This window comes from Gymnoscopelus braueri (assembly GCF_963280865.1).
Source record: "Gymnoscopelus braueri genome assembly, chromosome: 6".
Taxonomy (NCBI): Eukaryota; Metazoa; Chordata; class Actinopteri; order Myctophiformes; family Myctophidae; genus Gymnoscopelus; species Gymnoscopelus braueri.
This window is the reverse complement of record NC_137607.1, coordinates 34,545,878-34,690,056: the sequence shown is the minus strand read 5'-3', so window position 1 is coordinate 34,690,056 and position 144,179 is coordinate 34,545,878. Positions and strand designations below refer to the sequence as shown.

The 144,179-nt window shown below is 43.2% G+C and overlaps 5 protein-coding genes across 20 annotated transcripts; 3 read left to right on the top strand and 2 right to left on the bottom strand.

Moving 5' to 3' along the window:
• Nucleotides 1-28,520: 28,520 nt before the first annotated feature.
• Nucleotides 28,521-29,462, bottom strand: LOC308086895 (solute carrier family 25 member 32-like; the record flags this gene model as incomplete). The annotated part of the gene is made up of 1 exon (XM_080430537.1): nucleotides 28,521-29,462. One exon carries the CDS (start codon nucleotides 29,460-29,462, stop codon nucleotides 28,521-28,523), a length of 942 nt encoding a protein of 313 aa, XP_080286663.1.
• Nucleotides 29,463-31,084: 1,622 nt separating this feature from the next.
• Nucleotides 31,085-32,296, bottom strand: LOC308086894 (protein LSM14 homolog A-like; the record flags this gene model as incomplete). Its single annotated transcript, XM_080430536.1, has 1 exon — nucleotides 31,085-32,296. One exon carries the CDS (start codon nucleotides 32,294-32,296, stop codon nucleotides 31,085-31,087), a length of 1,212 nt encoding a protein of 403 aa, XP_080286662.1.
• A 1,923-nt stretch (nucleotides 32,297-34,219) lies between these two features.
• Nucleotides 34,220-34,609, top strand: LOC308086893 (histone H3.3 type 2-like; the record flags this gene model as incomplete). The annotated part of the gene is made up of 1 exon (XM_080430535.1): nucleotides 34,220-34,609. The coding sequence occupies one exon, from the start codon at nucleotides 34,220-34,222 to the stop codon at nucleotides 34,607-34,609; it is 390 nt and encodes a 129-aa protein (XP_080286661.1).
• A 3,412-nt stretch (nucleotides 34,610-38,021) lies between these two features.
• Nucleotides 38,022-39,824, top strand: LOC308087100 (signal recognition particle subunit SRP68-like; the record flags this gene model as incomplete). Its single annotated transcript, XM_080430791.1, has 1 exon — nucleotides 38,022-39,824. One exon carries the CDS (start codon nucleotides 38,022-38,024, stop codon nucleotides 39,822-39,824), a length of 1,803 nt encoding a protein of 600 aa, XP_080286917.1.
• A 3,667-nt stretch (nucleotides 39,825-43,491) lies between these two features.
• On the top strand, nucleotides 43,492-129,543 carry herc2 (HECT and RLD domain containing E3 ubiquitin protein ligase 2). Of its 16 annotated transcripts, none has more exons than XM_080430760.1 (92): nucleotides 43,492-43,573; nucleotides 45,038-45,146; nucleotides 47,086-47,179; nucleotides 47,314-47,445; nucleotides 51,723-51,945; nucleotides 53,230-53,333; nucleotides 56,336-56,477; nucleotides 56,972-57,076; nucleotides 57,513-57,684; nucleotides 58,079-58,252; nucleotides 58,627-58,644; nucleotides 59,100-59,288; nucleotides 59,627-59,778; nucleotides 60,465-60,622; nucleotides 61,562-61,675; nucleotides 61,821-62,072; nucleotides 62,664-62,857; nucleotides 63,442-63,642; nucleotides 63,806-64,034; nucleotides 64,335-64,459; nucleotides 64,773-64,951; nucleotides 65,086-65,270; nucleotides 65,412-65,567; nucleotides 65,750-65,935; nucleotides 66,760-66,936; nucleotides 68,023-68,126; nucleotides 68,218-68,368; nucleotides 68,741-68,946; nucleotides 69,144-69,276; nucleotides 69,837-69,964; nucleotides 70,533-70,728; nucleotides 71,100-71,233; nucleotides 71,629-71,802; nucleotides 72,286-72,422; nucleotides 72,809-72,960; nucleotides 73,153-73,344; nucleotides 74,232-74,419; nucleotides 74,983-75,175; nucleotides 76,208-76,390; nucleotides 77,354-77,538; nucleotides 78,818-78,965; nucleotides 79,708-79,904; nucleotides 80,780-81,010; nucleotides 81,578-81,716; nucleotides 82,224-82,370; nucleotides 83,369-83,511; nucleotides 84,116-84,383; nucleotides 85,090-85,232; nucleotides 85,542-85,640; nucleotides 86,097-86,265; nucleotides 86,634-86,759; nucleotides 87,207-87,315; nucleotides 87,409-87,548; nucleotides 87,951-88,141; nucleotides 93,166-93,271; nucleotides 93,439-93,530; nucleotides 93,809-93,984; nucleotides 95,431-95,542; nucleotides 95,643-95,724; nucleotides 96,348-96,582; nucleotides 97,371-97,548; nucleotides 98,118-98,199; nucleotides 98,457-98,628; nucleotides 99,078-99,222; nucleotides 99,717-99,942; nucleotides 100,791-100,962; nucleotides 101,208-101,388; nucleotides 107,693-107,824; nucleotides 108,129-108,320; nucleotides 108,656-108,809; nucleotides 109,122-109,229; nucleotides 109,473-109,604; nucleotides 110,144-110,302; nucleotides 110,853-110,971; nucleotides 111,204-111,329; nucleotides 111,458-111,613; nucleotides 112,816-113,130; nucleotides 113,606-113,820; nucleotides 117,419-117,596; nucleotides 118,106-118,267; nucleotides 118,582-118,673; nucleotides 118,856-118,995; nucleotides 119,533-119,720; nucleotides 120,577-120,774; nucleotides 121,884-121,967; nucleotides 122,786-122,927; nucleotides 124,428-124,622; nucleotides 125,243-125,355; nucleotides 127,037-127,227; nucleotides 127,498-127,603; nucleotides 127,912-128,124; nucleotides 128,557-129,543. In XM_080430760.1, the coding sequence occupies exons 2-92, from the start codon at nucleotides 45,075-45,077 to the stop codon at nucleotides 128,827-128,829; spliced, it is 14,481 nt and encodes a 4,826-aa protein (XP_080286886.1). In that variant the 5' UTR covers nucleotides 43,492-43,573; nucleotides 45,038-45,074; the 3' UTR covers nucleotides 128,830-129,543. The 16 variants fall into 16 exon arrangements, with proteins under 16 accessions (XP_080286886.1, XP_080286883.1, XP_080286887.1 ...); XM_080430757.1 differs by having other exon boundaries at nucleotides 110,141-110,302; XM_080430761.1 differs by having other exon boundaries at nucleotides 71,626-71,802; nucleotides 82,227-82,370.
• Nucleotides 129,544-144,179: the final 14,636 nt, after the last annotated feature.

Sequence of the window (144,179 nt, the reverse complement as noted above, 5' to 3'; positions counted from 1 at the left end):
GCAAAACACATTTTTGGACAGTAGGCCTACTCCTACAAATGTCGTCCAAAAATCCTGCAAATCGGTACACAGTATCTTTATAGTCATTAAACGAAACTGGTCTTTCAAATTTTTCATATTCCATCCTGATTGGCTAAAATTGCCATCCAAAGTTTGCAGGAGCACTCCGTTTTGAACAAAATGCCTCAAATCATGAACACAGCATGTCATTTCCGTGACGTTTTGCACGCACATTCCCACTAGGCCGAGGAACAAATGCCACTTGAACATTTTCAAATTAGCCTCATGGTGGCGCTATAACATGCCGATTTGTGTTTTTACCTATAACTGCACTGATCTGTGTAAAAGTTTGTATGTGCTCTCTCTAAATGCCAAGGAAAAACCTTTGCCCTGCATTTTTCACATCTGCCTTTTATAGCGCCACCAGACTTATGTAAAACATATTTTTGGATATTAAGCCTTCAGATTTGATCAAACTTTCACGCAAATCGGTACACATGATCTCTAGTCATGTGATCAAGACGGATCTGTTTGATGTTTCCTATTCCATCCTGATTGGCTAACATTGACATCTAAAGTTTGCAGGAGTGGCACGTTTTTGACAAAATGCCTCAAATCATGAACGCAGTGTCCGATTGAGGTGAAACTTTGCACGCACATTCGCACTACATTGAGGAAAAAAATGCCACCCTTTTAAAATTGACCTATTATAGCGCCACCAGGAGGCCAATTTTTGCAACACTTTTCTTTTTTATATTACTCCAACAAATGTTGTCCAAACATCATGCAAATCGGTACACATTATCTCTATAGTCAAGTGATCAAGATGGTTCCGTCCGATTTTTCATATTCCATCCTCATTGGCGAATTCCAAACATTGCTGGCCCACAATAACCTACCTGACCTGGCGGAGACCTGTGCTCCGAGGAGCACTTTTTCTAGTTATCATTGTTTTGTTTAACACATGTTAGAACGCTATTATATATACCTGTGTATCTAGATTCTTCACGCAAGTGCAATATTATATGATAAATGCCTTTTTTCATCACAGCATATGCACTTCCAATACTGTTGATGATCCTATACTGATCATATTTTTCTGATTACACTGATTATACTGTTCACATAGCAATTTAAAGGTTCAAATATTTATGGTACAACTTATTGTTTTTAATTTACAGATCCATGTTGCATCAGGTAAGTACAATATTGATCTCTGTCTATTCATCCACATGACAGCAGTAGATTACATCTTGATTTCTACTTCATTTCTGCTAAATATATATTTAATTTCAATTACAGACCCATTCAGTCTACGGACCAGAGGACCAATCAAAGTGGCTCTCCTGATGATGTGTACCTCCCACTGCAGCACCGTCAGTATTTGAACCAATCATGTTGGTTTAGGACACTTCTGACAAGTTCTTCTGAGAAACAAGCTGGCTCTAATCTGAATCTAAATTAATTCATAATTTTAAAGGAAATATTAATCTGCATTCATTTAAAAATGTCCCTTTTGAAAGTATATAAAAGTTTTAGTTTTGCCTAATTAGTAGAATAATTAACAAGATTAAACCATGTTTGAAACTAGAAAAAGTGCTCCTCGGAACACAGGTCTCCGCCAGGTCAGGTACGTTATTCTGGCCTCCTGGTGGCGCTATAATAGGCCAATGTGAAAAGGGTGCCAACCGTGCCATTTATTCTTGCATTGACACTGCATTCATGATTTGAGGCATTTTGTTCCAAAAATGTGTTTTGCTAAATTAGACCTGCTGGTGGCGCTATAACAGGCCAATGTGAGAAGGGTGGCATTTCTTCCTCGGCCTAGTGGGAATGTGCGTGTGAAATTTCACGGAAATCCCAAGCTGTGTGTATACTTTGAGGCTTTTTGTTCAAAACTGACCAATCCTGCAAACTTTGGAAGCCAACCTTAGGCAATGAGGATGGAATATGGGAAATCGGACAGATCCGTGTTGATCACATGACTATATTGATACTGTGTACCGATTTGCATGACGTTTGGATATCATTTGTAGGAGTAATTTTAAAAAAATGGTTTTGCCCAAATCGGCCTCCTGGTGGCGCTATAACAGGCCCATGTGAAAGATTTGGGGCAGAGGTTCTGAATTGGCATCCAGGGAGTGTGTGTGCACAGTTTCGGAGCGACCGGGCCAACGGTGCCGGAGATTAGCTGGTGACAGACGGACACACGGACACACACACGGACACACGGACGGACGGAAGGGGTAAAACATACTCTCTCGCCATGCCTTCGGCCTGGCGGAGACAATAACAAAGTTAAGTACCATATTAATGCTTTTTCTTTTAGGCACCACAAGTGTCTATGGTGTGATCAGGCACTCTGATGACTATGAGAATGGTACAGTATATATACACATTTTAAACATCCAATCCAATCATTGTCTCCGCCAGGCCGAAGGCATGGCGAGAGAGTATGTTTTACCCCTTGTCCGTCCGTCCGTGTGTCCGTCCGTGTGTGTGTGTGTGTGTGTGTGTGTGTGTCCGTCTGTCACCAGCTAATCTCCGGCACCGTTGGCCCGGTCGCTCCGAAACTGTGCACACACACTCCCTGGATGCCAATTCAGAACCTCTACCCCAAATCTTTCACATGGGCCTGTTATAGCGCCACCAGGAGGCCAATTTGTGCAAAACCCATTTCTTTATATTACTCCGACAAATTTTATCCAAACGTCATGCAAATCGGTACACAGTATTACTATAGTCATGTGATCAACACGGATCTGTCCGATTTCCCATATTCCATCCTCATTGCCTAAGGTTGGCTTCCAAAGTTTGCAGGATTGGTCCGTATTGAACAAAAAGCCTCAAAGTATACACACAGCTTGGGATTTCCGTGAAATTTCACACGCACATTCCCACTAGGCCGAGGAAGAAATGTCACCCTTCTCACATTGGCTTGTTATAGCGCCACCAGCAGGTCTAATTTAGCAAAACACATTTTTGGAACAAAATGCCTCAAATCATGAATGCAGTGTCAATGCAAGAATAAATGGCACTGTTGGCACCCTTTTCACATTGGCCTATCATAGCGCCACCAGGAGGCCAGAATAACGTACCTGACCTGGCGTAGACCTGTGCTCCGAGGAGCACTTTTTCTAGTTTTAATATCAGTTCATTTGGTTTTTATTGTGGAATATTAATTCAGATGACTGTATTAATAGATTTGTTGGAACTGTTTTAGCGCCCCTGCTGGTCACGGTAACTTCTCAGTAGGTTGAATGGACGTGGCCCTCTGTCAACTGCTCTGTTCACAGACAGGAAGGTTATTGTTTACTGTGTGTAAACTGTGTGTAAACTGCTTGAAAGAGTCCTGTATGTTTTTATTTGGTTCAATGATTTATGGTACAACTTATTTTCGTATTAATTTACAGATCCTCGTTGTGCCAGGTGAGTAAATTCAGAATCAGAATCAGCTTTATTGTCACATCACAGGTTTACAGGTGTAAAACACTGGGTGAAATTCGTTTTTGTATTGATCTCTGTCTATTCATCAACATGACTGCAGTAAATTACAGCTTATTTCTACTTCATCTGTGCTAAATATATATTTCAATATCAGACCCGTTCAGTCTCAGGGAACCAACCAGGTCTCAGCTGCAGAGCAGAGGACCGATCAAAGTGGGGCTCCTGATGATGCTCCTGGTTATTGTGTCATGATACTGACTCATTATACTGACCATGATATCACAATAACCAGTCATAATGTTGTCCAGAGGTATTTATCTTCTGAGGTCAAGTGGTTGTTGAGTAAAGTCCAGTAAGCAGAGATATATTTGTGATGTATTAAATCTGTGTATTCACCTCTCAGTTGGTTACCAGAGTTTTGTTGTTCATCAAACTGTTCAAATATGACCCCCATCCTGCAAAGCTTCTTATTGACTTTCAACTCATGTTTTACAGAATCATCAAGACCTACATCTGCAGTTGATCCAATCTATGCAAACCCTGAATAAGTCTACAAAATGGATGTGGAGGTAATGCATTGTGTATCATCAATCATGTTTTCTCTTTTTATTATGGAGCATATTCCACAGTTATTGAAGTGTTATGACACTGGATGAAATGTCAGACCACATTGTATTGTATGTTGAATGCCAGTCTATCCTGTAAATGTATTCTGTAACTTTGTTTCAGGTCCTTAGATAGAGATGTGTAGGACAAGCGAACATGACAGCTGGAGGAACATATCTAATCACCACCATAGAAACAATCGTATAGAGTGACTAATCCAAAATCCAAAATCACCAGAACTAGTTTCTACCAGCAAATTGTAATGAGTTCCCATTCATTTTAATGACAAGATTCAAGGTATCAGACATGTTTTTAACTACTTAATAACTTTCATTTTAATGTTTTTTTCTATTATTATTTTCATGCATTTGTGGCATGTAAATGTGGGAGTATTTGATTGTTTTATTGTTGGTATTTAGTTTTTGTTTGTACAGTTTTACTTTTTAATTGTTACTACAGTATATTGCATTTGTATTAATCTGTGAAGCACTTTGGAATACCCTGGTGTATGAATTGTGTTTGAGTTTTGTTGACAGTTTGATTTTCTTTCAGCCACCATTATGTTAAACTTTAGTATCAGGTGTCTATTGTTAGCGTAAGTAATTTTTGTTATATCATGTTTGCCCTTAATGGTGTTTAGTGCCTTCCCTCAAGAAGCATATTATAAAGTGCCACTGCATCATTATGTTTTGATGGTGTGATGATGACCTGTCCTTTTTTTTGTGTCGGAGTGCTGCAGGATTGGTGGTGCACTTCGTTCAGACGGTGGGTGGAAGGACGAATAGGTTCACTTCGTAATAATTTGGTATCCCCTGCACTTAAAGGGATATTTCTCTTTCAAACATGTTTGGGGTCATTTTAACATCAACTCTGGCTTTTGTGAGCACCCCAGACAGTTTTTAAGTTGCTTGATTCAGTATTTAGACATGTGATATTCATTTTATCTGTCACGCCGCCTTCCTATACAAACCCATTGTAATTTAAAACAAAATTTTAGCCATGTTAGATTCACTGAAAACACCCGTCCTTGGTTCTGGTGACTGATATTGTCCTTCTAATGCGTGAGGGGGGCGTGTTTTTTCCAACTACGCTTCTCATTTATTTTTTATAATTATTTTGGAAAATGAAAAAAAAATAAAAAAAATAACAAGAATGTAAAAAGTAATTGAAAAAACACGGCCCTCTCACGTATAGAAAGACAACAGTCATCAGAACCATGGACAGGTGTTTTCAATGAATCTATCATGGTTAAAATGGTGTTTGAGTACTTAAGGGTTTGTAACCTTATTTTTGTAAAGCAAACCCTGGGCCTTTCCAGTGTGCTTACTCACCTATGTATCTGCTATCCCTGTAAGAGAATGTAATTATGTATATATTTAACTATGCTTATTTTTCTAATTTTTTTATTTAAAACTTTTCTTCTGTAAAGTCCTGCCGACAACATCACATGGCCTCTTCCTTGGAGAAGTTGATGCAAAAAGCAGTATAACTTTTTTTACTTCATTTATTCCTACATTGAAATGGGAATAGTAATATAGTAACATAGTCATACCCTCCTTTAATAATTGCCACTGGTTTCTGACTCTTTTCATTTCTTTTAGGACATTTAGATCGTGTCTAAAGGTCATGTCTCACATAGACACAGGATCTGACACGAATTTTGACCTGATGGTCAAGATTCAATTTATCCCTTGAGCAAGCAGACCGGCTCTATTAGCTCAATGGTAAAACATTTCAGCACTTAAGCAGGAAACCAGGTTCAAATCCGGGGTAGAAGAGGAAAGTTACAAAGTGCTGCTTTAAGCCATAACACAAAAGAGACCCGGCTATAACAAGTCAATGTGGTATGAATATTTAAACAACAAAGAGCTCCATATTGTGTATGCATACTAAATGACGTTAGACACATAACCTAGCAGCTTAATTATAAAAAATGTCATCTTCATGGTGAAAACAAAAACTAAAATAGGCATATTGGCTGTTTATAAAAAATATATAGACATCTGGCATCCTTCTAATGTCCTTTGTGTGTCATAGCCCAATTAGTTCAGAATACAGCAACAGAACAGATAGCACTTTATAGTGTGTATGAAGACAGTTAATTTGGAATTGATGTACTTAACTGATTGGGGGAAAAGGGGGTTCTTCATGTCATTATTTATTTATACACACAATATACTGTCACAGAAGCAACGTTTAAAAAATGGATTAAGCATGGATTAAGTTTAAAACATTGATTAAAAAGGGTGGTTTAGGGTTTGTGTATGTGTCAGATCTATGGTTTTCACTTCTGGTTTAATGTGCATGCGTCTGTTCACTTGGGGTGCCATGTGTGTGTGTGTGTGTGTGTGTGTGTGTGTGTGTGTGTGTGTGTGTGTGTGTGTGTGTGTGTGTGTGTGTGTGTGTGTGTGTGTGTGTGTGTGTGTGTGTGTGTGTGTGTGTGTGTGAGAGAGCGCATCTTACCAAGCAGGAAAAGGATGCTTCAGCCAACGACCACAAGCAGAGGGGTCTGTGTCACGCAATGTACAGTAGCAGACAGTCATTCAGTTCGTCACCATGAAACCTGCATCCACCTTTATAATATCATGTGAGTAGGCCTACTTCATTTCAATCTTATTCTAGTTGATCTTAACCATTCAAATGTATTTAGTGGAGGCAGAGCATCACAGAACACTTGCTATTTTAGTGTTGGATAGTAACTAAGTATATCTACTCAAGTACTGTACAATTTTGAGGTATTTTTACTCTACTGGAGTATTTCCAATTTTCAGTACTTTTACTTCTACTCCACTTCATCTAAGAAGCAAATATTATACTTTTTACTCCACTACAATTATTTTTAAAACTTTAGTTACTCGTTACTTTGTAGATTTTGATAATTATTACAAAACATACACCAGCCACTTCAGCCCTATACATTTCGGCCATTCGGCCAAAATAGCAGATCTACAAGCTCACAAAATCGCAACGCATTGTGAGCTTGTAGATCTGCTATTTCTGCGGAATGCCCAGAATATGGGGGCGCTAGGGTTTAAGTGGTTATGGACTCAGAGAAGCAGAAATGATTCCATCTGTAATGGAACCAAATCCACTCAGTTAGTTTACACCACACACATACTGTGTATTGCCTGTTGTTCAATGCATCACCTCTTTGTCTTAAACTTAGTTCTGAAACTGGTACCTACTGTACATCCGTTGTTTCTGGTCCTGTGTGTGAAGATACAAAGATACTGGTCTGGTGTTGTGGATGAACTAGGTGTTCTTCTATGGGCTTCACCCCCTTTGGCAGATGCTCATAGCACTGAAAAGACATGCATGTTTGTGCTCAGTCAAACTACCCTGTAGAAATAAAGTTGATCATGTTAGACACATGAGGCTGTTTTGATAGGAAGAAATTATGTTTTAGAGCAAGAGGTAGAGAAATGAACTTAGATAGAACATCTGAGAGAGAATATGTGAATAAAAGAGTGATTATGAGGAATAGAATGTGTGCAAGGGAGAGGAGGAAGAGAGGGGAAAAGAGAGAGAAAAACAATGAGCATTAAACATCGAGAGAAACATGAACTTACATAATATATTTTCATCACAGTACTATGCAGCTCTCATTAACTCTGTCTGTCTGTCTGTCTGTCTGTCTGTCTGTCTGTCTGTCTGTCTGTCTGTCTGTCTGTCTGTCTGTCTGTCTGTCTGTCTGTCTGTCTGTCTGTCTGTCTGTCTGTCTGTCTGTCTGTCTGTCTGTCTGTCTGTCTGTCTGTCTCTCTCTCTCTCTCCACACAGTGCTGCATCTCCTCGTCTTCTCTGGACCTGTTCAAACAGATGGTGAGACAACTTCAATGCATTGCATTATGGGTAGTGTGTGTGAGACAAGCCTTATGATGTGTTCCAACCATCCTGTTAATACACAATAAACATTCATTCATGGATTTTCAAACCCCACCACAATCCACCTGAACAAATAAATGAATGTGTAATTGTTATGGATTCATAGAAAGAGGAGAGCCCAGTATTGACCATTTGAATAGTGTAGGCCTATTAACATTTTACATAGTTAGTTAGTTAGTTAGTTAGTTAGTTAGTTAGTTAGTTAGTTAGTTAGTTAGTTAGTTAGTTAGTTAGTCATTAGAGGCAAGCTATTCATGCCAATCACTTTTACACTATACCCTGAAATGGAACACTATAACTATTATATAGCAACCCTTGTGGATACTGGGGCACTAATTGGCAGAGGCGGACGGTAACTAAAGTACATTTAATTGAGTATTTGAGTATTTTCTGAGCATTTGTTTTCATTTTTTGTAAGCTGATGACTTCCAATCCTTTACATTTAAAATATAAATATTGTACTTTGTTTTGACTCCAATACATTTAAAATATAAATATTGTACTTTGTTTTGACTCCACTACATTTATAGGTAAAGATCCTGTTGGGACCAAGCTTACACAAATATACTATGAATTAACCACTACAAATATTGTGAAAATATCAGATCTACAAGCTCACAACGTGTCGCAGCTCGACACGTTGTGAGTTTGTAGATCTGATGTTTTCAAAATGTTCAGACAATTTCTGACAATTTCTGACAATGTACTTTGTAATATGTACTTTTGAATACACTTTGTCCACCGCCGCAAAATTAGCAGTGGTGTAAAGTAACTAAGTAACTAATCTCAGAGGCAAAATTGTACTTTTACTCCACTACAATTATTTGAAAACTTGAGTTACTAGTTACTTTGCAATTATCAATTATTATATCATAAAACATACATTAACCACTTCAGCCCTATTTTATACATAGGCTATTTGAAAAAAGCCGATCTACAAGCTCACAACACGTCGCATCGTGACGCGTTGTGACTCAAAAGTGAAAGTGCTAAAATCTACAAGCTCACAAGTTGTGAGCTTGTAGATTTTAGCACTTTCACTTTTGGTATTCTAAGTACGTTTTGATACCAATACTTTACTCAAGTAAATTTTGAAATCCGGACTTTTACTTGCAACAGAGTACTTCTACATTGCAATATTGATACTTTTACTTAGTAAAACATTTGAGTACTTTGTCCACCACTGCTAATATAGTGATCATATTCATATTATCGTCATGGAGATGAAGTGTCCCCCCCCCTCTCTCTCTTCTTCCAGTGTCTCTGAGAGTCAGTCCTGCTAGGTCTCAGTTCTTTAAATATGAGTCCATCTCACTGAGCTGTGAGGAAGAGGAGAAGTCTGTGCCGGAGTGGTCTGTGAGAAGACACACTGTGAGATGGGGGAATGGAACCTGTGGCTCTGAGTGGGGAGAGACCAAAGGTATGTAACGATGGATGGATGGATATAGATACTTTTAACTGAAATCCTCATTTCTTTTCATTGTGATTCTGTGTAGGAGTGTCCTGTTTCATCGAGCTCCTGTATCATATGGACAGTGGTGTTTATTGGTGTGAGTCCACGTCAGGAGAAGACAGCCGGTCCATCAACATTATGATCTCTGGTACAATCAATATGTCGACATCAATATAATGTATAAAATGTAGCGTGTAGACAGACATAATTCACATAGTATCATTGTTAACACAGATATTCAATAAATATATGTATCAGTATTGTCTTGTGTCTACTGTGACAAGTCAAGTGGTTACAGTATGTCTGTACGTTTGAAACATAAATGATCACCCAGGATTATCTCCCAGGTTATCCAACCTCAGGCACGGCAGATAATATGACAGACGATCATTTATTTAATCACTTGTTTATTCACAAATACAATGAAAATATAGCTTTTGATCAACCCTTTAATCTAATAAATACATTAACATTACTGTCAACGAGGAACTGTCCCAGTGAATGAAATGGTCCTGGGCAACTTTAGTCCATGTTTGACATGTTGGGTTCTCTATCTATTTATAGTAGAACTGTTGTGTAAAATCAATATCACACTTGAGGTCGTTATACTGTATATCAGCATGGCTATAATTATGTTCCACAGAATCACAACTGTGTAGGTGAAATTATAAACATATACCTCTGTTATTATATATATGTTTCACCCTGTACTAACTTAAATATAAGTGAATTATTTTGATTGGTTGATGACAACTGCATGTGTCATCTAGGTTGTGGAGCCACCAACCATCATTTATAACTCAACCTGCTGTTGGTTCTATAGATGTTCATAACTCAACCTGCTGTTGGTTCTATAGATGTTCATAACTCAACCTGCTGTTGGTTCCAGATTGGGATGTGTGGTATCTGAAAACCACAGACTTAAAGGTTTCTATTGCTTTTGTAGTTGCCAACAACGCCATATTGCAGATAGTTTGATGTCCCAGTGGTGAGAATGAATGGTGGTAGAATGAATTTGAGTCATCACTCCAACAAGTGAGGTTCCTTTGCTTCCATTTATTGCATAGTACAGAGTTCCACAGCCAGCTCCACAGCCTGTCGGCCGGGAGTGGCACACACACTAAGTCACATTTTAGTATGGTATATATAGCACATTCAGAGAAAGAGAAGGTACAGGAATGGGTGTGTCAGACTTCAAAGGTGATCCCCCACCCGCCCCGAGACATTTGCAACTGTTTTAGGGCAGGAAGGGGGAATGGGGGGACACATGCTCTCTGTCTCCTGCAGGTAAGACAAAGAAAATGCTAAGAGCACCCACACCCCGCTCAGACAAACCGGCACCTCTCTCTGACTCAATCCACTTCTTCTCTCTGTAGCCTACTTGTACTGTAGACTTGTGAAGTTAAATAATGCTAACAAATGTGGATGTTATGTTATTAAATATACTACATTCCCCCCATGAGAGACATTAAACGTCTCTCACAAACACGTATATTTCAAAAGAACCACAAAGAATCCGCCCCCCATGAAAAGCGAATGGAACATCAACCAGGAAAAAAAGTAAACATTCAGGAAAACTAAAACAGCAAACAACATCACACAGAACAATGCACATACAAAAACCAAGATTACATAGTACAGCGACACGGTGAATTACATCAAATAGACACATCTCCCTAAACTAATTAGCGTGCAGGATCCCTCTGTTAGCCTTTTAAACTCCAGGATAAAACATTACACAGCCACCACCCAGTGGAAGCTGACAGCACACAGTCGAATCACGCCCACCAAGCGATAGCACCACCCCCCAAGATCAATGTCCCCCCCGCCCAGTCACCAAAATATACTCAAAGATAGCCTAATTCTTATCCCTAAGTTTTACACCGTACCATCAAGCATATACGACAACTACCACGAAAGTGCCTACACGGAGAAAAGAAGGCAGCGTACCCCCCAATGAAACAATAACCCACAAAGTAAACTCACATTAAACACAGGAGACCAGAAAGTAAAAAAATACCCTCGCATCACTTCCCATGGCAGCCACAGCCCCATAGTTTAACCCACGCTCATCACAAAAACATAACCCCAGGTCCCATATGCGCAGTGTCCCGCTCGATAATGTCTCTCTTGCAGTCTCCCTCAATGTCATCTCCTCACCCCAGCCGTGCTCCAGCACCGTACCCAGATTTTCCAACAGCCAGCTGCATTTTAACAACAGAGCGCTCCACTCGCGATCGCCGAAGATGTGTTACCACACTCTTCACGAAGAACCCCATCATCGCAAGTCCTCCACTCTGCCGGCACCCGCTGTCCTCTCCCCACAACATACCCGCCACGAAGAAATTCGACACACCAATTTCTCCGCTCTGCCGTCCGCACCGCAGCGCGCTCCCTTAGCGATCGCAGAAGATAAGTTTGGGCAGCCAGATGAGTCGTACAGCCGTCCTAGACCTGGTCATGAAGTCCTCTCCTTGTAGATTCTCGAAAAGTTGCCGTCATGTCGTGCCGATGTCCATGATCACCTACACAGTGGACCCCCCACGTCTCAGGAAGAGAACGTGATCCGTACACCCACCGCAAGGCAAAAACGCCGCCGCATGTTCTTTCGACGCCTGGCTCAGTATCCCTGGAGACTCGCGCCCCCAAAAAAAAAAAAACCAACGCGACTGCCGACTTTGACGCCATAATGTGGTATCTGAAAACCACAGACTTAAAGGTTTCTATTGCTTTTGTAGTTGCCAACAACGCCATATTGCAGATAGTTTGATGTCCCAGTGGTGAGAATGAATGGTGGTAGAATGAATTTGAGTCATCACTCCAACAAGTGAGGTTCCTTTGCTTCCATTTATTGCATAGTACAGAGTTCCACAGCCAGCTCCACAGCCTGTCGGCCGGGAGTGGCACACACACTAAGTCACATTTTAGTATGGTATATATAGCACATTCAGAGAAAGAGAAGGTACAGGAATGGGTGTGTCAGACTTCAAAGGTGATCCCCCACCCGCCCCGAGACATTTGCAACTGTTTTAGGGCAGGAAGGGGGAATGGGGGGACACATGCTCTCTGTCTCCTGCAGGTAAGACAAAGAAAATGCTAAGAGCACCCACACCCCGCTCAGACAAACCGGCACCTCTCTCTGACTCAATCCACTTCTTCTCTCTGTAGCCTACTTGTACTGTAGACTTGTGAAGTTAAATAATGCTAACAAATGTGGATGTTATGTTATTAAATATACTACAGATGTGAATGTGATCCTTGAGAGCCCTGTACTTCCTGTGACAAAGGGAAGTGATGTCACACTCCACTGCTGGTCCAAAAACCAGACAACAGGTATACCATCCTCTGACCTCCCAGCTGATTTCTATAAAGATGGATCCCTCATCAGCACTGAGTCTACAGGACAGATGACCATCCATCATGTTTACAAGTCTGATGAAGGATTCTACAAGTGTAGCATCTCTGGCCGTGGAGAGTCACCAGAGAGCTTTATGGAAGTGACAGGTGAGATAGTCATGCAACAGATTAACCCTTTAAGACTTGATGCCGATTATTCAAATGCCTTCAAAATCCTAACAGTTTTCTGAAAAACCTATGTTGCTAAATATCGTTGCTGTCAGGCAATCTCTATATTCAAACTTTTGGTGTTTTTCCCGTAATTTACGACCTTACTTGATCATACTACAGCGTCACACAAAAGCATCAAAAGTAGCAGATCTACAAGCTCAGAATGCGGCGTGAAGCGACGCGTCAGGACCCAGGTTTTAAAGCCTGGCATAATCGATGGTTAACAAGGTTAGGAATAGGATACATATTTGAATATTCTATCATCAGATTCTGTCCTAATTTCTCCCAGATACAGCAGCAATGTAATCTATTTATGAATTGTTTGCTTTTGAGTGTAAAGTGTTTGCCTCATCTATGACGGTCGTCCAAATATACTAAACAGGCAACAGAGGACAAAGACTTAGACCAGATTCAAGAGGGTTTCATTTTCACTCACTCTTACAGAGACATGCTGGTGTGGCCTGTGTGTGGCCTGAGCTACCAATAGAGAGAATGTGTGAAAAGGAGAGGAAGAAAGATCATGTGAAATGGAGAGAGAAGAAAAGAGAAAAAATATTGAGAGTGAAACATTGAGAGAAACGGAAAGTCAGAGAGGAAAACAAAGACATGCAACCCCCACACACAAACACACGCACGCACGCACGCACGCACGCACGCACGCACGCACGCACGCACACGCACACACACACACACACACACACACACACTTACACAGGGCCGGATCTACCATATGGGAACTTTGTGGAAACGTGCCCAGGGGCACCTTTTTTTTTTTTTATCCCCAAAAATACCCCAGTTTGAACACTCAGGCTTTCACAGCAAATCTGGGGTTTTCTGTAAATTGGTCTCAAAACAGGCCAAACTGATTTGCACCCTGACGTGACATCACGTCAGGGTGCAATCCCTCACGTTTGTCAGTTCCAACCAAAAAACAAACAAAAAAAACATTTTTTTTTTTATTTTATTTTTTTCGCACAGAACCAGGAGATAACATGCATACAAACTGGCTCAATAGCGCCCCGTGCCAAACAGGACAATGTGGTATTGCAGGTGAAAGTGCTTTATAAGCCAGAGAGAAGTTAGTTGGAATGAGTATATCTGAGGCTTGATTTAGGCTCAAACCCTTTGAAAAACGTTTGAGGGACATAAACAATATGATATTAAATATATACATATATATTTTTAAATTCATGGTGTAGATCCTTTAAACCTTGGGGAACAGATTATCCGCTGTGGTGACCCCGATGGGAATTAGCGGACAAAAGAAGAAACCTTGGGTCCCGCAGGACTCTGACATTCTCTTTTTCACCCAAAATAGCAACGCGTTGTGAGCTTAGATCTGCTCTTTTCGCTGAATGTTTGACCATGAAAATTGACACGAGGGTTCATGCGGTTAAAAGAGATTCACAGCGCTTAACATGTGTATTTAAGAGGAATCTGTGTCTCTTTCTGCTTCAGGTTCTCCTACTTCTAAAGACAACGACCAAGAGGAATCTTCCTCTATGCCTCCATATGTCTACCCTCTGTGTACTGGTGTCTGCATCCTTCTGCTGATTCTGGGTCTGTGTCTCTGGAGGAAATACAGAGGTACTTCCAATACTGTTGATGATTCATCAATACTGATCATATTGTTCTGATTACACTGATTATACTGTTCACATAGCAATTTAAAGGTTCAAAGATTTATGGCACAACTTATTGTTTTTAATTTACAGATCCATGTTGCATCAGGTAAGTACAATATTGATCTCTGTCTATTCATCCACATGACAGCAGTAGATTACATCTTGTTTTCTACTTCATTTCTGCTAAATATGTATTTCATTTCAATTACAGACCCTTTCAGTCTACGGACCAGAGGACCAATCAAAGTGGCTCTCCTGATGATGTGTACCTCCCACTGCAGCACCGTCAGTATTTGAACCAATCATGTTGGTTTTAGGACACTTCTGACACTTCTTCTGAGAAACAAGCTGGCTCTAATCTGAATCTAAATTAATTTATAATTTCAAAGGAAATATTAATCTGCATTCATTTAAAAATGTCCGTTTTGAAAGTATATTAAAGTCTGTCAGTAAGTTTTGCCTAATCAGCAAAATAATTAACTAAATTAAACCATGTTTGAAATAACAAAGTTAAGGACCATATTAATGTTTTTTTTTCTTCTTTTAGGCACCACAAGTGTCTATGGTATGATCAGGCACTCTGATGACAATGAGAATGGTACAGTATAAATATACATTTTAAACATCCAATCCAATGATTTTCATATCAGTTCATTAGTTTTTTATTGTGGAATATTAATTCAGATGTATTACTTGATTTGTTAGAGACGCTTTAGCGCCCCCTGCTGGTCACAGTAACTTCTCAGTAGGTTGTCAACTGCTCTGTTCACAGACAGGAAGGTTATTGTCTCCGCCAAGCCGAAAGGCATGGCGAGAGAGTATGTCTTGCCCCCTGTCTGTCCGTCCGTCCGTGTGTCCGTCCGTGTGTCCGTCCGTGTGTCCGTCATTCTGTCTGTGTACAGCTAATCTCCGGCACCGTTGGCTTGCTCGCAGCAAAACTGCACACTCCCTGGATGCCACAGCAGAACGTCTGCCCCAAATCTTTCACATGGGCCTTTTATAGCGCCACCAGGAGGCCGATTTGTGCAAAACATATTTTTTGACAGTATTCCTACAGATTTTGTTCAAAAATCCCGCAAATTGGTACACAGTATCCTATAGTCATTAAACGAAACAAGTCTTTCAGATTTTTCATATTCTATCCTGATTGGCTAAAAATGGCTTCCGTTTTGAACAAAATGCCTCAAATCATGAACACAGCATGCAATTTCCTTGTCATTTTGTCGAGTATTTCCACTATGCCGAGGAAGAAATGCCACTTGAAATATTTCCTTCGAAATTTCAAATCAGCCTCATGGTGGCGCTATAACAGGCAGGCCGTGTTTTTACCTAACTGCACCGACAATTGTACAATTTTGTAAGCGCTCTCCATAGAGGTCAAAGAAAAACTCTTGCCCTGCATTTTTCACATATACCTTTTATAGCGCCAACAGGAGGCCGACTTAAAGGCATACTAGGTAACGTTTTCAACAAAACTAAAGTTAAATTGTATATCTTTTGTGAGTGGCAAAAGTTTCACAACACCCACTCCATGAATTTCACCCCCGGAAGCCTTTTATTTATATATTTTCTATTGAACACGGACGGGGGGGACTTTCCCGGGAAAATTACGTTTCTGGCCAACGTCATGACGTCGTGGCCGACGTCCTGGCCGACGTCATGACGTCGGCCAGGAACTAGCGCAACGGTTTCCTGTTTGGCCAGGAACTACCGCGCTAATAACAAAAAGGAACCTCAGAGTGTACTAATCCTCCATAAAAAGGGATATCCAGAGACTTATCTCAATCTTTACTTGAAGGTGATCTCCAAAATCTTTTTTAGACAACAGATTCTCTTGTGTATTGGTTAGCATAATAACGACCCCTCTTGTGGGTTATGGAACTAGTAACAAATCAACGCTTATTTCTCTGTAGACAAATGGAAATGAAAAGCAATCTTCATAGGGTTATCAGTCAAATCACATCATATAACATACTTTAACATGAAATGTTCTTAGCGTTCACGCGCACAGAATGTTCTTCTGTTCTTTCTTTTTTCGCTTATACTAACAACGCAATGTTTCTGGTAGGTCTCCTTCTTTGAATGTCCATGTTTGCACCTGTAGAATCAATGATCAGTCATTAAAACAAAAGCTGTTCCTCATTGCAGAAAAACTGAAGCCACGAAAAAGACTTTCAACAAGCCACTTCCTTAAAATCACTGCCTTTTTGGGTATGCCCCCACAGCTATTTTCAGCGCTGGACGTACGACAAAGAACATATGGGATTATCCACCCGTGTGTAGTAACCTTCATTCTGCAGATGAAATTTTGTTGAATCTCAAAGGCCAGTAGATCTGGATTCTGAAACATAGCCGTCTGCTTGACGTCTGTGGCTCTATAAACCTCCGTCATTCTGCCATCCTGTATTGTTGCGCTGAGCTGTCAAACCGGACCTCGTCGTGGACGTCTGCAGAGCTGGGTTCAGAAGTTGACCCTCCTGGCACCCCCTCTCTGCTGATACGATGACACAGAGCTGTGTAGATGATGTCGGATCGAAGCGGTAGATCTCAGTAGAAGCAGTGGAGATGCAGTGCAGTGCAGATCGGAGAATCATTTGGGTAGAGCAGCTGTCCTAGCATATCTTTGGCGTGCTCCCTTTGACATCCCACCGACTCCCCCTTGCTGATATAGACGTCCACTCCGTCATGGTCTCCCCTCTGGACTGTCATCATCTCCAAATTCCTCCCACGCATCAGTGTCTCCAACTTTCTCCATCTCAATCTGTTCTTAGTTTATAAAAACACTTGGAAAAAACTTTCCTACAGAATCTAAACATATAGTATATTTTAGCTATGACCTAATCGTTTTATCCCTACATAACTACATAATTGACTCAATCTTACATTACAGGCTACTATGTTACTTTTCAAATGTTTTCTCTTTGTTATATTTTACGAAACAATGATTCCCATTTGTTACTCATACATCAGAACGTTTTAGCATTTTCCTAATAATAAATACAATTTTTACTGTTTCAGCAGCTATTTAACTCTATGTCCTGACAATAATTCAAAATGTGTAGGCCTACTATAGTAATCTCTGTATAAGCGTTCCCCTCTGGATCCTAATTTTATAATAACTTTTACTCTCAATATTTTCAAAATGTGTACACTCCTTAATAAATCTATTTTACTTAAGTACAGATTACAATGGTCAGTGCTGGTGGTGTCCATCACAAGGGTGTCAGAGCAGTTTAAACAAATGGAACAGACCCCCCTATCTGTCTGCCATCTATTAACTAGCTTACTAACTTTCCCTACCATTCGACACTCAGGCATGGGAACTGCTAAACAATTCCCTACCCCAAGATCCATCGCTGTTCAAACTCAATTGAGAGTATAGATAAAAATAACCACCCACTGACATTGTAAACATATCAGTCGCTTTAGGTCTGTTCCCAAAAACTATTCTCATCCACCATTGTAACCAATACCCCAGCACTCACCTTACATCTCCATAATGGGACCAAATGTTCCCTCTGCTCCTGATTAGATAAGACAAACAAACAAAATATGTGGTAATTTCAAGTCACAAATGAGCACAGATCTCCTGTTGCATGCTTAAGTATTATATATATTATCTATTCCTTGGACAAAAAGTTTCAGCTTATTTTTAGCCCCAGTGGTGAGCCATTGAATTAGGTTTTTAGCTCACCATTGAAACTCTGAACATTACTCAATTTGTGATATATAAAAGGATATGACTCAGACCGGGAACTGTTAACAAGTTGTCACTCAATTTAAGGCAAAGTTTTATCTAACATCCAAGCACAACAAAGAAAAGTCTGTATCTTTTCAAGAAAACCTGCAAAGAAAAGGTTTGATACCTTCTCTTAACTCCCCAATGCACATGGCTTAATCCTCCTTTTTAACCTCTAATTATATCCAAAACCTTAATTTTAAAATCAGCTCCATCCGTGCATCACTCATGAGTCAGTTCAACTAAATCATTTGTCTATTAATTAAAGCATGCATGTGTAGCTAATACATCCGTTCCTCAATTTCTAGGCACCTTTTAACAGATCCAAAATAAGGCCGTGCCATGCTATCCCCGCCGTGATCAATCTCAGCGTCTCCCCAGAGAAAATACGAACGATTCCGTTTCTTAGCCAAAGTAACGAAAATCTCCCATGGGCGTGCACTCCCAAACTTTAGTAGTATTCAATTAAATATTTTTCCACACGGACATCAACAAGGTCTGTAGTCGATCAAATTTAACCCTTGCTTATAACATTCCAATTATATTCCTAAATTCACTTTTTACTTCCTAAATTCACTTTTTACTTCCTAAATTCACTTTTTACTGTCCTTTTTTAAATTACTTTAACAGTTCAAAAATATTACTTTCACTATTATTTAGACTATTATTTTGAATAGTTATGTTTCTGTTCAACAATTGACTATCTACACAATTATTTCACATCTCTCCCCTCTTTCAACACATTCAACAAAAAATGTGTTGAAAACAAAAATGAAACCCTCCAACCCCAAAAAACAGCACTGGGTCCAAGCTATCTCAAGCACACATCGGCACCAAAAAACTCTCAACATCCAGGCGTAAAAAAAACAAAACAAAATAAAATAAAACCACCTAACCTTCCCAAGACACAGATCACAACAACCACAGACCGCGCCCCCCCCCAGGGAAAAAAATTGCGCGTGTCAACAAACAACACACACACACACTCACATCTCCTAAAACATCAAAATAATCACATAACTTTCTGCAAATACACCTTTGGATGGCAGGCAATTGTTACAAGCACAAGTCCTGCTTTTACAACCGAAAACATAATTAGATAAGTTAAAGCTGATTTTGTGTTCTATAAATAACAACACTAGACATCTCAACAACACAAAGACACACTCAGGACAAGACCAACATACAATGAGACAAACATCACCTCCTCCTCACACACACTCTCACATACACCCAAAACTGACATTACCAACCACACAACAAAGACACAAAACAACATTACCGCGTCACCACCGCCAGTAAACAAACAAAGACAAGACCAGCTTCACAACGTGAAGAACACCAAACACAGAATCAACATCAAGCTAGCATCAACACTGCCATTTTGAAATGAAATAGCATTACCACGAAAGTGATAATCCAAGATAAGCAGTACACAGCCGAAAAGCCATGACACCAAAGAGTCGCGTTCACCAAGAAGACCGAAAAGCCACCACAAAATGAAACACAGAAGTCAGGAAAATCAGCAGAACCACAGGTCTACTCCACCATCACCAGAAAGCAAGAAAAAAAGAGATGAAAACGCCTTCTCACCGCCAATCAAAACAAGTCAAAACACACCTTATCATCAACATCATCATCATCAACATCATCATCATCATCATCATCATCATCATCATCATAAAAGACATTTTAGTCGCCCCAGAAAAAGCATCGTGTTTAACCAGGGAGCCGGTGCTATAAACGCCTGATCAGAGCCGAGTACCAATAACCGGAGTCTAATTCCATAAAAATAGTAACACTTCATAAAGTTCCATAAAAAAAGTAACACTTCATAAAGTAGAGACTATAGATTGGAAATATATCGTCCCTAAAGGTCCCGCCTCCCATCCTTTCCATAAGGGTCTACAGGATGTAAGAGATTACATAATCAGTAAATGTACTACATTAAGGCTAGGAAGTGAAGCCACGTAATCAATGTTGTCGCGTAGACATATGCTTAATGCATCACACATATCTAAGCGACCAAACCTTTCAAAACCGGAACCTCGTTGCACAGGAAAATAGTGAAGTGTCCCGTCGGATCCAAAAAGGACCAAAATACAGATTCTTTGTCCACCGATCGACGGGAGAAATAGACATCAGTTTAAAAATGAGTCCGCTCTCCGGAAGATACAGGGCCCAGCGTGGTTGCCAATTATGTCGTAAATTGGCCATGATCAGACAGGAAAAAACACTATTCCCTAACTATTCCCTAAGTGCAAAAATACACAAGAATCCAGTTTGAAAGAGGGTTTGTCCACAGAAATGTATTTATTTCCATAGACGTTGACATCTGCATTGCCAATCTTAAATCACAACAACATCACAATATATACAGACAGACATTTCACATGGGACCTCCTCTCTCTCCTCCTTCTTGACCACTCATAAACAGGTTTCTAGTAACAACAGAATCATTGGGCAGGGCCTACTCAGTCAGCATAATGGATCACCCAATCTGTCTTGGTTAACACATAACACTTATCTATCAAACTGTACTTTTACACAAGCTCATATTATGAAATCCTTGTTTAACATGTTATTAGCTTCAATATAAGACCACAAATATATGTATTCAACCTTTTATGAATGATTTAGACAAAAAGAGATAACTTAACTAACATTACATTTATTCTTAGATATAAGAGCAGCTGGTTGAATCAGCTGTCTCTGTCTGTTGTGACTCTGGGCCCTATTTACCTTTTATCCTAAAGCAGTATTCACAGCTTCACACCTGTTCAGAGCAAAAAGGTCTCACAGCACTATTTTCTTACCATATAAGGTCTCACAGTCTATTTCTCAATTTAGAATGCTATTCCCACACTGTTATTAACCATTAATAAATGATATAGTCCTGGATATACCATAAACCTCACGCTGATTTTAAGAGAATGTAGGATTGGAAGATCGAAAAAGAACAGAAAAAGAAAGCACAGCTCATGGTAACTAATGCTCCACTGGCTAAGAGAAACGATCCGTAGATAGTATAAAACAATTAAAAGATCGCTTTTTGAAACACTTCCGGCTTCCGGTGAAAACGAATGGAATTCTGGGTAATCGAGGACTACGGAAATTGTATGCAGTGACGGTAGTGACCAGCAGAGGTTGCTAAAAATCGTTATTTGTGATTCTGCATTGTACAACTTTAAGTAAAACATTTTTTTTAATATTACTCCTTCCGATTTTATCAAAATTTCACGCAAATCGGTACACATGATCTCTATAGTCATGTGATCAAGATGATGATTTGCTTTTTCATATTCCATCCTGATTGGCTAAGATTTACATCTAAAGTTTGCAGTAGTGGCTTGTTTTGAACAAAATGCCGCAAATCATGAACGCAGCATCCGATTGCGGTCAAACTTTGCACGCACATTCACACTATGTTGAGGAGCAAATTCCACCCTTTTAACATTGGCCTGTTATAGCGCCACCAGCAGGTCTAATTTAGCAAAACAATTTTTTTGAACAAAATGCCTCAAATCATGAATGCAGTGTCCGATTGCCGTGCAAAGGCCTAAGAACAAATGGCACCCTTTTTACATTGGCCTATTATAGCGCCACCAGGAGGCCACAATAACCTACCTGACCTGGCGGAGACCTGTGCTCCGAGGAGCACTTTTTCTAGTTGTTTACTGTGTGTAGCGCCACCACCTGGTTCAAAAGCTTTCTTACGAAGAAGAAACTGCTTGAAAGATTAGGCCTGTACGTTTTTTTTTACTTATTGTCTTTTTAATTTACAGATCCTCATTGTGCCAGGTGAGTACAGTATTTATCTCAGTCTTTTCATCAACATGACTGCAGTAAATCACAGCTTATTTCTACTTCAGCTGTGCTAAATAAATATTTTAATTTCAGACCCTTTCAGTCTCATGGAACCAATCAGGTGTCAGATGCAGAGCAGAGGACCAATCAAAGTGGGGCTCCTGATGATGTGTCCATCCCACTGCAGCATGGTCAGTCTTTTCAGACAGACAGACAGACAGACAGACAGACAGACAGACAGACAGACAGACAGACAGACAGACAGACAGACAGACAGACAGACAGACAGACAGACAGACAGACAGACATGGTTATTGTGACATGATACTGACTCATTACTGACTATGATTTCACAATAACCAGTCATAATGTTGTCCAGAGGTGTTTATCTTCTGAGGTCAAGTGGTTGTTGAGTAAATGTCCAGTAAGCAGAGATATCTACGTGATTTATTAAATCAGTGTACTCACCTCTCAGTTGGTTTTTGTTGTTCATCAAACTGTTCAAATATGACCCACATCCTGCAAAGCTTCTTATTGACTTTCAACTCATGTTTCACAGAATCATCAAGACCTACATGTGCAGTTGATCCAATCTATGCAAACCCTGAATAAGTCTACAAAATGGATGTGGAGGTAATGCTTTGTGTATCATCAATCATGTTTTCTCTCTTTATTATGATGCATATTCCACAGTTATTGAAGTGTTATGACACTGGATGAAATGTCAGACCACATTGTACTGCATGTTCAATGCCAGTCTATCCTGTAAATGTATTCTTTCTTTGTTTCAGGTCCTTAGATAGAGACGTGTAGGACAAGCGAACATGACAGCTGGAGGAACACATTTAATCACCACCATAGAAACAAACGTATAGAGTAACTAATCCTCTGTTTCCAATATCACCTGAACTAGTTTCTACCAGCAAATTGTAATGAGTTTTGAATTCATTTTAATGACAAGATTCAAGGTATCAGACATGTTTTTAAATCCTTAATAGTTTTCATTTTAATGTTTTTAATTATTTTATCATTATTTTCATCCATTTGTTATACTGCATGTAAATGTGGGAGTATTTAATGTGTCGTTGGTATTTTGTTTTTATTTGTACATTTGCACTTTTTAATTGTACATTTTTACTATTGTATTTGTATTAATCTGCTAAACACTTTGGAATAAATGTTGTTTGAGTTTTGTTGAAAGTTTGATTTTCTTTCAGTCATTTGTTAAACTTTAGTATCAGGTGTCTTTTGTTAGTGTAAGTATTTTGTGTTATATTATGTTTGCATTAATGATGTTTAATGATGTTTAGTGTCTTCCCTCAAGAAACATATTATAAAGTGCTGTATTGTATGTTTTGATGGTGTGAAGATTAACCTGTCCTGTGTTTTTGTTTGTGTCTGAGTGCTGCAGGATTGGTGGTGCACTTCGTTCAAACGGTGGAGGGACGAATAGGTTCTCTTCGTAATACTTCGGTATCCTCTGCACTTAAAGGGATATTTCACTTTCAAACATGTTTGGGGTCATTTTAATCTACTCTGGCTTTTCTGAGCACCCCAGACAGTTTTTAAGTTGCTTGATTCAGTATTTAGATATTTGATATTCATTTTATCTGTCACGCCGCCTTCCTATACAAACCCATTGTAACTTAAATCTCAATTTTAGCCATGTTAGATTCACTGAAAACACCCATCCTTGGTTCTGGTGACTGATATTGCCCTATAATGCGTGAGGGGTCCGTGTTTTTTCCAATTACGTTTCTCATTTATTTTTTATAATTATTTTGGAAAATGAAAAAAATAAATAACAAGAATGTAAAAAGTAGTAAAACACGGCCCCCTCACGTATAGAAAGAAAACAGTCATCAAAACCATGGACAGGTGTTTTCAATGAATCTATCATGGTTAAAATGGAGTTTCAACTTCCACTGGGTTGGTAAGGGGGCGTGTCCGATTAAATGAATATCAAATATCTAAATACTGAATCAAGCTTAAAAACTCTCTGGGGTTCTCACAAAAGCCAGATTAGATGTTGACATGACCCCAAACATGTTTGAAAATCTAATGTTCCTTAAAGCATTTGTATGCTTTTTCTGTTCAATTCATTACCTGTTGCTGACTTAGATAAGAAGGAAGAGACGCGCCGGATGCCGCGCATGCGCCATGACGCTCATGGGCAGTGTTGCCAGACTTTACGAGAGAAACAAGCAACCCGGTCTATGAAAACAAGGCCAAAATAAGTCAAATGTCTAATGTTGTTTTAGATCAGTGGTTCAGACTGGTTCTCAAACATTCTCATGTCAAGGACCCTAAAATTAACATGTATTTGGCCACAGACCACCCATCTGAAACTATTTTGAGCCAGGGACCCCTATACAAGATTTAAAATGTTCCAGATGTTTTACTTTTGTTTTTGAAAATAGCAGATCTACAAGCTCACAACGCAGGCGTGTTGTGAGCTTGTAGATCGTCTGTTTTCAAATATCTGATGTATATAGGGGGTTAAAGTAGTTAAACTGAAGCAAGCCCAAATACACTTTGATTGATTGATTGATTGAATACTTTATTAGAAGTTTGCAGAACAACAAAGCACATGAAAAGTACAGTTCAAAACAAGGTCAGCTAATAGGATAAAACACCCAAGAAAGCCATAGGCTTGTTTCAATTCGGGTCACTATAGACACTATACACCTTTTACAGACGGAAGTCTGTACCACTGTACCTTTTTTGCAAACTGTTAATAAAGTATTCAATCAATCAATCAATCAATCAATCAATCAATCAATCAATCAATCAATCAATCGATGTCAGCCATTGGGGGCGCTGTTCTCAATGCTTGCAGGTGGTGGTGATTTTATATAACGATTACTAATTTACCTAGATAGACAAACATTTTCTCCCGTCTGCGTTCATGAGAACAGTAAGTCTCCTTTTCTTTCTCCTTTTCCCCATTGTTTTAAGTCAGTTTCTTGTTATATAGATTAGATCAGCAACGCGTAGGGGTCCAGGACCCCTAGGGTCCCGGTCCCCAGAGTTACTACAGGGGGCCGGCAAATCTTTGTGTGATAGGATCATGTTTTTACATGAACCACTTAAACCCCAGCATCCCTATTCTGAGTGGAACATTAGCCAAAAATAGCTCACAGCGCAAGGCGTGAGCTTTGCTTATAGATCTGCTATTTTTGGAGCAGAGGGAAAAAAAGACAAAATATTGACGGTTCAAGTGGCTAAATGTGTGAAAATACACATTAATCGAACATACACTGATGATAGTAATGTCAAAGTCTATGAAGCTGTCTAAGAAATCTATGAAAATGTTTAATTTACAACATAATTTTATACAATATGTAGTGGGGGTCCCTGCTTCTTCTCTCTCTCAGCCAAGGGGTCCTTGACCTGAAAACGTTGAAGACCCCTGATATAGAGTAAGGTGTGTTAAGTGTATCCCTTATCAGTATGTTGTGTGGAGGAAGTTTGCTAGTTTTAAATGCAATTCAGTGTCTGCATGTCCGTGCTACATTACTAGTAGGTATTGTGGTTAGTAATGTGTTTCATTTCGCTCAGTGGTGTGTATGTGTATGTTCATGTAATGGGCATTCAAATATGTCCTTTGATGGAGAAAATGACAGCAAAATCATTTTTATTTTATTTTATTTATTTTTATATACAGAAACCACACACACTCTTGCTGTTAAGCTGTTATCCCTGCTGACAACAAATTGAACCTCAAATTGAACCTGAAAGAACTGTGCCCACTCTCTTAGCCTACTGCTCTAAGCTTGTCAGCCACCTGAGCTCAGACTCCATTTCACTGAAATAGATCAAGCCATTGCAGTGGTGTAAAATAAGGATTTTTATACATTTTATACATTTTGAAAACTGCATAATGAGTACTTTCTACTTTGGTACTTGAAGTACATTTTGATACCAATACTTTTGTACTTTTACTCAAGTACATTTTTAATTCTGGACTTTTACTTGTAACAGAGTATTTCTACATTGCAGTATTGATACTCTTCATTAAGTAAAACAATTTAGTACTTTTTCCACCACTGCCCTAAACTTAGCTCAGACTCCATTCCACTGAAATAGATCAAGCCATTGTATTTGCATTTCTGAACTGTCCATGTCCCACCTCTGAGACGCTAGAGGAGTAAACAGAAATGGTGCCATCAAATAATGAGTATTTGAGGACCAATTATACGAAGATATGGTAAAAAATAGGTGAAGCTCCTTTAAATCAGATTTCGCTCTGCTTTGGAGCTGTCCTTGGTAGGCCTACTGGTGCTATCCGTGGTGCTGAAACCAACCTGAGCCGTGATTACCGTGATTACCAGACCATCTCAGCACCATGGACAGCGCAACACCAGCAGTTATTGTGTCCTTCAATGTTTAAACTGTAACTGTGGATTCAATTAAAAGCTGTGTGTGTGTGTGTGTGTGTGTGTGTGTGTGTGTGTGTGTGTGTGTGTGTGTGTGTGTGTGTGTGTGTGTGTGTGTGTGTGTGTGTGTGTGTGTGTGTGTGTGTGTACTTTAGAGTCTCTTTACAACAGCTTATACATTTTAGCAGTAAAAGCATTTGTTATTTGCGTTTCAGGTAATAATTTGGTCCCCACTTCCATGAGACATATTGTGAGCTTGTAGATCTGGTATTTTCACTATTGTTTTAATTAATTCATGTTTTAGTCCTTAATAACTCCCAAGGGACGCCAGGTATTGACAAGGGAGCCTGCACGTCAAATGGCTGATGCTTGGTTAGATGTTGCCTCAACTCGTCAACATAAAATTAATAGCCAAAGTTTAAATAGGGCTGATGTGGTTAATGTATGTTTTGTAATAATAATCACAAAGTAATTAGCAACTAAAGTTTTCAAATAATTGTAGTGGAGTAAAAGAACAATATTTGTCTCTGAGATGTAGTGGAGTAGAAGTAGCCTGGAAACCAAACGAATCTGCCGTTGCAAAAAAAAAATACCCTGGCAGATTTGGCACCACTCAGTTGTGATTGGATTTCACTCCTTCCGAAGTATTGAGGAACCAATTCAGGGCCCATTATGCAAATATGGGGCGGGTTTATCACCAGAGGCTTTTTTTTTTATTCGCCCCTTTGAAATGTAGGTTCCACACAGAGATTCCAGACTAATATCTACACAGTGATATTAGTGTGGCCATGTCAGGCTAGAGAAGTGTAAACTAGAAATTTTAAAATACTCCAGTAAAGTAAAAGTACCTCAAAATTGTACAGTACTTGAGTACATGTACTTAGTTACTTTACACCACTTGTGCAGGAACTTCTCACTGCTCTCTGTACGCCTGGGGACAGACATCCACTTAGTGACATAGACTTTAACAAAAGTGTGACTGTCTGTTGTAACATGTGTTGACAGGAGTGTACAGTCTCTCCACAAGTGGTAAGCTCTCCACCGTCAGGGCATTTAGGTTTCGATGTAGCCGAGGTTGTTGTCCAAGAACTGTTTTTTTGTTTAGTTTATTGCATCGTTGCCGCTCACAGTGACAACCTGACACCTTGATAATTGATAGAAAAACCAGTACAAACGGGTAACAACGTATTTGAATTAGTATGTTGACCACAAACATCGTGACAGCCCTGTGGCATTACCTTGTTTTGTGATCGTGAAGGAGTTGGTTTGGCTAGTATACGTTACCTATTTCAACACTACCATCCTGGGATTTATATAGCGCTTTTCTGAATACTCAAAGACGCTTTACATGTTGAACTAAATAGAGCAAGATAAAACAAAACAAAAACAAAACAACTTTAATAAGAGAATCTAGAGAATAAAAAGTTAAAAAGTTAAAAGGCTGCAGAAGGCCAGGGAATAAAACAAAAGTTGAATGGCAGTTGAAAAGGTGGTAGTGGATCAGGCTAGGTGGGAAAAGCAGTTCTGAAGAGGTGGGTTTTGAGGGAGGTTTTGAACACGGCAAGGGTGGGGGCGGTTTTGATGTGAGGTGGGAGTGGGTTCCAGAGGGTGGGTGCTGCAACGGAAAATTCCCTATCACCCCAGGTGTGCTTGGTTTTTTTGGTGGGGAATTTGAGGAGGTTGGCATCGCTGGATCTGAGGGAACGGGTGGGGACGTGGTTGTGAAGGAGGTCGGAGAAGTATTGGGGTGCCTGGTGGTTGAGGGCTTTGTAGGTGATGATGAGGATTTTGAAGTTTATTCTGTGTTTGACCGGGAGCCAGTGGAGGTCACGGAGGACTGGTGTGATGTGGTCTCTGGAGCGGGTGTGAGTGAGCAGGCGGGCGGCTGAGTTCTGTACATATTGAAGTTTATTGAGGGTTTTGGCGGTGATACCGTGGAGGATGCTGTTGCAGTAGTCTATCCGGGATGAGACACTAGAGTGTACCTGCCACTGTCTGTGGTTTGTTCTTTGTCCTCATTTTGATTGACCCAATAGAAAGCGTGTCACATTCTCATATACTATGAAGGTGATACAACAGGCTGGAGTGACACGGATAAGGTTGGGGATTACACCTTTATAAAACCCTTTAGCACCCTCGTTCCTCCATGTCCTTCCGATGACATCAATTACCCCATTGTATTTATTGTGCTGGTCCCGTAGACGATCTCTCACCACCTGGTATGGGTATGTTGTAGCCACAGCAAATATTTTGGATAATGCGGCCATTGTGATATATTCCACTGGACTCAGCTTGTTGTCTGAAGGCATTTTGTTGTATTTGTTGTATTTTCTCTTAAGCTCCTCATAGGTCATTAACTGCAGTGCTCCATGGGAGGTTCCAAACAGAGCAGGGACATATCCCCTGTATAGACCTGGCACTCCCTCTTGGCGGTAAATCTTTACCAGAGCATCAACCATGCCCTTGTACTGTTTACTGGATGGGTCACAATTGTACTGAAGCAACAACCGGGTCTTGGTTACCCAGATAGGGTTGGTTAAGGTGACAGTCAGTATACCTGCTTCAGCTGCAGACACTAGGTGCTCTGTGGCACTCAGCTCTGTTTGACGTCCTTCTTGTGTGTATGCTTTGATTGCATCGTAAAATAAAAAGTAGAGTCCCCATGATGCCCCAGCTCCGCAAACGTTGGGAGTCACTCCCTGGTAGAGTCCTCTCAGTCCCTCCTTTTGCCAGACACTCTTCAAACAGTGCAAAATGCCATTGTATTTGGGTCTTAATTCCAGGCCGTCGCTTACAGCAAATCTGAGTCTGACCAAATCTAGAGGATGTAGCATCATTGTTGACAAAACTCCTCCACTGAGACCTGCGGCCAGGTTCTCCAACCTAACATGGCTCAGCATTTTCTGGATAAGACTGGACCCTGTGGGACTTGAGGGTCCTGTAGGGGCAGAGCCCATCTTCAGTGATTGAGTGTAAACAGTGCACATGTAGTAAAATTCAGCTACAGTCACATCAAACACCTCCTAAAATTAACCTTTGCATATTCAATCTTTATGTAGTTGAGTCATCTGTGTATCTGTCTCGCTCAAAATATGTGGATTACTGACGACTGACCATCATATTAACCACTGATGTCATAGATGACGTCAGCATGATGTCAATAATCTCCATGGGGTCTGAGTTGGGTGGGTTGGGCATAGTGTAGTTTTTGTGAGGTTAAAGTTAGGGTTGTTGCCGTTGATCAGCGTCCAGAAGCACAAGGAATAGGTTGGCCATAATGAAGAACAGGAAGAACTTGGCCACACCGCGTGGTGGCAGAAAGCGTCGAGGACAAACTTGTCTCTTGTGCTAACATAAACGGTACAAAATCGACATCTACAGACTATGTCGTTTGTTTCCATGCCTCGTTCATAGGGCCACAATCTGTTAATCAAACCAGTATGAAGGACTGGTTATAATGCAGCAGAGTGGCTGAAGGGACGTAAACGGTGCACCCGCTTTGTATGTTATCAGCCCATTAAATGGCCGTTATCATTGGTTATTTTCACAATCTTCATTCACTGAATGATGATTAGATTGGTTGTTGTACTGGGGGTGGGTCATAGCCACTACAAACATATTACAGTAGTACACTGCATGCTGGGGGTTAAATGTGAGAGGTCAGAGGTCGTACCCGTGTAAGATATAGCAGGCGATGACTTTGGAGAAGCATACGACATATACGCTACAATATTGTTTTATTTTTCACTCAAATGCCAAGATGAACACACGTCTGCTTCTGCTCTCGTGGAAATCAAGCTTTTACATTCCACATAGTTTTGTTGTGTCTGGAATTTCTGTCAATCAACCCATTACCTGACTCCACCTTCATACAATCATAACCATCTGCTGTCTATAAAAAGCTTGGTCCCACCTCAACTCAGTCTTTCTCAACCATTCTCCTACTTTGTAAATTGTGCATTTTTTTTGTGCACAATTAACCACTTAAGTGTTATTTTATACAAATTGTGAAAATAGACGATCGGCTATTTACAGATTTTTGGTTTATTATTATTATTTTATTAATAAATAATGCCATACCAGTGATCATCACAGTCAAAGGACTGAGCCTCAACCCTCAACACCAAACAAAATATTATCAAAGGGATTTGAGGGGGAATTGTTGCTTAGAAAAAGAAAGGGGGATAAACAAAACCAACATCCCTATGAAATTATATGTATACGTTTTTTTGAATCTTGAAATCTTTATGGAGGGAAGCCAGGCGGGGAGGGTGATCTTTGTCTCTGCACTCCAATAAGGAGTGAGAATCTTTCACTAGCAGCTCCAAGAGGGGTCTGCAGCAGTGTGAAATTTACAGCAGTGTGAAAAAAAAGGCAGATCTTGACAAGACAGACCGCTGCGCTGTCGTTTCCATTTTTCAAAAGATATATAAACGAAGTTTCATTCAAGCATACTAACACAGTGCTAGTGACAAATATACAACTACACAATTTGAGGAAAATAAGATGAAAAAAATAATTTAACAACTGTTTGTGCGTCGGGATTTGCACCTTTCCACTGATTCTTCCTCAAGCTGTACTATGCAGACACTTTGTTGTCCTTCCTGTACTCTGGTAAGTCTGCCTGGCTGCTTCTGTACCCTCCCCTATAGCCATGGGGAGGACCAAAGGACCCTCGGCTGTTAGAATGGCCTCGGTTCTGCCGTGAGGAGATGTTGAACGTCTCAGAGTTCAGCCGTCTCTCGTCTACCCAGGCCTGTTTCCGTTTCCCAAATTTGTCATTCGCTTTCCTGGTGTCATCATAGGAGGAGATTTGGTCGAAGAATGACTTGGACTTGTCGTAGTAGGAGCCTCGGGCCAGTGGGTCTTCGTCTTTGTCCCCTTCACTATTCTGGGTGGGCACGCTGGAGACGTTCTTATCCTCTCCATTCACCACTTTCTCTGGCTCGCTCTGAGACTCCCCATCTTTCTCCGCCTTATTGAACCGGGCGTTTGCACTCTCAAAGTCAAAGTCTTTCTCAAACTTCATGGGTCCGTCACAGCGCACATTTAAGCGTCCCTGGCCGGCGTGGCCGCGGTGACTGCCTCTATCCCTGCCTTCACCACCTCGTGCCTGCTCAGACACAGGCTTGAGAACTTTCCTTGCATCTGTGGTCCGCCAGAGCTCTGTGCCATCCTGAGTCTTCTGAACTCTGTGGCTGGTGGGGGTCGGGGCTTTATGGCTATAAAAGGGGATATTGTACCTGGGCACCTGAGCAGTGGGGTTGGAAGATGGTGCTGATTGGGTGTTAGAGGTGAGAGCATGGCCAATTGCACTGCCCTGATACTGAGTTGCTGCTGCTCTTGTGTAGCTTCCTAAAGCTGATTGCCCATGGCCGACAACTCCAAACTGTGGGGGAAACACAGGATGGTTGTATTGGGGAACTTGGCCCCTGTTGAAGAGGTCATAGGAACCATCCGAATGGAATGAGGCAGTGGATGATGGAGCTGAGCCCATGGAGAACTGGACGATGGCGGGGTCTTGGAGCAGAGAGCATGTTGGCTTAGGTGGCTCACACACAACAGTCAGATCCTTAATGTTGCTTCCTCTGAAGATGATGTTCTCAAAGATCTCATCGCTGCATGGGATGGGCCTATCAGTGGGGCGATCCTCTGTGCCAAAAGAACGAACCTTGGCAAGTGCAATGGTGGAGTTCACTTGGTCTATAGTGTAGAGGATTCCCTCGTAGCGATTCTCAGCCTTGGAGATGAGGCTGATTTTGCTCCCCAGATATGGCGTATGTCCGCTCATTGTGACTGCCTTGGGCTCGGCAGGTCTGGTACACAGCTAATTAGATGGTTTATCGCAGATGCTATAGACCCAAATTATGTTTTATTCTCTTTTACCATATGCGCCCAAGCCGGCTAACCACTACACCAATATGTCCAGGAGCACTTATGTAACGAACCTTTTATGTTGTCTCATTTGATGATGTCACCCTTCCAACATGCTCTGATTGGACAGTGGTCATAATAATGATGATGGCATGATGATGTCAAATTGATGCAATATGTATTTGGAATGTATTTATGTATGAAGTCACAACATTGTTGTGACATCACAGTGACTTTCATTAATGATTTCCATTAAACCTTTAAAAAGTTATATAGTAAAATAGTTACATATTTATAAAATAATATTAATTTTAAAATATATTTCAAGGGATTTACTTCCTTGTGCTTGTGTTGGGCCTACTGGCAGCACGCACAAAATAGTTGGTGCTGATTGGTCCAGTGGTTTGTTAGATTAGCCATGGACACACGGGCCCTATTTTGCGCTCAAGTCGCGCTACCCACTATTTGGGGATTTGGCATCATGCAAGGGGCGTTCCCGTGGCCGAGTTGCTATCTTGCGTGTCAGCCTTATCCCTAAAACACCTGCGCTACACCTTACATTATGCACAGGTGTGGGTGGCTTGGGCGTCAAACCAATCAGCGTGCCAGGTGCCATTGCCTTTAAGTGCCGACTGCACTATGCCTTATGCCCAGTGCTATCTTACGCTCTCTCCCTCTCTGCCCATGGAAGAGGCAGTCCGACATTGATTGTCTTGGAATAAGATAATATTTGATACACAGAATTATCACTCACACATTGCTGGTTATAGAGAACTTTAAATTACAGCTATTGCTTGTGTTCTGGATTAATTTAACTGGATGGTCTGGTGTGGTTATAGCAAACACAGATCAAATTACATTTTATTTGTCTTTGATAAGCTTAACTGGCAACTGCTGATAAATACAACTTATTGACAAAAGGAATGAACTGTCACACTTTTGTGTGACAGTCAAATTGTAATGACTATCACATTCACAATCACTTAATTCAGAATTGCCATAAACAACCAAATTGATGATAAGGAATAGTGGGTGGTCTGAAAACCCACTATGCGCTTTCCCATACATGTGTCAGCAAGATAGCAATTTTACACCCACGGGCACACCTCCAGGCGCAAATTACGGAGTCTGCATAATGTATAGCTGATAGCGCGGCCGTAAGATACCGTTTGGGGATAGCGTCAGCTGCCTTGTGTGCAATTAACGGGTAGCGGGTAGTGCCAAGGCATAGCACGGCGCACAAGATAGGGCCCATGCACAGACACGAGTCATAATCAGCCTTTATTGTCCCATAACAATATACAACACAACTGTCTCTGTAAAAATGTCTTTCTAAATGTCTTTCTAACAAGACAAGGTCTACTAACGGCATGGCTTCCATGTGGCTCTACGATGTCATCTTGATGACACCATATTGACACATTGAATATGAAAAATATTCTGCCCTACTGGCATGCACAGCACTGATTGGTCCAAGTTTGAGAGATTACACTGGACCTGGACATGCACACACGCACGTACACACATACGCACATGCACAGACACCACACAGACTGTCTGACAGACAAAACAGACCTTCTTCTAGACGGCTTTCCCCATAGAAACCATGGCGTAAAAGTGTTGGCTTCTAAACTCTGGCTGAATCACATCTGACTGATGACACTGTCCAATCATAGCGCATTGGAGGGGTGTTGTCATTCAATACATTTACTGGAGAGCATAAAAGATGAGAATGTTACATGTGTTGCTCATGTAAAACAGCTGCCTTTGAGGAACCCTAAAAAAGCAATTTCATTAAGTTAAGTTTTGTATTCAACTTACATTTTTATCTATAGCAACCATGGCCCGTGTAAAGCAGACCCGTAGGACTGGGGGCAAAGCCCCACGTAAGCAGCTATACGACAAGGCTGGCAGGAAGCAGAAACGTTTCAAGCCTGGTACCGTGGCACTGCGTGAAATCCGTTATTACCAAAAGTCCACTCTGCTGTTGCTTCGCAGGCTGCCCTTCCAGCGCCTAGTGAGAGAAATTGCCCACAACTTCCAGACTGATCTGCGATTCCAGAGTTCAGCCATTGGAGCTTTGCAGGAGGCAAGCGAGGCCTATCTTGTGGACTTGTTTGAGGACACCAATCTGTTAGCCATTCACGAAAAGCGTGTCACCATAATGCCCAAAGACATGCAACTGGCATGCCGCATTCGCGGGGACTCCCGGGGAGTGACCTTAAAATGATTTCTGTTTCCAACTGTTCCTAACCCTTCCTGTATTCTTGATGAGACTGAGGAAACGGTAGAGGCTGAGAATAACTGAGACAAGGCAGAAGATTAAACAACTTGGAGAAAGGGGAGGCTTTTGATCAAAAGCCCCTCTCTGCACAGCAGATCACATCCCTCAACAAATATATGAAGATTCTTAACCACTAAGGTATACTTTGTCATAGGACGAATAGCAAAAATAGCTGATCTACAAGCTCACAACGTGTAGCATCGCTATTGTTGAAAATTATTTGGGAATTTGCCCAAAATAGGGACACCAGGTTGAAAGTGGTTAAAGATATTGAAAAGGTAGAATATTTCAAATGGTACAGGTCAATATGTACATTTTTCAGATTTCGATTTTTTTTTTTTTTTTCCCTCCGGTATTAATAATTTTTATTCTATTTCTATTCATTTCAGAATACAACTCTAACAGAAGAGGCAGCCCTGGCTCTGCCTGAGGAAAATGAGGACCAAAAGAACAGAATGAATAAGAGGAAGAGTGCTCTTCTGACTGAAATGGATAGGGGACGATGATAGACCAATACAAGTCTCAAGTCGGATATTTTCTTTCTTTTTTTGCCAGACCCAGGGGGTCAGGCCTACATGAGGCTTTGTCGGTCCCCTTTTGCCTCGGTTTTCGTCCATATATGGACGAAAACGTTTTCTTACATGTCCCTCTTTTTGATTGGCCAAGCTTAGCGTGACGTAGTTTAGAAACCATTCAGATTTCAACCACTAGGGGTCTGGCAGTACCAGGTCCCCTGGTTCCCTTGTTCTGTAGTATGAGGTTGTTTTTGTTGTTTTTGGAGTGCAGTGCGAGATGAAAGTTGGTCGGATCCAATATCTATCTATCCAAATATCTATAAACCCACAAGTCTCTGTATCCTTTTTATGCCCATATATGGAGATCTCTGTATCTTTCTGTCTTCTCTGTCACTTTCCTGCCCATATATGGAGATTCCTGATGTCATCAATATGATGTCATCGTACTCCTTCATTTTTGCCTTTGGGGGCACCACCTACTTTTTTGTGTAGAAAAAGAACTCGGTTTGGCTCCTCCCCTTTCTTAGTCCACTGAGCTGAGCCGGCATACCGGGCATATGCCCGGTGGACCCCTGGGCCGGTGGGCCGGTGGGCCACCCCCAAAAATATTTTTGAAAAATATTTTTGCTCCCGTTTTAGGATTATTACGGTCATTTCCGGGTCGCGCGGCCCAATTATTAGTTACGTTAACTAGATGTCAGGGCCCATCTAGGCCCGATCCGTCCAGACAGCACTGGCCTAGTCACTCTGCACACACGTCATGCGAAGTCCGGCCCCTCTGGCCTCTCCTCTCCTCTCAGCTCCACTCCTCTCCTCTCCTCCCTCCCCGCTTTGCTTTGCGGCCCTAACCTCCAGTCCCAACCTCCCAACCTTGGTCATGTGATAAAGAGGTCAGACTTCCTGTATCTGGTTGCTATGGGGTTGTCAGATCAGGCTGAGGGTCTGATAGGAAAATCAGAGAATCGATCAAACCGAGGGTCCGATCACTGATCGAGGTGGGGTAAGATGCCTAAAACATAGCCATAGCTCTGATCAACAGTCTGTGGCGGGTCTTGGAGGCATGTGGAGTGATCCTGTGCTTGCGAATCCCGCACGAACTTTCGGAGCTTTTGTCAATTATATAGTAAGATGATTGGGCTGGGATTCATTTCAGTGGCGTAATTTACATAGGGTTGCTGGGTTAAAACAGTGAAACATTTTTTTATCAGGCAAAACGGCAAAACGGTCCGGGGGGAGGTGGGCTGGTTCGGACCAAAATGCCAGGGCTGAATTTTGGTCCCAGTTCGCCCCTGGCCTATATATAAGCAGATCGGCAGCTCAACCGGCAGCTAAACCGTCTATCTGACCGACTCGACACTGGGCACAGCACTCCCTCGGGTCGTCGGTAACACGCCGAGTTTGAAGCCGGTCGGTCGGACGGACAGATGGACGGACGGACGGACGGACGGACGAATTGTTCTCGAACGTGAGCTACAGACACGCATTTAGTATGATAATATAGGACTAGACCCAGGTTGGATGCAAGTTGGAATTGGATGCCCCACCCGGTTATGCAATACCCATTTGATGTGCATATCATATATGGAGAATTCTGTATCTGTGTCCGTTTTATGCCTATATATGGAGTTCCATGTCAGGCTTGCTCAAATATAGATAAATGTCACCAGGATACTCCATGGGGATTTGCGGTTGTATCAATATTTTTTGCAGATCCGCTCCCTCTGGTCCTCGGGAACAATGCAAGTTGGAAATGCATGCCCCACCCGGTTATGAAAACTTGTTTTACCCGTCTGTCTGTCTGTCTCCTTATGCCCATATATGGAGATTTCTTTATCTGTCTGTGTTCGCCAGTACTATGAGGTTACATTGATTACATTGAGTCTCTCAGTGTCCCCTTTATGCCCATATATAGAGATATCTGTATGTGGCCCCTTTATGTTCACACTAGACCGATGCCCAATGCGAGATTGATGCAAGTTGGAAATGCATGCCCCGCCCAGTTATGCAATGTTTTACTTATGCACATTTCTGCATCTGTCTGTTCCTTTTGTGCCCATATATGGAGTTCTCTGATGACATGAGTATGACAGGGGTCAGCAACCTTTCCGACCTTTCTGATAGTCAGTGTGGCATATGAACATACATTTTTGCCAGACCCAAGGGGTCAGGCCTACATGTGGCTTTGTCGGTCCCCGTTTCGTCCATACATGGGCATAAAAGAGGGCTTTATCCCTCTCCAAACGGTTCCGTCCATACATGGGCATAAAAGAGGTCTGTCTTCTGTCCTCTTTTTGATTGGCCAAGCTTAGCGTGACGTAGTGCTCTGATCTTTCAACCATTAGGGTCTGGCAGTACCAGGTCTCCTGGTTCACTAGTTATCATGACACTAGAATATTTCTAACACATTTTGATTGTACACTAAAAACCTTTATTTTTGTCTCCGCCAGGCCGAAGGCATGGTGGAGAGTATGTTTTACCCTCCGTGTGTGTGTCCGTCTCAGCCAAGCTAACATTGGTCAAGCTTCACGTGACACGTGACAATATGTAATATAAATAGGTAAGACAGGATTAATCAGGAACAGTACTCGCCTGGCGGAGACCTGTGCTGACCCGAGGAGCACATTTTCTAGTTTTAATCTTATTTTGGAATAAGTGCACTTATTCCAAAATAAGATAAAAGAATTAAGGTTTTTCAGTGTTATGTCACAGTGATGTCACAGTGATGTCACACTGACAGATGTCAGTGTGATGTCACAGACAACAAAGATTTAAACCACATACACATGCTGTCCACTCTTTAATTGATATTACAGGTGAATGTCCAGCTGAATAGCTTTTAGAGAATGACTGCAGATAAAAAGAATGAGGCTAAACTGGCCACACTGGATGGAAATAATTCTATGGATGAAGGCCTTGGACTGGAGATTCTGCAGATAATCAAGGATTCCCAGCAGCAACATGGTCTCAGGCATGGAGACTACCAGAGATACAGAAGATACTGTTCCCACCGACTGCATCGCCTGCGCAAAACCCTGGGCTTCAAAATGGGCAACAGACACAAGTTCACAGAGAAAAAGATTACTGTTGAGGTGCTTTCTGACAGTAGGTATCTACTACTTGTTCTGATGGAGGCAGAGCGGTCATGGAGTTATGCCATGGAGTTGAAACAGGAAGCCATTACAGAGCCCCGTAAGCGCTTCCACTCACTGGCACGGTTGCATAAGGCTGCCAAACACGGTGGGAGGCTGGAAAAGCTCTGTGAATGTCCCCGTGTTGATGCCAGGACCAAGCTGGAGGCACAGGCCTACACTGCCTACCTGACTGGCATGGTGGAATTTGAGCTGCAGCAGTGGACGCCTGCTGTGGAGGCCTTCAACAAGTGCAAGACGATCTATGAGAAGCTAGCAAGTGCTTTCACTGAGGAGCTGGCAGTGTTGTATCATCAGCGTGTAGAGGAAATCTCACCCAACATTCGCTACTGTGCATACAACATTGGTGACCAGAATGCCATCAATGACCTGATGCAAATGAGACTGACTGGGGGAGGTGGAGGCTTTCTGGCTGAGAAACTAGAGGCTCTGATTACCCAGATGAGGGCCAGGCAGGCGGCCACCATGAGTGAGGTAGAATGGCGAGAGCGCTCGGTGCCTGTAAAGGTTGAGAAGGTCCGCATCTTCCTCCTGGGCCTGGCGGATAATGAGGCTGCCATTGCTCAGGCTACAAATGAAGAGACCAAAGAGCACCTGTATGAGACCCTGTTGTCCGAGTGCAGAGACACCATCCAGGCTGTGAGAGAGGAGCTCAAGGCCGAAGCGAAGCAGCGCGAGAGGGGTCCTGATCCACACAGTGGTAAGGTATCCAACCTGCAGTTTCTGCACAGCTACTTGACTTACATCAAGCTGTGTACTGTGGTGAAGAGAAATGAGAACATGGCCAACACGCTGCAAGTTAAACTGAAGGAGCCTCAAGCTGCAGACAATAAGAGAGGCCCTCGCCCCCAGGACCTCATCCGTCTGTATGACATCATCCTGCAGAGTCTAGCTGAGCTGTCGAACCTGCCGGGAGTGGAGGAAGACGACACCTTTCAGAGGGAGGTGGCCCTTAAAATGCTGGTCTATAAGGCCTACAGGTGTTTCTTCATAGCCCAGTCCTATGTGGTGGTGAAGAAGTGGAGTGAGGCTTTGGTGTTGTATGAGAGAGTGCTGAAATATGCCAGAGAGATTCAATCCAAGTCCAAGAGCCTCAACAACAGTCTGGAGGATCTCCCTGATGTTCAGGAACTCATTGCTGATGTCGATGCTGAAAAATATTCACTTCAGGCTTCTGCCATTTTAGACATTGACGAGATTGCTGAGGTTCCATCCCAGCAACAGGTGAAAGACAACAAGCCCCTCAGTGAATGTTTGGAGACCTTCAACCTCGGCCATACTCTTGTCCACAAGCAGGCCAATCTGGTCCACTTCCCTCCTGACTTCCAGCCAATCCCCTGCACGCCCTTGTTCTTTGACCTAGCACTGAAGCATTTGGCGTTCCCACCATTGAACGACAAGGTGATGAAGCAGAAGAGCAAGGATGACAAGGTGGAGCAGAAAGGCCAGGGTGGTCTGACAGGCTACATCAAGGGCATCTTCGGCTTTGGCAGCTAAATTGAGCCGGGGAGAGGGCCCTTCAAGCCCTCCTAGATATTTCATACAGTGGTTAATTGATGTAATACTTAAGGCTTAAAGGTTGACCAGCCGGCGGACCACGTCGTCACGCTCATGTCACTATGACTCATCCATATATATATACTGTATATATATAATACACAGTTCATCACAAAGAAAACACATTCTGGTCACAAACACACTTTACACTACTTTCTTTAACCCTCTATGTGACAATCTCACTTGTCTGATAGAACAAGCAATTACACAATGATGGTCTCTCCATGGCTATTATGAGCACCTCGCGTTTCATCAGAGAGCACCGTAATTATCTCTTATTATAATAATTATAATAACTAGAGGTTCGGCCCCCCCGATCAGCTACATCACAGCTACGTTGCACCGGTGATCCAACTGATATGGCCATATATGGAGATGTGCAGTAGGGTGGGGTACTAGCGACCAAGAACAAAGATGCTATGCCCAAAAATAAGGATGCTGCGGCCAAAAAGGAGGAAAGCTGCTGTGGCTAAAATGTTAAAATGTAGTTTTATATTAATTGTACAATATGTAACTACATTGAAGGCGGGGAAAGAAGCCTAAATATTAGCCAGAGCACTGATCAACAGTCTGTGGCAAGTTTGGAGGCAAGTGGAGAAATCGTACGTACTTTTACCCCCGACAAACTTTTGGAGGTCATTTCAATTATAGTAGTAGGACAAGACTGTCATGAAATGTCAGTTTACAGCTTAGATACCAATATAAAGAGAACAAGTGCATCTGTGTCTGTCTGTATTTGTGTGTCTAAAGGCAAGTGGAGGGATTATGTTTTAGCCCCTGTGTCTTTCTGTGTTTGTCTGTTTGTCCGTGTCCCGTGTCCCTTGCCCAAATATATAGTAAGTGAGAGCACTTTTCCAGTTAACTTCTTTTTTCATTTCACCTTTATTTATCAGGCCAGTTGAGAGCAAGTTGACACCCTGATTACAGGAACAACTGTCAATCGTAGTAACAGAGTACATTCTGTACACAAAAGAATAATAAAAGATAATGGACATATTAGAAAGAAAGTTCATAGGACTTATGTGCAGACAGATTTCAAAGTGTTCTTCACAAGCTGATTGAAGCGATCAAGTGAAATACAATTATTTCGTTTTTACAATTACAGTTTGACAATTCCACATGTGTGTGCGTGTGTGGGGGGGGGGGGGGGGGGGGCACTGAAACGCAGTCTTCTCCAGATTAGTTTTGACAATTAAAACCACAGGTAATGTTTTGCACAGGTAAATGTCAGTAAACTGTTGAGATAATCAGGCATTTATTGAGCAAAGCTTTGCTGCTCCCTTCTCATAGCCAGTGATGGCCAACCAACCTTTTCATAATGATACAGTGATGATGAGTAATGAGTATGGCAACCATCCCCAGTTATAAAGTGGAGGGCTGAGTAATATACTTAGCTTTAGTGAGGCTGAGGAGAGAGCAGAGTGCATATCAACAATGTCACCTTAATCTAAAATGTATCAAAATGTGTCTTGAATGATCTGCTTTCTACTGTTAAAATGTAAGCAAGCTTTGTTTCTATAAAGGACTGCTCATTTTGGTTTCAATCTTGAAATGATTTCTGTAATGTGGGTTTAAAAGACAGTTTATCATCTATCCAGATGCCCAGGCATGTAGATCTGCTATTTACATATCTTGACTTGACAAAATCTACTAAATCTCAGCTAATACTGGGCATGATGTCATTCTCCACCTTACAAGCTGACACAGTGCTGTGTCGAGAGGCCTAAAACCAGACTGGTGACAAAACCTATATTTTGTTGATAGATAGATATATACTTTATTAATCCCGAAGGAAATTTGCTTTGCTCAACGGCTCCAGTGCAATGCTGCGTATTAGCAGCAGTTTAATTCCTAATGATGACTGGCGTATTGTGCGTGTGAGTAATTTCTCTTTGGAGTTGCATGTACTTCATATGTCCAGCAGATGGTAGTGATCTACAGAGAAACTGGCTGCTCTAGGGGGATTTGGCCTGTGGGCAATCAAAAAAAGTAGCATTGATCACCACAGGACAAGGCAGATTCTTAGTTTTCATATAGCCTACCATATTTTAATTTTTGTGTTCCATTTGTGTCACCTGACCTGCAACAACCTCAAAGTATGCAGTCGTTTTTGAAAAAAATAAATAAGAACAACAATGTGATCTGTTTCAGGAAGAAGCGCACCGTTCAGTAACACGGGGCGACCCGAGCGAGCGGAGTTTGTGCCTCTGTGGGCTTTAATTCAATTAAATGTAATTAAATTCAATTGGGCTTTATTGGCACGAGAAAACAGACGTTTAAATTACCAAATATTTGAATTGTGCATTTATGGGCTAGAAATAGTTAGGGAGGATAACTTGGTATAAGGCTTTTGAAACAAAATAGCAACACAATTTGCAGTCAAGATTGGACGGTATAAATCCTCTGAGACACAGCATCAGTTTTTCAAATGTATTTAAAGGTGCATCTTGCAATAGATGTGAAAGATTTGGAATATTTTCGTAACATTTTAACAAGTAGGCTACAAATCTTGTATGGGGGTCCGCGGTAGCCTGATTATCGTGAGAAGCGGTCCACTTGGTGGTCTGGACTCTGGAGCCAGGCTAAGTCCGCGGCCAAATACATATTCATTTGGGGGTCCTTAACATGACAAAATGTGAGAAGAACCACCACTGAGTAGTACCTTTAAATACAAATGTGTTTGTATGTACAACAATAGACAGTATCATTGGTTCTCAACCCCCCCAGGGCAGGGGTCACCCCTGGTCCTGGACCCCTGGACGTCACCCAAGTTGGGTGAGTTCCAGGGGGTCCGCATCAAAAGTAGTATAATGTAGCATCACAATCATTTTAACCACTTTATCCATTTATATGTTGGCTATTCAAAAACAGCAGATCTACAAGCTCACAGTGCATCACGAATTCGTGCTGCACCATTTTTTTAAAACACAAATCTTCTCTTCTGGGGGTCCCTGGCACTAAAGCTTTTCAGATGGGGCCGGTCCGCGGCCAAATACATTTCAAATTTTGGGGGTCCTTAATTGGCACAAAAAAGTTTGAGAATCACTGTTCATATTCTTATGTCACTATCCCGCCCCGTCGGGCCAGTGGGCAACACAAATTGAACCGCACCAAACGGACAAGCTACACTGTTGCCATGTCGGTTTATTATAAGCGACTTTGGGCTTCTTTTTCTGTAAAGTTGTTTGTAAAAATTGGTAGTTGCGGGTTGCGTTTTTTTGGGCTTGTTTCTAAAGTGAACTTGCTTATTTAGTCTTGTTTCCAATTAAAAAATATTTTCATGTTTTGTGCCCAGGGGAGCATTTGTGTTGTTTGTTAGAATGTTTATTATTTAACATTTCATCACAAAATGTTTAATATTTAACATTTCATCACAAAAGTGTTCAAAAATAGCAGATCTACAAGCTCACAACACGTCGCGCTGCGACGCGCTGTGAGCTTGTAGATCGGTTATTTTCAAATAGCAGATGAGGCTCATGTGGCCCTGTAGGGCTTGTTTTCTTAGACCTGCGTATTTCTCTTCCAATATATGGCAACGCCGCGACAAGCTACTGTAGACGTCATGTGTTTCTATGCCTCCTGCGCAGACTCTGTCAATCAGAGGAGAACCCAACATGAAGGGCTGGTTATAATGATGCAGCACAGCGGCTGAAGGGACGAGAGAACATCAGCAAGAAAAGGCTTTACAGGTCAAATATCTGCCTTTATTGCATGTTTATAACCACACCGTGAGTTAGGTGCGTTGTGGAACGCTCGCACACGCAGCTTGTCATTGGGTATGATGTCATAATCCCACCGATATGAGCTGCATGACATGATGGGAGAGCAGATATTAGCAGGTTGCTGTAGCTAGTGTTGCCATGTCCGCTTATTATAATCGACTTTGGGCTTGTTTTTCGGTAAAGTTGCTTGTAAATATTGGTAGTGTTTTTGGGCTTGTGTCTAGTCTAGTGCCTGCTTATTTGGGCTTGTTTCCTGATGTTATTTAAACAAATGGTTCTCAAACATTTTCATGTCAAGGATCCCCCCAAATTAATATGTATTTGTCTGCGGACCCTCCATCTGGAAATATTTTATGCTAGGGACCCCCATACAAGATTTGTGTTATTAGTTTTAAGTTATTAAAATATATTACACATTTTATTCCACGATTTTTATGTAAAATAGATCTGAGACGCGTTGTGAGCGTGTAGATTGGCTAATTTCAAATATATGTTTAAATGTATGTTTAAAGGGCGAAGGCCTACATAGACCTGGTTGCTTGTTTCTCTCTTAAAACCTGGCAACACTGGCTGTAGCGATGGTGGCTAAACAAGCGGCTAGTTAGCAACGCAGGCTAACGTGAACGTTTTAGCTGCTATAATACTACTGATGCTGTTGTCCTGCCTGCCACTAACATCAATGTCAGTATTGTCAGTGAATGATAGCGTTATAACCTCACCGGTTGATCGATTGATAGCAGAGGGTTAATCGATTCCATACAGTAGTTGTTTTGCTCCTATAGGGGGGTAAACATCTGTGTGGTCTTTTACCCTCAGCAGCAGTTGTGTAATTGTAATATTAATCACCAGCTCATGTCACATAATCATTGATTGATTGATTAAATACTTTATTAACAGTTTGCAAAAAAAACCCACAGGAAGCACAGTTCTATACAAGGTCTGTTAAAAGGATTAAACCCAAGAAAGCACTGGCTTGGGGTCCTGTGTACTCAATTCATCGAAACATTTAATGACAGACAAATATACAGTACTATGCAAAAACATCATATAAACGAGTAGTAATCAGATAATCAGAAAAGAAAAGTTTGTACAGTAAACAGTTCGGGGGGGCTTGGACTTTAACAAGGGCCATTTCCGAATTTATTACCACCTATTACCACTTAATAATGTTGCCACTTGAACATAGAAACCAGTTTTGTTGTTAAAATTATAATTTCAATGTTACATACAGCATGTGCACAGGCGAGTCAGAAGGCTGTATCTAATTAGGTAGTCGCTATAATATCAGTGTTCCAGTGCATACCATATAGCTGTTATGGCATCTTCATATTTATACAAAGAGGTTATTGTGAAAAGGACACCAAATACAAGTGGATCCCCCATGTTGTGGCAAAGACTTTGTCAATGATGTGACACTGCTTTGTCCTGCAGGTAGGCTGCGTTTGCAGCCAGGAGAGGAGAGGGAAAGATGCCTCCTCCATCTTTTACCCTCGATGCTCAGCTAAGATTTCATGACAAATGGCTGAAGATAGACTTGCAGGTAAGTTGACCTTCACAGGGGGGTGGTTTTACATGAAAGACTTTCATGTCGTATTTGCTTTTTGGAAATAGAACAGCATAGCATGTCAGTCAGTTGACTCGATTCTAATATCAAGTGATGACCCTATATATATAGGACTATGTAATTACTGATCATTATGAACACAGACAATAATATTATTGTGATCAGTAATGATCAGCAATTACATAGTCACATTCAGTTGCATTGAAATGTCATGTCACATGTCGAGTTCTAATTGTTACCTGTCAATGGCCATTTTACTATTAGAACTTGTCAGTGTTATAACCTCATTATGTGACAGCTACTTTGCCCATGGGAGTCATCCTTGTTTGTGATGATGGAAATGTACTGTGTCGGTTGTTTTTAGGCATTTGACCTCCTTTCGCAAAACAATTCTGAGTGATGCTTGTTGCTGTTATTAGATTTTAGTCATTATGTTCTCATCATGGCTTTCTTAGAACATGCTATTAGACTTACAAAGTTGTTACAGTGGTGAAAGGGAGTAATGGTGTCCCCTCTCCCTCCCCCTGAATTTCTTGCCATGCTGTTACAAAGATGTAAACAGAACATGATGATGCAAGAATGGGGCATTACACACCATGACTAAGATCTGTAGGAATCCGAAATACAGCCAACCTCAGCACACACACACATCTTCTCTGTTTTCACCAGTTGTGCAAGAACAAATACAAAAAAGTGTGTGTGTGTCTGTGTGTGTGTGTGTGAGATTAATGAAACCACCAAAACTGTTTTTATTTTAGAAATTAGATGTTCCTTTGACATGTACATGGATGTCAGCTGTAAAATACTGAAATACCAACCACTTGCTCATGCCATCTCTGCATGTGGGTACAATTGCAAAACAATTGCTTTGATATTTGGCAGCTTAGGGCATGTTCATAAGATGTGTATGTGAGGACTGCAAATTGTCGGACTGGCTAAAAGAAGGGCAAAACAATTAATGAAATATTGTTCTGTGTCTGCCATTATGTTGAGACCTTGCAGAGCTGCTATTTTTGAAATTATGCTGACAGACAGAGAATCAATGCACATTTGACCTTTCCCAACTTACTGGGTTGAAGTTGCCAAATCAGTTATGTTTGGTGTTCATTTCTTTGGGTGGTTTGAGTTGTCCTGCGTAATTCTTGGTCTCCCTTGAACCGGTCCTGATTGGCTGGGACTCACCCTGACCTTTTATTAACATTGATTGGGATCGCTAAATGAGAGTTTAAAATGGGGTAGACATGTGTATCAATATCCTACTATTAGAGCTGTCTCCATCGCAACCATGGCAATACAGCCAAAGTGTTTCTTGTCCAGTGTCATGTTTGAGTTGACATGTTGCTGATATTTGAAACCAAGATCCTTGGAAAGTACGACTTGGATTTCTGCCCGGTAATTTTCCCATGTGAAGCAATGTTGTGTGGGGGAATGTTTTTACTGGTACTGTTTATTTACTACAGATGACTTATTAAAGAAGGAGGACAACATTTCTGAGCTAATTGTTTATATTTGGTAGGCCTTTGTTCAGTTACAGTACTTTTTTCTTTTTTAAGCATTTGGAGGATGGTCCATGATAGGATGCAATCTTGAGAGGATTTCCGTATCTGAGATTAATATCTTTGGGTCAGTTGAGATAGTTTCACGATAGCTGTAGAAGGATTAGACTGTGTAATCTTGTAAACATATATTCTACTTATTGGTTTCTGAAATTGCTCAAATCTTCATGGGAACACTTTATGTATAGCAAGTAACGCTACGATTCATATCAGTCTTATAACAGTCGCCCTGGATTAATCATGTCTGGTAATCGATTGCCATTGTTAGCTGTGTGCACTGTGTATACTTTCACAAAATGCTATTCACTGGAAATGTTTAGTTAAAGTGTAATTGATGCAGATTTTTTTTTCTTTTGCAGCGAGCGTTCTCTCCAGAGGGACTGAGCGAGATGTGGAACGAGATGGTGAAGGATGAGGAGATATCGTTCAATGGAGAGGAGTCGGCTCACCCAGGTAGGATGCTGATAGCACCATTTATGTGTGACACCGTGAAAAAACCTTTTCCTTGAAAACGTGATAATAGAGACACGACCGCAATCCGAGCGCAGTACGTATCTAATGCCTAAAATGTCCTTCCAACTCTGCAGAAGACTGCACTGACTGCTTTGGCGCCCAGAAGAAGGACGAGTCCAACGACAAGGAGAAGAAAGAGGAAGAGGACACATCCACGTCTGTCCATCACTCCATCATCGAGACGTGGGACTGGGGCCGACAGCCGGGTGAGCCATCCTATGTGTTTTATCATTTGAGTGCCCGTTGAGTCAAAGCGTAGTGACTACCACAGCGCGGTGCTGGCTGCACCTGCGTCCACTGCATACAAATGTGGGCCTTTTTTTTCTTCCAAACACACGCCTAGCTTCTCTGTCTGTCAGCTTGACCCCTCCGCCTCTTTCACTGGCACGTGAAGTGTGTGCAAGCTCAAGTGTCTACACACGGTGTGCGGGTCAGAATGGTTATTTTTACCCCTCCAGGATCCGGCGGTAATCTGGGTAGCCGGCCGCTGTGATGCGATCCAATACTGGGTTGCCAATACTCTGTTTACTGGCAGGACTGGGTGGGTCTATGCTCTGCTGGTAGGAGATAAGCATATGGTTGGGGGGGGGGGGGTACCTGTGAGTGCGCAGTGTCCTTATCAATTGCAGGCTTGGTTGTTTTCGTCATTGATACACAGCTTTAGTTGAGTCACAGAGTCAGACTTATGAGAGTTATGTGTGTGTGTTTATAAAAGCTATTATTATAGCACGTTTTGCTTTATTTAGAAAGGACAGTGAGTGCCAGTATTCGAAACCTGGGTTATGTAGTTAACGTGTTAACTGCCTGAGCTACAAGGGTACCCCGTGTGTGTGTGTGTGTGTGTGTGTGTGTGTGTGTGTGTGTGTGTGTGTGTGTGTGTGTGTGTGTGTGTGTGTGTGTGTGTGTGTGTGTGTGTGTGTGTGTGTGTGTGTGTGTGTGTGTGTGTGTGTGTGTGTGTGTGTGTGTGTGTGTGTGTGTGTGTGTTATTTCTTAGGTGTTTTGCTCTATTGGATATCACAGCAGGAAAGAGTGAAGGGAGAGACCTCTGTTAAAAAGGTCATGAGCCAGATCTGAGCCCAGGATGTTGCCATTAGATCTGTGCCCACAAGATCCCCCCCTCCCCCACACACACAGCTCTGTATATACTGGTCCGATTGCATGAGAGTGCAGTGGGCACAATTAAGTTCACTTTTATTCGCAAGTGCTCTGCCATTGATATTTTGGTTTCAAACATCGTACCCTACTTCCTGTTCTCCCACTGAGTGCTCGGATGCGTAGAATGTGCAGGCGTCAGCAGTCTGTTCAACCCATATAGCCCAGGCCTGAGCTATTGTTACAGAACCAGGGGTCCCTCCTCCGCCACAGGGCTGTCAAAAAAACAGCCGTGCCCTCATTACTAGAAGTGGTGCTCCCCCCGGTCCGTCAACATCTCCTTTCAGTCCTGGATCTATTTAGAAGAGCATATGATGTTGTTCTTAGCTGTCAGGCAGAAACCCTTTATCTCCCAATATTATGTTTTATGTTTTTGCAACACCTTGAGCTTGGATATTTTAGACTTTTTTTTGTGATTTTTGTCCTATAATGACATGCCAAAAATAGAAAGTGATTAAGTCTGTCTGTGGGTTTAATAACCAATAAAGAATTATCAAGAGCTTATGGCTAAATAACTACCGTATTTTCCGCACTATAAGGCGCATCGGAGTATAAGGCGCACCTTCAATAAATGTATTATTTTCATATATAGGGCGCACCGCATTATAAGGCGCATCCGCACTATAAGGCGCACTGACGGTGCGGCTTATAGTGCGGAAACCAAGGGAACCAATATTGATACATATATAAGGCGCATCGGATTATAAGGCGCATCCGCACTATAAGGCGCACTGACGGTGCGCCTTATAGTGCGGAAAATACGGACATTGGATCCATTGTAAGTAACACAGGTTCTTCTTTCCATTTCCCAGAAAGTAACGGTGTCGGACATACAAGGTTTCCGCCCGAAAGTGAAGATATGCCCCTGTGAATGTGTCAGCGACTCAGTGTTTGAGCTTTAGTTATTTTTTTATGGAGCCGTGGGTAATGCATAATGAATAGCGAGACACTTTTCCCTGGCAGGAAAATGTATACAGCCACGGGCAGCTGGCAGCAGAGTGCAGCTCACTGAACTTCAGGGCACACGGAGAGGGTTAGCCAGTCTGGATTATATAAAGCTTAAGTGGATTTCATATCTGCTATTTTTGCCTTGTCTTGTCCTCCCCTTGTAATGCTATCATATAGGGATATGATATTATAGCATTTTGTCTCTCTTATGCCTGATAAGGTTCGAACAATTGATTGGCTGTGAGTTGAAGGTCGATGGTGTGGGTAGAGGGTGTTCATCATGGCACAATAATTGCATTAAGGCGAGCGCTAATGACCTTAAGTGAGTTTTGATGACTTGCCCCTGAAAGGCAACTGCGCTAGTGAGGCAAAGCCAGCCACGTTTTCAGATATCATAATTATGATGATGTTACTGTAAATGAAAAGCCTGAAATGACTTTTCAGCCGACTTGAAAAACTAACTTTTTTGCATGTAGTTGCTGGTAATTTTGGTATTCTTTTATGCCGTTTTGTCTTTATTTTAGGCGGTCATAAGATAGTTTTAAGCGAGGAGCTTAACTCATGAAGCAAACAAGTGTTTTGTGAATTGAAGGTTATAGGTTTGCATCATATTAATGACAGTTAACACCAGCCTGGTGCATACTCATGTTGCCTGACTATAGTAATTGCTAAAGAGACAGCAGTAAAAAAGAAAACTGAGCCCTGAGCTGAGATTGATAAAATGTTAGGATTAAGTAATAAGAAAAATCCTCTTTTATCTGTTTTCTTTTAATTATTTTTATATTTGAGTTATTTTCTTTATCCATGCGCCTTGTGCCCTTGTCTTTGCCCTTGTTTGTTTTCTCTGAGCACAAGAGGTTTTTATGCAGCAGTGGTGCTTGGCGGGTAATTTTATATTTGGCTCCACATCTGTGCCATTTCATTGCATCCCAATTACCGTATTATAGTCCTGAAGATCACAAAAAACACGATAAAATACGAGTTCTAAATTAAAATTGGGTTGCATGCCTCCCATGCTTTCGGTGATACTGTAGGTACACTTTTGCATTTAACTACAGTCTTAGAAATCGCTGTTGTTTTTATATCCCCGTGCTGCAGACAATATAATTTCACAAGACTGTGAGGCCTGTGGCATCACATAACGTGACTCTGAATGAAATGAATGAGACTCTTGTAGACAACACAAGCTACTGTATGACCGAAGATTAAATCTCGCATAGGATTTTCATTTAGTTGTGGAATATGTCTATTGACTAATTATATAATCTGTATAATAATCGATAATTTAATAAAATATTCGATTTATAATCGTCATACATACTGTAGTATGAGAATTTGGATGACTTGTCAAAAACCGGCCTGCAGTTTTTAAATTTTTTCATGGTTTACACCACAAATTGCAAAATGAAGAACTTTACTGCAAATAATTGTTTGCGTTTTGTCATGGTTTGCGTCTTTTTACATGACATTACATTAAAGGAAAATGACTGATGTGCTGGAAATTGTGATGGACATGGCATTACTGTGGAGCACAAATGGTAATTTCCCTCAACGTACATTCATGGCTCGACATAACCTCTTTTAAATCTTTAAAGATTTGTTTGGGCTCTCCTGCCTTTATTGATAGTATAGTAGAGAATGACAGGAAAGAGTCAAGTCAAGTTTATTTATATAGCACATTTAAAAACAACAGCAGCTGACCCAAAGTGCTTTCCAAACAAAGAACAAATAGACCTTAGTCTATTTACAAGGCATATAGAGACAAAGTGCAGTGGCAACAATATCAAAACAGAAACAAAACAAATAAAACAAGGCAGGGACAAAGAAACAACAGACAATGACCTCAATCTATGTTAAAAGCAAGAGTAAAAAAGTGGGTCTTCAGTTTGGATTTAAAAATCTCAATGGTGGGACTTATCTTGATGTGAAAAGGGAGATTATTCCAGAGTATAGATGCAGCCACGGAAAAAGCCCGGTCACCTTTGGTAATGAGGTTTGTTGAGGGAACTGAGAGGAGTTTCTGGGTGGATGATCTAAGTAACCTAGTGGCAGGAGGTTTATGTAGCAGAGGGAGAGAAAGACAGGGAGTGACACGCAGCAACGGTCGTCGGGAATGGGACGCGAACCTGCGACACGCCGTCAGGCATCAGAGCCGCATCAGAGCCGCATCAGAGCCTATGTGGTATGCGCTTGGACCGCTAGGCCAGCGGGCATCCTCTTAAACCTATTTTACATGTTTAACGTAGCTTGGTGCTCTTCTGTTTTCTGTTAAGTGCTTTTTTAGTGATGGTTATTTATTACTTGTTTTTACCGGTTTTGATCACATCGTTTATTAGCATTTTATTATATTGTGCTTTTGTATTTTGTGTGTGTGTGTGGGTAGATGAGGTGGAGCTGAAGGAGTGTCTGATGGTGCTGGTTGATGACCAGCAGAAGCTGTCGGCCCAGATGGCCAAGAGCACGCTGTCGGCGCAGCGCCTCCGGCAGCGCCTGGTCATCCTGGAGCGTTACCTCATCTCCCTGAGCCACAGTATGATGGAGGAGAAGTACAAGGTCCGCTGGAAGGGCCCGCCCAGCCCACCGCTGCCCACCGCTGACAATAAGAGGTGAAGTTAAACCTGATTTATACTTTGCTGTGCGCCAGTGTCAAGGTGCTGGAAATAGTCAGTCTTACATAGGGTTCGGATCCGGAACCGGGTACACCCTTGAGGAACCAGGGATTAGTTCCATCACATTTGGATCCGTTTACTGTAACCGGTTTTCATCCCACCGTCAGAGCTGGTATGTGGACTTCATGTCTGCTGTACAATTACAATACCGGTGGTTCTCAAACTTTATCATTTCAAGGACCACCATAACTCTCACACCTGTAACGGTCCATTTGGAACCACCTTTAGGAATCGTTAAAGGGAACTGTTAAGAAATCAGACCATTAAGGAAGTGGAATCGTTTAACTACTGAAGGTTCACAGCCCTAGTCTTACAAGCCCACAACCTGTGAACAACTACATCTCCCACACACAACTTGTAGAGCTTTTAGATGGCCTACTAGTTTTGGCGCACAACGTCGCTGTATGGTGGAGGAAAAGTACCAAAGTCCGCTTAAAGGGCCCGCCCAGCCCGCAATAAGAGGTAACTGAGGTGTCTTGGCGGGCACTATACTAGGCCTGCTAGTATTTCCCTCTACTTCAAATGTGTTCATTGAAAATAGGTGATGTACAAGCTCACAAGCTTGTGAGCTTATAGATCGGCTATATTCGGTGAACGTTTGCCCCGGAATAGAGACGCTAGGGTTCAAGTGGTTAAACACTATCATCATTATTCATTATCCACTCAGTAGATGGAGAAACAGCCGTGACTCTGAATGGAGACAGATAGATATCACATGGAGACAGAGGCATCAGTGTTCCCTACGGAATTCCGTGTCAGAGCTGTGTCACAACAATAGCATCCGGTCTCTGCAACATGGTGTACCATGACTGTTTTTATTCATCATGGTAATACTGTATTTACAAGGGAGGAATTATTATTATTGTGCTCTCTTGCATTTGAAACATTCCAATGCATAGGATTTTCTCATGAATCTATTGACAACAGAGTAGCACTTTAATGTTTTACAGCAAAATGATGTAAAACAATGAATTTTCTGAACTCACCTGACTGTTCTAGCTGTATTATTTGCCTTCACCCACTTAGATTAAATTCATTGTTGATGATTATATATCAGAAATGTCATTGTGTAAATATTTTAAGAAAGAACCAATATAGCCATCCCTACAATTTTGTCACATTAGTGATATTGAGGTATTTGGTCCCAAAAACATGTTGATGTTTGATTTTGTCCAAATGGCCAGCCCTAATACCGGTTGTGTTGTCCCTCTGTGCTTCCAGCCACCCTCGTCCAGTCAGTAAAGGGGTTGAAGGCCTGGCCAGAGTGGGCTCCAGGGCAGCGCTGTCCTTTGCCTTTGCTTTCCTGCGCAGAGCCTGGAGGTCAGGTGAGCACATTTCCAGAATAATTAAAAAGCCAGGAGTCTGGGTTCAGTGGGTTGTTGTGCGTACGGATCGGTAGCCGCTGACACTCCTGTCTTTACGCCTGGCTCACCAGCTGTTCTGAGAGAGTTGTGTCACAACAATGTCACACGCTGTCCAGGGTAAACAACGCGTCACATTTGCGCAACACTCCGTCTTTTAGCACGGGACTGTGTGGTGTCCGCTGGATGAGAGACTGGGTGACTTTTTGGAGGATGGGGTCAGCTGGGGAGGGGGGAGGGTCAGCAAGCCCTGGGTGGCAGTCAACATGTCCTGTCCGTCTATTCATAAAGCCTCGCTGAAGACGCCAAGGTCGGAGTCTCCTCCCTGCACTGCTGAGGTTGTGTTACAGGCCTTGATTTGATAATCCACCCCCTGTATTGCTTAGGGGTGAGAGTGGACCCGGCTCAGAAGAATGCACCATTGAACCCGACTACAGCAGAGTCCTCTGCAATAGGATACTTTCCCATTTATAGAAGGAGCTTACTTTTCACTGAGATGTCCAAGAGGTCAACAACGTCTTGATTGAATACTTTATTAACAGTTTGCATAAAAAAAAGGCCCAGTGGCACAGATTTATGCAAAAGAATGCTAAAGGGATAACCCAAATAAGCCCAGGGATGGTTTCCATTAAGGTCCTGTGTATTCAATTCATCAAGACATTTAAAGACAAACAATAATATACAGTAATATGCAAAAACATCATATATAAGAGTACGGTAGTAATAAAAAATAAAGATATACAGTAAACAGTTTGGGAGTGTGGTTAGGTGGGGGTCATTTCCGGTGATAAGCTTAGACTTTGTTACGCTCTATTAGAGCGTGTAGTGCATGGAGTATGTTAGGTTTCTGCCTTTTTACATGAATCCAAACACGTGGTTCCGATCTGTGGTGTGTACCTTTTGGTTTTAAAGGTCTCCCCTGTTAGGTAAGCCAGTAGAGATGCTTTGTTTCATATGTACACTAGTATGCTGATGTGTTGCTGAGTGTAGCCAGTCCATGGGGACTGGGTGGGAACAAAGTGCCTGGCTGTCCCGCTGTAGGCTTCCTGTAACATGAGCAGCACACACACACACACACACACACACACACACACACACACACACACACACACACACACACACACACACGCACACACGCACACAAACATACAGCTGAGCCGCAGGCCTTCGCCCCCTGTCTGGCTACATTCCTGGAATGTACTGTAGAAATAACAGAGGCGTAGCAGAAATCCACTCTCACTATGTCTGTCTGGAGTTTTTCCACCTATCACCTGCTGAATGAACACATTTCTAGCTGATTATGTCGAATCCCACACCCCCTCTAACCGGCCCCAGTCTTTGCAGAATTATTCTCGCCTTGCAAGTCCAGAGTATTGCTGGACCCGCTATGCTAAGCCTTAAGCCTGATTTACTGTACACTGGGGTAGTATACTTAGTTGCATACTAGGTTGCACGCCAGTGTTGCGTACCGAACAAAAAAAAACAAAAAAATCTATCTCAGAATGCAGCGCAGCGTGACGTGTTGAGCGTGTGAGCTTGTAGGTCTGCTAGAAATCAAGCCTTGGAATTCACTGAAGTTGGCCACCAAATCATAACTAATTATTCAAAGATTTATTCTTGGGGGATGGATGCAAGACTGAGCTTAGCAGTATGTTTGTCATTAATTAATTTCCTTTCCTCGCTGCAGTTCTTACAACCATGCAAGGTTAAGGACCATTCTAAAACAGGCTTCCATTACACAGCCTGTTCCAAACATTGGTAAAACTGCTAATGCGACCACTGACACATGAGGCGTTCTGTAAAGAAAGGTTTCACGCTTACATAATTGAGATGGTACAGATTAATAATTAATGAACAACTGACACCTGGGGTCTGCTGTAAAACCCCCAAATCATTCTTATTTTTGTGATTGTACAGATTAATAATGATAAAGAATGCAAGGACAGCACTCCAAATTGACAATGTTTTGCAACGCGGATGCTTCACAGCATGAACATTGGCATATTCACAAGCACATTTAAATTGCCAGTTCACACACTGAGGAAGGGCATCCTGCCTGAAATGTCCTAGTGGCAAGAAATAGTCAACTTGGAGTGCTGTCTATAATGAATGATCCACCACAAAATTACGTATCTCATTTAGTAGATTATACAGACCATAATTGATATTCGTTTTTCAAGTTAATAAAACGTTATTTTGTCCAATCTGTATGATAGAGTATGTTAATACAATATAACTTATGACTTACAATATAACAATTGGGTTGTATTTGGTCTCCCTGCTCTTCTATTGAGACATTTAGATCCTGTGTCTAGGTTGAACACAACGTTTGACGCAATCCTGTTTCTGGTTTGACACAAATGTTGACCTGAAGCTCAAAATTGTATTTCTCCCCAGGCAGGCTCTATTAGCTCAGTGGTAAAAATGTCAGCACTTGCTCAGGAGACCCGGGTTCAAATCCGGGGTAGAACAGGAAAGTTGAGTGCTGCTGTTGCTGCTCATTATGTTCCATGCTGTAAGTCTGTCATGTCACATTTCAGATGTAGGAATAAATAAATGTGTGTAAGTGGTTTAAGGCTGTGCTAGAGAGTGTGTCTCTCTCTTATTCCTGGAGTCTAGAAATAACACAACCAGATCTCCAGGACTCAAGTTTAGAGATTACTTATGCTGTCAAGCAGACACCTCGTCGTATCAACCTTCTTTGTTTTTTTTTACAAACTAATACCGTACTTCATCATACAAGAGTGTTGCTCCAAAGTATTGAAAATAGCTGATCTACAAGCTCACAACACATCACGATGCAATGTGTTCTGAGCTTGTAGATCGTCTATTTTAACTATTTAAAAATGTTAATAATAAAAAAGGAACGGTTTTGGACCCGACAGCAACGATACTCAGTAATTGATACACTGCTGATGTGGTATCCTTGCAGTCTGTTTTTCTAACATCCTGGTTCCTCGGTACAGGCGATGATGCAGATCTTTGCAGCGAGCTTCTCCAGGAGTCTCTGGATGCACTGCGTGCTCTACCAGAGGCCACGCTGTTCGATGAAGGAACTGTGTCTTCAGTGTGGCTGGAGGTTGTTGAGAGGGCAACCAAATTCCTCAGGTCGGCAAATTACCCCTCTGTTACGGGATCCTTGTGTTACTTCATCCATTTGTTCTGTATTTCCATGAGTCACAAATAACCCTTGAGAGTGTACAAAGGGACCCATAAGGGTTATTTATTATTATTTATTATTTTGGTTTACCTTTATTTACCCAGAGAATGTGCTGAGCACTAAGGCTCTTTTACAGCAACACAATCACACAGATGTTAAACAAATTCCCAATACAACCACACTCTTATGCTCTTGGCCACTGAGCAGCTCCACTGGAGCAGTTGGGGGTGGTCATTCACTTCCCCGCCCAGATTTCTTTCTGCCCGTCCGGGGATCGAACTGGGAACCCTTTTGGTTACAAACACGCTCCTCTAACCTTCAGGCCACCACTGCACCCAGGTTTAATTATTTGTACACTCTCAGAGTTAAATTAACACAGGATTGTATTGTGTAGGTACAGCCTAATGTTTCATTTGCTTTGTTTTGTCTCTTCTGGGTCCAGTGATGTGCATGGAAGTGCCAGTGTCAAAGGCAACATTCCCCTGCAGGACCAGCACCTGGCCCTGGCCATTCTGCTGGAGCTGGCCGTTCAGAGAGGCACACTCAGGTACGCGTCTCACTCGCTTGCTAGAATAGAATAGTATAACTCAGGGGTTCCCAAACCTTTTCAGCTGAGACCCAAAAGATTATTTTGTTGTCTCCCTGGCACCCAAACTTGCATTATAAATTAATAACGTATGCCCTATTAAAGAAAATTGTGAAAATAGCTGATTTAGATAATAGATTATTTTTACATTTTCTTTGAATTTACTTTTGAATGTTTTTTTGTATTTTTGAAGAATAAAATCTTTTGAAATAATATATTTTGTAAAAGAAAATATAGGAATATTTACTTGCGAGTCGACGACCTCTAATAATAGAGGGTGACCCACACCCTCTATTACACCCTTTCTTTTATGGGTCCCAAGACCTCCGACCCATTGTTTTAGAAAAACTGGACTACGTAACTCTATTCACTCACTTTGGTTGTCTTCTAATTCCAGTCAGATCCTGTCAGCTGTCCTGCTCCTTCTGCGGCTGTGGGACAGTGGGACAAGAGAGATGGACAACGAGCGGTCCACCCAGGGAACCAGCGCTCCCCTGCTGCCTCTCCTGCAGCGCTTTCACAACATCCACAGCAGCAAGGAGGAGGCGGCCCCCGAGGAGGAGATCGAGGTGAACCTTCATTCGCCTGTACTTAAACATGTCTTCCTGTTATTAACCAGGGTTAGATGCTCGACAAAGCTGGATGCACCACGGTGGATTTGAACCCACAACCTCCGCGGTCGTTGGAAGGCACTTTAACACTGCGCCACCCGAGTGCTTTTTTCAGTTTAAAGTGCATCAGCTTTGTTTTTTGTCTAATCTTTGATTTAGATGAACTATGTTAAAGTAATTTAATTTTAAGTAATTTAATTGGGTCACATATGGTACTTTAATAACATAAATTGTGATAATGAGGTTTGGAATGTCCTCTAAAAGCGCTTGAATTAGTTGTAGTTTTAGTCTCTGGAGAGGATCAAACACGTGAGCCTCTCCAGAGACACGTGTTTTTGTTGGCCGCCCCCAGATCCTCACAGCCCCCCTGACTCCCAACGAGAGTTTCCTGCGCTACCTGACCCTGCCCCAGGACAACGAGCTGGCCATCGACCTCCGGCAGACGGCTGTGGTGATCATGGCTCACCTGGACCGCCTGGCGGCTCCATGTAGCCCTCCGCAGTGCAGCTCCCCGACCTCGCACAAGGTGCCAACACACAAAATACCCCTGGAACTCTTTGATTGAGGCTTATGCTTAATTTGTACTTAGTGGCGCCGTGGCGCGCATGCTGAAAATAGCCAATCTACGACATAATGGTTTTATTTTTGAATGGTTCCAGCATGGTCCTCAGTAGGCTGTTCCCTCACTTCCATGTTCCCTCTTTGATCAAATTTACACCCGAAAGGGTTTCTCTCAGAGGAGTATGTTTTATCTTTATTTGGCGAAGCTGGTGGTGGCTTGTCACAAGTTGATGTATGGATACAATACAATTCACATTTCTGTAGACTGTACAAATAGGATTGTTAAATAGGATCCTTATTGATACTAATGACTTTTTCTGTCTTTGTGCTTTATTGGAGGATCATGGAAGTATACAGGTAAATAAAAATAAATCTCTTTCTATCCTTAAGGTTGTCAACAGTTTTTAGTCATATTTAGTCATATTTTATTTTATTTTATTTACTTGAGTATCTTGAAAAGTGCTATGTAAGTCTGTTGTATTGGTAGTGTACACAGTGCGTTTTTACATTAAACCTATGAGAAATGACCAAAAGGCTACCGCATATAGCGGCCGCTTTTAGAAGGCGCTGAACCTTTTCTGGCCGAACAGAGCCCTTTTTAAAGTTGAGAATAGTTGATACAATGTTACTTAATTTGTCTCGCGACACAGTATCCCCAAATGCAACACATAATACACACAGTTGACATGACAAAAATAGCAGATCTATTCAGACAAATTATTCCTCATTTTGCTGGGGACCCCCTAGAACCCCATTTTGAGAACCTTGCTGCATTAAGACACACCGTCTGTGTCCATCTGCTTGCATTGTAGGGAACCCTGCAGGAGGTCATAGCCTGGGGTCTACTGGGTTGGAAGCTCTATGCCAACGTCAACGGTCCTATCCAGTGCAAGGGCCTGTCCAGCCTGGGAGTCAATCAGATCGTCTGCTCAGAGAAGGGCTTTCTGATCTTGTCCAGCAGCGGTGCCGTTTACACGCAGAACTACAAGAGCACCACACTGGTACGAATTCATAAGAAGTTTATTTATCATGCCTGCTCGTGCCACAAGCAAAGCTTACAAGCACCTATGAAAGGAAATCCGTTCTGTTTCCATTTTGGTTGGCTCTATATTAGCCCGACCGGGCTCTAGCAAAACAAATGTAAAATAGCTTATCTACAAGCTTCTAGATCTGCTATTTCTTTTTAACATTTTTAGCAAGTTTCAGGCTGCATAATTGCCGATAACATTGTCATTAGAAAAAAAAAGTCACATAATGGCCGGTATATCAGCCAAACCTACTGTATATATCAGTCTACTGTATGTGATGTGTTGCTGATCGCGGCACTGTGTTGTTGCAGTCTCCCATGCTAGTCCACGCTCTAAGCTCCAGAAAGATCATGAAGCTGGCAGCTCACCCAGACGGCCAGCACTACCTGGCCCTGTCAGCCAATGGGGAGGTGTTTTCCTGGGGTTGTGGAGACGGTGGCCGCCTTGGACATGGGGACACCACGTAAGAAACTAGTCAATAGAAAGAGAAACACCTGATGATACTGATGCTGATTCTCAACATATGCATATTCTTCAATAAAAGACAAGATACTTGAAATGTGTATAGCCTTACAGGTGCCATTTAAAGGGGGTGAAACCCTATGCTGATTTTGTGTTTCAAAAACTACAGCACAGTGAAAATATGTCAGTCTGCATAAGACTGACCTTATAGTACACTGTTATGTCTGCCATGTTTTAAATCTGCTGTAGCTTTAATCCTGAACCGGAAATCAAATTTCAGAATCAGCCAAGGGTTTTGTGCCCCTTTAATTGCCCAACTGTTCATTCCCGTTTTGGATTTTCACCCAACCCTTTTAAAATTCTATACCTGCCAGGGATGTGAAGAATAAACAATACGAAAATCATCAGCGAGTATTTCGCAAACAAAACAATTAATTTCATTTACTGTAGTTAGTTGATGCCTCTTTCATACAGGTTGATGCCTTTATTCTACTAATAAAGTTTGCGTTGCTTTATCGCTGTGTAATTTCCACGTTCTGTGTGGATGTATGACAACAGTTTGAAGAAAAATACTTTCGGGCAAATTCATCACATGAAAAAAATCTCCTTCAAACCAGTAAAAGTTGATAAAAACACAACAAAGAACTTTGCAAATGGAAGTCCATGACCATTGATTTCCAATCCCAGGTATCTGGAGGAGCCTGCCATGATCACGGCCTTCAACGGGAAGCAGGCGGGGAAGCAGGTAGTGCACATCGCCTGCGGCAGCACCTACAGCGCTGCCATCACGGCCGATGGAGAGCTCTACACCTGGGGCAGAGGGAACTACGGCCGCCTGGGCCACGGTGAGCTCTGCCGGGCATAAACCTCTTATCAACTTATTTCAACTTTGTATGTTTTTTCGAAAGCTTGGAGTGCCATTGACGTCTTACACGTCCAAACAGTGTTTGCAGTGTTTACACTAAATGGCGTTGTTCCCCAACCTATGAGCCACCATTTCAGTCGCGTCAAACATAGAGCTAAGAGATCACGTGATCGCAAGATCTCCACCACCATTCACTTTCTGGTTAACGTATTTGAGAAAACTACTGTATCTCGCCTCTTATGTTTTTCTCTGCATTTTTGGCGAGACATGCTATGTTCACTGGCCATTAACTAAAGAACAGGTGGTCGAAATTAAAAACTTTAAGCAACGATCGGGGGATCGATCGGACTGGAGATAAATATTCTGTGAATACTTGAAAAGGTAAGAAAAAAGAAATCGCTGGCACTATTGGCATTTTTTTAAAATGTATTTATACTTGCCACTGAATGAGTTAATGCCCTACTTCATCATACAAGAATGTCACACAAAAGTAGTGAAAGTAGCCTATCTACAAGTTCACAAGGCATCGCATCACAAACTTATAGATCTGCTATTTTCTTCTACATTTTCAAAAACCCTTGAAATATTTCGCCTGTGCCAAAATAGGCACACCAGGTCGAAAGTTATACATTTTCTGGTTCCTGGGGGAGGCGAAATTGCTTTTACAACTTCACCCTGCTGATGGCTGCTCACATGGCTTTGATGAGCACCCGGGGGGAGTTGTTAGGGGTTAAGTATCTTGCTCAGGGACAATTCAACATGTAGACTGGGCGAGCCGGGGGTCGAACCTGGGACCTTCCGATTCCCAGACTGCCTCTCCACCCACCCCAGCTACAGCAGCCCAAATATAACCAGTGTATCCTGAATGAGTCCACAACCGGGATGCTGACACGGAATTTGTCCTTGATTGTCTTCACAGGCTCCAGTGAGGACCAGACCACGCCCATGCTGGTGACAGCACTGAAGGGACTGAAGGTGCTGGATGTGGCGTGTGGCAGCGGCGATGCACAAACTCTCGCTGTGACGGAAAACGGTAAGTAGGAGAAAACGGATGTACCGACTGGAGTCCGTCCAGGACAGAGGTTTTCAAACTGGGGCTAACTATGGCTCAGATTGCAAAGGTAATAATAAGGTTTTTGTTGTCTTTCAAACATTGTCCTCTCTCTGTGGGACTGCAGGTCAGGTCTGGTCGTGGGGTGACGGCGACTACGGCAAGCTGGGCCGCGGGGGCAGCGATGGCTGCAAGACGCCCAAGCTGGTGGAGAAGCTGCAGGACCTGGACATCGTGAAGGTGTGCTGCGGCAGTCAGTTCTCGGTGGCGCTCGCCAAGGACGGCCAGGTGTACACCTGGGGCAAAGGGGACAACCAGCGACTGGGTCACGGCACCGACGAGCACGTCCGCTATCCCAAGTTGCTCGACAGCTTGCAGGGTGAGTCGTTTACAACGGAGAAACCTCTCTAGTCTGTGTGTGTGCGTGCTTATGCTGTGCAGAGCCATGCTCTTTGCAAATAAACCATGTCTCTCTCCTCTATTTACTGTAAAGGCAGCAACAGAAATCACTGGCACAGAACTACCACAATTTCATAACATTTACATCACTCGCTGCGAAAGGAAAGCTCAAACTATCATTAAAGACACTAGCTTATGTTTTGTTCTGTTCAATAAAAAAAAAAACACTGCCGAAGCATCAACTCACACACCACCCGTCTCAGTAACAGTTTCTTTCAACAAGCTGTCAGGTTGCTGAACAGCTGACACGCCCATATGCACCACACATTGTTGGTGTATAATATGTAATGTTATCCTGTATGTACAATGTATACATAAGAGAAGAGAGCATTGGGTACACATTCTGTGTACACAGTAGCTTGCATCTGCCAAATGTTTGACTGATAATAGGGTTGCTAGGATTCATGTGGTTAAGGCAGAGAAGAGCCAGAGCACAATAGTCATTCATTGTGTTATAATGACATGACAGCAAAGTTGAGCTTGAAATGTAACTTTTTCTCTCCCACGGCAGGGAAGAAGGTGGTAGACATCGCTGTGGGTTCCACGCACTGCCTGGCTCTCACTGACGACGGGGAGGTGCACAGCTGGGGCAGCAACGACAAACTACAGCACTTTGATACGCTGTTCTCCAACAAGAAGCAGCCCAAAGCACTGCCGGGCCTCAACTCCAAACACATTGTGGGCATCTCCTGTGGCCCGGGACAGGTAAACACACGTGGCTACAGTTGCCAATCCTCCAGCACGCCATCCATGATGCACAAAAAATAATATATATAATAATATAATATACATAATAGAAAAATACTTTTAACAACCCCTCACACACAACACACACTTTAACTAGACCAAAATAAAATCAATTTAAAAAACGTAGATAATATTAGAAAATGCTATTGACCAGATCTGTAGGTGGTGCACTTCAGTGAATCAAAGTTTCTCTGTCTGGTGGACATATTTTATTTTCTGGCCAAAAAAATAATTTTACACAAAAGGTGGTATTCTGAAAGGCTTCCCATGGTAGATAGGCTTTCAACAGCCTTTATTTCGGTGAGTAGCAAGATCGTTTTCTTTATTTTTACTCAAGTGTAGGGATCGGACACCTGGTCATTTGAGAATAACACCGTTCCTAGCAGAACTCGCTAACGCTCTAGACCAGAGCTAGTCAGGGGCCACATGGACCACCAGTGGTCCATGGACCTCCAGTTGAAAACCCCTGCTCCAGCAGGCCATCCGTGGTACACAGAAATGCTTTTAACACAACCCCCACTCCCCCATGTTGTTTTTTGCAGAGCTTCGCCTGGTCCTCCTGCTCTGAGTGGTCCGTCGGGCAGAGGGTGCCCTTCGTGGTGGATGTGTGCCCTATGACCTTTGAGCAGCTGGATCTGCTCCTACGACAGGTCAGCGAGGGCATGGACGGCAGCTCTGACTGGCCCCCTCCACAGGAGAAGGAGTGCATGGTCGTGGCCACGCTCAACCTGCTCCGACTACAGGTAGACAAAGCTATGGTTCTACCGCCCCCTTCCTGCGTTTTTTTCAGATGCATTAAAAACTGATCAATACAATAAAAATTGCATCAGACTGTGTAAAAGTGCCTTAAGTTCAAATAGTTCCCTCATGAGAACATTGTGAGATATGGTTTGTCTGGTCTTTCAGCTCCACGCGGCCATCAGTAACCAGGTGGACCCAGAGGAGCTGGGCTTGGGCCTGGGTAGCGGGCTACTCAACAACGTGAAGCAGACTGTGGTGATGCTCGCCAGCAATGCTGGGGTTCTCAACTCGGTGCAAACGGCCGCCCAGGCCGTCCTCCAGAGCGGCTGGTCTGTGCTGCTGCCCACCGCTGAGGAGAGAGCCAGAGCTCTATCCTCACTCCTACCTAATGCAGGTGAACACTTAACCACATAAAACCTATATACTGTACTTCATTGACTGGGTTCTGCGTGGCCCCCTCTTTTTGTTCCATCTACACCAAATGTCTTAGCTGAAAGTAGGCGATCTCTTGTTGTTCAAAATGTACTGGGGACAAAAGTGCTGTGAATTATATTCTGCAGAAATAATTAGACTGCTAGTTCATATTCTTCGAAGGAAAACTCTGTATTTAATGAAAAAACTAAGAAACAAATGTAATTATTCAAACATTAACAACTTGGCGACGAAGCAGCCACTAAATATTGATCTTCCTCAGCATCTGGAAACGAGATGAGCGTAAGCCCTGGGCGCCGCTTCATGATTGACCTGTTAGTCAGCAGCCTGATGGCAGATGGAGGGCTGGAGTCTGCACTGAACGCAGCCATCACCGCTGAGATCCAGGTTAGTGCATTGATGCATGAGTCACAGCCCTGCACCCCTCTTCTACACATGATTTATTCATATACACTGACTCTTATATTTCATCATGTTAATAAACCACAGCCCTGTGGCACAGCATGACACCAGCATGACCCTCACTGAAATCATGTCACCCCTAAGTGATTCTGTGTATTCTGACGATATAAAGAAACTAGGTATAACTGTAACTGCACTGTGAACTTGTAGATCTGCTATTTTGGCCAAATATTTTGCCTATTATGTCCAGAATAGGGACCCTAGGGTTCATGTGATTAAATCACCTTCTTCACACCAGGACATTGAGGCCAAAAAGGAGGCACAGAAGGAGAAGGAGATAGATGAGCAGGAGGCCAATGCATCCACCATGCACCGCTGCCGCGCCATGCTGGACAAAGACCTCATCAACACGGGGATCTATGAGTCGGCCGGCAAGCAGAGCCTGCCGCTGGTGCAGCTGGTGCAGCAACTACTGAGGTACACCCAAATCTTTGACTGGGACGATATGATTATGTTCATCACCCATCTTGTAGGACATTCTGAGCCACGATGCACAGCCTGTGCTGTGATTAGCTTCTAGTGATTTTAACAAGAGTTCACGTCATCCGCAGGAACATCGCCTCCCAGACAATCGCAAGGCTGAAAGATGTCGCTCGCCGCATCTCCAGCTGTTTAGACGCAGAGCAGGTCAGCAAGGAGCGCTCTGCATCTCTGGACCTGCTGCTACGATTCCAGAGGCTACTAGTCAGCAAGCTGTACCTGGGTGTCAACGGCACAGAGAACACCAACGGATACAGTAAGTGTCACACTGGTGTCAATCCAATTTACTCCTCTGGACGTCGACTCAGCATTAGCTAGTTATCACAGAATTGGGTTCCACCTGCAGGAATGTCTATGCCTCCATGTGTTGTTTATCCTTCCATCCTTCTTGGTACAGACCCAGAGCTCCTGGGCGTGGGCTCCCTGTTGAAGAAGTACATCGCCCTGCTGTGTACTCACATTGGAGACATCCTCCCTGTAGCTACGAGTATCGCCTTCACCGGCCATCGCCACTTTGCCGAAGTGTCTCGCGTTATTGAGGGAGATCTGACTGGTAATTCCCTACAATATTTCTTTACAATATGGACCCAAATGGATTTGGTTCCATTTGCACACTCTCAGAGTTGTGGGGGTCCCTGGCCTAATCATGCACACCAAACTGTGGATCGTTTAAATTTAAATTAAAACGTTTGAGAACCACTGCTCTACAAACCATTACTGGTTCTTGTCATCTAGGTGTCCTCTTGCCTGAGCTGGTGGTGTCCATCGTCCTGCTCCTCACTATCGATGCAGGCCTCATGCAGGAGACGGGCTCCATCCCTCTCCTGGCTGGTCTCCTTGAACACCTGGACCGCTACAATCACCTGTCCCCAGGACACGAGAGGGACGACAACGAGGACTTGGCTTGGCCGGGCATTATGGGTAAAACTCCTAACTCTGGCCTAGAGCTGAGCGATACGACTTGAAAGTGTTGTCACACTATTTCATTTTCAATATGTCTACACGTTGTCAGGTTTTCTTGAAACTACATTAAAGGACCATACCAACAGTATGCTTACTGCTGACCATTTTTCAAAGTATACTGGTGTATACTGAAACTAATGTACCGTTTACCAAGTATACTGAAATGCCCATTATTTATTAACCACACAATGACACTTAGCCAACATTGACAGGCAAGTTCAGTAACATTTTAATGACTTTGGAGAAAATGTAAACAAATGCAAAATCTGAAAATAAAGCCATTGGAGTCCACTGCTCCTAATAATTAGGATGGGTAAAGGACAAATTTCACATACGAGCAAATGTACAGTGACAGAAATACCCCAAAGGAGTGGGGACTAAATTATTAATAGGAAGAAATGTCTGTTTATGGATTACATATACCTGAAGCTGTGAATATACATGGTATGGTCCCTTTAATGACACAATTCAATAATGTTTTTATTTCTTTATTTACTGAAATCAGACTTGATTAACACAGTTCAATGGTAAGAGCTATAGAAGTTAATTGTTTTCCATCACACTATTGAAAGATGGAACGAGAATAATATCAGATTTCTCAATGTTGATTTCTTTAATGTTGTTAAAATAGGTCTATAATTCTGGATAACTGGACTATATTGCTCATTCGTCTACAGAGGGGGAGTTATTATGATAGAACACAGTCGTGGTTCATGGAGTATAGACCAGTTGCAGTATGACTAGGATTCGAGTGTAACCTTCATCTGCCCTACCTGGTCCAGGCTCATTCTTCACGGGTCAGAGTTCCAAGAACAACGAGGAGGTGTCCCTCATTCGCAAGGCCGACCTGGAGAACCACAACAAGGATGGCGGCTTCTGGACTGTCATCGATGGCAAGGTCTACGACATCAAAGACTTCCAGGCCCAGTCCCAGTCCCTCGCTGGGAACAGCATCTTGGGTAGGATGATATTACGATACAAATATTTTTGGGATTAAAGGGCCTACAGTAACACACTGGGGCCGTTGTTTTCGTAATTTGTCCCAAAATATATATTTTTGAACTGTTGTTTGTGTCACACGTATAACCGCACAGAACGGTAATGTTACGCAGCAATACAGCGACACAATTTTTATTCAGAGCAAGGTTGATTTTTACCACGAATAAAAGCATCAAACTGTGCGAATATTTAGCATCAAGCTATTCATATAGTTGATGCCTCATTCATAGATGCATTTTCGTTGATTGATTTGTCGTGGTCCCGGGTGTGTAAAGACTTTAAAGTCCTAGGATAAGTTGCTTTTGACTTCTGCGTTTAAGTAGTCGTCACCTGCGACAAAAAGGAAACCTAGATGTGTGCATAGTTGAGTTGTGAGGCTCATCACCTTGTCGGGTACTGTGATTCAGCCCAGGTTTGCAGACAGAGTGATATGCATACTTGCATACATACCGTGCATACATACATGTGCACAGATGAAGAGACTCAATTAATACATTGATGATAAAAGTTTAAAAACCATTATTCATGAACGGAGTGTTGATTTCGTCGACTAAAACTATGACGAAAAATGTTTGTTGACTACCTTTTTTCTCTGACGAAAACTAAATAAAAACTAAGCTATGATGACTAAAACTAAGACTAAATATATTGACAATTTCGTCAACAAATAAAAACTAGACTAAAATGTTAAGGAGCGACTAGTGGAGAAGAGATCCAGTAGAACTAAAAGAAGACAAGTCATTTTATGTTTGGTTGCGCTCGGGTGATGCGCTCTGAAAATAGCAGATCTAGATCGGCTATTTTCAGCATGCAACCAAGTGTAAAATCAGCCATTACGACGGCATTAAGGCACCGCCAAAATACATTTTAGCCGACTATAATCTTATGATATTTAGTCGACTAAAACTAGACTAACAGTAAAACATTTCAGATGACTAAAATATGACTAAAACTGAATGAAATTGTATTCAAAAGACTATGACTAAAAACTAAATCAAAATGTGCTGTCTAAATCAACACTGGAACAGAGTATGTTTGCTTTACAGCCCAGTTTGCAACAGAGGACCCTGTGGTGGCACTGGAAGCTGCCTTGCAGTTCGAGGACACCAGGGAATCCATGCAGGCCTTCTGCGTTGGCCAATATATGGAGGTATGGGCTGCCTGCCTTGGATTTGTTCCAAATGTTTAACAAGTTTTCCCAAAGCTGTTTATCGTCTTTCTAACTGCCTTGTCATCTCTAGCCCAACCAGGAGACAGTGACAACCCCAGACCTCAGCAGTCTGTCCTCGCCGCTCATTGACACGGAGAGGAACCTGGGACTGCTGCTGGGCCTGCATGCCTCCTACCTGACCATGAGCACCCCCCTGTCCGCCATGGAGATAGAATGTGCCAGTGAGTTGTTTTACTATTGATTATTTGTGATTAATCGCCACATAAAAAATAAATACTTTTATTTATTTTTTTATAATCAATTAAATCAATTAGTCTGATTAACTGCTTAAGCCCCATTGTATACTTCATCGTGCAACAGTATTGCACAAAAAAACTGTAGGAAAAGAAAAACGAATTTGAAATCTTTCACCCCAAAGTCGATTATTTTATTAAAGAGAAAGATGTTGATACCTGTGGCAGTTATTCAGATTCTCCTCACCACAATCTCACTCACTCACTCACCCACTCACTCACTCACTCACTCACACTTCAAAACTTCAGACTGGTTTTGCCCTGATCTAACCTGTTTTGTGCTCCCCCTGCCTCCCCCAGAGTGGCTCCAGTCGTCCATATTCTCTGGGGGCCTTCAGACCAGTCAGATTCACTACAACTACAACGAGGAGAAGGATGAGGACCACTGCAGCTCCACCAACCCAGACAAGACCAAGCTGTACTTCCGCAGGATAACCCTCAGCGACCACGCACAGCCCTTCCTCCAGGCCATCGCAGACAACAACACTCAGGACCACACTGTGAAGGTACAGTATGTACTGTATATGGCAGTTAATGGAACTCATTGATTTAACCAATTATGAAAAGGTTATCTCTTCCATACATTTTACTGTGAGCAGAGGGCGGGACACCCCTTGCCTTCACTTTAGGGTTACAGTCGGGAAGACGAGCAAGCATTTTACACATTGCGTTTTTGTGTGTATTGTCTGTGACACCATTGTAGGACTTTCTATGCCAAATCGAGCGTTGTTGTAAGCAGTATCATCTCATCACCCCCATCACCTTCCCACTGGAGCATCCCGTAGAGGAGGTCGGGCGCCTGCTGCTCTGCTGCCTGCTAAAACACCAAGATCTGGGTAAACTAGCATCTACACACACACACACACACACACACACACACACACACACACACACACACACACACACACACACACACACACACATTTGTATTACTATATCTGTGAGGACATCAACGTTTCAATTTTATGAATGCCATTTATTTCAATTTGAGCTATGGTGGAATTCATGGGATGGCCCAAAATAAATAAATTACCCTGCATATAAAGACACAACTGCTTTGCTCTATCTTGTTGTCTATCAACCAAAATGTTCTCTTCTTGGAAAAAAACTTTAACAAACCTTTCCATGTACATATTTAACCACCACATGTGCAAATGTCCAATGCCTTGTTAAGCTATATAGCAGGCATCAAGTGCATGCTTTCTCGTTCACTGACAGAACTGTTACAATTTAGGCATTTAGCAGACGCTCTTATCCAGAGTGACTTACAATAAACTTAATAATGAATCGCATAAATATAATGCAAAGTGTAGTGCCTCAAGTAACTAGGATACCAGGTAAATAATGAACCTAGCATCTGTCTAAACAACATGCTATCTATCTGTTCCTGTCACAGGTCATGTTGCACTCTCACTTGTCAATCAGTGTGCCTTGGTTGTGGACCAGGGGAAGCAGAGGTCCCTCCCCAAATCTGTGATTGACGTGTGCCGCATGGTGTACCAGGCCAAGTGCTCTTTAATCAAGGTACGGCGTGTGTGAAACCTGATTTATACTAAGTGTGCCGTGTCCCGTGCCCAAAATAGCAGATCTACATGCTCACAACGTGTCCCATCATGACATGTTGTGAGCTTGTAGATTTTCGACACGGGACACCATAGTACGACTAAGTATAGATCAGGCTTGAGAGCTGTCCAACGTCTGAGGATGATAACGCTGTAATACGAGTGCTCCTCTGAATCTTTAATGACGTGTGGGAGCCAGGTTCTGTGTAACTGATTTGTTATACAAGGAGTAGCATGACTTGTTGCTTCGTAAGAAAACTCAATTTTGCACGACACAGTGTTTACTTAAGCAAAGCTACACCAATGTTCATACTTGGTGGGACAGGTCTTTCATTCATTTTCTGGGGCTAAAAAAGGCCTATGTTGCTACTAAATTAACTATCACTTGAACACAATGCGTAATTTTATGACCAAATCCTAGTTCGAGGTGCACTGAAATTCGTTATTCTCTTACAAAACGTATTTTGCACATTTTGGCGTTGTACTGTGACTGTAACTGAAAGTGATGTATGATGTGCTTGGATCCTCAGACCCACCAGGAGCAGGGTCGTTCCTATAAGGAGGTGTGTGCCCCGGTCATCGAGCGACTGCGCTTCCTGTTCAACGAGCTACGACCGGCCGTGAGCAACGACCTGTCCATCGTGTCAAAGTTGAAGCTGCTGAGTTCTCAGCCCCGCTGGAAGAGAATCACGCGGAAACTCATCAGGGACCGCAGGAAAAAAAGAGGTACCCATACCCAATGACCCCCCCCCATCCCCCCCAGAGGTCAAGTTGTATCTTGTCTTATATTATTAACCACTTGAAACCTACAGTAGCACCCCTATTCTGATGCGCACATGTGGGAAAAATAGCCGTTCTACAATGTGAGCTTGTAGATTGACTATTTTCGGCAAAGATATTTAGAGCGTAAACAGGAGGGCACCTAGTGTCATGGGGGACTCTGGTCAACTAAGTGTATAGGGTTTGAGTGGTAACTATAGGGATATTGCCAGTAGAGATGGACCACATTGTTACATTATCATGGGCCAAATCTCAATATCCAATACAATTAAGTTGTTGTGTGTTGACATTATGTGTTGGATTTCCTTTAACTTCAGTGCCTAAAAAGTCAGAGTCTGCTGACTTAGAGGAGCCAAAGCTGGAGAATGAAGGGACCAACGAAGAGGAGCTGATTGTCCCCATTAACCCCACGTCTGGTGACAGGAAATCACCCACTAACAAAACACCCAAGGTGCTCATTCCCTTTCTCTCTCCTGGGTCTTTTTATGTGCTGGCATTATCTGTCGAACTCATTTCTCGTGTGTCTTATTATTTTTAATGGCATGCAAATGGCACACACAGAAAGTATGAATGACTGGTCTTCAGGCATTGCTGAAGGTGTGATTGGTCTTTAGGCTGTGTTACTAATGAACAGGTTCTTGACACCGGTCCGTCAGGGAAGGTGATTAATTACCCCTTGCATAGGGTGTCATCACATTGGGGTTTACGTACAATTAAGATTTATCCAGTCTTTTTCCAGTCCTGTTTCAGGCAAATTATTCTTGCATACAATTTCTTACCTAGAGTAATGTAACGGTTGCAGTTTTTGTGAAACCTAACATTGTTGTATTGATGTTTTCATAGCAGGACAAGTGGCATCCTCTCCTGAACACGGTGAACAGTGTTCAGAAGTACAGGTGGCTGAAGCACAGTGTTATGGGCATCTTCTCTCAGTCCAGCCTCATGGCCATCATAGTGGAGTTTGCACTGAAAGAAGAACCTCTTGATGTGGAGAAGATGAGGAAGTGTCTCCTGAAACAGGTAAGACTTCTAAAATCAAAAAACACTTAATTTGAAACATAGAAGATATAACTTTATTTATTCCACAAGGAGATATTGGGTCAATACAGCAACCAATGAAGATGCTCATAGAGGAAATTTCCATAGATGATTTTGCACATATGCACACTAGCAAAATATGACGAAAAAAAAACCCTCATTAAAACTAAATGCAGCAAATAAACTACCAAAATTACTTGAAGCCTTACTTTAAATCTGTCAGAATAAAAATCCGTTTTTGGTCACATCACAGGTTCACAGGTGTAAATCAGTGGGTGAAATTCTTTTTCGTGCAAGATCCATCATTTAGTTATTTTCCAGGAAAGAAAGCAAAAAGAAAAGAAATGAATGGGCGGGAGTTCAGAGAGGAGATTCTTAGAGGTCGCATGTAGTAGCCGCCTTCTAAATTAAGTGAAGGATCCCAAACAGAGTTGTTAAACGTGACTGCCTCTCCTCGCCCCACAGCTGGAGAGGGCGGAGGTTCGACTGGAGGGTATCGACACCATGCTGAAGCTGGCCTCCAAGAGCTTCCTGCTGCCTTCGGTGCAGTACGCCATGCTGTGTGGCTGGCAGCGGGTCATACCAGAAGGGACCAACATTGGGTATGTCTACAGGCTTTCACTTTACATCATACTATTTGTCTAAGCACCCTAATTACCCAAAACATTACAGTATATACTTTGTTGTACGACAAATAGTGAAAATAGCTGATCTATAAGCTTGTGGAACGGCTATTTTTGCAAATATTGAAACTTTGGACAATTTGCCCAAAGTACGAACGTCAGTGTAAAAGTGGGTATGGCCAAATCATAGTCCAGCTGTAGCATACATTCTCAACAAAAGCTTTGGTAACTAAATTCTCTAAACGCATGTCTGCTCGACCAACTAAAGAGCTGTTAATGACATAATGAAAGCAGCTATGTCGGTCAAGCCTATGGCAATGGATTAATTTACTGAGCTGCTCTAATGTTTCGTCTGTGGCTGCCAGTGAGCCTCTGTCAGACTGCCTTAAGGACGTGGATCTGATCCCCCCATTCAACCGCATGCTGCTGGAGGTGACCTTCGGCAAGCTGTACTCGTGGGCCATCCAGAACGTCCGCAACATCCTGCTGGAGGCCAGCGTCAAGTTTAAAGAGCTGGGTGAGCAGCCCGCCTCTGTAGACACCATAGTTCATATATGACACCTGAAATAAACAGGTCACATATACATAGCTGGTAATCATAGTTTGTTATCATATCATTTACATAGCTGGTTATCATATATCCGTAGCTGCATGATCAGAAGGTAACCCAAGCTAAAGTACGTACTATGAATTTTTGCCCGTGCACCAGGTGTGCAACCCGTTCCCCTGCAGACCATCACCAACGAGAACCCGGCAGGCCCGAGTCTCGGCACCATTCCACAAGCCCGCTTCCTCCTGTCCATGATCCACATGCTGTCCCTGAAGCACGGAGCCAACAGCCTCAGTCTGCTGCTCAACTCCGGCATGCTGGCCCTCACACAGAGCATACTCAGGCTCATCGGTGAGCATGCTCCACTTATAGAGACATCACAGTCACTTTACTGCCAAGTATACTTGGCAGTAGATACACTTTTTCTTCAACATCTTGTATTGTGGCAGTCCAACAAGAAGACATTTAACATTTAACGCAAGACTACGAACAAGACACTCGACATCACATTAGTGCAGCATTACATTAAATCCTAGGGATATACTTGACTAAAGAAGTTCTTAGCTGACTAATAGTCATTGGAATTTGTTGACTAATCAGTTAGTTGTTGCATACATACAATTATGCAGAGACCAGCCTTTTCAGGTTGATGAGCTTGAGAACTGAACATTCTGATGTTGATTTCACAATGGCTACGGGCTATTGAAAGATATAGACTGGCAGAGCTTAACACATTCACTGCCAGGTATTATGCATCCGCTTCATCCGGTGGTGCCAGTGTTTTTTTACCATGTTTTGACGATGTTTGGAGAGCCGCAGAAGCCACGACGGGCACGCGGATGTAAACAAAAAGTGTCTTGGGGGTGAGGGAGGTCTCGTCTATCCACTGGAATAAAAACGTTTTTACCGTGATCGGCCATTTTTTTGCTATCGCCTGTTGAAAATGGCTCATTTTCACACAAAAAAAGAATCCGAGCTAGAAGTGTTTTTCTACAAATCCTAATATAGGGGTGGACGGAAGGGAGGTTTTTTGGGATGATGTCACATCCGTCCATTCCGTCGAGGGATCATTCCTAAGTTGTGTTAGAGTGCCCTCTTGTGGACTTTTCCAAAAAAAAAAATTATTACATTGTTTGTAAAAAAGAACACCGTCTTCTTGTCTTCACGTTGTTGTAATTTTTCATTCACTGTGAAGGACCAGAGGAGGATCACATGCCATTGTTTTGTTTTGTTCTCAGGTCCCAGCACAGACAGCAGTGAGGAGGACCTGAGTCTATGTGCACATGGAGGCTCAGCCACCGTCCTGGAGGAGTCCAGGAAGGAGGCAGCTCCAGCCCCACTGCCCGCCTCTGGCCCAGAGCTGGCCGCCATGATGAAGATCGGCACCAGAGTCATGAGAGGACTGGATTGGAAATGGGGAGATCAGGTCAGTAGGATTAAAATAGGGTTAGGGTTAGGGTGTAGATGAATAGTATTAGTGAGCTTATAGTAAACTAGAAAAAGTGCTCCTCGGAGCATAGGTCTCTGCCAGGTCAGGTAGGTTATTGTAGGCCACCAATGTTCGGAAATCGGACGGATCTGTCTTGATCACTTGACTATAGAGATAATGTGTACTGATTTGCGTGATGTTTGGACAACATTTGTTGGAGTAATATAAAAAAAACATTCAACGTAGTGCGAATGTGCGTGCAAAGTTTCACCGCAATCGGACGGTGCGTTCATGATTTGCGGCATTTTGTTCAAAACGGGCCACTCCTGCAAACTTAAGATCTTAGCCAATCAGGATGGGATATGAAAAATCAAACAGATCCGTCTTGGTCACTCACATGACCATAGAGATCATGTGTACCAATTTGCGTGTCCACAACACAACTATACGAAAGTGGTGAACGATATCGTTGGGATCACTTTCAGAGCGATTTGATGAACATTTTGTCGCCATAGTTTTCAACAACATAATTGACACGACTTTGTGTGCTCTGGTTACAGGACGGGCCGGCGCCTGGGCTGGGTCGGGTCATCGGAGAGCTGGGCGAGGACGGATGGATCAGAGTCCAGTGGGACACCAGTAGCACCAACTCCTACCGGATGGGCAAGGAGGGCAAGTATGACCTCAAACTGGCAGAGCCACCGCCCGCCACCCAGCCCGCCACAGAGGACTCTGACACAGAGGACGACACAGGTCAGCACTCTGCCAGATTAAAATAATAACTTGATTTGTGTAACACACCAACATCTGCCCTCCGTGTATCCCCTCTATCACTTTCTTGCACCTACAGTGCAAGTGTAATATTCAGTGAATTTCAGAGCAGGATAAATGTTGTATGGCCTACGCTACACAGTACAATAATCTGTTTCTATTCTGTCTTAATTCTGTAAATACCATGCCTGCCCACCAGGACTCTTAGAAATGCCTTTAAGTAAGTAAGTAAGTAGCCTTGGGAACCAAACCTTCCCGAGCCATGTGGCCCATAGGTCAGGAGCTTATCTCCTGGCTCTGTAGCATGAGGCAGCTTGATGTACTGTACAAGTACACCCCCTGGACATGACAATATAGTAGTATGTTGCAGGAAGAGAGGCCTTTAATGAGATATAAGTCACTGTATTTCTTATTTCTTTAAGTGTTTATCTTTTTAACTAATTCTGTTTCTCATTCATAAAGTTCTTCATGAATATTTAAAAAGTATCTTAAATATACTGGCTGTTATCAGAAGCTATTTCAAATATCAGTCTGTCTCCCATTTTCAACTTTATCTTATATAATTGGCTTTAATGGCTTTATAAGATGGCACCATTTCTGTCTATTCTCTCTTTGTCTCAGAGATGGTTGTAGACAGTTCAGAAACTTTCCCCAATGACTACATACACTACACTTCTTCCTGGAAAGTTAGCACACTGAAATAGAAGCCATTGCACTTGTATCATTAAAAAAATAAAGTGAAATTACCACTGGTGATGTCATTGGAGGACGCTTTTGTCCCACTTCTGAGATGCATTGCAAGTAGACAGAAATTGTACCATCTTATAATGGACCAGTAATATGAAGATTAAAACAAATAATAGCCAGTCTACAAGCTCACAACGCGAGCTTGAAGAACGTCTATTTTCGGTGTATGACACCAGCACACAACAAAATATAAATCAGCCATAGTCCCATTATTAATATCAGATCTAGGCAGAACGAGTGCTGATTAGTTTTGTTTCTGCTTTCCAGAAGGGGAACCAGTGGAGAAGAGCAACCACCCCACAGCCATGATGCTGACCAGTACAGTCAACCTGCTGAAGACTCTGTCGCTGTCCTCTGGCATCTATGCAGAGGTGTTACAGACAGACGCCACTCGCACCCTCTGTGGGCTGCTCAGGGTGCTGGTAGAAAGCGGAGCCAACGACAAGTCGGGTAACACATTGACCACTCCCTTTGGGTTATTATTTGTCACTGTATTTTGCACATACGTGAAATCTGTCCTCTGCATGATCTGCATTTACAGATCCTTACTATTAGGAGTAGTGGCCACTTTAAAAAAATTTAAAGATATTTTTGGGGGCTTTTTCTGCCTTTTTGATAGAAAATTATGCTGACAGGAAATGGGGAGAGAGATAGGGGGGTGACACACAGCAAAGGTCGTCAGGATCGGGAGTCGAACTCGCGACACGCTGTCAGGCTGGATTACCGGCATATGTGGTATGCGCCTGGACCGCTAGGCCAGCAGGCGCCCCGTGGCCACTTTTAATAGGTGGGAGCAATTAGGGGTTTAGGGATTTGGTGTCTTTGACACATCGACTGGGTTGACCAGGGAGCGAACAGTGGACCTTCTGATTCCCAGATGGCCTCTCTACCCATTCAGCTATGGCCGCGGAATGTGGCGGGGTGGGGGGGGTATAAGGCAATACAAATTGGGAACACCATTTATTTCTTTTATTTAAAGGATTTTTTTTGGCAGGGTTTTGCTTTTATTCAGACAGAACTTGTGAACTTCGTGAAAAAGGTCAGCTATTTTCACTACTTTAAGAAGATTTTTACTATTTCTTTAACATTTTCACCTATAATGACTTGCCCAAAGTAGGGGTGCCAGGTTGAATGTGGTTATGGTCACCAAAATGTATGATATATATGTCATGATAGTACACCACATACTATTGCAGCCCTGTGTGTACACTGTTTCCCTCCAAATAAGGCCAGAACAAGGACTACAAACGATGGCTTATGGGTAGTGCTCTCGTACTAAAGCCCGGTTCATACTTACTCGCGCGACGAAAACAGCCGACCTACAAGTAGTAGAAGTACTTGTAGGTTGGCTATTTACGGCGTGCGACATTGTCGTAGGATGGACCATAACGTGTCCCGTCTCCTTGTCTTCAGGCTGTCCGTCCCACAGGCTGGTGTCTCGGGAGCAGCACAGGAGCTGGTGCACGCTGGGGTTCATCCGCAGCATCGCCCTGATGCCGCAGATGTGCAGCACCCTCAGCACCTCCGCATGGATCGGCCTCCTCATCCGCATCGTGGAGGGACACCAGTCCTTCAACGCCATCACGCTGCAAAGACAGGTGGCTTTAACAGAACATGTGTCTGAAAAAATCCCTGATAGTTTGTGATTCATAAGATCGTTAAAGTTTGTGAAAAATGATCAAATCAGTTCAAACTGTTTATTTCTATTTTATTTTTTTAATCACATTTATGCCTTTTATCATTTACATTAGCATTACTTTTAACATATTTTTTTTGTGATGTAATGCCTACTTATACAGTCTGAAAATATAAAATGTGTTAATGTTAATTAACCATTTATTGGGTGACAAATCATAAATGTAACTTTAATATTACATACTGTATGTATGAGAAGACAGTGAAGCAGTCAGTCAGTGTATCACCACAGAGGAACAGAGGAAGGCTGTGTTCTTATAGTGGGAGAACGTCCAAGTTTACATTTCAGATTGTCTACAAGGGCCTTTTGTCCTCCCTAAGGACAGTAAATGAAGTGCAAACCTACACATGGTCTTACAGAAATCAATACTGGGTATTCACTGAAGTCAGAACTGTACATGCAATCCAACAACATGAGATTTTGAATGTATCTTCTTGAAACATCATCACGATTGATTGTGGATGTTTCTATACGTTACGCATGCTTTACAGTACGTGCTATAGAGATGACGACATCTGTTATGTGAGTTGATCCTGACTAATTTTATGCAAGGCTGAGCCATCTAGTGTTTACTAGTTGTGATAGCGTTGTTGAGGGTTTATTTGAAGTTTGTATTGAAGACCTGAGAGGTACTTGAACGCTGTGAAGCATAGTCAATACAGCACCTGAAGTCTCTTTATGACTACATGAAGAGGCCTTATATCAGAAAGATTACTAAGAGAGCAACCAGTTTTTACAACAAAAAACTGATGGAACAAAAAATGCTTTGCATAAAGCCATAGTGTAGCTGATAACCATAGAAACAAAATAGTGGATCCTGTCATATTTAATAATATATATTTACTAGTTCACAGCTGTTGTTTGAGATATGGGAACACTCAAATATCTCAAATGACTTCATAGCACAACTAAATGCATATTAATAGGTACACGGTAAAGTCCTCTGTTCATTTAACCGTAAGGGGGTACAAATGGAACCAAATGGACCCTTACGGGTCTGTAACTCTGAGATTATACAACTGGAACCAAATGGACCCTTAAGGGTCTGTAAGTCTGAGAGTGGACAAATGGAACCAAGTCCATTTGGTTCCATTTGTACTCTCTCAGAGTTAAATGAACAGTTGAACACTGAGGATTTGTGCCGCTGGCATCCCTGATTTAGTCCAACGTGTGTTCGGCAGATCCTGGCGCTGCGGCTCCTGCAGGCGGTGCTGCCGTCCTGGGACAAGATGGAGCGCTCTAAGGACATGAAGTTCCTGGTGGAGAAGCTGTTTGGCTTCCTGGGCAGCCTGCTGAGCACCTGTTCCTCTGACCTGCCACTGCTCAGAGGTACACTCACACATCAGCCCACTTTTGTTATAGAATAATACAATAAAGGAGAGATTAACCATTTAAACCCTATACTAATTTAGTAGAATGGGGTCCCCCAGGGGTTTATACTTGGCCTCTCCTTTTTTTCCCCCCTTTATGCCAAATTTGCACCACGTTTGCCTTTCATGACAAATGGCTATGGTTCATGTGGTTAAAAGGATCCAAATCATAAACACTTTATTGCCAAATATGTGGTTCACCCAAGGAATTTCCCACTGATTTTATTATTCTTTATATTACAAAAAACAGGATTATTGTTCAAAAAGATGGTAAAATTAAAGTAATAATTCAAATTTGCCAAGAAAGTAAGAAGTTTACCCCCACTTTCACCATTTCACTAGCTCATAATAAAATATAAATAAATAAATAGAAGAATAGTAGCTAGTAGCATAGTGCTGTACCCTTCACCCGACACCCATTATATATAATTTTGCACTGATTTGAATAGAATTGTGATGCACTGTTCTGGAAAACCATTGATCCTACCGACTTCACACTCAACACTCCACTTCTTTGGGGCGTCAGCATTCAGCATCAGCAATACATAAGCCAATTATGAAAGCAGTGCCAAATGTGAAGGGGATTGGTTAAATGGTTCTTGGGATATGGGAAAGACACACACGCACGCACACACACACACACAGATATGTGGAATCTATACATCTACATCTGTCAAATCTCTGCTCTCCGGCTGCCACAGAGGGTTCCCTGCGACGGAGGAAGTCCCGCCCACAGGCCTCTCTCACAGCCACTCACAGCAGCACGCTGGCTGAGGAGATAGTGGCCGTCCTGCGCACCCTTCACTCTCTGGTCCAATGGAACGGCCTGATCAACGACTACATCAACACTCAGCTCAGCTCCATCACTGAGGTCATGACGGGACGCCAGTCTGAGGCTGTAAGCATTGACATACAACTGAAACCTCTAAATGTCATCTGAAACTGTATCTTGAACAACTGTGCTTTAAGTCAGTAGTAGTAGGAAGTATTTGTAACCTCTAGTAAGAGTAATACAAGTAGTGTAGCTGAAAATAATCCTTATACTCATGTATTATAGCCATAAATAATGGTTATAATGACACATGTCATTTCTATATTAGCTTTCATACAGAAGACGTAGCTAACACACTTTTGACAATTTGTAGTATATTATACTAAAGAAACACGGTAAACTGACAGTCTGCATAGTTGAGCTACTTCAGCACCCTCTGGTGGACAACTGCTGATAAGAGTAACATTCAGACAAACTGACAGCCTCATTTAAATAGTCTTGCATCACTTTTCTGCTCAAATAATAATATAATTTGACAAAATGGTGGGTGAGGACTTAAGGGTGGGATATATACTGCTCCAAAAAAAATAGTAGCACTTTGTTCCCTTAATTATTATAATTATTTGCAGTTTTAGCGAGCAATGTTCTACTGTATATATCTCTGCTGTCGGGCAGAAACCAGCTATATCCAAAATACTAACTTTTCAGGAAATACAATACTGCCTCATCAAAGTTGGTATGGTGACTTTATACATTGTCAGATACTTGAATGTGTCCTTATATTATCATCATCACTTTTTATAAGCACTGATTCATTAAAAAAAAAAAAACGTTGAAAAATGACAGCAACGATATACACTTTTCTGCTCCAAAACATTAAGGGAACCAAGTGTTCGCCTATTCTTTGGAGCAGTATAAGGGGTGAGTGTAATGGATACAGACCCTGGTTCAGGTGAGTTCTATTAATTTAACATAAGACCCCTCTGCTCCTCTTTTCACAGTGTTTCCTGGAGGACTATTTCCCAGAGTCAGAGGGTCCCAGGGTGGGAAGTCTGATGGCCGTGCTGGCTGTGATCGGGGGGATCGATGGACGGCTCAGGCTGGGAGGTCAGGTGGTTCACGAGGAGTACGGAGAGGGAACGGTCACGCGTATCACGCCAAAAGGGCGCATCACCGTCCAGTTTCACGAGATGCGGACCTGCCGAGTGTGCCTGCTTAGCCAACTCAAACCGGTACGCAGGTGTTCATGTAGAGCTGGGCAACAAGCTATATCACAACACCTATCGACCAAATGTCAGTAGTATTCAATAGGCCTCCGTGCTATTTCTCTAAAGTTCCACCAGGGGTCTGTACTTTGCCCCTTCCTTTTTTCCATCTACACCAAATCTCTTCACCAAAAATAGCAGATCTACAAGCTTACAACACGTCACGCTACAACATGTTGTGAGCTTCTACTCACACAATCTGCTATTTTCGCCAAATGACAAAAATGACATTCCCCAAATAGGGACGCAAGGGTTCAAGTGCTTAAATAAGCAACTGATCAATGGACCCTCATGTTTAATACTATAAGTATTTATTTACTGCAGCCAATCTTATGAATAACACTGGTTTGAGAGAAGCAACCGAGAGAGGGAACTTTCTGTCTTTGATAGATGCATTGAACCCATTTTCAGTATTCAGTATCCCTGCTTCTCTGCTCATCATACGTACCTTTACGTGAGTCACAAATGAGCCTGTTATGTAGCACATTTGGACCTCAGTGCTGATGCCATGACATGTGTTTGTTTTCCATTTAGCTGCCTGTCGTGTCCTTCAGTGTGCAAAACCTGCCCTTCACGGAGCCCATGCTGGCAGTGTGGGCCCAGCTGGTCAACCTAGCAGGCAGCAAGCTTGAGAAACAACGCATGAAGAAGTCCCTTAGCCGAGCTCTCACAGGTATTGGAAAGGAAAGGGAGTATTTTCTGGTCCCCGGGGAGGGCAAATTACCTTTACTGCTTCACACAGCAGAGTTCCCTCTGTCATAGCTGCTCAGATGGCTCAGACGAGTGCACATGGGGCCGGGGGCTGTTAGAGGTTAAGTGTCTTGCTCAGGGACATGTAGACTGGGCGAGCTGAGGGTAAAACTTTTTTTTATGTTGTTAATAATGTTAATATACAAAGCATTGAGCAAAACCTTGATTTATGAAATCTGTGTCTCATCAGTGTCCCTGGGCAGTTGTATGCGCTCTAATGCACTAATCCACTTTAGTTCTTAGGAAACTGTAGTCTGACCCATAAGCTGCAATGGCTCTCAAAGTGGGGTCCAGGGAACCTCAGGATTCCTTAAAAAAAGAACAACTAAAGGGGGTTCCGTCTGTAACGGTTATGGGGTACTCGAAATTAAAACGTTTGAGAACCACTGCTATAATTTTTGCCAATTTGTCTGTGTCTGTGTGTGTTCAGCAGACCAGGTGGACGTCCTTTTGCTACGCTGCCAGCAGCTCAGGCTGTACATTCTCAAGGCAGCACGGGCCCTGCTTTCTCACCAGGACAAACTCAGACAGATCCTGTCCCAGCCGGCCGTTCAGGACACAGGACCCAACCCCAGTGGTAAGAGCATCACCCTGTAGCATACTTCTTGCGCAAACAAAGTTCGGCAAGGTAATAACAACAAAATGGCTTAATTACGGAGAAAACAAACAAGTGCATTTCCTTGCCCAAGTTTGTTTCTGCAGTTCTTGCACCGCCAAGATTTCCGAACTAGCCGAACATCACCGCAAAGACACCTACAGTATATCGTGTGTGAATAGTCAGAAATTCAAGGTGCTCGTGATATTGTTTTATTTATATAGAGGCACAAACCTCTATAATCCCTCTCTCTCTGACTACAAACACAACCAGATGGCAATTAGTTGATGGAAAGAGATAGCACACACTTTGTCCACTGTGACTGTCGCCAGAAATTATGAAATCTCTGAGACAAATATGTCAAAGCATATCAAAGGGGGATAAAAACAAACAGTGGAGTTCCATTCCATTCCAGCACTGTGTACAGTGGGTGGTGTCTAACAGTCTATGGGTCTAACTGTCTTTCTGCTGTATTCCTCTATACCGTTTAGCAGTGTCCTAACAATTTTAATTGCCACACAAGTTGTAGAAAAGTTCCAAGGGATGTTAGACAGACGGGACAAATTATTCTGCCCTTCCCCTCCACAATTGAACATAATTTCTCTCCACTGTAACAACGCTGATTGACTTGGGTTGTAAAGGCACGACCGCTTCTCGCAACAAGCTGTACATGCTTTCCTCGAGCAGGTTCATATTGATGGAGCATAGCGGCTGCCATGGGAATGAATATGCACACGCACGCACACACACACACACGCACACGCACACGCACACGCACACACACACACACACACACGCACACGCATGCTCACGCACAAGGTTGTTTACCGTTTAACCAGGCTGCTCACTTTGCACATCTTGGAGGTTTGCAGCGGGAAGTGGGCGGCTGTGTTTGATGACTCAAAAGGCAACGAACTGAGAGGGTAAAAGATTAGAAAAGCTAAAGTAGTAGTTCCTTCTGTCCTGTCCTTTTCCTACAGAGGACCCAGTGGTGTCGTCTCCCGATGTGGGAGACTTGTCTCCAGAGGGTCCCCTGCCCCCACTCATCCTCCTGCAACAGCTGCTCACTTCCGCCACCCAACCCTCCCCCATCAAGGCCATTTTCGACAGGCAGGAGCTCGAGGTGAGTCTGTGGGACAGACCAAACCACTCAGATTCTGTGTATATTCCTTAGTTACACACATAGGATATGAGTAAAGTTCAAATTCAAGCGTAGACAAAGGGGTAGCCGCGCCACCAAAATAATAAATGGCAATAGAGACATTTTCATTCTTTAGTTGATAGACTTGAGCTCCTGAAATAAGGACTGACACTACAGGGAAATATGCATTTTTAATTGTATTTGCTTTGTTTTGTGGCTGTAAAATGTTTCTTTGTGTTGAAGGTAATGTTTGTAAACCTGGGTGTAAAAATTGATGTGGTATATTAAGATGTACAATAATTCAGACAGTTCCAAAACATTTATTTCCATGTAGAGATCAACCCCTTCAAGAATGTACGTGGAAAACAAATCACAGAGCGTAGCTTTACTGCCAGGTTCTACCATGTGAAAGGACCCAAAGAGATGGAATCTCTCCACTTTCAGCATAGTCCTCCACAGTCTGTCGATCTTATAACATCTTCACGTATAGGAAACATGAGCCTTGAGTTACACACTTTTTCTGGTAGTTCCTCGGTTCTGTAACTCTCCCACCACCAACCATTAACGCATTTCTCTGTACGCGTAGGCCGCAGCCTTGGCGGTGTGCCAGTACCTAGCCGTAGAGTCCACGCACCCCTCATCTCCGCTGTTTGAGGAGAGCAGCTCCAGCGAGGCCACCACCCCTGTCACTGTGCAGCACATCAGGCCGCCCCGGCAGAAGAAGCAGAAGACCTCCCCCATCCCCCCTCTGCCCATCGTCCTCCAGCTGATGGAGATGGGCTTCCAGAGGAAGAACATCGAGTTTGCCCTCAAGTCTCTGTCTGGGACGACGAGCAACGCTTCTGGTGCGCCAGGTACTGTGCGGCGTCCTACGACACAAGTCAACATGTGTGGGCACAGCTGTGTAGCTGTGCTGGTGTTCATAATAGTGTGACAGTAGGGATACACTATAACTGTCCACTTAGCTTGTTTCCAATTCATCAATGTTGCAGTTTCCACTATTTGCAAAGTTCAACCTTAAAGGTTTCATGACATTCAGTTTTACCACACATTAAAAGTCTTTGTCATGGTCCTTCAAACGTGTATACAAAGTTTTAACAAAAAAATCCACTCCAGTGATTCATGGCAGGTGTTTTTCTCTCACATTACTAAAGCCTTTTCAACTGCAATGAAAAAAGAAATGTCGCTGTTGAGGGATTTTGGGTGTCAATCACCGCCTCTGCTCCGCCAGCAATGTCTCCTATGGAAGCTTGTTGCGCAGCGAAAATAGCCGATCTACAAGCTCTCAATGCATATTTTCGGTTATTATTTTAAGATTAGAGCATTTGAAGTGGTTAAAAAGCAATATATTCAGAAGCGTCTTCCTTAAAATCGTGTAGAATAGCAGGAACAATATTACTGATATATTACTGCAGGAACGTCATCGTTTTACATAATTGTGTTAATTGTTTCACAAATCACACTTTATAGGACCTGGTCATACAAAAAAATTCAGTCGTGAGATTTTATTTTGCTTTAATCCATGTACTCTCATTCCGTGCCTATGGGCATTCTTTGCAGGCGTGGAGGCACTGGTGGGTTGGCTGCTCGACCATCCAGACATCCACGTCACTGAGCTGTCCGATGCCGAAACAGTGTCAGATGAGTACTCAGATGAAGAGGTGCTGGAGGAGATGGAGGAGGTGGAGCCAGTCTTCCCCACGGTAAGACCTTAACCCCCCCTCTATCATAAAGATAAACCCCCCATCATTCATGTCACCTCTCACTCAGCCTGAAGGCCCGTCAAAATTATTACATAATCGCCTGTTTGCAATTATTTGAGATCATCGCAATTATTTTGCATAATAATAATAATAATAATAATAATGTAAAACAAAAAAACAATTCAATCGTTAATCGTAATTATTTGTAAAGTAAAATGTAATGACCGTGATAGCCCTATCAACCTGTCCAGTTGTCGTTGTTGTAAAAAAAGATGATGTCTGGACGTGCAATGTTTGCTGTCTCCTCAGCCCTCGGGAGCGGTGGTTACAGAGAGCCAGACGTTCAAGAAGAGATCGGACTTCCAGTCCAATGACGACTACGCTGTGTACGTGAGAGAGAACATTCAGGTAAGAGCAACCGCCTTGTGAACTGTGCTTTGTAAACGGATCAGGAATCTGCATCAGAAACAATTTCAAATTGGCGTAAAATTGGAGCGATCAGGCAAAGCGTTTCTGCAGAAATTATTTTAAATGTACTCTTTCAGCTATTTTATGCCATATGAGAATATTACGAAACCCTAGACAATATCTTGTCTTATGTCACTATTGTCTATATAATATTTATACATTGCCCAGCCCTACTACCCTCTCAGGAGAAACCTGGGGTGTTTGCGTTTTGTGTAAATAAATGTGGAATAAAATTTTTAGAGAGCACAAATAGATGATTTTTTGATAATAAAAAAAAAGAAAGAAAAGAGAAAAAAAACAAGAGATTTTAAGACAAAGATCACCCACAGAGAATGCTGTCCGCTGTGAGAAAGTATGCGAGTGTGACTGACAGCCCGCTGGGTGCTCTCTGTGCAGGTGGGCATGATGGTGAAGTGCTGCCGGACGTATGAGGAGGTGTATGAGGGAGACGCGGGCAAAGTGATCAAGCTGGACAGGGATGGCCTTCACGACCTGAACGTGCAGTGTGACTGGCAGCAGAAGGGAGGCACATACTGGGTCCGCTATATCCACACCGAGCTCCTTGGTAAGCCCCCATATTATCACAGTTATTGAATATCGTTGCTGTCGGGTAGAAACCTTGTATCACCATATTTTATCCCTTTATGTTTTATAAATATTTAACCAATGAAAAGTATTAACAAGAACTTGTGACTAAATAATAAGTGCATGGGATTTACTGGAACACAGGTTATTTTATTACGTTCAAAAAACTTTTGGACATATTCCGCCTGACAGTGACGATATAGGTTCCATAAGTCGTGTAAGGGAGCCCTTATTTGTCATGTCTTCCCTGAATTGTCCCTGAACGGTCATTTTTTTAAATGAAATGCCTCTGAAGGGCGCTTGCCTTTTTGAATCACAAGTTATTGCATTTACGATGTGGTCCTCCAGGATTCCCGCCACAAAATTCGCCGTCACACATCAAGATCGGTGACAAAGTGAGGGTGAAACCCACGGTGACGACGCCAAAGTACAAGTGGGGCTCTGTGACGCACAGGAGCGTGGGAGTTGTAAAAGGTACCGTAAACCCATCTCAGTAGCTTTGCAGCGTTTAAGAACCGGGTATGCTATCCTATTTTTGTATAAAAATGGTACGTGACTGTATTATCATTATAGAGTCACAGTAGCACATTAAGCTATAATGTGCGAGGCTGCTGATAGAGCTAAATTGGCAGGTTTAATTTAACTTTATTTTATTTTATTTTTTAATGTTTTTATTTAGACAAACTTGCCATTTCTAATTTGACAGAAACATGGCAGATGGATTAAAACAAAAGGAAATAAAAGATACAAAGAATCAACAACAACACAAAACAAAACGACAATACCCTTTTCTGAATAAGATGTTAATTAATTCACCCAATGGGGAATTTCAGATTTCCAGTTTTGAAGGATACATTTTTGTTCCAAGCTGTCCCTGCGACTAAAGCTAAGTATTTCCTACGATGTTTTGTTTCGGTTTAGCTTTCAGTGCCAATGGGAAGGATGTGATCGTGGACTTCCCCCAGCAGTCCCACTGGACTGGGCTGCTGTCTGAGATGGAGCTGGTGCCAAGCGTTCACCCTGGAGTCAGGTAGGAGTGGGAATAAAAGTCCCTTTATTCATATCATTCAACCATTAACCCCCAGGTTCTGTCTTTGAAATCCAGTCACCTTGTTGTCATCAGGTGCGACGGCTGCCAAATGTTCCCCATCAACGGCCCCCGGTTCAAATGCAGGAACTGCGACGACTTCGACTTCTGCGAAAACTGCTTCAAGACACGCAAACACAACACCCGGCATTCCTTCGGGAGAATAAACGAGCCAGGTGGGTCACATGTACACTGAAACTGTGTGAGGAATTCAGTAAACCTTGTCAGAAGATAAGAGGTAGAATATAGAAGAAAGTCCAAAATGGACGAAATAGGACAAAATCTTATCTGCAAAAAAGCGTTTCCTCCGGAGCTACAGTATATGTTAAGATGATGCTGTTTGTGTTAAGATGATGCCTATATACTTGGTCGTATGATGCATAGCTAAGTGTCAGTCTCAAGGGAGTCGCATTGCGATGAATTGTGAGCTTGTAGATTTTCTATATTTGCCATCTTTGAAAATATCATTTTTTTTTGGCTATAATGACACTCAAAATAGGAACGGCAGATTGAAAGTGGTTAAGTGCTGGCTGCGTCCGCTTACAGGTGTTAAACCTGTGTCATTTCTCCACCACCAGGCCAGTCTCCGACGTTCTGCGGCCGCTCAGGGAAGCAGCTGAAGAAACACCACAGCAGCCAGCGCGGGATGCTGATTGACGAATGGTCACGCGCCGTCAAGAGCCTCAACGTGTCGTCCTCCGTCAACCAGGCCTCGCGCCTCATCGACTGCAGCGACCAATGCTGGCAGTCCTCCGGCTCCCAGGGAAAGGTAGGACATTCCGACACCTAGGACAGACCAAATGGCCCTTTACGTGTACACTCTCAGAGTTACAGGTCTGTGGTCCATTTGGTTCCTAACTATGAAATATTTAGCTGGGGAGGGGACCCCCTGGAACCCCCTCAAGGACCCCATGTCCCCATGTCCACTTTGAGAACCACTGGCCTAGGAGAACGATGTTGTACTACTTGAGGTCATTACACACAGATGGAGTGACGAAATAAACGATGCAAAAATCGCCAGTGACTATTTTGCATCAAAACTGTTCTCATAGTTGATGCTTCATTCATCAGGTTGATGCCCTTAATCGTGGTCAAAAATCAACCTTGTTTCCCATATTCCATATTATCGCTGCATAATATTCTTGTTCGGATTAATCTCACAAAACAGACACCCCTGATGTGTAATTAACTTATTGCTGTCTATACTGTACATTGTAGCTTTTAGCATCAGGGTTTAATCTACGGTAAGAAATTACCATCATATAAAAATGAATGCAGAGAGAAACTAGAAAAAGTGCTCCTCGGAGCACAGGTCTCCGCCAGGTCAGGTACGTTATTGTGGCCTCCTAGTGGCGCTATAATAGGCCAATGTGGAAAGGGTGGCATTTCTTCTTAGGCCATTCACGGAAATGGCAAGCTGCGTTCATGATTTGAGGCATTTTGTTCAAAACGGACCAATCCTGCAAACTTTGGAAGCCAACCTTAGCCAATGAGGATGAAATCTGGAAAATCGGACAGATCCGGGTTGATCGCATGACTATAGAGATACTGTGTACCGATTTGCATGACGTTGCATGACCGATTTGAATGAAATCACACCCAGTGTGAGTAAGCGGTGCCTACTCTGTTTGATGAGTGTGTGCTGTCATTCAGTTGGTACAAATCTATTTGATGTGTGGGCGCTGGCATTCAGACTGGTATTGAGGCGGTACTAAAAGAGTATTTGTAGTAGTATTTTTTACTCATTTGAAGTACTACTGAGTATTTTTACTCAATTGAAGTACTCTTAAGTATTGTTACTCAATGTATTTACTTGAAAGTATTTTTAATCACTTTAACTTTAAAGTATTTTTTACTCATGTTTACAACGTTTAAGTATTTTTACTCTTTTTATCAACTTTTAGGTATTTTCAGTTTTTATCAACTTTTAAGTATTTTTACTATTTTTTTCAACTTTTAAGTATTTTTACTCATTTTGAGTACTTTTAAGTATTTTTAACCAAATTAAGTACTCTGAAGTATTTTTACTCAAGGTATTTACTTTTAAATATTTGTACTCACTTTATTTACTTTTAATATTTGTGTGTGTGTGTGTGTGTGTGTGTGTGTGTGTGTGTGTGTGTGTGTGTGTGTGTGTGTGTGTGTGTGTGTGTGTGTGTGTGTGTGTGTGTGTGTGTGTGTGTGTGTGTGTGTGTGTGTGTGTGTGTGTGTGTGTGTGTGTGTGTGTGTGTGTGTGTGTGTGTGTTTTTTGAAGTGGCACATGTGTTGTTTCTTTGCCGGGCTCAAACATACGTACTGACACACACGGTCAAATGTAGAGCGGCTGGCACCACTAAAAAGTGACGTTGAGTGCCAGAGATCTCACCGTTTGTAACGCTACGCTGTTTACAGCTTGTACACAACGAGCACCCGATTGTAAACACTATATGCGTGCACGATGGTGGATGGTCCTGGCTAACGCCTGGAAAATTAACATCTCTCACGCGAGTCACCATGGCGGAGTGATCGCGCATCGAAAATTTCCCCACTGTAAAAAGTTAAGGAAATATGGAGTTTTTTTGCAAGGAGATAGAATGGGAGCCATTTTCTTTTTTGGCACGGTGATCCATCTGTCCCTTCCCTCTCAGAGTCACCGTGGGTGATTACAGAGCTGCGCTAGCCCCCCCCCCCCTTGTGGAAAAAAACAAAAAGATTGATTTCACGTAGATTCCCGGTTTTGGCACTCAACGTCACTTTTTGCGAAACCGTAGATTCACGGTTTTGGCACCAATTTGTTAAAGAGGATTACCTCAATTTGCCATGTATTGTTGTAATATCTTTTATGGAATTTATTATATCGGGTAAAATGAACCCAACGTTAGTGATGGTGTGACTGTTTTCATCGTTAGTGTTCTAGGGTATGATGATGATGATGATGATTACATGTCTATGACATTTTCTTCAGAAGTAATTGTGCACGCACACACACACACACACACACATGCACATGCACGCTCAAATGCTCTGCGTTTCTCACGAAGTGACAATGCCTTATTTAACAACAGAACGTTCGAAAGTGATCTCCAATGTCCATGTTTGTACAACCCATTTAGTGCGGAGAACTTCAAAAAAGTTCAAAGATCTACAAGCTCTAAAATGTGACACGTCGTCTCTTTCTCGACTCCCATCGCTCGGAACAGACAGAACTTCTCTTCTGTTCTCCTCTCTGGCCGACCATGGCTGCCAGTTCCCACCTGACGTTGTGTGGGAGTTCAGAGCGCTGCAGACCGTCGTACTGGATAACCGCTAGCTTACACAAGGTCTTCAGACTTGGACTTAAGTCTAGGATGTCCAGGGAATTGATGTTGTTGTAATTATGTCCTCCAAAGAGGATTACACGATCTCCCGCCATGTGGGACGTCCCCATCCCAAACGTCCCACATCTCCCCTTGGGCTCACATTTCCTCAAGGAGCAGGTTTCTTGATCGAGTTTCCATAGATCACGTTCACAGGGTCCGTCGTGCGGGTTCCAACCAGGAAACAACGGTTTGCCGTCCGGTTTGCAACTAGGTATGTACAGCTCTCCATTGTAGGTAAAGGGTGAACGAGGCCAATATCTGTCTAGAGGAAGCTGAGAAGGCATGTTCAGCCAGCAGTCGGTCTCTGTGTCAAACGCCCTGATAGTGTAGTGGTACGTCCCCACTATTACAAACATCTTTGTCCCGACGATGGTGGCGGAGTGACCTTCTGAAGCAGGCGGGGGGGTGCCTCTGGTGTTGATTAAAGACCAGACCATCGTGGCGGTGTCCAACTTGTAGATGTCATTGTTGTATCGATATCCAGTCCGCGGCTTGCATCCTCCATAAATGTACATGACCTTCCCCAAGACGCAGGCCGAGTGGTGGTGCCTCCCCTCTGGAGCGGCTCCAGACGTCCTCGGCTTGAACCATCTGTGGGTGTCCACATCAAACGCATGAAGCACGTTGCAGTGCAGTGCTAATGATGTGTCCATATTCCCGCCCCATACGTAGACGACGGCTTCTACCAGCATGGCCGTGTGGCCTCTGTGTGTGATGAAGTGACTCTTAGGTGGACTCTCTCCTCTCCCGGGTGTCACTGGAGTCACCTTCGTCCAGCATAAAGACACTGTGTCAAAGACGTTCACGTCGACGTGGTCCTTGCAGCAGCTCTTCCACTCACAGTGCACATAAAAGCAGTACAGTTTGTGGCCGACGGCTGCTACAGCGGCACAACTAACACCCGTTGGAACTCCTGACTGCTTTTTGGCCACTGTCCAGCGAAACATCTGCCTGTCTCTGTCTGTCCCTCTGTCTCTGACTGTGTCTCTGACTGTGTCTGTCTGCTGTGTCTCTGCTGCGTCTCTGCTGCGTCTCTGTCCTCTCTCGGTATATCTGTCTCCTTCCCTCTACAGCTCTGGTGTGTCTTATAACGTCCTTCAACATCGTCTATATAAGGCTGACCATAGCTGTGGTGTGACGTCACGCGCAACACAAACCGATACCCTGAGAGCTACCTTTAACACATTGATTGCCAAGATCGCATCGATGCGTTCTTTCAAATCCATCGCTTGATTGCCAGCAATTCAAAAGAAGTTAAAGAACGCATTGAATTTTCATTGTTTAATCTGTGATCGCACGGCTCTGTTTATTTCTCATCAGCACTTTCGTTTTCCACTTACGTCACACTCACCCGGAGCCGGATGTAAAAAATGTTTTTATTTCCGGGTCACATTGTTTTTCTCCGGTCATTTTCGTCCAGAATAGGGAAAAACACGGTTTTTCACACGGTATAAAAAACGAACGGACAGCTCAACTTCTATTTTCTTTGGTCCGGGTGACTAACAGTCATCGTCGTAGTGTATCACATCGTTTTCAGGCCGATCAGCGGATCAGGGATTGTCGAAAACATAACATCCGGTGAATGACAGGATATGACGTGGGCCTGTTTGGGAGGGGGCGAGCGAGGTGATCAATGTGTGGATTTGCTGCTCTCTACTGGTGGAACAGTCGTATGTGCTTAACACCACAATCAGAGAATTTATTTGAATGAAAAATTACAAAATAAAAAAATTAAAAAACACGCAAATTGCTGGCACAGGGGTGAGTACATTATGAATAAACTCTGGCAGTCAATGTGTTAAAATGAAATTCCGGGGTGAACAATCTCCAACAAATAGCAGATCATAATGCGTTGTGAGCTTGAAGAGCTGCTCTTTTTGGCCAAGAGATTTGGTGATCAAAATATATGTAAAGAATCACACCCAGTGTGAAGTGAGCGGTGTTATTTAGAACAGTGGTCATCACAGTGATGGAAGCTCACTTCACAAATTTTTTTGAAGTGCGTGGTGCTATTTATAGGTTATGAATTTCAGCTAGCCAATCACAGTACTGAGCAAAGGGTCTGAATACTTATCAGCCAATCACAATACAGCGAAAGACACATTTTCACGGCGGATGGGTCATGGGTCCCAACCCCACTTATAGGAGCGGCTACAACGCTCAAAAATGGGTTTTGCACAAATCGGCCTCCTGGTGGCACTATAACAGGCCCATGTGAAAAAATTGGGGCGGAGGTTCTGTTCAGTTTTGCAGCGACCGGGCCAACGGTGCCAGAGATTAGCTGCTAACGGACAGGACACACGGACGGACGGACAGGGTGCAAAACATACTCTCTCGCCATGCCTTTCGGCCTGACGGAGACAAAAAGGAGGGTATAGACCACTGGGGGACTCCGTTCAACTAAGTATATAGGGTTTAAGTGGTTAAGAGTGCTGTCGTCCCGTTTTCTCTGCAGCACTGGATTCGTCTGGAGCTCTTCCCAGATGTTCTGGTCCACAAACTAAAGATGGTTGTGGATCCAGCGGACAGCAGCTACATGCCATCGCTGGTGGTCGTGTCGGGTAAGGAATCGAGGGGTTTTGCAGTCATAATCCCCCAGACTTTTTACACTGTTCTTACTTCCCTATTTTAGTGAATCTAAAAGAGAACTGGCTTTGTCTGCTAACAAAAAAGCTGTGCTATTATCTTCTGTATATCATTACATGCTACCTTTTTTCTTATTATGTAGGTGGAAGCTCTCTGAACAACTTGATTGAATTGAAGACGATCAACATTAACCCCACAGACACCACTGTCCCTCTTCTCAACGACTGCACTGAGGTAGGATGACTGAAGTGTACTTAACCACTTAAAGCTGCAATCCATAACTTTTGTTTGGTGAAATAAAACATCAGACAGGTTACAGATTGCAGTTTAAGCCCTATTTCAGACGCGTTGTGACCTAGTAGATGCTATTCTCCCTCTATTGAAAATGCTTTAAAAGATTTTGCCTATAATGACATGGCCAAAATAGGGGTGCCAGGTTTGATAGTTTTGATCCCACTATAACAAGCATCCATTGCACTGAACTTTTTCGACTGTTGTTTATCTCCTCCCAGTATCACAGATACATGGAGATCGCCATCAAGCAGTGCCGCAGCTCCGGCATAGACTGCAAGATTCACGGCCTCGGTATCGTGGGCCGCATCCGAGCGGAGGACGAAGACCTGGCTACCGTCCCGTTCCTGGCCTCTGACAACGAGGAAGAGGACGATGACAAAACTGCCACCGGGAGGTAAAGTTGGACCCGCGAGTAAATATGTACCAGATGTCTCATCTGTGTACCCTGCTCATCTTGTGTTTGTCTCCCGTGTGTGTGTGTGTGTGTGTGTGTGTGTGTGTGTGTGTGTGTGTGTGTGTGTGTGTGTGTGTGTGTGTGCGTGCGCGCGCCCGTGAATTGAATATATTAGCCTTGTTAAGCTCGTCCCCCTCCTTCTGCTGTTAGCCAGCAGGGGGGAGCAATCCAGGATTTTTGTGCCAGCGCTCGTGGCTGGTTCTTGCTTTGGTCTGTGCCGTGGCAGTTTGACAAGCACGACAATTGTCCTCCGGGGGGTTAGTGACATTTCGGACCAGCTGCCCTGTGCCGTGGGCTCATATGGAGCGAGGTGATTCTCGGAAGCAGGAAAGTCGCCAGGCCTCCTGGAAGTGTCACTGGGCTAATTCAAAGAAACATCTGCGTTTAGTGATCCCAGCGATTAGGACGCCCATCTCTCACTTTTCCACCGAAACACGAGCCAGGATGCTGCATAATGACAAATTGTCCCTAAATGCTAATTTATACTGATCACTGGTTAGAATGAATGACTAAGGTGCTTCTCTGCTGTTTGTTGTCAGACACACCACATCATAATTATCTAAGGATCTGTCTTAGGCCCTTAAAGCTGCAATCCGTAACTGCGATGTCTTACCCAGTATTCAAATCTGTGTCTCCCATTCGAGTGCCAACATTTTCTGTGATTGACCTAAAAGAGCAAGGCTGCTTGCTCAGGGGAGAAATTGAACTTTGACCTGCAGGCAGTACCACCTGTCAACCAGTAGTGGTCTCCTACCCGACCACAGGATCTAAACTTCTCAATAGAAGAGCAGGCAGACCAACTTCTTTTTTTTTATATATATATTTTGTATTTAGGAAGGACAAGGTACAAAAGTGTCAACGTAAGCTATTGTACAATTAGTGCATGATTATACTTCAATTATTTTTTTTTTCCCCTATTTTCGTCCCACCCTACCGATCACCTAATATAGTAACAATTAAAGTACAGGGAAAATAATAATAAAAAAGAGTAATAAAAAAAGAATAAGAAGGGCTATGATAATAATAAATAGAATAGAAAAACGCATAATGGTATATATTATTGGAAAAAACAAAAGAGGGAAAATATAGGGGGAAAAGGGAATGAATGTCATTACATAGACATTGAATGTCATTACTCCTTCCTTCTCTCCACTACATCACATACAGCTTCTAATCATATATATTTTTTACCATCACATCACGGGTTGGGTTTAGGCAGACCACCTTCTACAGCCACTGAGTTGTGTTACCAAACAGGTTGTTTAAAATAATTTATTATTTTATTATTGTATTATTGTATTATTGTATTATTGTATTATTTTATTTTATTCACAAACAAATGTATGGATTGCAGCTTTAAGCATGTGTCTCCTTTCTCCATCCCAGTCTTGCTAGGAAGAAGTCATCAGGTTTGGATTCAGCCGCCACCATCAGGACCAAAGTGTTTGTGTGGGGGCTGAACGACAAGGACCAGCTGGGAGGCCTCAAAGGGTCTAAGGTACAGCCTGTTTCATTATGACATGGCTGCATGATGATCTCTCCTAAACTCCTCTTCTGTCCACTTATCTGTTTGGGGCTGTTTCGGGTGTCATTCACAGATAAAGGTGCCTTCCTTCTCTGAAACCCTGTCTGCACTCAATGTGGTACAAGTGGCCGGAGGCTCCAAGAGCCTCTTTGCAGGTGAGTGGGTCTCAACAGTTTATCTGTCATCAGGGGAGACTCTTGGGGCCCTCACGATAGCAATTGTATTAACCATGCTGTCTTTGACAGACCCTGTGGGCTCAAGTTCCTTGGAAAATGTCCCTTTTTGTGGCCTTTATGTGTGTGTGTGTGTGTGTGTGTGTGTTATGTGTGTGTGTGTGTGTTATGTGTGTTGTCACGATACTTATGGGCCAAGGGTCAATATTCACTATGGTACATTGTCACGCTTCCTCTAAACATCCTTAACCACTTAACCAATTCAGAAATTAGCCGATCTATAAGCTCACGTCTCATGATGCCACACGTGGTGAGCTTGTAGATCAGCTATTTTTGCAGGTTTTTTTAATTAACGATGGCATGCCCAAAACAGGGATGCCGTGTTGAAAGTGGCTAATTTGGGCGACCCAGCTCTAACGACCCTGACCCAGTCCCTGGTTTGATTCCCAGCCTGACGGACCATTTGCTGATTGTCATTCCCCTACTCTCTCTCTGCGTTACCTGTGTCTCTCACCACTATCGCTGTCAAATGAAGGCTTAAAAATTTGAAAAAGAAAGCGTTCGGCATGATCTATGTCTGTTTAACTGGCGCCTTGCTGTTCCAGTGACGGTGGAAGGGAAGGAGAGTGCATGCGGAGAGGCCACCAACGGCAGGCTGGGCCTGGGCCTGTCCAGCGGGACCATCCCCATCCCCCGGCAGATCACAGCCCTCAGTAACTACGTGGTGAAGAAGGTGGCGGTGCACTCGGGAGGGCGCCATGCCATGGCCCTCACCGTGGACGGCAGGGTCTTCTCCTGGGGCGAGGGAGACGACGGCAAACTGGGACACTTCAGCAGAATGTATGTTGAAACCATGAAAGGAACAGACAAATCCTTCGCACTAGGTTGGATGTTGGGTAGTTTTAGAGCTTAATGATCTACTGGCTGCTAAACAAGACGTGGTCTAATAACATCGTGACTTCCCTGTGAATCTCTGATGTCATGTTGGTGACATCATATTGATGACATCAGTGTATATTGAGGTTATGAATTCACAAAATTAGAAAAATATTCCCACAATAAAATAACTTCACATAATGTGAAAGAGATTCTATATAAATCTGGCGCTGACCGGGTGTAGTGGTTTGTGAGATTAGCTGTGGACAGACGGACACAATGACACACAAACATTTGGTGTTACAGTACATGGCTGGAACCCCTTTTGCGCCATGTTGTAAAAAGGCCATGTAGGCACAGCTAGTTGTTTTTAGTTTAGCCAACATCAGTTAACCACTTAAACCCTATACGTATATTTCATTGGCCGGAGTCCTCCGGAGCTCTGTACTAGGTCCCCTCCTTTTTTGCCCTCTACAGCAAAATAGCCGATTTGAAAGTCACAACTTTGCGATGCATTGTGAGCTTGTTGTTTGGCTATTTTTGCTGAATATTTGCCCTAGAATGGGACACTAGTCTTCATAACAAATTAATATTTAAAACGTAGCAACAAAAAGTGGTATATTACTCTGCCTTTACCATTCTGGAACATTGATTTGACTTCACACACACCCATTGTGTCTAGTTCTGCTTCTGTGGTTGGACCAATCGGATGCGTAGCGCTAAAGGTCTGTGGTCATGTTCCCATACTGTAGGAACTGTGACAAGCCCAGACTGATCGAGGCACTGAAGACCAAGCGAATCCGGGACATCGCCTGTGGCAGCTCTCACAGTGCAGCCATCACCTCCAGCGGGGAGCTGTACAGCTGGGGTCTGGGCGAGTACGGCCGCCTGGGCCACGGGGACAACACCACCCAGCTAAGGCCTAAACTGGTAACTGTGTGTGTGTGTGTGTGCCCAGCATTTACTCATGGTACTCTTTTATTAGTATATCTGCATTATAGATCAGGGGTTTCCAGACTTTTTCAGCTCGAGACCCAAAAGAGAAACTAGCTGTCTCCCCGGGAGCCAAACATACAAAAATACATTATGAATTAATCTAAGCCCGATTTCAAAAATAGTTTGTGACGCATTGTGATACTTAATCTTTTTTTCCTGTAATATATTTGCAATTATTATTTGTAATGTTTTTCCTGAAAACCTGATATTTACCCAAAACGGGACCACAACCCAAAATGGGCTGCTACCCTATTTTCGTGAAACTGGTATAGATGGAGCTGTTAATTAATCTACCAAATACTGCAGAAACCGAATGGCTCGACCAAGCAACGAAGACTCCATTAGTCGTGTTGCGGTCTGCGATCATCTGCCTTAGAGTCTATTCTATTTGATTTATATTCTGCATTGTACAACGTAAAGCCGACTGCATGTTTAAATCTTTTATTATTGGAGAGCATCGCGTTAGCTGCTAACGCTTCATGCTTGCTGTCTTTGTGTTGCAGGTGAAGGTGCTTCTGGGACACCGGGTCATTCAGGTGGCTTGTGGGAGCCGGGACGCTCAAACACTGGCCCTCACCGATGAAGGTACTGCTCTTAACCACTTGAACATTAGCATCCCTATTCTGGGACGAGCACATCTACAAGCTCACAACACAGCGCTGTGAGCTTGTAGATCTGTTATTTTCGGCAAGGAAATCTGGTGTAAAGGGAAATACCAGCAGACCTAATATAGTGGCCTAGGGGGACCCCGCTCAACGAAGTATATGTATATCCCACGGTTCAAAATGTTTTATAGGAGCAGGCGTTTTCAGTAATTTTTTCTTATGCCTTTCCTTTTCCAGGTTTGGTGTTCTCCTGGGGGGACGGGGACTTCGGGAAGCTGGGCCGCGGGGGCAGCGAGGGCTGCAACATCCCCCAGAACATCGAGCGGCTCAACGGGCAGGCCGTGTGCCAGATCGAGTGCGGGGCGCAGTTCTCCCTTGCTCTCACCAAGTCCGGAATGGTGTGGACCTGGTGAGAAGATTTCTGTAAAAGTCATGTCGTTGACACGGTACAAACTAGAGCTTGGCCGATATATCAGTTTGGCCATTGTTATCAGCATTTATGCAGCTGATATTTTGATAAGTTTTCACCCCTTTCAACCTGGCGTCCCTGTTTTGAGCATGTCATTACTGGTGAAAAATTCTGAAGGTTTTCAAAAAGCAGATCTACAAGCTCACTCCACGTCATGTTGCGAAACCTCGTGAGCTTGTAGATTAGCTACTTTTGAAACGTTTTTAAGAAGTTCAGTTTAGTTCAGATTGTCAATTTTTCTAGGACTCTACAGACTCAGGATCGGCATCGAAACCAACAATCTGGCATGGGTCGGGCTGTGGAACGAACACACTTTACTGTTATTGCAGAGTCATCTGTTCATGACTATTCATGACTCATGGGTAACCGTTGCGTGTTTCCCAACCCAGGGGTAAAGGTGACTACTTCCGGCTGGGCCACGGCACTGACGTCCACGTGCGGAAGCCCCAGATGGTGGAGGGGCTGCGGGGCAAAAAGATTGTCCATGTTGCCGTGGGGGCGCTGCACTGTCTGGCCGTCACAGAAACGGGACAGGTTTGTACTGATCTCCATCAACCGGAACATTACACCAGTGGTGGTCCGGGGACCCCCAGGTGTACAGGTCCATTTGGTTCCATTTCGGGGGTCCGTGGCTTAATGCATACCAAACCCTGGGTCCTTGCAATTACAAAGTTTGAGAACCCACTGCATTACACAGCAGTCTGTTTACGGCCATGGCACCCTTCCAGATGTGCCAGTTTGTCCTGCCGTCGTGGTGGGTTTGATATATTTACTCTCCACTCTACTCCCCCGAGCAACTCTGACCTTCTTTGCCCCACAGTTCTCCATGTCCTTGTTTAACAACCTCACTCACGACTTAATATAAAAACCTCCAGCAAATCACCTGTTATGATCCGTGGCCGTCACTCAATATTTGTCCACTTTACAAGACTGGGCTCGGAGCAATACTTTTTATTTCTGTCCTAGGAGGGATTTTTCTTTCCTGTTGTATTTTTATGGTCTTAAAGTGTTCCGTCTTGGTCTGGCAGGTGTATGCGTGGGGTGACAACGACCATGGGCAGCAGGGGAATGGCACGACGACCGTGAACAGAAAGCCCACGCTGGTGCAGGGTCTGGAGGGACAGAAGATCACCCGTGTGGCCTGTGGCTCCTCCCACAGCGTGGCCTGGACCACTGTGGACGTGACCACGCCCTCGGTTCACGAGCCTGTCCTCTTCCAGACAGCCAGGGACTCCCTGGGAGCCTCCTACTTAGGTAGCCACATTTCTACCAAAAAAGCATAACATTAACTAACCCTAAAACAATAATGACTTTGTAATGAGGAATTATTATACTTCATAGTATATTGTACAAGGTAGCCTTTAGACCAGTGCTCCAACTGTTGATTATTTTCTTAGCGATTATTCTATTGATTACTTTTTCGTTTCATCAAAGAATCTTGAAGCATCATTACATTTTTTTATATATCAACGACTTAAAACAAATGTGTAATTGATTAGTCTGATTAACTTTTTTAGCCCTATTTTATACTCCATCATAAAAAAAACGGAAACAACAAAGTCTTATGCACACTTGATCAGCTCAGAGACGAGTGTGTAGGCAGGGATCAGACGTATAGAATACAAAAAATGACCCGCACACCGTCTGCACTTGCACAATATGGATTATGGATAACTTTATTTAGGCACAATATGGACAACTTTATTTAGGCCACAATATGGACAACTTTATTTATTGCCTAAATAAGTTGTCCATATTGTGCAAGTGTACATGGTGTGCGGGTCATTTTCTTATATTATTCTATACATCATATTGGCATGTTAAAATAGCAAAAATAGTATAAGCTCACAGCATGTCACATTGTGATACGTGAGCTTGTAGATCTGCTATTACCGTTATTTCTTAATTTTGTCTACATCGATTAAGCGGCTTAGCTGTTGCACCCCTATATTAGACAGATGAAATTTGCTCTCCTACCCCCCCAAACAAAGTTTGAGCTTGTGATAACTTGAAACAGTGTTCTGAACTTGCTCAGCCATAGTTGAATTCAAAGGCTGTAATACACTGTAATGAATTGTGCATTGGGGCGTGGTATTCTACAGGCGTCCAGTCAGACAGTGATTCATCTGCAGTGAGCAACAAGATGAGCGGGCAGAGCAGCGTGAAGCCCAACAGGCCCTCGCTGGCCAAAATCCTTCTCTCCCTGGACGGCAACCTGGCCAAGCAGCAGGCCCTGTCCCACGTTCTGTCAGCGCTGCAGATCATGTATGCCAGGTACGAATGGAAATGCACTCAATCATCACTCATTCAACTCACTGAGTTCTGGTAAATGTTCACAGTAGGGCGGGATTGTAACAGTACATGTATATTGTCGCTGTTGGGCAGAAAACGGCGATGGGGGGGGGGGGGAAGCTCAAATATGGAGGTAAAATACTTCTGCCTGACAGTGACAAATTATGTTTTGTATTCTCAGGGATGCAGTGATTGTAACAGTATGTGTATATATTTGGTATACTCAGGGATGCCTTGGTCGGTGCCCTGATGCCAGCCTGCATGATGGTGCCGGAAGTGTGCCCCTCCACATCACCCATCCCCCCATCCGACTCCTCCTCAACCCTGAGCGACGACGAAGGCCCCCCCATCCCCCCAGAGACGGAGGAACGGGTCAGCCCAAACCCCTGGCAGGATAAGAAGGGAGAGGTGAGGAGAGGCACTGTGGCAAACGAGAGTTATGCATATAACTAAGGTTCTACGAATTCCGGATGACCGCCAGAGGCAGTGTTTTCAACACCTGGATATCCATCACGCGCTCGCGTATGGGTCGAATATTAATACCAACAAGTCACTCGTGACCTGTGTGCACGCACGCCACCTATATAGGTGCGGGGCACACAGCGTTCATCCTCCTGAAATCTTTTCGTCGAGAATGAGATTCCGAGTGACAGTCAACTCTGGCGGTCATCCGGAATTCGTAGAACCTTAGTTATATGCATAACTCTCGTTCTACTTCATTCCTACTGACCGCCAGAGGCAGTGTTTTCAACACCTGGATGACTAATACCAACATAGTCACGAGGAATCTGCGCTTACCGATGTCGGTTTGCAGATAGAATAAACAGACAACACCACAGCCGTCGCCACAGGATGCGAGACGGCCAGGTTGACTATATATAGGAGCGGGCAAAAGCCCCTGAAAGATGAAGCCCATTCGGCTGCATCTCCTGGCCTGCTCCAAGCCTGTATCACTGAGGGAGAGGCTCTGGCAACACCCGCGGTCAAGAAAGGCCTTGGGGGAACCTAGAGGCCCCCTGAAGACGTACATTTGCCTGAACGCAGCAATGAAAGTCTCCATTAAGCCAAGGCACAGCTGTGCCCTTCCTCACAGACAAATACAACCAAACTCCAGCCATCACAGCTATGTCCTGCCACAGAGCCCGGACGGGACACAATAGGCAGGTACTAGAATGCAGTTGCTCCACCTCTGGTTGAGGAGCAAACTAACAAATCAATAGGCTAGCTGACGTGAAATGCAGAAAGCCTCTGAGGACGTAAGGAGGGGTCGGCCATATGGTAAACCCAGACCCATCGGAGTCCCACTTTAACAGTCTCTGGCAATGGCCAGGGCATGAAGCCCATCTACTCACTTTTGCAGATGAAGCAGTGAGGACAAAGAGTACTAGCAGATAGTCATCTGAGAGCAGCCCGATGTACCGGCTGGGGACAAAGCTTCCAATACTACAGGCAAGCATCATGAAGGCACCCATGCAACCTGTGGGGGCCACACGCGGAGAGCATCTCAATGGTAGAGAGGCTGAACCCTCTATCTAACATCATCCGCAGATATCTAGGGCAGCATAAGCACAGAGCAACGCTCCAACCTATGCAGTGGCCCTTGTCCCGACTAGAGCACAGTCTACACTCGCTGGCGTGCAACGCCCTGGTGTACGATGCACAACAATCCAGTAATTTTCGGACAATAAGTTTTGAATTTCAGTGGTCAATGACGCAGCCGAAGGTTAGGAGTGAGGATGCCACATGCACCTCCCCCCCTAACTGTGACAGGAGATCTTGTCCCTGTGGAGAGGCCAAGGCACTTCATTGAGAAGCTGCAGTAGGCCAAAGCATCTAGCCCTAACGGACTGGTCTGTCCCGGAAGGGAGACCTACAGTCAACAACGCGTTATGCCCTCAAGGCTAACGGTACTACCGCTCTGCCATACCTATGCACGTGATCCGAACTGCTATCGGATCCAAGAGGCTTCCAGTGGGAAACAAGTCCGCAGCCTGGACTGTACACCCAACAAGCGCATTGCTATGAAATTTGCAAGATGAGGCAAGGTCCACGAAAGGAGCTTCCAAGCCTCCTGCAGAGACTGAATGGGTCAAGCGCCCCAGAAGGCAGACTGTTGACATATTGTGTTACTGAACACGGCATAAACATCCTGAGGGCCAGGTGCACTGCACGCAGGTCCAGTGCATTAGCGACACTGGCTGGATACCCTCACCATTCTGTTGCAGTCTTGGGGTTCGAGGCCCAAGCCACAAAATATATATGCACCTTTGTACATGCGTGAATTTTGTCCGCTGTATTTATTTACCCATCCTAGAACTACTAGGAGCAGTGAGCAGCCATTCTCCGGCGCTCATGGGGCAATTAGGGGCTCAGACAGGGACACACATCGACCCACTTCTGGCCTGGCGTCGAACCCGGGACACCCAGAGGCTCTGGCTCATTACCAAAGTAAACAGTGCCAATTCTCTAATCATGCAAGCAAACGCCTAGAGTGACAGGCGCTGTATAGGCGCTGGATAGGCGCTGGATAGGCGCTGGATAGGCGCTGGATAGGCGCTGGATAGGCGCTGTGTCTGCGCATCAACACTCGCATGCCGGAGGGCCAGGGCGAGGTAGTCAAGGGAATGTCCAATACGTCACATTCCAGCCGCTGTGGCATGGCCCTAGTTAGCAGATCAGAGACTAACACCGTGGCCATGAGCAACGGTCATCCAGCTCGACAGCTTCATCTAGTGACACCACCAGAGAAGCAATGCTCACAGTTTACCGTTTAGGCGTTTAGCAGGCGCTCTCAGTCCGGATCGACTTACAGTAAGGTAATGTAAGTAAAGTAAGCAATGTTGGCATCAACCACCAGCCTTAGGTCTAGCCATATTGGGCTGTACTCCCCATGGCTGACAAGTCCTTGGTAAGAGGTTCTGGAACTGGCCCACATGCCAAATCTCATGATGTACGGCACCAAGGGTGTACAATGACGATAGTTGTTGGACGCATCCATCTAGGCCAAGCCGTTATATGGCCAGCTGGGCTATGTACTCTCAACGCTTTCGTCCAGCGACAAGCAGTAGCGGAGTGGGACACACTTACTATGCTGAAGCTATGTTGCGGTGGTCCGCACGTGGTTCCTCAAAGCGGCAGAATGGGATACATTCTCAACGCTGACCCCTTTTTTTTTCCTTCCGTCCAGCGACAAGCAATAGCGGAGTGGGAGACACTTACTATGCTGAAGCTACGTTACGGTGGGCCGCACGTGGTTCCTTTCCTTTTCCTCTGGCCAGCGACCAGCAGCAGCGGAGCGAGACACACTCCTAATGCTTACGCTATAATGGCGGTGGGCCGCCCGCCATGGTTTCTCAAAGCGGCAGAGCGAGATGCACTCTCAACGCTAATCCTTTTCCCTTCTGTCGTCCATTGACAAGCAGTAGTGGAGCTACCAGCAGCAGCGGAGCGAGACACACTCCCAATGCTAGCGGTATATTCCAGTGGGCGCACGCCGCAGTGGCGTGGTCCCTCAAAAGCGGCAGAGCGAGATGCACTCTCAACGCTATATCGCTGATCCTTTTCCCTTCTTTCGTCCAGTGACAAGCAGCAGCGGAGCGAGACACTCCCAATGCTAGGGGTATATTCCATTGGGGGGCACACCGCAGTGGCGCTTACAAATGCAAAATACAGCATGCAGCTGGTATAACATGACTGTCAGTCATTATTTCTTGTTTCCTTTTTTCCTGTCCTCATCATGATTTGTGTGCATGGGGATCTCATCTTAAACAAGCTCAGTGCTTAATGAGTTTTCCAATTTAGTAGACCTTGTACTGTGAATTTGTACTTCCATGTACTGCTTTCAATACAGTGGCCAAGAGTTCGTCATCCTGACAATTCCTCTAGCTGAGAAAGCATCCAGAGGGCTCAATGCTAGCATCCCTGTGGGAGGCAAATCCGCCCCAACCAGGCCAACCCAGTCGACCTTTCTGCCAGCAGTATGCCGCTGCAATTAGCCAAATATTCACAGCCATAGCCTGTGTCACCATAGTCAGGACATGACCGGCACAAGTAATGGACCTTCCCTTCTGGGACCAGCAATTGTTGCAATAATCCATGGGCAACAGCAACAGAGTGAGACACTCAATACTACTGATGACGTAGCCGTAGCAAAAGCGAGAATCATTCAGGCTACAGTGTCAAGGACACAGTATGATAGTCAAGAAGTGGCAAAGCAAAACACACTTCAATCGTCATATAGAATTCTTTAAGAAAATTTCACTACCAAGCACATAGTATTATCTGGATAGCAACAGAGTGACATACACTCAAGCTACGATATCAGTATTCACAGTATACTGCATATGTTGAATAGCAGTAGTGAGTACCGGGTACACACAGTATTAGTAACCCGCAGCAGAGTGAGATACACTTAGTGCTATTGATAACGTAGCCATAGCAAAAGAGCGAGAATCGTTCAAGCTACAGCGTCAAGTACATATGTACTGTATTCCGCTGTCTTAGAACCCGGGAAGAATAGCTGCTGGTTCCCCTTTTGCCGCAGCTAATGGGGATTGATTGATTGAATATTTTATTAGGCAAAAAAATGTAAAACAGCACAGTTACATTTAAAATACTTTGTCTAACAGGTCCGTTCATGAAAGCCCTTGCGGACTTGTTTCCAATGAGGGCCTTCGTATCCAATTCATAGGCAATCCATTGCCAATAAACAAAGCTTATTGATTATCAGTACACAGAGTACAATGTTACTAATATGTAACTTTGTCGTAGCAAGCAGCGAAAACCACTCAAGCCACAGTGTCAAGTCATGTGTCAAGTACCCACAGTATGATAACCAAGTGATGGCAAAGCAAGACACACTTGAACCATACCAGTATTACAATTCCATTTTACTTCCAAGCACAAAGCAGTATAACCTGAATAGCAGCAGCGAGTCACACTCAAGCTATGATACACACTCAAACTGTGAAGTTAAGCACACACAGTGGCAGTATTGGCATATCCCTGTATGTCACGGGCAAAATATGCTGCTTAAGTCAGTACTACTGAGCAGCGTTTTACCACTTGACATGTGTTCTGGCGCTCAGGAGCTGGGACATGTAGCACACATCAGTTTAAATACGCGTAAATACAGCACGCGCAGTTTGATCTCGCATCCGTCATTGATCAGCGAGACCTCTTTTATCCCATTAAGACCTGGAACTGTGTCTTTTTTTTCTTTCTTTTTTTCGCTAAAAAGCATTATTTTACACTTTGGGCTATTCAAAAATAGCAGATCTACAAGCTCATAGCGCGGCACCAAGTACATGTAGTAACAGGTACACAGTATATCGTCCAATAACGACAGAGTGAAGCACACTATGGATGTCCTTTATTAGCTGCAGCTAAATTATATTTGGACTGGTTAAATTGGGGTTTGAACCAGGGACCTACAGACTTGCAGGTAGACAGTGTACTGACTGAGCCATTGGATAGCCATCAAGCTAACAAGCGCCATATGTCTGGTAGATAGAATGTCTGCGTCAGAGTGAGAACCACTTCCAGCAAAAACCTTCACAGAAGCGCTCATACAGTGGTGTAAAGTAACTAAGTACATGTACTCAGTACTGTACTTAAGTACAATTTCGAGGAATTTGTACTTTAATGGAGCCCAGTTCTCTGCCACTGCGCTCATTAACGCTTTGGTCGTCTCCTCGAGGCGAAAGAACACCTTCTATGAGACACATTAAAGGCGCACTGCAGTGACATTTTCGGTCATTTTATCTTGAAGATTCAGTCTGAAACGTCGGCTCAACCGACTCTACACCAATCAGAAGGTCCCATCCCTTCAGCTATGGGACGTTGGATCTCAATCACTTCAGCCGTGCGCAACACGGCTAGTGTTTGTTTACAAGTGAGAGAGAGACGCCAGTGAAGAACGTCGGATATGCTCAAAGCGGCAGAATGGGATACATTCTCAACGCTGAATACTTTCCCCTCTTTTACTTTATTTGTCTGTAAACAGCACAATACATGCACTCACCGTCGCCAATGTACAGCTATGGCTCCATAGTTCAACACAACGGTGGTGCGGGGAAAGCTCACGGTGTTATTGTCGTTAGCTCCAATGCTAGCAAGCAGCCGCTAACGTCTCCATTCACCGTCCCATGCTTTTTTCTCTTTTTTTTTTTTTTTTTTTCCTCCTTCCTTCCTTGTTCCTTTCCGAGAGCCCCTATGAACGGGGTAACGTAATTCCATGGTAGCAGGCTACGCAGTCTCTGGAGGACGGTAAACCGTAGCTCCAACCTGTTGGTTACGAAACTTCACGCGTAGCTGCAAGTTCGACCTACGCTTCGGAGGCGAAAAGATGAAAGAGGATGAACGCTGTGTGCCCCGCACCTATATAGGTGGCGTGCGTGCACACAGGTCACGAGTGACTTTGTTGGTATTAATATTCGACCCATACGCGAGCGCGTGATGGATATCCAGGTGTTGAAAACACTGCCTCTGGCGGTCAGTAGGAATGAAGTAGAACTCGTGTTAACCACTTTCAACCTGGCATACCAATTTTTGGCATGTCATTGTAGTCGAAAATGTTCTATGTTCTAATATTTTAGCGGCATGATGCCGTCATACGATGAAGTATAAATCAGGCTCAAGTTAAGTTAAAGGCAATTAAATTGAAAAACATACACATTAATGTTAATGAACATGTAAACATTTTTGCGTTCAGGCTCCCTCGTCTGATGACGCTGTCACCCCGTCATCGACCGTGACTCCGTCTTCTTCACGACCTTTCATCCCCGTCACCGACGACCCCGGAGCGGCTAGCATCATCGCCGAAACCATGACAAAGACCAAAGAGGTTCGTTTTGATTTTGCGAGTACTCGCATATTCATTTATATATATTTTATATATATTTCTTTCTTCAATGTCTATGAACATAACATGGAGCTCGGCGACCCGTCGTTGGTTCTCAGCCCTGTGTTGAAAACAGCTCTGTTTGTACTTTAAGCCAGGTCACAAAGTCAGTCATATTTTTAACAGCCTGCATTTAATTGAATAGCTGCAGTTATCCTATCATGTATTATAGACTGTTATTGATAGCTCACGCAGGCAACACCAATCAAACCTAACTCACTCCTTGAACATTTAATGAAATTACCAGGATTCTGAGAGTCAGAATAAGGTGGTGGGTCCAGAACCGCAGTACCTGGACGAGTTCACCAGCCTGCTGGTGCCTGACGACACGCGTGTGATGGTGGACCTGTTAAAACTGGCAGTGTCCCTGCGATCTGGAGAGAAGGGCAGAGACGTGCTGTCTGCCGTGCTGTCTGGCATGGGCACGGCCTATCCACAGGTAATGTACTTATCTCTCTCTCTCTCTCTCTCTCCTTACATAAAGATATCTAAACAACGTAGAAGAAAGATGACTCTACTGATTGTACTGTTGTTTTACAGTACAAGCAAACGTTTTCTGTTGTCTGTAACTATCTCTCTTTCTGTGTTTAGTTCTATCTCTCTGCTTGTCTCTCCTTTCTGTCTCTCTCTCTCACTGTCTCTCTTTCTGTCTGTGGCTGTCACTATCAGCGCTTTCTATCTGCACTTCGTGAGTTACAGGAGTTGTAAATACATGCTCTATTCTTGCCAACTAAGCGACATAAAGCTGCATTGATCATCTCTGATGTTGGGCAGGTGGCCGACATGCTGCTGGAGCTGTGCGTCACTGAGCTGGAGGACGTGGCCACGGATTCGCAGAGCGGCCGTCTGTCCTCCCAGCCGGTGGTGGTGGAGAGCAGCCACCCGTACACCGACGACACCTCCACCAGCGGCACCGTCAAGATCCCAGGTACACAAAGCAAGAGAATAAGTTTACTTTTTTTGTTTGTTTTTGTTCCCCACACCTGAATCGAGTAGCTAGTCGCTACGAATTAGAATAACACATGGATATACCAAACAAAGTATTCCGAGAAGTACTCGAAGAAACTTGTCGGATTCATTAAACTACGTAATTTTTTATTACGAGGGGAATCATTTTTGGTTTCCACCATGGTTTCCGCCCGCTTGATCCCAGTCTACCGTGGCAGTGCTGTAGGTAATCTCAGCCCATGTGTTCTTGTGTGAAAGCCCTTATTCTTAAGTAATTTTTTTTATTTTGTAGGTGCGGAGGGTCTTAGGGTGGAATTTGACCGTCAGTGTTCCACGGAGAGACGCCACGATCCACTGACAATCATGGATGGAGCCAACAGGATCGTTTCTGTCCGATCAGGTGACAAGAAATGACTAAAACACTTGTTTCTCAGCGTCGGGTGGACCCTTTTGGGTCAGTTAAATAAACAATGAGGATTTTACAGTGCAGATTTGGGTCCCTGAGAAAAGATTCCATCAAATTGGAGTCCCGTGGCCTAATGTATATCAAACTGGGGGTCCTTGAAATGAAAAGGGTTGAGAAGCGGATCACTGGTATATACAGTAGATTAGCTTCTATTCTGACATGAAGCCTGTTTTCCAGGTCGGGAGTGGTCAGACTGGTCCAGTGAGCTGAGGATCCCAGGAGATGAGCTCAAATGGAAGTTCACCAGCGACGGCTCTGTCAACGGCTGGGGCTGGCGCTTCACCGTCTATCCCATCATGCCTGCTGCTGGTGAGCCTTCTCCCAACACATGCTAACAAACGTTTTGACATTTTTATGTTGATGTACAGTATATTTAATTGCAACTATATTGGGGGCATACAGAACATAAAATATATCATGGTTAGGAGGAATTTACCTTGTAAAAAAACTTTGTTCCATTAACTCGTATACTGCCAAAAACGTTTTTGAGAATTAAGCTATTGCCTGCCAAAAACGTTTATAAACGTTTAAAAATAAATAAATACATTTAAAAAAATCTTTTTTTTTTTTTTTTTTTTCTGTTCTTCAGACAAAGAACCAGGAGATAACATTTTCCAAAAAGTTGCTGCTCCATTCACTTCAATGTTAAAGAATAACCGGAGAAAAAAATAACATGTTTCCTATGTTTTACCTGGAAACATGCGCAGAGGTGGCAAACTATTTTTGAAAAACCCTGGCAGTTTAAGAGTTAATTAACAAGACTATATATTTGATATTCTATTATTTCAATGCTGGTGTATTTTAGCCTGGCTAACATGAAACCCATGAATTTTGTCTTGTGTAAGCAGGTCCTAAAGACTTGCTGTCGGACCGCTGCATCCTGTCGTGCCCCTCCATGGACCTGGTAACCTGTCTGCTGGACTTCAGGCTCAACTTTGCCTCCAACAGGAGCATCGTTCCCCGCCTGGCTGCCTCGCTGGCTGCCTGCGCACAGCTTAGTGCCCTGGGTAGGAGCTTCATCTTATGTTTTTTTTTCATAAATGAATGCCCTATTTAATACTTTGATAGTGACGCACAAAAGTAGTGAAAAAAATGCAGTTTTGCAAGCTCACAACGTGTTGCATCGTGACACTTTGAAAGGTTGTAGAACTGCCATTTTCACTGTTTTTGAAACAGTGAAACTGTTACTACAACGGTAACGGTTTTGGACATACAAAAGAGCGACAACATATTTATCGTCTTTGGGATTGTTATCTGTTAAAACCAGCAGGTATTGCTGTCTAACGGATTGATCTGTTAATCCAAGCTAGTTTAGCAAGCTAAAATTATAAAGTATAGTGCTTTTTGGATTAATGTCAAAATCTATAATTAATTATTATGGGGAATACCATAATGCCATTGTTTTGATGTTTTGAGTCCTACATATTATGTCATTATCAATCCAGAATTTATTATGCGTTAGATCAGTGGATAAAGACTAAATAATATCAAGATTGTAGCTGATGAAATTGTGAAGAGATGTGTGTGGTTGATTTGATGGTTTGTTCCCCTCCATAGCTGCTGGTCATAGGATGTGGGCCCTACAGAGACTGCGCAAGCTGCTGACCACAGAATATGGCCAGTCCATCAACATTAACAGGCTGTTGGGAGACAGCGAAGGCGAGGCTCGCTCCATGGTGAGTTCCACAGATCGCACTGTTGAGGAACGAGCCGCCAAACAACTCAGCTAAAACGTGTTGTGTATCAAATATTGCAGCCACGTTTTTAAGCACTTATTTTATACTTTGTCATAATGGTGTCGAACAGTGAAAACGGCAGGTTGGAATTTTCCGCTTATGATGACATATACAAAATTGTGACGCCCATTTGAAAGTGGTTAATGAAAAGCTTCAATCTCTTTAATCTCAGAGTTTCACTGGCAGCGCGCTGGCCGCCCTGGTGAAGGGCCTACCCGAGGCTCTGCAGAGGCAGTACGAGTACGAGGACCCTGTCGTCAGAGGAGGCAAACAGCTGCTCCACAGCCCGTTCTTCAAGGTACGGTCATAATTTTGTCCTTTTACTTTCGTTTATTTTAGGGGCAGTGCCGTATGTTTGAGCCTGTAATGACTCGGCACAGATTACGAGCTGTCAGGGGGCTGCAGTAACGTTTTCATCACGTCCAGGTGTTGGTGGCTCTCGCCTGCGACCTTGAGCTGGACACACTCCCCTGCTGTGCGGAGACGCACAAGTGGGCGTGGTTCCGTCGCTACTGCACCGCTTCCAGAGTGGCTGTTGCTCTGGACAAGAGGACCCCTCAGCCCAGACCCTTCCTGGATGAGGTGAGTGGAAACGGCATAACGTCGCTGTCAGGTGGAAATCTCATATGTCCAAAACTGTTACTTTTCAGGACTCAAATAAAGAAATAGCGAATAAATTGCCGATCTACAAGCTTAAAACGCGTCGCCATGTGATGCGTTTGGGCTTGTGAGCCTGTAGATCGGCTATTTTTGCTACTTTTGTGCGACACTGTAGTATGACAAAGTAGGGAATTACTTCAGAAAAAATAAAAACAACATTAAAAGTATGGAGATAAAATATGGAGATGAGGTTTCTGCCTGACAGCAACAATATTTAATACTCTTTATATTATCATGTACATACCTATTACCATACATGCTGCCTCTTTACAACTCACTCATGCCATTGTAATTCTCATGAATATCTGGGGTATCTGACTGCATGTCTATGTACACATGTACAGTATGTATATTTTTTTCTTTACTCTACTAGGAACTTTGTGATTATCTGATCTGTTTCTATCCTGTTTTCCTTGCTCTTCTTTCTATCTCCATTTCTTGAAAACTACAATGGATGGAATTATTTCACCCACCTGTTTACACCTGCAAACCTTTGATTTGTCAATCAAGCTGATTTTGATTCTGTAGTCAAGTGTGACAGCGTCCCTTGCCGACAAGAACCGATCTTGTCGGCATGCGCCGCCATCGTGCGATGGAGTATAAATGATGCTTAACAGGCTGAGCTCTCGCTTCCAGCTTGCATGTTTTTTTGCCTCATCAAACACTGGCTGGGGCAGAAGAATGTCTGTAATCCGTTTTCCACTCCATTTATCCAATTTCCTCTGTACTTGGAGAAACGCGAGGCAATTTGAGTCACTTTTCATGAGGCACTTTTTTTTTTTCTATGTAAACTTTCCATTTTTCCGCAGCCATCGTTCAATTGGACATCTTAATATAATATAGGCTAAATTACAATATAGTGCTATCGGTTAATCTGTCACTGAATAATATACAGTACATGCAATACAGAACGTAATAAAGAAAAGTATAATGTAACACAATATGAGATATATATAATAATATTATATGTATTACAAGAAAATATGATAATGTACAGCATAATATAAACTGTAATAAAATCTAACCCCAAATGTCAAACAATAGACTAAAGTACCATAATATCATTCAGTATCGTAACATTTTATCACACCATAATTTACGCTCCACTCTAAATGTTCTCGAAGGTCACCAAGAAGATCCGCGAGCTGATGGCCGATCACGAGAGCATGAACGGTCTGCACGAGAGCCACGAGCTGTTTAAGCGCGAGCAGGATGAGCAGCTGGTCCAGTGGATGAACAGACGGCCCGACGACTGGACCCTATCGGCCGGCGGCAGCGGGACCATCTACGGCTGGGGCCACAACCACCGGGGGCAGCTGGGTGGCATCGAGGGGGCCAAGGTCAAAGTGCCCACCCCGACCGAAGCCCTGGCCACGCTGCGCCCCGTGCAGCTCATCGGCGGAGAGCAGACCCTGTTCGCCGTCACCGCGGACGGGAAGGTGAGCCTCGTACGCGTGCACTGAACCCCTACACACCATCTCCAAAAGACTATGTTAACACAATCTTGTCGGCTGAATAGGACACTGCTTTTTTATTGTAACACAATATTCATTCAACAGTATGAATACCTAGTCAAGAACTTATGTAATCTACAGTATAACATTGAGGGGCGGCAGTGGCTCAGGAGGTAGAGCGGTCATCTTGGAATCGGAAGGTTCCCGTTTCGTTCCGCAGCTCTTCCTGGCTGCATGTCGAAGTGTCCTTGAACAAGACACTTACTGTACTGTAACCCCTAACTGCTCCTGATGAGCATCTTGGTGCATTGTATGGTTTCCACTGCCATATGTGTGTGAAAGCGTGTGTGAATGGGTGAATGTAATGCAAATTCTAAAGCACTTTGGATAAAGGCGCTATACTGTATAAATGCATCATTTATCATTTGCTGATGTGTTCTGGTACTGTGTGTGCCCTCAGCTGTATGCGACGGGGTACGGCGCCGGGGGGCGGCTGGGCATCGGGGGAACGGAGTCTGTGTCCACCCCCACCCTGCTGGAGTCCATCCAGCATGTGTTCATCAGGAAGGTGGCAGTGAACTCCGGAGGGAAGCACTGCCTGGCGCTGTCCTCTGAGGGAGAGGTGTACTCCTGGGGGGAGGCTGAGGACGGCAAGCTGGGCCACGGTAACAGGAGGTCAGCATCAGGCCTGGGCAGTTATTTATTATATCCATATCGTGATTGGTGAGAGACTAGTCTGGGATTGTGGATATCGTGATATGGCAAAAGTGTTGTCCATTCCTGGTTTTAGTTGATTTTCATCTGTATCTCCGTATGATTGGTCCTTACTAATGCTCATTATAAGATGGTCTGTGTCTCAGTCAGAGGTGGGCTGTTAGTAGAGCGGATAGTAGGAACAATCGTTCACTTTGTGATACAAGCGTGAAAATTGGCATGAACATTCCTTTAGGTCAACTCTTTGACTTTTTTAATCGAGCCACTCAAAAATCCAAGATGGCGGCCATTTTTCAAGATGGCCGATACCTTAGTGGGCAGTTAAGTGATATGATGGTTTATTTGGTGATACAAGCATGAAAATTGTCATGAGCAGTCTCTGTGGGTCACTTGACAATAGGCCACCCACAGCTACTTGAAATTTCAAGATGGCGGCCATTTTTCAAGATGGCCAACACTTTAGTGGAGCATTTAAGTTATATAATGGTTCATTTGGTGATACAAGCATGAAAATTGGCATGAGCAGTCTCTGTGGGTCACTTGACAATAAGCCACCCACAGCTACTTGAAATGTCAAGATGGCGGCCATTTTTCAAGATGGCCACCACCTTAGTGGACTAGTTAAGCTTAAGAAATCATTTAGTTGGTGATACAAGCATGAAAATTGCCATGAGCCGTCTCAAAAGGTCATTTGACAAGAAACCGCCCACAGCCACTTGAAATTTCAAGATGTCAATCTTTAAATGATACCTTTTCTCATAGAAATGTATTGGGTTCCTCAAAAAGCTCTGTCAAGAGAGGTTGTTTGACTGTGTTTTGTCTGACTCCTCGCCCACGACCTGTCCAGTTTGGTAAGACCTGTCAGGAGTTGCCTCCCACCGGCATAGCTCTCAGGGTTCACTGAGGTAGGCCTAAACAAGCTCCCTTACCACGACAAGGTAACAGTCACAAGGGAGGATATATATATATATATATATATTGTTTTTTTTAAACTAACAGCCATTACATGTGTCAAATAAATACTAAGGGGTGGGGATACAAAAAATAAGATGAATAAATTAGCACAGTTGTGGTGCTGATAAGCACAGTTGTGGTGCTGAACGGACAGTGCTCCAAAATTATGAGTAATGGCTAATACTGAATGGCAATAGCCACGGAACCATGACAAACGATACTAAGGAACTAAACTGAAAATGTGCTTCACTGTTAGATATGGCAGTGGAAGGCAGTGGAAGCAATGTTACAAAGTAACAACTGAAAATTACACAGTAATAGACTAGATAAAAAGTAAAACATGATGCGTCGATGTGACGAGGGGAAGCCGAGCCATAGGCCTCCACTTGAAAACACAGAGGACAACAGGGAATAACTCTGGCAAAATAAACATGCAAATAGGTTCTAGCAGGGGCAACTACATAGGCATGTGAAACTGAGTCCATATCTGAAGCAGTTACACCTTCCAGTACATGCCTTGGAGCACCCACATTTGGTCAACTCCCAACAACTCTCCGCAATAGGTGGAAGTGGAGTCCAGAAGACTTTCCACTTCTCGTCCTGTTCCACCCATCCCCAGTCAGATGGGCTCGGCATTTGTGGATGTCGCTTCAATGCCTGTCCCCACACGTATCCAGCCTCATAAGAAGCATGTTTGGCATGCTCTTTGAGTGCTGCTTGAGTTGGTGGGATCAAGTCATATTGTCTTTGCTTTCTGGCAAAGAGATCAAGCCTGGCCTCGTTCACAGTTGTGACATCGCTGGACCGGTCATACATTAGATCTTCTTGGCCTCTTGACATGGATATCTTTGGTATCTTCAGTGTCTCCAGCAGATGTAGATGCTCTCTTTTGGGCCCTTTCCAGCTCTGTGTTGTTGAACCTAAGTTTACAGCTTGAATTATATTTTGCTCTGTTTCTTGTCGATGTGCTTTCTATGCCATCACCTTCATCTAGTCGGGTTGGACTAAGTAAGATAGGCAGAGCATTGATCTTATGAAATAATGGAACATTTCTTGCAATGGTATCATAACCAGTACGATCGTGCTCTCTGTTGAATAAACTCGGCTGAATGAGTTTTTCCTTGGTGACCTGCTGACAAATTAAACATCTGTCCCAGTTAGTTTTCACAACTGTTATGATGGCTTCTGCCATGTCTGCAGCATAGGCAGAGGCCGAGGGTTTATCCTTTTACCACCTTTTACCAAGCACTTTGATGTATGGGATACAACTAAGTTCATGCCTTAACCCTACACTTAGTTCGATCGTTCATCCAATGCCATTTAAATCCTGAGCGATCTGTACACCATCCGGTTAACTAAAACCCCATTAACCTTGGCTCGGCTCTCCCGTGCTGGCACAACCTGTCAATTCAGGTGCGGCTATCTAACTGTTTTGGGGTAAATTAGACAGCATTTGGGATACCAACTTTCAATTAGCTGACATTGAACCCCACTCTGAGTTTAACAGCAGTGATATATCACCAGTGTGCCCTGGTAGTGCAGATATTCACTCTTATCTAATCTATCTATGATCAACAAATCAACACAACTATATTGTGATGTGTTAAAAGTTGTTCTTTAGCATAATAATAATAATCGTATAATCGTCCTTAATGAAAAAAAAACATACATTTCTATGAGAAAATGTATCTTTTGAGGATCCAGGGGGCGGCCATCTTGAAAATAGAAATGTAAAGTGGCTGGGAGTGTTTTCTTGTCAAGCAACCCTTAGAGACTGCTCATGCCAAATTTAATGCTTGTATCACCAAATAAACCATTATATAACTTAATTGCTCCACTAAAGTGTTGGCCATCTTGAAAAATGGCCGCCATCTTGAAATTTCAAGTAGCTGTGGGTGGCCTATTGTCAAGTGACCCACAGAGACTGCTCATGCCAATGTTCATGCTTGTATCACCAAATAAACCATTATATAACTTAATTGCTCCACTAAAGTGTTGGCCATCTTGAAAAATGGCCGCCATCTTGAAATTTCAAGTAGCTGTGGGTGGCCTATTGTCAAGTGACCCACAGAGACTGCTCATGCCGATTTTCATGCTTGTATCACCAAATAAACCATCATATCACTTAACTGCCCACTAAGATGTCGGCCATCTTGAAAAATGGCCGCCATCTTTGATTTTCAAGTGGCTCGATTAAAAAAATCGATAAATGACCTCTAAAGATGATCTGTACCAAGTTTCACGCTTGTATCACCAAGTGAACGATTCTCCCAAAATATTGCCTTTATCCGCTCTACTATGTGGACAGTTCAGAAACCTGCCTACCAATGACATCATCGATGGGGATTTCAAGCTAATACTGTAGAAACTACAGCCGTTCTATTACAGGGAAGATAGCACACTGAAATTGGAGACATTGTTGTTGCATCAATAGAAAATACAAAATAAAAGATTTGTAATCTTGAAATGATTTATTGGTATTATGTAGGTACTTAAACTATATTTCATGGCTAAACAATCATCATGATTAAATGAATGAAAATGACGGATTTAGATGTGGTACAGATTGTGCTGCTATTATGACCGGAACTCCTCTGTTCTTCAGCCCGTGCGATCGCCCTCGTGTCATCGAGTCCCTGAGGGGTGTGGAGGTGGTGGACATTGCGGCTGGAGGGGCGCACAGCGCCTGCATCACAGCCAGCGGAGAGCTCTACACCTGGGGCAAAGGACGCTACGGCCGGCTGGGCCACGGAGACAGCGAGGACCAGCTCAAACCCAAACTGGTCTGTAGTCCCAACACTTTGCACACTTTTCCTTTCTCTAGTCCAGTGGTTCTCTAACTTTTTCATGTCAAGGATTCCCAAATTGATATGTATTTGTCCATGGGCCGGACCCCTATCTGAAAATATTTTGTGCCAGGGACCCCCATACAAAATGTTCAAATTTCTTCAGGAAGTTTGGAAAATAGCAAATCTACACAACGCGATGCTTTTCAAAATATCCAATGTATAAGTGGTTAAAAGCTTTCACTGGATTCCATTTTGAGTGGCATTTTCCCGCAAGACCGTCGTATGACGATATAGAAAATAGCTGTGGGTACATTTCTGGGTACTTTTTAGTTTCTACAATATTTTCTCTAATATAAAAAACATTGTTGTCAACATGGCCTTTCCACAGCACATATGGCAACAGAACCTGTCTGTGTTTTCTCTGCCGTGCCTAGACACTAGGCTACCCCTCCTGATGGTGGCAAGGTGAAGCAAAAGTTTTTGTGTGTGTGTCTTCTCTCCAGGTGGACGCACTGCAGGGCCACCGGGTCATCGACGTGGCCTGCGGCAGCGGGGACGCTCAGACTCTGTGCCTAACGGACGACGACATGGTCTGGTCTTGGGGAGACGGTGACTACGGCAAGCTGGGCCGGGGAGGCAGTGACGGTTGCAAGGTGCCTATGAAGGTAAGGGCCAATCACACGCCAAGGCCCCCTGCACCATCCACCGGGAGCCTATACTTTTTGCCTACGATTGTCGGTGACAGTTTTGGGGCATACCACATAGTTCTAAATGCCTACATTTTAATGGTAGTACTCAATGTGTCGATATTGGAGGTTAGCCACTTTCAACCTGGCGTCCCTATTTTGAGCATGCAATTGTAGACGATTTTTTTTGCCGATAGTGACATGCCCAAAATAGGGACAGCATTTTGAAAGTGGTTGGACTGATTGGCCGAGTATCCGATAGATTTCTTATGCTTATGATTTGGTGTGTGCAGATCGATTCTCTGACTGGCCTGGGAGTGGTCAAGGTGGAGTGTGGCTCCCAGTTCTCTGTGGCCCTCACCAAGTCTGGAGCCGTCTACACCTGGTAAGTGTTCCCTGGGGCGTCAGTCATTAGCAAATGTCGTGCCTGACGTTGGTTGCCTGCCGTGTCGCGTAGCAGAAATGTTTTTTTGTACCGGCGCACAACTAAGTATAAATCAGGCTTAATGGAGATGAGGATATGAGTCATGGTTTTTTGTGTGTGTGTTTGCCTGTTTGCTGACCCAGGGGAAAAGGGGACTACCACCGCCTGGGTCATGGTTCCGACGACCACGTTCGCAGGCCCAGACAGGTCCAGGGCCTACAGGGGAAAAAGGTCATTGCCATCGCCACGGGGTCACTCCACTGCGTGTGCTGCACAGAAGATGGTATGAACTCCATGATCACTGCATTCAAGATAGACGTTAAAACCCTGAGTGTCCATTTAACCCTGAGAGTGTTCAGTAACAGGAGGTCTCCCCATCTATCCAGTAAATGGAAAATGGTACATTTTGAGGTTGGGATACACATTTAATTCATTCAGGAGAGAAAACTCCTACATGATACAGGATAAACAAGTGGAAGTGATAAAACTAAACAAACAATTGGAAAACTATCAAATTGGAGCTATTTACCGACCTGAAATAATGTTTTCTGTTTACTATACAGCTGGAGAGACGAGGAGACCCGGGTTACTGAACAAACACGATATAGCAGTGAATGCTATCAGAATATAGAACTTTAACTTTTTAAACGGAAAACAAAAAAATCACTTGCAGCACCTTTTAAATTGGATTTTGTATGTTCTATTCCTCAAACTGTAGTTTTCCCACCAATTAAGTTGTCCACTTTGGGCTTCCGTTAGCATTGTGTTGCGATGTGTGTCTGGACTGCGTGGACAGCTGTGTTGTCTGGTTTTGGCTCAGGAGAAGTGTACACGTGGGGCGACAACGACGAGGGCCAGCTCGGCGACGGAACCACAAACGCCATCCAGAGGCCACGGCTGGTGGCCGCCCTGCAGGGCAAGAAGATCAACAGGGTGGCCTGTGGCTCGGCTCACACCCTCTCCTGGTCCACCAGCAAGCCCACCAACGCCGGCAAACTGCCAGCCCAGGTAGAGGCACTCGCCTGTGCTTTTTGAACACATTTACATTACAGTACAGTCATTTAGCAGACGCTTTTATCCAAAGCGACTTACAATAAGTGTATTCAACATAGGTAGGCAAGAAAACTACTAATCACCAGAAGTCTTAAGTGCATTCTCTTCTAAAACAAGCAACTAAGAGTATACCTAGCGCTAAGGTAAAAGTGCAATATATCAGCTACCTACTTTCTTAAACAGATGAGACAAATAGGAAAATCAAATGAGCAAGAGCTAAAACAAATAAGTGTATCAAATAAACAATACACAATACCATACCAACGCATTGTGAGCTTGTAGATTGGTAGATGTTTGACATTTTTTGATAAATCTTCTCTTATGGGAGTCCCTGGCACAAAATATTTTCAAATGGGGGGGTCAGCGGCCAAATACTTGGGAGGGCCTTGATATGGAAATGTTCACTGCCGAAGAGAGTAGAAAAGAAAACCATTGTGTATAGTTTATATCTACCATTAGATGGCAGTACAACATCTGCAACCTTTTTGCACATTTGATTGAACACTTATGTTGTTTGATAGATATTGTATCTGCACATTATACCTACAAATCTTTTAAACTGCTGCTAAAAAATAATCTATTGTACAAGACCCTAACCTTTATTTACATCAAGTATCTTGATTGTATATTTTTCATAGTATATTTTGTGTTATTATTCTTACTTATTTGGTCTTTATTGTATTATTATGTTAGCATGTTGGCACATTATTTTGAAGAACAAGTCCAATCAACATTTTGCTGCTTGTTCTTGTATAAGTTAGTGACAAATCAAACCTTCTTGGATTCTTGATGTTTGTCCGCTGTGTGTCAGGTGCCCATGGAGTACAACCACCTTGGGGAGATCTCCATTTTGGGACTGAGGAACCGGCTGTTGCTGCTGCACCACATCTCGGAGCTCTTCTGCCCCTGCATCCCCATGTTCGACCTGGAGGGCCGCCTGGGCCAGACGGGCCATGGACCCTCGGTGGGCTTCGACACGCTCCGAGGCATCCTCATCTCCCAGGGCAAGGTGGGTGGACACGCTGTGTAAAGAGCTAGGGATGCAACGGTTAATCGAACTAATAGATTTAATTGATTATTAAGGGGGCACGGTGGCGCAGTCGGTAGCGCTGTCGCCTCACAGCTAGAAGGTCCTGGGTTCGATTCCCGCCGGGGACGCTGTGGGCGCTGGGGGCGTGTCTTCTCCTCCGCGTCATCAGCGCCCATACCCTAAGTGGGGTTGGCGAAAGGGCCTACTCTGTGTGGAGTTTGCATGTTCTCCCCGTGTCTCCCAGGGTAGTTAATACCCTCACAAAAACATGTAGTAATCCTGGTCACTATACCGCCTCCCCCATGACAGCCGGGGCGCCTGATGGAGGGGAAGAGAACTGGTTGGAATAACGTGTTCCTTCCACGCGCTACGTCCTACCAGGGAAACTCCCCCCTGTCAGGTGACAAGAAGGTCAGTTGGCTCTCATGCATTGAAGGAAGCATGAGCTCGGCCCTGGCCTCCCTACTGTGGGGGACTGGTGTAGGGCTGGTGTAGCGCCCAGGATCACTTAGGAAATTGGCACCGGGTGAAAAAAAATGGGTTACAAAAATCGCGGGATAAATTTTTTTTTTTTAAAGATTTAATTGATTATAGAATATTATCAATTTTAGTAAAAGTTATTGATTGCGGGGAATTAAATTGAGATTCTGCTTGTAGATTGGCTATTTTCAGCAAAGAGATTTGGATTAGAGGGGGGAAAAGGAGGGGACCAAATATAGATCCCTAATGAAGTATGTAGGGTTGTGGTGGTGTTAGACAAAGTATAGAATAGGGTATGAAGACTAATTGATTTAGTCTTTAATTAGATTAAAACAAAAATTGACATTTTTCACTTTTTTTTTTTTTTTACTGTTCTCAATTATTAGATTAATTGAAAAATTAATTGATAAAATAATCACTTTATCAACATAATCAATAGTTGCAGCCATATAAAGAACACACAGGCACACGCACACACACGCACACACACACACACACACACACACACACACACACACACACACACACACACACACACACACACACACACTCACATACACACGTGCATAGATCATAGATACTAATAATACTTTTACTTTTGTCAACAGGAAGCTGCTTTCCGGAAGGTGGTTCAAGCCACCATGGTGAGAGACAGACAGCATGGACCGGTGGTGGAACTCAACAGGATCCAGGTATGCACTGGTTATGTGACACTCAGGACCCCAACCTCCCCCTATTTTCAAAAATCTTGGAAAAATGGGGGGTCATAACTCATGGAGATGAAAAAGTTTGCAAGCCTCTGACCTACTGTACTCACTCTTCTAGCCACACCTCTCACTGTGGAGCGCCCTTCTAGACAGGGTTTTCACTGAGAGAGTTATGATCATGTGATCTCTTTCATACGGGTGGTTGCGTGTGTGCGTGCGTGTGTTGTGTGATCCGGTTTGTCTGCAGCGATTCGTCTGTCTAGATCTGTAGACTGTACTCCGCTTAGCTATAATTTCCAGGCCACTGCACCTCCACACAGCGCGCACACACACACACACACACACACACACACACACACACACACACACACACACACATACACACACACACACCTTCAACTACATTTTTACTGTTGTGTCACAGGCCCACAGGTGTAAAAAAGTAGGTGAAATTATTTGTGTACAAGCTTCCATCATTTGTAGTTTTCAGGAAAGGGCAGAAGAATAGAGATAGAAAGAGAGAACAAGGAAAACAGGTCAGATATTCCAAATATTCAGACACACACACACACACACACACACACACGCACACACACACACACACTCACACGCACACGCACACGCACACACACACACCCTCCCTCCTCGAAGCTCTGGCTGTGAACGGTGCAGAGAGACCTGTCAAAGCCAGGAAATTCACATCCATCAGTGTTGCTACTATTTATCTAGCAGAAACGCTGTGAGTAGAGAAAAGAACAAACACTGACAGTCTCCCCCTCCCCCGTCTCTCTCTCCTTGCCCAGGTAAAGCGTTCGCGCAGCAAAGGAGGCCTGGCAGGCCCCGACGGGACCAAGTCTGTGTTCGGTCAGATGTGTGCCAAGATGAGCTCGTTCAGCCCGGACAGCCTGCTGCTGCCTCATCGTGTCTGGAAGGTCAAATTCGTTGGTAAGATGCCAACTGACAACCCCCCCCCCCCCCCCACACACACACACACACACACACACACACACACACACACACCCTCAATCCAGGAGACACAACCAAAGATGTGATCTCTGTTCCTTTAGTTTAGTGTATCTAATGGGGGCCACCCTCATTAAAATTCCTAGTGGTGTCAAGAAACCGTGTGGGCAGTCTTCCACTTCCAAATCCCCTACAATAATAACGTCACAACTTACAAGATACGCTGCGGTGTTGGGTAGGACACCTACTGGTTGGTGCGCACTGGATTGGACTCCAGGTGCACTGATGTCGTTGCAATGACCTCTCTCCGTCGGCAGAGAGAGACATTGCACATAAAACATACAGATTGATTGATTGATTGATTGAATATTTTATTAGGCAAAAAAAATTAAAACAGCACAGTTACATTTAAAATACTTTGTCCAAAAGGTCCGTTCAAAAAAGTCCTTGCGGTCTTGTTTCCATTGAGGTCCTTGGTATTCAATTCATAGTCATATATAGTGGCAACAACAGTTCAAATATCAACACAAAAATACTGAATAAATAACACTATATGTACAAACAAAAACAAAAAATAATGCAGAAAAGGTAATGATGCTATATGTACAACAATGGGGGGGGGGGGGTCGTCTGTCTAACGGGAAGATGGTACTCCCTCCTTTTTTGGCGTCCTGAAAGGTGAATTATCAGGGCTGTTTTAAATGAGATTGTAGCTTTATGGCCTGTCTCTCCTGTGCATATGGCTTCCACAATACCCCCCCCCCCCCATTCTGTAAATGTGTCTGATAAATGATAAATGATCAGCAGAACAGATGCAGAGCACCCCTCATGTGCTCTCGTGTTCAACATGAGACATTGATGTCCGTAAACCACAGCACTCTTGTTTGTTTTTTGTTTTTTTGTTGTTTTATCACCACTGTGAGATGTGCCTGCAGGCATGTCCTCACGGGCGTTGTGCGTTAACACAGTGGCTTGCCTTTCTTTTCTTTCCATATTTTTTTTGCTCTCCGCATGGATTACATTTCTTATTCAGACAATGACTAATTTCAGGCATTTGGATTCTGTAGCATAGCATGTGTTTCTCTTGGCTTGTAACTTTAACACTGCTGCTCTCCACAATGCGGCTGGTAAAGTCAAGCCCTACACTAATATAATAGTTATTTAATAAAGAGTAGTTGGACCGGTCAAACTAGCAATAGAATACATGATCAGAAGCATCTTCCATAAAACCCTAACCAGCCTCTCGTATTTCATAAAAGCAAAGGTTAAAGCCTCAGTATGTGATTTCTTTACCTGGTAGGCTGTGTGTAGAACGGCAGGAACATAGGTTTAGAACGATAATGCCAAAACATACGTTTACATATTGTGCTTTTTTTCCTTTTTAACAGAGCGCTGTTTCATGCTATTTCACAGATCACAGATTGGGACTTGGCCTAACAAAAATTTTCAGTCTTGAGATTTAATCCCCATCTCTGCCAACAGGGGAGTCGGTGGACGACTGCGGCGGAGGCTACAGCGAGTCGATCGCTGAGATGTGCGAGGAGCTGCAGAACGGCCTCACGCCGCTGCTCATCGTCACTCCCAACGGCCGCGATGAGTCAGGGGCCAACCGGGACTGTTTCCTGCTCAACCCTGCAGCCAAGACCCCCCTCCACATGAACATGTTCCGCTTCCTGGGTATGCAAACACAACACCACAACCCTATATACGACATTAGGGATCTATACGTGGTCCCTCCTTTTTTCCCCTCTAATCCAAATCTCTTTGCTGAATCTGCAAGCTCACAACTTCCTATTTCAAATGGTAAAATCAACTCAAAGTTCACATAAAAAAAAGAAGAAAAAACACACACACACAGTCAGATTTTGCAATGTTATACATTGTCAGAATCCACTTTGTTTGCGTTTGTTTATGTGCTAAAAGGGTGACTTGAGAGCCGTTTCACTGAGCAATGTAAATCAATTTCTAATTAGCAGAGCAACTGTTGAAGCTACAGTATCTTGCCAATATTTGGAGTTACATCATGGCAAGGTCTACCAATGTGTTATTCTGCTTTAAGCCGGATTTATTCTAAGTCGTACGCCGAAGTCTTGTGCCAAAAATATCTATAAGCTCACCACACGTCACTATGTGACATGAGTTTGTAGATTGTGTTGTAGAGCTTGCAGACCGGCTATTTTCGAGAACAGACACAGTGCATGTTCACCTGTCATACATCTGGCTGGAGATAATGAGAACAAGTAATTCAAAGTAATGAAGGAAGGAATGTGTCATTGTGGATGGTTGTGTCCCTACAGGAGTCGTCCTGGGCATCGCCATCCGGACCGGCAGCCCCCTGAGCCTCAACCTGGCAGAGCCTGTGTGGAAACAGCTGGCTGGCATGAACCTGACCATTGCTGACCTCAGTGAGGTACAGATACTGCACTGTGTGTGTGTGTGTGTGTGTGTGTGTGTGTGTGTGTGTGTGTGTGTGTGTGTGTGTGTGTGTGTGTGTGTGTGTGTGTGTGTGTGTGTGTGTGTGTGTGTGTGTGTGTGTGTGTGTGTGTGTGTGTGTGTGTGTGTGTGTGTGCTCCTCTGACTCAATACTGGGAATTAACGCAACCTTGCCACGTCGTGCCCTGAAACCTGGCCAGAACTCCTTGTGTTTGTTAACCACTTAAACTCTATATACTTAGTTGACGGGGGTCCCCAGGGCTCTATACTAGATCCGCTATTATTTCCCTCTACACTAAATCTCTTTGCCAAAAATAGCGGCTCTGCATGCTCACAACCACATTTTGGCCACATAATAGGGACACTAGGGTTCGTGTGGTTAAATGTCAGTGGATAATCAGAACACATAAATATCCATTCTTTTAAGGAGGGGAAGAAAAAGAATTCTGTCTGGCCCCTTCACCTTTTAGCATGAATGGAATGTTTATCTTTTTACCTAACAGTTATGCAAGTCAGTTTTATAAAAGACGTACAATTCCTGTACATTCCTGCTCAGATTACAGCTTCAGTTCAATGCTCACTGACGAGGGTCGTGACTCTTGTGATCGCCTTCTTCTATTGGGAGCTTTAGTACCGCCATCCTTTTCATAAGGGGCATGCTGTGAATTCACTTCTCAGAAGATGGTGGTCGTTGTAGTCATAATCAACTCGAATTCTGATCTAGTATGTTCATACTCATGATGATAGTATGTTCAATAGCTGTCATGTGACCACATCAACTAGTTAAAGGTAGTAGATACAGTAGTTCACTCCCAAAATGACTTTTTTCCTATCGATTAGTCACCCCATGGAGACTTGAATTCATGGATATTTTTTTGTTTTTGTCGCATTGCTAAGTCAATAATTTGCTGACCGGCAGCAGTCGGCTGGTCATCAAATTATTGGCTTAGAAAATAGCCGCTCTACAAGCTCCCAGGCTATTTTTTAACATGTTTGGGGGATGCCAGGGTTAATGTGTTTAAGACCCAAGTGAAATTCAAATTTGTAGATTGTAAGCTATTGATCTGAGATCAGGGAAAGAATTTGGTCGAGGATAGCAGGCAAAATAATTCCATATGACTACACCAAATGACGCTCATATCTTTTTCCCAGAACGGACAAAGAATTCAGTTTGTTACAGTAGTCTACCGGGCTCAAATTAGGCTTTTATTTTCCGGCTGGCGTGAGCCCACTCCTGCATTCACGCTGCAATCATCTGAGCCTCTGTCTTACGTTTTCTCACAAAGATGTCGTTGTTCTATGGTTCTTGCCTTGAGACATCAGAAAGGTTACACAGGAAATGGAACCCAACATAAGACTACAGCAACAACACAGGACTCCTCTGTTTGAGTTATTCAAACAATGCAGTGACGCACATGCGTACACGAGCACACACGCTCGCCACTGGTGGAAAGTAACTAAGTACATTTACTCAAGTAATGTAAATTTTTTGTTTTGTTCTTAACTTATTTTTCCCCTTTTAGTTTTAGAATTAGTTTTAGTTATCTATAATAACCCTGGTGCGCCAACACACACACACACACACGCACGCACGCGCACACACCAACGACAGACACACACACAACGACAAAGTGCTGATGTACTTTCTGCGTCCTCAGGTCGATAAGGATTTCATCCCCGGCCTGATGTACATCCGAGACAACGAGGCCACGGCCGAGGAGTTTGAGGCCATGACGCTGCCCTTCACCGTACCCAACGCCAGTGGTCAGGACATCCAGCTCAGCACCAAATACTCTCACATCACCCTGGAGAACCGTGCAGAGTATGTTCGCCTAGCAATAAACTACAGGTGAGAAACTGCACGGTTCACAAATTTTGCACTTGATGGGGACCACGAGTCACCACATGGTGTCACCAAACTACCAAACGGAAGATCTTCAGGATTAACAATCAAAATTAACACTTTACTGTGCATAAATGAATCAGCTAAATGCCAAAATTGTCTGTTTGTGTGTGTGTGTGCGCGCGCATGCATTCGTTAGCATGTTTCTCTCCTGCTGTGTTCACCCCACTGAGTGTTGTGTGTGTGTGTGTGTGTGTGTGTGTGTGTTCCCTGCAGGCTCCATGAGTTTGATGAGCAGGTGTCAGCCGTGCGGGAGGGAATGGCTCGAGTGGTGCCTGTTCCCCTGCTCTCCCTGTTCACTGGCTACGAGCTGGAGACCATGGTAAACACACTGATCACATTGTCCCTTACCTGCAAAGGAAATCTCCATATTCTAACTTTTTTGTGTTTTTTCATAAAATAATTCCCTACTTGATCATACTACAGGGTCACTCAAAAGTATCAGATCTGCAAGCTCGAAACGCAACGTGTTTTGAGCTTGCAGATCAGCTACTTCTGCTGTTTTGGAATTTGAATCCTGAAAAGTAACTGTTTTCGACATATGAGGTTTCCACCCGACAGAGACAAAATAATCCATTACGTCCAGTTGAGAATCACTGGTGGACTGTTTCTCTCTCTCTCTCTCTCCAGGTGTGTGGGAGCCCTGACATCCCTCTCCACCTGCTGAAGTCGGTGGCCACCTATAAGGGCGTGGAGCCCACAGCGCCGCTCATCCAGTGGTTCTGGGAGGTCATGGAATCCTTCTCCAACACGGAGAGGTCTCTCTTCCTCAGGTTCGTCTGGGGACGCACGCGTCTGCCCCGGACCATTGCTGACTTCCGCGGCCGGGATTTTGTTGTGCAGGTGAGCCATTTGCAACACCAGACCAGCGCCAAACCACCGTCAAGATGTTTCGACACACGAGTCACAAGGCAGTGGTTGTCAAACGTTTTCATGTCGAGGACCCAGAAATTAATTTGTATTTCTCCGCGGACCCCCCATCTGAAAATATTTTGTACCATATAAGTATTGTGTTTTAAAAAATATTCCAAATTTGTAAAACAAATTAAATATTTTGGGAAGATAGCCGATGTACAACGTGTCGCGTGAGCATTGTGAGCTTGTCTATTTCCCCTATTTGACATACAAAAACATACGTATCTATTTATCTATTAATCCATGACACCTGTGTCTGTCTGTCTTTGTAGGTTTTAAGTGATTAAACAGATTTCTACAGATTAAACGTATAAATGCAGGCTGGTCAACATGTGACTCTTTACATTGCCTCTGCTGTAGGTGCTGGATAAGTACAACCCGCCAGACCACTTCCTCCCAGAGTCCTACACCTGCTTCTTCCTGCTGAAGCTGCCCAGGTACTCTTGCAAGCAGGTGCTGGAGGAGAAGCTTAAGTACGCCATCCACTTCTGCAAGTCCATCGACACGGACGACTACGCACGCATCGCCCTGTCCGGCGAGCCGGCGGCTGACGACAGCAGCGAAGACTCCGACAACGAGGACGCCGACTCGTTCGCCTCGGACTCCACCCAAGACTACTTAACCGGGCACTGAGCTCGGTCCAACCGATAAACTGCCACTGAGGAAAAAAAGAAAGAAAAAAGACTGTGTTAATCTCACGTATTAAATACACACGTTCATACCTGCATTCTACTAAGACTAAAAAACACTTAAGATGGAAGAAAAATAAACAAAACGTGCAATTAGCTTTGAAAGCATTTTTATGTTGGAGAAGAAACATACAGTAGGTCTTGCTATTATTTTTAGTTTCTTTAAAGTGGGAGAAATCAGCTGCACACGTGTTGGTTCGTGTTTCATGAAACATGTACATGTTTCCAGACTTCCGTCGTGTTTGCAGAGTTAAATAATTAAAAGAAACAAAAAGAAAACGAGGCTCTCCAAGCCTAGCACTGTGGTAGATATCTCCCGTCAGTTTGCGTGAATTACCTGTCCCTAGTTTGTATATAGAAACTTGATGTGCGACGAATGAGTAGTGTTATCGTTTTCTTTATTGGTAATAGCAGATGTTTCTTTATAAGAACCTTTTTAACTTAAAAAACGCAAACGATCAGTGTTTCTCACTCTGCTCACGTCAACAGAAACCCACTGAAGGGACGTTTTAAGATCGCCCCTTCCCCCAACACCTACGTTTGTGCACTGTCTCCATAAAGAATGTATATAATATGATTGTGCCATGTAATCATGAAAGGTTCTCATTCCTGCATATTAAATGTTAATACATTTCTGTTAATAAATTTAACTTAAAAAGACTGAGGGCCCCAATTTGTGTTATGTCTGTTAAAATGCTAATTTGTTACCAGCTGGGTTTTTGGAATAATGTGTGTGTAAGCTAGATAGAGCAGTGGTTCTCAAACGTTTTTATGTCAAAGACCCCCAAATTAATATGTATTTGGCCGTGGGCATCCATCTGAAAATATTGTTTTGCAGGGGCATGATTTGTATTCTTAAAATGTTTCTAAATTTATTTTATTTAATTTTTTATTGTTTTTTGGAAAATAGCCCATCTACAAGCTCACAACACGTCGTATCGTGAGCTTGTAAATCGGATATTTTCATATAGCAGATATATTTGTATATAGGGTTAAAGTGGTTAAACTGATTTTGATGCTATATTGACTCATTTTGGTGAACCACTGGGGGGTCCCGGACCCCAATTTGAGAACCACTGAGCTATAGAGGATTTGATGGGAGGTGAGCCTGCAGCATCTTTGTTTTTATGGCTTGACTCTGTAGGAAGCTAGCCGTCTATAAGAGGGTCTGTCTGTATTTATGTCTGTCCATGACTAATCTTGCAAACTGCTGGACTGAGTAGCGGCAAATTTCTTGTGCACCCTGTCGGCACTGGTGAGAAGACCTAAGTAGCCTACATTTACTCAACTATTGTACTTGAGCACAATTTTGAGGTACTTTAACTTTGATTATCATTTTTTTAATACATTATATTACTACTGTATGCTACTCCTCTCAGAGGCAAATATTGCACTCTGTACTCCACGACAATGATTTGACAGCTTTAGTTACTCATATATGGGTATGCCCATATATGGCCATATAACTGAGAAAATCAGGGATCTCCATATATGTGCACAAAAGGGACACAGGCATATAGACAGATGCAGAGATCTCCATATATGGTCATAAAAGGCTCACAGACAGACGGGCATTGTATATAATATAATAAATCATTTACTTCCACATACTTTGGTAGCTATAGCTACTGTAGCCCTGTGGAAAGCCTGGTGACGCAAGGTTGCAGTAGCCCTATACCTATGTTGATGCTACTTTACTCAAGTAAACAGATTATTTCTCCAGTATATGGTAGCTTATTGCTAATCCTTTAAAGCAGGGGTCTTCAACGTTTTTCAGACCAAGGACCCCAATAGCTGAGACAGAGATGAAGCAGGGACCCCCCACTACATATTGGATTCATGTTAAATGTGTGTTTTCAGACATTTAATGACTTGAACCCTCAATACTTTGTAAGCTTGACCTTTGTCTCTGTACTTGGTCTGCTCTTTTTTCCCTGCCACCAAACCAAAATAGCCGATATACAAGAGCTTGCAGATCAGCTATTTTTGGCTAATGTTCCCCCCAGAATAGGGACACGAGCTAGGGTTCAACTTCAAGTGGTTAACCCTAAAAAATACAAAAATATAAAGTCCCTCTATCACACAAAGATTGTGCGGCCCCCTGCAGTATCTCTGAGGATCAGCTATTTTTGGCAAAGAGGTTGTACAGGGATAAAGGAGCACCTTACAAAGTATGGGTTAAATGTCTGAACTATACACTAGGCTATATTAAAAAATAATCGCCCACCCAGGGGGGTGGGGGGATCGCTATATATGGGGGTGGGGGGTCATATACAACAGCGCCACGCTACTCGGCCGCTGGCGCGTCCGCCTGGGCCGTCCCGCCAACGCTATGCTGGGTGGACGCTCGGCGTTGCGCACGGTAAACGCTGATCAAGGACGCCACGTGGAGACGTCGGGTCCCAACGAGCGGACGCTCCGGTCGGCGGGGCGTGGAGACGTCGTCACACTAGAAATCTGACATGATTTGCTACCTGGGCAGTTGAAGACCCCTGCATGTGAAAGGTCTGCATAATAAGTTGACAGTGACACATCATTTAAAAGGGGATCATTATTTGATTTATCATGCTTAATTTATGACCCGTCGTACGACGGTGTCGTGCGCCGAAAATAGTCATCTACCATCTGCTTGTAGATCGGCTGTTTTCGGCGCACGACACCTCCCGTCGTACGAAGTATAATTGACCTTCACTTCAGTCGGGCTGCTGCGGTTCAATTTGGGAGGCAGGCAGCGTTGCCATGTCGGCTTATTATAAGCGACTTTGGGCTTCTTTTTCTGTAAAGTAAAGTTGCTTGTAAAAATTGGTAGCTGCAGTTTTTTGGGCTTGTTTTCTAAAGTGTACGCCTACTTGCTTGTTATTTAGGCTTGCTTCCAAAAAATCTATTATTATTTAAACCAGTGGTTTTCAAATATTTCCATGAAAATGTTTTGTTCCTTCCAGCTGAAGACCTATACCAGATTTGTGTTCAACAGTTAAACAAATATTCCACATTTTATCGCAAGAGTTTTTGAAAATAGCAGATCTACAAGCTCAAAACGTGTCGCATCGCGAGCTTGTTGATCGGCTATTTTCAAATAGCCAACAGTTGCTTCTTTTGGGCTTGTTTTCCTAGACCCCGCTGCTTATTTCTCTCACAAAGTATGGCAACACTGGAGGCAGGTTATCGAGGTATGTTGTCAGGAAGGTTTCAGCAACCTCCTGACTACGTAGAGATCGTTTGTTGTCCTGAGTTCTGAGGCCTTCAAGTCAGGTACTCACAGCTGAGATGTTGAGGTTGGAGCTATGGGTTGGAGACAGTAGCCTACAAACTGGTCAGGTGTGTTCGAAGACTTAAACCAGCTGGAAGAGAAGATACAGTTACAGAGGGGAAGAACCTGAAATAGGGTTACATAAAGGTAAATATACAGCCGCTCAAAGGTCAGTAAAAGATCTGCATCTCTCACTGAAGCAGAACCCCAAGAGGATCAGAGTCCAGCTGGAATGCAATTCCTCTGAAGATATTACCAGGAAAGTTCAGTGTAACTCTGGAACTGATAGACATGATGATGATGATGATGATGGATGAACATGATAAAGACCAACACAAACTATCAAGTATGTAAAGAGGAATACCAGTCATGTTCATCAAAATCACTGAGATATCTGGTAGTTAGTTGACTGTCGGTTTCACAGTTCAGATTCATGTTTTTGTGTGAGACAACTTGTGTCACTCTCTCACATACACCATGTGTTAGTCTTAAGTGTCATGTTTAGATGGAATATCCCATACGTCACAGCATGATGATGTTGGACATTCCTGTCAGCTCTGCATGGGGATTAAGGAAATCTCCCATAATGACCTCAGCCTTGTCCAGGATCCAAGGAGATGAGAGGTGTAAGGCAATGTGGTGGTCTTAAAAAGGGGTGCAACACTTAATCGATTATTAAAAAAATATGCAATACATTAATTTGAGCATGTCATTATAGGCAAAACGTTTCAGAAAATGAAAAAGGAAAAAAATCAAATCCAAAATTGATTTGTGAGTTTGTAGATCTGCCTTTTAAACAATTTTTCCACAACAATAAAAAAGGGAAAAAACCTGATTATTCGATGAATCAAAAAAGTGATCGATAGAATAATTGCTTAGAGAATAGTCGACAGTTGCAGCCCTAATCTTAACCACATAAACGTTGTCATCCCTATTCTGGGCGAACATTCGTAAAAAAATCTATCGATCTACAAGCTCACAACAGAGCATGTACACTATTTTCACTTTTTCAGTGAAGATATTTGGTGTAGAGGGAAAGAAGGAAGGGGCCTAGTACAGACCCCTGGGGAACTACAGGGGGCTAGGCTACAGGGTTTAAGTGCTTAAACCCCTCTCTAATTTGTCTCATTGTTCATTACTGTACAGACTGCACTACGCATTCTTTGTGTATCCGCCACTAATAAGCTCTCTTGGGGGGGGGGGGTGTGTGTGTGTGTGTGTGTGTGTGTGTGTGTGTGTGTGTGTGTGTGTGTGTGTGTGTGTGTGTGTGTGTGTGTGTGTGTGTGTGTGTGTGTGTGTGTGTGTGTGTGTGTGTGTGTGTGTGTGTGTGTGTGTGTGTGTGTGTGTGTGTGTGTGTGTGTGTGTGTGTCAGTCACACACACACATGTGCAGCCTTGTGTGTAGCTCTAGGTATTACTGACAGCCATGAGAAGAGGGTGGGGGTTTTAAGATGGCTTAATTTGGCTTAAAAATCATTAGCATTCTTTGTAGTCTTAGCTCTTTTTCTCAGGAATAAGAATATTACACTAGTGGGAGTCAGGTGCTTCTCAATACCGTGTCCGCCAAGCTCCAGATAGCGGGAAAAAGAGGAGTGCAGAGAGAGAGAGAGACAGACAGACAGACATGAATAGCCTATATCGGTGGTCCTCTAAGTGGGGTCTGAGGACCCCCAGTGGTGTTCCAGGGGGTCCCCAGACAAATCTTTAGTTAGGAGCCAAATGCCCCTTTAAAGGTCTGTAACTCAGATAGTGTTCTAATGGAGCCTTACGGGTCTGTAACTCTGAGTTAAGGGTGTCCGAGGCCTAATGCAGTCGTTCTCAAACTGTGGGTCGGGTCCCCAAATGATTTTGGGAGGTCCCCAGGTGATTTGCTTAATGTGCAACATTGTTTTCTCACTCAACAGTAAACAAACCGACATACTGTATAAGTGTATACAGGGTATCTGCACATTTCTAATGTGCCAATTTAAGGACTTTTGATACCTTTTTTGATAATTGTAAAGTAAAATAAAAAAGACCATTACTGCGTCAAAAGTAATCAACTAACTGTAATATAAAAAATGGTCAAACATTGGCCAAATTGTCAAATATTACCTAAAAAATCACACCCAGTGTGAAGTGGGCGGTGTCTTGCTAGCTAATCACAATACTGAATGGAGTCAACCAATCATGTACAAAAAATAAATACATTTATTGAAACACTCTTTATGATGGAAGAAACCATAACTAAAAAAAAAACAAATGTATGTTTTTTTTAAAGTTATGGTTTCTTATATAGGGCTATGCACATGTGTCGTGTAACACTGGCCAATCACAGTCCTGAATAGACTGTGATTGGCCAATCACGGTGCAGGGTTAGGCGGGGTACATTTTTGGCCAATCACAGCGCAGGATTTGTTGTACAAATATCCAAACCTCACTTATAGGGGCGGTTTCACCGCCCAAAAAAGAAGGAACTGAGTAAAACTAAAATTTAAATGCCTCAACTCCTACCATTCCAAGTGCTTGTCACGGTTTGTGGTCCCCAGTTCAAATATGATTATTTTATTGAGAACTACTGGCCTAATGCATACCAAACTGGGGGTCCTGAAATTAAACAATTTGAGAATGACTGCCCTATATAGCCTCATGCATCTGCAGACCACTGTACTGTACATGTTCCATGGTCTGTCCGGTCACCACCCCAAGACAAGCATAACAGTCCATAACCTTTGTGTGTGAATAAAACGTTATAGTAAACAATCTGTATGGGAGACAGTTATAACTAACCCAACTGCAGGGTTGTAGTTGGTCTCCCTACTCTTCTATTGAGACAGAATGTGGTCCTACCCGACGGTAGGACCACTACTGGTTGACAAGAATTCAAATGGAGACAACTGACCGTTGTACGCATATAGTTCAACAGTAAAAATGTTGGTGCTTGCGCATTGGACCCGGGTTTAATTCCCTGGTAGGACTTGAAAGTTATGGATTGCAGCTTGTATTCACATGTATTCACTGTGCTGTAATAGAAATTTACCAACAATTTGTGCAAAGAACAATATTCCTGTTGTCTTTAAGTTGCATTTAATAGACCTCTTTGTGTTAAAATTATAGTCGATGAAAGTCTTTCCATATCACCATGTCCATGTATGCACCACCTGACATTTCTATTTGACTGCGTAAATACACATGTCCTCACTCATTTCTATTTGGGTGTCTGAGATTCCAGTGATCATGTGCTGTCGGAAGTATGTCAGCAACAACGTTGCCATGTCCCAGGGTATCCCCTCGCCCCACTGCTCTAAAGACTCCAGGAATTAATACACCAAGGCACTCCCAGGAACTAATACACGCATGGTTTACTGGCACGAGATTCTAGATGCTTTGAACACATAAGGTACAGTAAGCTGTGGTTATGATAGATCCACTACGTGCCAGGCATACTGTAGAGTCAAAGTAATCCCCATTGGCCTCAGATCCAATACTAAGCTATACATTAACACTAAGAGAGAGCGAGAGGCAGAGAGAGAAATAGGCTATTGTACCACTCAACAGATCACATTATTTGAGTAATTACACGTCCAGTCCTGCAATCTGGCAACGGTACAGTATGTGTTTACTCACTGCTCCATCAAACCAGCCTTTCTCGAACAGCAGACTTCATTTCTAATAATCAGCTGCAAACGGTCCCAGGGTCGGCACAGAGAGACATCTATTGATTTTCAATATGACAAGATGACCAGTATAGACAGAAAAGGCTGCTTCTTATCTAGTGTTGCACACACTGAGTCCCCATCCTTACACACCAGGAGCATTTTTTTATGCGATTATTTCGCCTGATTATATAATTTCTTGAAATTCTTGTTTTTGTCATGAGTACGTCCACACATAATGCAAACATAATGCAGCGGTAAAGCATCAAAATGTATTTGTTAGTTTTTTTTTTTTTTTTTTCACAGAAAATAAAAGCATCAACTTGTATGAATGATGCATCACCAAATAGTTGGATGCAAAATATTCACAGACCAGGGGTAATTCTGACTGCAGCGATACTTTCTCTGCAACGTTCAAATTAACTTATACTTTGTCGTACGACGGTGTCGCGCACCAGAAATAGCAGACGTACAAGCTCAGCTTGTAGAGCTGCGTACAACAAAGTATAAATCGGTTTTGTCTCATTGTGAATCATTGGTCTGAACTAGGCTTTAATCTTCCTCCCACATGTGGTCACATGCTGCCTCCCCTGCAGACCCCAGGAGAAGATCCTGGCTGCTCCCCTCCCTCCCTCCCTCCCTCCCAGCAGTCTGCTCATACAGTAGGTCTGATCCTGCATCCCTCATCCCCTCGTGATCCACGCTGCTTAAGTCCAATGGTCTGTGAGTTTTGTGTTTACACTTTTTTTCCTACACATGCACCGTAAGCCTTTGAACTACTGGGGCTATTTTGCTGTGCAATTTATGCCATTCAAAAACGTAAAATAAAGCTTCTTCCATTCATATTACTTATTGTTTCTATTAATATGATCAGCATTTATGAAAGCACCAGGGTGGGACATTCTGCAACAGTTGAAAAATCCTGCGTGTTATTTTATCTCTCAATAGATCCTTCCGGATCTATCTTCACACTTCTTTTTTTTTCCTCCCAGGGGTGTGTTTATCCCTTTTTGGAGCCCCTGGCATTCCATCATCAGTCTAATGTTGTCGGCGCTGTCGGGTGGAAACTGGAAACCTTGTACTGTATGTTCAAAGCTTGTAGATCGGCTAGCTACTGTAGTATGACGAAGTAGTTAGGCATTCATTTATGAAAAATAACATCCCGTTCAGTAACGATATCTATCGTACATGTGATGGTCTCAAATTGTCACCACGTCTCTCCTCGCCGGCCCACAAGACTGGTGTGCGCTGTGCCCTCTGGCAATCTCCTTTGTGCAGCGCTGCTCCTGTGATGTCACTGGGAGGAGAGGATTCACACCAGGTGACTTCAGCTCAATGGACCACATTGTCCTCCCGGTTCGGAAAAGGCATGCATGTGCTGGAGATCCATAAGCACTGATGATCACCTGCTAGCTACAATGATCACTTTGTAGATTCACTTACAGTAATCAAATACACTGTAAAACTGTTACTGTACATTTAACTCAGAGTTCATTTAACACTGAGCAATTTACTGTGCATGACCGTTAACCACTTAAACCCGTTAATACTTCGTTGTAGGTCACGATATGTTTGTGTCTCTGTTTCTTTGGGAAAATCTTTGAACATGAATGAAAATCTTTTTATAGTTTTTATCATTTTCGCCTGCCCAAAATAGGGACTGAACAGTTTGCAGGTTGTTGATGGGAATTAACCTGATAGCCTGGTACGGGAACTGCACTGCCCGAGAAAAGGTCAGCCTACAACGAGTAGTGCGATCGGCAGAGCGGATAATGGGAATCGAGCTCCCAGCGCTCCAGGAACTGTACAAAAAGCGGTGCGTGGTCAAAGCCAAGCGCATCATCAAGGACAAGCACCACCCAAGTCATAGACTGTTCAACCCCCTACAACGACCGCGACCGGGCAAGGGGCTCTACCGCAGTATCAAGAGTTCCACCACCAGATTTTGGTGTAGTTTCAATCCAGCCGCTGTCAGAATGCTGAATGGGGCATAAGCCTGGATGAGTTCAGCAGCCTGACAGCAGGCGGCGCAGACTTTTCTGGCTCTTCCTGAACACACCTGTGGATTATACCAGGGACAATGACTTGGACTTTAGCCCCCCCCTCGGACACACCTGTGGACTACACCAGGTACAAATGACTTTTTGTTGCACTCCCTCATGGAGCTACATGCGGATTATACTAGGGTCAGTCCACTCTAGGTGGACACGCACTGACCTTTTGCACCTTAATCCCTTGTATAACGCACTGACTTTTTTTTTTTTTTTTTTTTTTTTTTTTTTTTTGGGTCTTTTTATTGTGCTCCTTAAGCACCTTAACGTCCTTGTCTATCATGCACAGTATAAGTATAACATGCACAGTACAATACATTGCTGCTATGCTCAGGCACCTTAGTTTAGTTTTTTTAGTTTTATTTATTATCTCAGGTAATTTGTAAATATGTAGATAACTTGTCTGGCCTTCTGTTGCTCTCTTGTTTTTGATCTCCTTCCCACCTGCCCCCCACCCTCTTCTTCTCCCCCCCCCCTCTTCTTTCTATGGAAACTAACGTTGCGATGGGAACGATGTACAAAAAAGAATTTCACCCACTTTTTTACCTTGTAAACCTGTGATGTGACAATAAAACTGATTCTGATTCTGATTCTGATTCATTTGTCATTACTCAGGCTCTGAGAGTTTTGTATTGTATGGCAGGGTAAACAATTAAAATCACTCTTGTGGCTTTGAAAAAACTCAATCGTTTCTTTTTCCTCATTACATTTTTAATGACTTTTCACAAAATACACGTTACAGACATCAACATAATTGAGCCCCGCATCCCCCACCCTTCTCCTTTTACCCACCTTCCCCCATCCCATTAGGGCTGTGAATCTTCTGCTATCTCACGATTCGATTCCGATTCTTGGGGTCACGATTCCGATTTTTCAAAAACGTTTTTTTTCCGACTCTAAATAGATTAAATTCAAAACGATTCTCGATTAAAAAAAAAGTTTTCCGATTCAAAATTGATTTTCTTTCCAGATTCAGCCCAGAACTTGCCACTTCTCAAAAATGTCATTCTACAAAATCGATTTTCGAATTCGAATCGATTTTTTCCTGCAGCCCTACATCCCATCCCTTCCAAATCCTTCCTTCAGTTGCATTGTCCCAAATAGCATCCCAGTCCTTTTCCTGGTCCAAATGTGCTACATCGCTATTCCAAGCTTTCATTCCTGCCGAGGGCATATAGTTCTGAGAGTTTAATTGATCATACAGTATATGTATGCCAGACACTATCTGTCTAGGAGCACTCTGGAACCAGCTCAGAATGGAATGGTCTTTTAACTCTGATCCCCAGGGAACCTTATAGGCCTTTATAAGCGGACATCGCTCTGAAGTAAAAGAAAAGAGAGTGCTAATCAATAACATATCTAGAGATAAGATCTTGAAAGTTAAAGATATTATCTGACCCATTAATGTCTTGAAGAGTCCTAATGCCTTTCTCTTCCAAACTCTTACTAGTGAATGGTCCCCCCCTATACAAAAACTCAACCTTTTGAGAAAACTTCAGTCAGATGACCAAAGATCTCTGCCTATTGATACATCTGGGGAAATCTATTTCAATGTAAGGACTGCAGTCTAGAACAGTAGTGGATAAAATCTCCACTACCAAACCTACACCTATTGCTTTGAAAACCAACCCTGATGTTGTCCCAATATGAAGGACTACGCTAAAGTCTTTGCATTGGCTCTGCAATGCAGTATTTTTTTATCTCCTTAAGTGATATTTCTTTGTTAAAATAAGTGCTAATTAGCTCTATATTATATTCCCATATTAATTATTGCTCTAGATAGTGTTTGTTCAGTAGTGTGTCCCTGTCTCCAGCTCTTTTGTACACGGAAAATACATCAGATGGGTCATCATCAATGTCAGCCAATCAGGAGCGAGAACCCATTATCAGCTAAAATGTTATGGTGTTCCTAATTGTCTCCGCCAGGCCGAAAGGCATGGCGAGAGAGTATGTTTTACCCCCTGTCCGTCCGTCCGTCCGTGTGTGTGTCCGTCATTCTGTATTTTGTCTGTGTACTGCAGTACAATCTCCGGCACCATTGGCTTGCTCGCAGCGAAACTGTGCACACGCACTCCCTGGATGCCAGAGCAGAACCTCTGCCCCAATTTTTTTCACATGGGCCTATTATAGCGCCACCAGGAGGCTGATTTGTGCAAAACACATTTCTTGACAGTACTCCTACAGATTTTGTCCAAACATCACGCAAATCGGTACACAGTATCTCTATAGTCATAAAACAAAACGAGTCTTTCAGATTTTTCATATTCCATCCTGATTGGCTAAAAATGGCAAAAAGTTTGCAGGAGTGCTCCATTTTGAACAAAATGCCTCAAATCATGAACAAAGCATGCAATTTCCGTGATTTAAAAATAACAGGCAGATTCGTGTTTTTACCTACAACTGCACCGATCTGTGTAAAACTTTGTATACGCACTCCGTAGAGGTCAAGGAAAAACCTTTGCCCTGCATTTTTCATATCTTAATATAGCGCCACCAGGAGGCCGACTTATGTAAAACTTTCTTTTTAATATTGCTCCTTCCGATTTTATCCAAATATTACGCAAATCGGTACACATGATCTCTATAGTCATGTGATCGAGACAGATTTGTTTGATTTTTCATATTCTGTCCTGATTGGCTAAGATTCTATATCTAAAGTTTGCAGTAGTGGCTTGTTTTCAACAAAATGGCACAAATCATGAACGCAGCATCCGATTGTGCTCAAACTTTGCACGCACATTCACACTATGTTGAGGAACAAATGCCACCCTTTTGACATTGGCCTGTTATAGCGCCACCAGCAGGTCTAATTTAGCTAAACACATTTTTGGAACAAAATGCTTCACATCATGAATGCAGTGTCCGATTGCCGTGAAAAGCCTAAGAAAAAAATGGCATCCTTTTCACATTGGCCTATTATAGCGCCACCAGGAGGCCACAATAACCTACCTGACCTGGCGGAGACCTGTGCTCCGAGTGCTCTGTGCTCCTCAACTATGTTGAGGAACAAATGCCACCCTTTTGACATTGGCCTGTTATAGCGCCACCAGCAGGTCTAATTTAGCTAAACACATTTTTGGAACAAAATGCTTCACATCATGAATGCAGTGTCCGATTGCCGTGAAAAGCCTAAGAAAAAAATGGCATCCTTTTCACATTGGCCTATTATAGCGCCACCAGGAGGCCACAATAACCTACCTGACCTGGCGGAGACCTGTGCTCCGAGGAGCACTTTTTCTAGTTTTGTATTTAAATCATGTTGATCATTTTAATAATATATTATGTAAAAATAACAACATTGTTTTTGTGATGCACTTTAAAACTTTTTTCATTTATAAAAGGAGGAGACGGATCAGAGACAGACCACACCAGTCAACATGCCCACAAACAGCCAGTTTGTCAGTGTGGGGAAGGGCTGTGCAAACAAATCAACAAAGCTGAGTCACCATATTATGTTGAGCGGCCCGATTTCAACAAAATGACGCAAATCATGAACGCAGCGTCCGATTGCGGTGAAACTTTGCACGCACATCCGCACTACATTGAGGAACAAATGCCACCCTTTTAACATTGCCCTATTATAGCATTGCCCTATTATAGCACCACCAGGAGGTCAATTTTTGCAAAACAAATTTAACCTGTCCAAACATCACGTAAATCAGTACACATTATCTCTATAGTCAGGTGATCAAGATGGACCCGTCCGATTTTTCATATTCCATCCTGATTGGCGAATTCCGAACATTGCTAGCCCACAATAACCTACCTGACCTGGCAAAGACCTGTGCTCCGAGGAGCACTTTTTCTAGTTTAAATGTTCTATGACATTCATTTTCACTTTTTTTATTTTATGTTTTTTTGGGGGTTTTATGACCTCAATTACACCCCAAAAATCTGAACTTTGAACATTCAGTGGATTTTCTGTGGTCTGGGGTTTTCTGAATAATTAGGCTGAAAAGTAATCTGAGCTTGGCCCTTCGGCAGTGAAGTCACAGGCCATTAATCCTGCCCACTCTCCTCCTCGCCCCTCCCCTCCAGTATCCTTTCCTTTGGGGGGGGGGGGGGGGGGGGCGGAGCAGAGGCGATGATTGACAGGCAAAATCCCTCAACAGCGACACCCGCAGGCAAAGATTTCTTTTTTCATTGCAGTTGAAAAGGCTTTAGAAATGTGAGAGAAAAACACGTGCCATGGATCAATGGAGTGGAATTTTTTGTTAAAACTTTTTATACACATTTGAAGGACCATGACAAAGACTTTTAATGTGTGGTAAAACTGAACGTCATGAAACCTTTAATATCTGGTCACTTCCTTCCTGCAGGTGTAATGCAACAGTGTTGCCAGATTTTGCAAGAGAAATAAGCGGCCAGGTCAATGGAACCAGGCCAAAAGAAGCGACTAGGCTACATTTTACCACTTTATATCGACTATTTGAAAATACCAGATCTACAAGCTCAAACGTGTCGCATCGCGAAATATTTTGAATGTTTTTGGAACATTTTAACAACACAAATCTTGGACAATTACATATTAATCTGGGGGTCCTTGACATTAAGAAATGTGGGAACCGCTGGTTTAAACAACATTGAGAAGTAAGCCCAAATAACCAACTACACTTTAGAAACAAGAGCCCCCCCCCCCCCCCCCGCAACCTGCAACTACCAATATTTACAAGTGACTTTACAGAAAAACAAACCTAAAGTCGCTTATAATAAGCAGACATGGCAACACTGGAAAACAGGAAACCCCTTGATATGGGGCTCCCCGCCCCCCTACCCCCCTACATTAGTGCGGAAACGGTGGGCATGGCCAGGAATATTTTTATTTTTTCATGATTTGAAGTCGACTAGATGACTTAGGCAGATAGTGATTTTTCATTTCTAATTTTCTGAAAACCTTAAAAATATAACTATACATGGTGAATTTCCCCTCTCCAATTTCGCTAATCCCTTCTGCAACTCCTCACTCACTGGTTGCCTCCCCCAATTACCCTATGCTACTCCTCTCCTCAGTTCCTTGATTGAGTTCACTCACCTGAGAGGTCTACCTTAGCCTGATCTGGGCCAGGCTAACAAGACTTAACCAGACTTTGCTGGTTTATTACTGACTGACTGACACATAGTATGTGTCAGTCAGTGCTCCGCATGGACAGATTTACATGACCACAGGCCCTGGGCACATACTCACCAAAGTCTATTATCCAGGGCCCTGTACACAAGCTCACCACAGGCTAGGCTCCTGGGCCCTGGGCACACGCTCACCACAGGCTAGGCTCCTGGGAACGTGCCCACTTTGCCCATGCGTTAATCCATCATTGCTGATGAAGGTTCTTGGGCGAAACGCGTAAGCGGTGAAGTATATTGTTGTATGCCAATAAAATACGAGTATTTTGTCCGCTATTGACTTGATGTTTGGGATGTGCTAGCCTTAGTACCCCTTTGACTATTTTGGATATACTGAATCAAGTAAGAACACGGTTCATTTACAAGCTTTTTACCGCATACGTCTGTTTGCACCATATTTCCTTTTCCTGTATATAGCCTCAGATGTGTTTTTAAATCACTATTTTACCAATTGTCTACCTATCTTCATATTATTGGTCCTCACTAGTGCTCATTATAAGATTGTTCCAATTCTGTCTACTTACTCTGCATCTCATTGGTGGGCTAACTGAGGACCGTTCAGAAACCTGCCTAACATCATCAATAGGGATTCCACTAAGTTAATAGAAACTTCTCTTCCTGGAAAGTCTGCATGCTAAAAAAGAAGGCATTGTACTCTCATCTATTTATTTGTTTTGTCGCATGAGGTCAGCCCGCAGGTATGCAGAAGAACATGTGAGCTGCCGTCACCACAAAAGTTCTGCAGTGGTGGTGGTGCTACTTTTTTCCTAGTATTTGCTAGACTGCAGCAGACCACAGTATGTGGGATTAGTGTTCACATTGCATGGCTTACAGGGGGCTCGTCCATACGTGAAAACTTCCCCTCTGCCGTATAATGATAGAAATCATTAGCACGCACTACGCAGGTTTCTGAGTCATGAACCCTCCACAGCCCATCTCTGAGACCCATAGCGAGTAGACAGAGCATTATAGGACCATGTGAAAATAAGGTTGAAAATGGGTGAAGTACTCCTTTAATCAAGAATCAATAAACTTTGTCACTTCACTGGTTTCCAGGTGTAAAGAAGTGTTTAAGCCTGTTAAAATAGCATGAGAAAAATCCCATACTATTTACAGCAGTTAATAACAAAATGTACTATATACTACCGAATATAAAATCAAGGCATTTCATATTAAATTGAATCTACTATTAAAGTTCAAGTTGTCTGGGCTTGTGTGCTCGGACCAGAGCTTGATCA

Excerpts from the sequence above, each read along its gene's own strand:
- herc2 (XM_080430746.1), top strand. The coding sequence starts at position 45,075 with ATGCCTCCTCCATCTTTTACCCTCGATGCTCAGCTAAGATTTCATGAC. Across the intron at positions 56,478-56,971 it reads AGGGCAACCAAATTCCTCAG|TGATGTGCATGGAAGTGCCA; the intron begins GTCGGCAAATTA and ends TTCTGGGTCCAG. Across the intron at positions 128,125-128,556 it reads GCCGGGATTTTGTTGTGCAG|GTGCTGGATAAGTACAACCC; the intron begins GTGAGCCATTTG and ends CCTCTGCTGTAG.